Genomic DNA, 103180 nt, shown 5'->3' with positions numbered 1-103180 from the left:
TAAGAACCTTTTGGGCTCGTGTCATGGTTTGTTGATGAAGAGCCAGTATGCTCCGTTCTAGTGTCCTCTAGTACCGTGTTAGGAATGTAGAGCTGGTTGTCTATGTATAGCCTATCACGCACAAGAGAGGCTTGTCTATTTTGCTGTTTGGCCTGTTTTAATACCGGATACAGTTCCTTCCGCTTTTGTTCAATTTCATGAGGAAATTGCTCCCGTATTCCGTATGGTCTACCTTTTAGTCTGGTAGCATTTGCTAAAACATATTCAAGATCACGGTGATATAGGAATCTTGCAACTATCGGTGCTCTTCTGTTGTCCCCCTTTGTTCGGAATCGATGGACATTGCCGAATTCGATCCTGTAGTCGATCCTCAGCTCATCGTATAGAAATGATCGCAAAAGCTCTTCCGTATCTTCACCCGGAACTCTATGCAATCCCGTAAAGATCAGATTGTTTTTCATTGACCTGCATTGCAAGTCAAGAATGGCTGACTTTAAGGACTCAATTTCCTTTGAATTGATGACTGATGGAACACCCGGTCGGACGATGGTGTTGTCTTCAAGTTTCTTAATTCTCGTATCATGATTGTTTATATTACGTCTGTTAGTTTTTACTTGTCCAGATACCTGATCGAAAAGATTGCTAACACCTTGGCAGCTAGTCTCGCAGTCTGACAGCTTTTTGTTGAAATCGCTCGCCTGGTTTTCTAATGTTCTAACCCTAGCTGACACCGTTAAGAAATCTTGTTTCAAATCATCAAGGCGCTTCTCCATACTTGTTTCCATTCGTCTCATTGTAGAGTCGATACCCGTAACTATTTCCAAAATCATGTTAAGCAATGTGCCGGAGTTCAGATTTACATCATTGGAAGCGTCAACTATTCTTCGGCTCTCTTTAATCAACCTCGACGTATCGCTCATCGACATTCTTTTTGATATGATTGGTTGTCCTTATAGGTGAATAGGTCAAATTTACTATAAAACAGCTGATTTTACTATAGTCCAAAGTCCACTTTCATTCAATGTTTAATGAACAGTTTTCAATATATACACTGTTTATCCCCCAGGGTATACAGGACAGGTCTCAGTGAAAATAATAGTTTCGTTGTTATCAAAAACTTCTAATATGGGTTCAAGATCTCCGAAATTTAGACAATAAGTTCAAAAAGTATAATATTTACAGTTGTTGAAATCTTACTCCAAAATCTCCTGTATAACTAACCGAAATCCATATTTTTGTTGAGAGAGTAACAACACTTCATTTTCTTTCTAATCACGTGATATAAAACCAGCCTCTTAAATATTAATTTATAATTTTGGCAAATGGTCCCGATTTTGGGGGGTATTTTTGTATGATCGAGAATGCTTTACGCGGACGACCGTGTTGAATTCGAAGTGTTTGAGAAAACAAGCACTCTATCTTTATATCAACAATATGTAATAACTATATTTATGCAAAATCCTTAAGTTTTTGCACAACATTTTTTACGGGATAACATATGCACGTAGTCCAGCCCTGGCCTCAGTGACTCTTTTTTTTTTTTTTGTCACTGACAAAAAAATTTAGACAACATTGCCGGCCATTGAGTGCAAGATATGTCGCATGTTTGCCTTGTACCAGACTTTGTATATTCATGAGGTCAGTTTTCTACCTATATATACAGTCATGGAAATAACCTATACACAATGCGTAAGGCAAGTTAAAGTTACAACTGATAAATAAAGGTCTACATTTTTGTATGATCTCAAGCTATAATATGTTCGTGATTTCATCACCAGAGATAGTCTGGAACTTTTTGGAATTACCTTGTAATTTAGGACTTATCAATCATCAATTATTACCATCATAAAAACGTGCCGATTCCCCCAAAAAAGTCAGTGCCAACCCGGGTGAAGTTGGTATATAGCTGTAACAGTGTTACGGTGAGTACAATTTATTATTTAAAAATTGAAATCGTCTCGATTGTCAAATATGCTGGTATTGAAATGAACGCTGTTACCAAATTCGAGTCTGGGAACAGTATATCTATATATATATAGTGTTCCTGTTCGAGTTAACTGTATCTTGTATAGACAAGAGACGGAGGCAGCTGTATCTCTGTGGTTCAGTTATTTCTCTAGTTCAGAACGATATAGTGATTGGATAAAAATCAGAAAAGTTTGGATTGTTAATGGAAAGAACACCATCAGAATACCTGCGGAAGGTGAAATTATAACTGATTGATCAGCTTGTGTTTTACAAGTGTTTGAATGAACTCCCGACACATAAGACAATGTTGTTCAGGAGAGATGCACAATTTGTTTCCATAGGAAAGTTTTCAACCTGCTTGAAAAATCCATCTCCGAATTATATAAATGTTGTTAAAGCCTTAGTAAGTCTAGTTTACTAATCACATGTTCCTCGGTGTAGAATGCTTTATTTCAGACTCATCAAAAGTTGCGTTCATGTGCATGGGATTATCCAAATTGGCAATTCTTTGATAAGGCACTTGCAATAATAGGATTTCAAAAAAATATATCTTTTTTCCAAATACTGCCCACATTCAACATGATGCATAAGATTTCAGAATAGCGTTTGAAGCTTTGTCTGCAGGATGTTTTTAATGGTTTTTTTTTAGAATATTAACTGATAATACAAGATTTTCAAATATTAAAACAAGGGAATAAATAACTAATTAATCAATTAAAAAGTAAAAACACAAAAATACTGAACTCCGAGGAAAATTCAAAAAGGAAAATCAAAAAGCAAAAGGCAAAATCAAAAGTCCAAACACATGAAACGAATGGATAACAACTGTCATATTTCTGACTTGGTACAATTAACAACGTCTTTATAATTAACTCTGAATTTTAACGGTTTGTATTGCTTTCCGGACTCTTCTCATCGTCAATCCGTCTTTGATTCGAACATAATTCTCGCGAGATTACGACACCGTGGAAGTAATGGCAGATATGGGAAACCTATGGGAAGGTGCATTATTTTGCGTAGTTCATCGTGCCATGGCATAATTTGTGACGAGCACTATACATAATTTACATTATTCATTCAATGAACATAAGGATGTCATGATTTTTTCTGAAATATTTCAAATGGCCTTTCCACGGTGCCCTTTGTTTGGTTGTTTACATCCTATCATGACTGCTAAAAAATAAATCCTAATAATTTAAACCAAACCATATGGAACCTTATTATTAAGAAAACAGTATGAACTTACAATCTAATTGACACATTGGCATATCGCACGAATTCATTACATAAATATAGTGTTGTTCTGATTATAAGTAGGGGTCACTCTAATTAAGTAATTTGTTTACTTTAGGACTGCTGTCTGAACAGAGTTGAAAGAATATTCAAATTTTGAAAATGCATAGAGAACTTTTTCCAGTAAACAGGGCCAGAGTTCTGATCGCTTTGGGCTGTGTCAATGATAGTCCCAGATTACTCTGACGTCCAATGGCTGTTTTGCCAGACAAGCTGGGCCCTGGGACCGCAGAGCTTGTCCCATATCAAAAAGTGGATATTTGCCCATCCAATGTAGATGCGCTACTTCGTTGCTTCTAGGGGTGGCCGACTGTCTTTTGGCTTGGAATTATATAAATTGGTCATCAATCTGTTAATTTTTCTTAAATATCTCTTCATGTATGCAAGTTTCTGCCGTTGAACATCAGGGCAATCTCTGACTATCCCAATGACTAATGGAAAATCAGCCACAATTTGCAGTTCCTAAATGTACATGTACTCTATCAAAATTGGTCTTGAAGACATTCCTGACAAACTTTTGTTAGGCCAGCTTACATTTGTACATGTGGCCTTTCTAAATTGTTCATGAAGCTGTCCCTGGCAAACTTTTGTGGTGGAACCTTCAGATGAAGCCAAATATATATGAAGCAATACGAGTGAGAACGAAAACCTGACCTGCAAGTTGGCAAAACAATAGGGATGACTTAAACAAAACTCATGACATGTTAATTATGCACACAGAACTTTTCAGCATGTTCTGTCACCAGTTCAAATGATAAAATTGAATGATTTTGTAGGACTAACATATAATCTCACTTTGTCAGTCCCATGACTTGACGGATGAAAAAAACTCTAATTAAATGTTAAGTATTATTCTAACGTTTGTCATCATGCACATCTGCTGCTTTTGACATAAAATTTAACATGCATATATCATGTACATTGTATATTTATAAGCATAGATTCTCTGTTGATTAGATGCATGTACATGTAAGAACTGAGCAGAACAAAATTACATTGCTGGGAAGGTCTTAAAAAAAAACCCAAAAAACATTTGCCTACTGAATAGTCATGATAGTACAGAGTTCGCGAAAACTTTTTTTGATCCGTCAGTCATAGGACTGACAAAGCAAGATTATATGCCGGTCCTACAAATTTTTTGCTGGTCCTACAAAATCTGTCAATTTTATCCTGAAATAAAATCAATAACTTATTTCAACGGAAATTAACTGTATTTATTATATAAGGTTCCACCGCCGATCATTTGCCAGGAACAGCTCCTTGAACAAATTTGATAGGCCACATGTGGCTCGCCGCCTTGGTCAGTTGGTTTGTTTATAATAAAAATCGGAAACCAGTACCGGAAATTACCGGCAGGTACATCTAATGACCAATGAAAAAACGGTCCATCTGATAACCGATGTAAAAAACGTGCCGACATAGGCACTGCAACGGCCGTTTTTGCATCGGTCATCGGGACCGTCACAAGTGGACAACATACTGGTCCGAGCCTCATTTTGGCGGTCAGGACCGACAGGACCGACGGTTTTCGCGAACTCTGATAGTACATGCACGACCTGTAAAACATCTTGTATTGACAGGGAAAGCACATGTACATGTATATGTATGCATTACACATTATTATGATCATGATCAGTGTTCCAGCTAGGTTTTCAAAAGGACAGGGTGCCAATCCTGAAAAAGGGCGTTTAACGCGCGATATGATAATATGAAAAGGGCATATTTTAATAAAAGATGTTAATCAAACATTTGTGTTTATTCGTTGAATCACAGGTTATACAAGAACAACATCATTAGCCCATATAAAACTCTATCTTTCTACTTTTAAGGCTGAAAAACTTGTCAAGCAGCTTGTCACACAAGTTTTTTGATTATTGCTTGGCACAGTTGAACTTTATATGCAGTATGTTTTGAAAGGAGACCTGTTTCATACTGTTTCTATGGTCTACCACATTTTACTAGTTTCACCTTTCTACCCCTGATGTGCTTAATGGCAATACAGCACAAAACAGCTGTGCTCAGTAAATTCACAATTTTAGGATATAAAGCAACAGTGAAAAATAGTATCAAAAATAAAGAATACAGAAAAAGATGACCAAGGCACCCTACCAACACTGCTACTAAGACCCTCTTTAACTTTTCCCATAACTCAAAATAAATACCTAAACATATATATTCTTAAGCAAGAAGTATGGAGACATATTTTAGAATATGTAAATGGGTTACTCAATGCTAGGAAAAAAATCAGATTGAGTTATCTTTCTTTATTCAGGTGTGCTCCTTCTTTGGAGGATTATAAACAGTACGTAAATATGATCACAATATGGCGGTCGATTTTGTTATTTTCGTAACAAAAATGAAGGCAGTCAATGACTAATACGTCTGCATTTTCTGTTTATTTTACAGAAAACAAGTAAAACAATGTCTTCAACGAGTTTATTATGGTTTTCTAACTTTCTTTCATTACGTTTCCTCCATGAAACTACGGTAAACATCGCAAATTGTGCCCAAGTTGTTGTATGCACATTTCTTCAAAGACTGACCGATTCTATTTGAACGAATTAATGTTGATGATCATTAATGACCCATCCAATAAGCGGATTACCTTTAACAACAGATTATGACACTATTGATTAGCTTGGGGTCATAAACAAAGTCATAAAATTTTCCCCAGGTAAAATTTAGAAATTAGCGTATCATATCAATACGAACAAATTAATATACAATCGATCTTCAAAAAAGGCAGGGCGCCCTGGAAACTGTAAAAAGGGCACAGGGCGCCACTCGGAAAAGGGCGGGCGCCGCGCCCTCTGAAAACGGCCTAGCTAGAACACTGATGATTATAGGAATCCACACTACATGTATGATCATTATTCTCTTAAAAAAATAGATATAACACTACATACCTTCAGGGATTTTTTCTTGACTGACTTTCATCAGCAACTCTAAACATGCTAAAAATTTAAATCTTTGAAAGTTAAGAATGCACAATGATGTATAAGAACTGAAACCATATAAAGAACTTTAAAAATTTATTTTAGTATCCTGGCATATAAGTGACTGCCAACTTTAAATTTAAAGTCAAAGTTTCTTAATCAGGGATAGAATAAAACTGGTAAAATAACAAATCAGACAACTTTTTTGATATCTAACATGTCTAAAGATCTTAAGTTTGCAAAACATTTTGATCAGCTGATTTTGATGTGAGTTAAAATAAAGAAATGTACAATGTATACATGGCATTGGTGATTTGATAAACAAAATTGTATTGACTACTTTACTGTACATACTATAAAACTTGTTTAGTTTAAGCTGAATTCACATGTCTTCCTATGATATTTTTCCATGGTACAATATATTATAAAGTTCATGACTTACTGTAATATTGATTTTTAACTGAAAAGATATTTATTTCAGATTTACGTAAACAAGCCAGACAGTTAGAGAATGAGATTGATTTGAAGCTGGTATCCTTCAGTAAACTAGGAACAAATTATTCATCACATATTGATTATGGAAAGTATGTATCAAGTAATATTTGATTATACATGTAGATATATAATTTTGTTTTACATGTACAAATGTATATATATATATCTACACATGTTATAGTCATATGTATCCTGGCAATATTAACCAAAATGCTTACAAATGTTTGTTTTGTTAGATTTGGTGAATAAACTAACATGTGCTATAAAAGTGCACAAACAACAACTCTTTTTTTTATTATACAAATAGGGTATTTCTATCTTGTTTTTCTTCAATCTATTAATCTGGTTAAATATACAAAGTAAAATTTTCATAATCTGACATTCTAATATTTCCCTCCTCACTTTAACAAATGATAATTGCAATGTACATACGATTAATTGGTTTATTTTGTAATGATCATTTAGCAAACCAAATGAGGAACACACTTTAACTAAAAGGTAACTTCATACTATTTTACATAATGGGCAACTCATTCAACTTTCATGACATTCATACCTATGATATATATACATTCATGATATAGATTCTACTACAGTCTGAGCAAACATGATACAATATTAACCCTTTCAACGCTATACACGACATATGCCGCGATGACGTACACCGTTCGCCACTGCTTTTCGCGGCATATGCTGCGATGAAAAAGGATTTTTCATAAGGACTCTTAAACCATTCGGTTTTCATTCGGGTTCTCTCTAATTTTTCATCGTTTGAATCTAGGATATGCAAGGTCTCATTTGCGCTTGAAATCCCGACAATTTTTATAGTAAAATCATGCAGTAGAAGGAAAATAGAAGGAAAATAAAAACAAATATTTTGACAAATGCAAATGGTGGAAATCGGAAACGAAGCTGTAAATATGGAAAAATTTCAGCATTTCCTTGGCGAAACTAACAACAAGGATTAGTTAAAAGTTTTTTTGTTATCTCAATGTGTTTATTACATTAAATTCGTATGGGAAATATGATTTGATCGATCAATACGAGACGTAGAAAAAGGGGGGAAAACGCAGGTTGACTGAAATTTTTTAGCACGGAGCTATTTATTTGTGCCACGATTAAATAAAACGTTATGTATGGTACAATACGCTACTGAATCGGGCAATTGGTGTCTTCTTTACAATATGGCAGATAAAACAACAAAATAAATGAAGACTAAAAGTAGTTTTTATTCAAAATTCAACACAAATGTAATAAATTACACCTTTTACCTGTTAATTACCTGAAAACGCAGGTAACCTGATAAAAATTTTAGTAAAATAATTGCCTATCATTACAGTTCATGCTCTCCTGAGCATTTTTCATGCAATAACTTTCTCTGTATCTCATATAATAAAAAAGATACAGCAGTCTGAAAAGGAAAATACTGTTCTAATGAATGAACTAAAAAAAAATGCAGCAGCAGCAGCCATTTTTCTATTTTTTTGTGTAGCGTTGAAAGGGTTAATCCTCAAGAGACAGTTTATGTTTCAATTATAAGATAGAATGCAGAAGTCAGGTCACTTTTGCATCTGTTTCTCCTAATGCCGTAGTAATGGCTTTTAGATGATACATGTTTGTTAGTTGTCCTCAATTTCATTTTCAATTACTTTTAAAAAAATCATGAATCTTTTTGATCAATGAAGAATTGAGATCAACATGATCAAGTGAACCACAATTGCTAAAAATTAGAGAAACTGCTTACTCATTCATATATGATGTAGTCCATTCATTTACTTTCCTCAGCTTGGAATTAAAAGCTTCAGTATTTCTCTGACAGTGGTGATGGTCATATTTTTAAAATTCAGACTTCAAAAGAGAACAATGCTGACTCTGTTATACATGTTATACGCATATGATAGATTTTTAAAAATTAAAATACAGTTTTAATGATTAAGATTGCTTAACAGAATTGAGAGAAAAGTGTGGGTTCACTGTAGTGTTGGCCTAAGGTGTGGGAATTGACTTTCAATTTTGATTACACTGATGCATTGTCATGATTATACACGTACATGTACTTGACCTTTGACTTTCCTGGTAAAGAAAATTTTAACTCCTCCCTTCATCTGTGTCTTATATTTATTTGCTGTCTTTATGGATTTATTATATGATTATATGTTACACATTATACAATCATAGCTTATGAATCTAATGAAGTGCATTTTAAGAGCTTCATGTCAGGCTAAATCATTTATGGAAAATCATTTATGGAATGATAATACCAAACTAAAGTTATTATACCTTGGTACATGTATTTGCTTGTCATGCTTGTTGTAAGACCTTGCATTTCAGTATAGCAAATTTGAGTCATGAATGCCTGTATGATGGAAGTATACAAGATTTTTCTTGCTTTCATTGTGTAATCATATACATATATATACATATACATTGTATGTACACTTATATAGGTATAGAAATTCCATGATTATGTGAGCATTGTCTGAAATTCATGTGAATTTGTCCTAGAATATGGTGATCTTTATACTACAAAATGAAAAGACACATTCCAACTTCTGGAATTTTTATTCAATATAATACATTGTACATTAGTGTTTCTTTTTTTTTCTCTGCAAAAAGTATTAATTGCTAAACATGATGAATGTTATGAATGTTAATATCTTTACAATTAAAACTAAAATTTTGTTGATTATTTAGTTTCAATCGTATTCAAAGTTAATTTTTAATTTCAACATTATGAAAAATTGTTACAATATGAAATTTTCAGATATATATATAAATGTAAATATTAATATGATTTATATAAATTTTTTTTACTGATATATTTTCAGTGAGTCAGCTCCCCTTATTAATAAATCTAGTAGTGAGCACATGTTTGATACAATGGCCATGGAGATTGAACAGCTGTTATCAAAGGTGAGTAGTTATCTCCCCTTATTAATAAATCTAGTAGTGAGCACATGTTTGATACAATGGCCATGGAGATTGAACAGCTGTTATCAAAGGTGAGTAGTTATCTCCCCTTATTAATAAATCTAGTAGTGAGCACATGTTTGATACAATGGCTATGGAGATTGAACAGCTGTTATCAAAGGTGAGTAGTTATCTCCCCTTATTAATAAATCTTAGTAGTGAGCACATGTTTGATACAATGGCCATGGAGATTGAACAGCTGTTATCAAAGGTAAGTGCCCCCTACAAGTACTTGTGGTTGATCTAGGTGGGAACTATAGTAAGAAGTCTGTTTATCTAAAAATAATTCGATAGACTTGCGATTGAGGCAAAATTCTGTAAATTGAACATTAAATGGACTATTGAATATCTTATTGAGTTAGCTTTATCATGTTATCCAAAGACAAAGTTCAAAATTCAGCATGATCAGTGGGAAAATTCAGTGAGGGTGGATGAAGAGGGGGGAAAATACCAAAGTTTTGCATTAAACTGTAATAAATATTTAGAAATCCTTATTCCTTGCACAATCTATATCATTATAGAAAATATGCCCACCTTCCCATAAACCCTAGATCAACCCTGACATTTGGAGAAATTTGACTGGTTCCAAAATCCAATTCAAGCAAGCGAGTTTAGAGGAAACTTTTGAGGGAATTAGCACAGTTAAAAATATTTCCAATTCTTAATGTACATTTTTCCAACCATTTCATATCAAAGCAAGACAAGAGAGACAAAAAATAACAAAGGAATATTCAAACATCAATGACAAAAAATGTAAAACAATCAAATAAAGACAAACAGTATACTAACAATCAAAAATGTAAAACAATCAAATAAGACAAACAGTAAACTGACAATAAAAAATGTAAAACAATCAAATAAGACAAACAGTAAACTAACAATAAAAAATGTAAAACAATCAAATAAGACAAACAGTAAACTGACAATAAAAAATGTAAAACAATCAAATAAGACAAACAGTAAACTGACAATAAAAAATGTAAAACTATCAAATAAGACAAACAGTAAACTGACAATCAAAAATGTAAAACAATCAAATAAGACAAACAGTATACTAACAATCAAAAATGTAAAACAATCAAATAAGACAAACAGTATACTTACAATCAAAAATGTAAAACAATCAAATAAGACAAACAGTATACTTACAATCAAAAATGTAAAACAATCAAATAGAGACAAACAGTATACTAATTAACACATAGAAAGCTAAAGAATGTGCAACCACCAAAATCTGTAGTAGATCTAAGGTGCTCTGGATTTGGAAGGAATCCTGCTTCACATTATTTAAGCACATTCCAAACAATAGAAAAACAATAACATCATTGAAGATCTTTTATAGCTGTTTTGCTCATTGTTGAATCCATAGGGTAGCACATAATTGTCACAATTGTCATTTGTTCTCTGGTGGAGAGTTGTCTCATTGGCAATCATATGGCATCTTCTTAAATTTATAATAGTAATTTTGTTTTTCAGTTACAAGATGTGAATGATAGAATGTCTGACTACACACAGAATATCAGTATGAGTTCCCCTAGTGCTGCTCTACTCCATACTTTACAGAGACACAGAGATATCCTACAGGATTACTCTCATGAGTTCCATAAAACTAAGGCTAACATATCAGCAATAAGGGAAAGAGAAGATTTGTTAGGCTCTGTCAGACGAGATATTAGGTTTGATATAACTCTCATGAGTTCCATAAAACTAAGGCTAATATATCAGCAATAAGGGAAAGAGAAGATTTGTTAGGCTCTGTCAGACGAGATATTAGGTTTGTTATAACTCTCATGAGTTCCATAAAACTAAGGCTAATATATCAGCAATAAGGGAAAGAGAAGATTTGTTAGGCTCTGTCAGACGAGATATTAGGTTTGTTATAACTCTCATGAGTTCCATAAAACTAAGGCTAATATATCAGCAATAAGGGAAAGAGAAGATTTGTTAGGCTCTGTCAGACGAGATATTAGGTTTGTTATAACTCTCATGAGTTCCATAAAACTAAGGCTAATATATCAGCAATAAGGGAAAGAGAAGATTTGTTAGGCTCTGTCAGACGAGATATTAGGTTTGTTTTAAATTGCATGAGTTTCATAAAACTAAGGCTAATATATCAGCAATAAGGGAAAGAGAAGATTTGTTAGGCTCTGTCAGACGAGATATTAGGTTTGTTTTAAATCGCATGAGTTTCATAAAACTAAGGCTAATATATCAGCAATAAGGGAAAGAGAAGATTTGTTAGGCTCTGTCAGACGAGATATTAGGTTTGTTTTAAATCGCATGAGTTTCATAAAACTAAGGCTAATATATCAGCAATAAGGGAAAGAGAAGATTTGTTAGGCTCTGTCAGACGAGATATTAGGTTTGTTTTAAATCGCACGAGTTTCATAAAACTAAGGCTAACATATCAGCAATAAGGGAAAGAGAAGATTTGTTAGGCTCTGTCAGACGAGATATTAGGTTTGTTTTAAATCGCATGAGTTTCATAAAACTAAGGCTAATATATCAGCAATAAGGGAAAGAGAAGATTTGTTAGGCTCTGTCAGACGAGATATTAGGTTTGTTTTAAATCGCATGAGTTTCATAAAACTAAGGCTAACATATCAGCAATAAGGGAAAGAGAAGATTTGTTAGGCTCTGTCAGACGAGATATTAGGTTTGTTTTAAATCGCATGAGTTTCATAAAACTAAGGCTAATATATCAGCAATAAGGGAAAGAGAAGATTTGTTAGGCTCTGTCAGACGAGATATTAGGTTTGTTTTAAATCGCATGAGTTTCATAAAACTAAGGCTAATATATCAGCAATAAGGGAAAGAGAAGATTTGTTAGGCTCTGTCAGACGAGATATTAGGTTTGTTATAACTCACATGAGTTCCATAAAACTAAGGCTAATATATCAGCAATAAGGGAAAGAGAAGATTTGTTAGGCTCTGTCAGACGAGATATTAGGTTTGTTATAACTCACATGAGTTCCATAAAACTAAGGCTAATATATCAGCAATAAGGGAAAGAGAAGATTTGTTAGGCTCTGTCAGACGAGATATTAGGTTTGTTATAACTCACATGAGTTCCATAAAACTAAGGCTAATATATCAGCAATAAGGGAAAGAGAAGATTTGTTAGGCTCTGTCAGACGAGATATTAGGTTTGTTATAACTCACATGAGTTCCATAAAACTAAGGCTAATATATCAGCAATAAGGGAAAGAGAAGATTTGTTAGGCTCTGTCAGACGAGATATTAGGTTTGTTATAACTCACATGAGTTCCATAAAACTAAGGCTAATATATCAGCAATAAGGGAAAGAGAAGATTTGTTAGGCTCTGTCAGACGAGATATTAGGTTTGTTATAACTCACATGAGTTCCATAAAACTAAGGCTAACATATCAGCAATAAGGGAAAGAGAAGATTTGTTAGGCTCTGTCAGACGAGATATTAGGTTTGTTTTAAATCGCATGAGTTTCATAAAACTAAGGCTAACATATCAGCAATAAGGGAAAGAGAAGATTTGTTAGGCTCTGTCAGACGAGATATTAGGTTTGTTTTAAATCGCATGAGTTTCATAAAACTAAGGCTAACATATCAGCAATAAGGGAAAGAGAAGATTTGTTAGGCTCTGTCAGACGAGATATTAGGTTTGTTTTAAATCGCATGAGTTTCATAAAACTAAGGCTAACATATCAGCAATAAGGGAAAGAGAAGATTTGTTAGGCTCTGTCAGACGAGATATTAGGTTTGTTTTAAATAGCATGAGTTTCATAAAACTAAGGCTAACATATCAGCAATAAGGGAAAGAGAAGATTTGTTAGGCTCTGTCAGACGAGATATTAGGTTTGTTTTAAATCGCATGAGTTTCATAAAACTAAGGCTAATATATCAGCAATAAGGGAAAGAGAAGATTTGTTAGGCTCTGTCAGATGAGATATTAGGTTTGTTTTAAATCACATGAGTTCCATAAAACTAAGGCTAATATATCAGCAATAAGGGAAAGAGAAGATTTGTTAGGCTCTGTCAGACGAGATATTAGGTTTGTTTTAAATCGCATGAGTTTCATAAAACTAAGGCTAATATATCAGCAATAAGGGAAAGAGAAGATTTGTTAGGCTCTGTCAGACGAGATATTAGGTTTGTTTTAAATCGCATGAGTTTCATAAAACTAAGGCTAATATATCAGCAATAAGGGAAAGAGAAGATTTGTTAGGCTCTGTCAGATGAGATATTAGGTTTGTTTTAAATCACATGAGTTCCATAAAACTAAGGCTAATATATCAGCAATAAGGGAAAGAGAAGATTTGTTAGGCTCTGTCAGACGAGATATTAGGTTTGTTATATAATACATGGACAATGTATATAGAGGGTTTGTTTTAAATTTATATATCAGATCTTTGGGGATAATTGAAACATGATATATATTAATATCCAAAGAATTAAAACTAGCTTGATTGTCTTGTTTGCTTGGGAATTTTAATATTTGGCTGGAAATATATTTTCTTATATAAAAAAGAAAATGTTGTATGATTGCTAATGAGACAACTCTCCAAGTGAGACAAAATGATACAGAACTAACATCTAAAGGTCACTGTATGGCCTTCAACATTGAGCAAAGCCAATGTCCTATAGTCAGCTATTAAAGGCCCTGGATCAGAAAATTAATGTCTTTTTAATGTTAAACACTAGGCAAAAATGAACACTGTAAGAGTTATAGGCAAAGCAAATTAGTAATTTTCAAGCCATTGATGCTAAATTTTGAACTGGGTTGTTCCTATTTTAGCTATAGTATCATGAAGCATCTGGTCAATGAATGTTACAAAAAAAGGGAAATCAAGTAGTTATATGTGAGGATTGATTGTACTGTTTCTGTGAAGAAATTTATTTCGAATGATTATTTTAACATTATAGACGTGTAAAGAAATGATAAGAGATCTATTTTAACATGTTTAGACTATACTTCATATTTGCTTTATTTTCAGTGCTTATAAAAATTCCTCTGGTTTGAATAGAAGAACAGATATGTATTTAAAAGAACATGATCACATACGGAGGTAAATGAACTTATCTGGTAATTTCTGATACATAAAGAAAATAAGAACTATTTGGTGTTAGCTCACTGAAGCTCTTATTTTACAAAGACCCAACTTAGGTGATGCTACCTCTTACTCAATACATTGGTAATTCCAAATTAAAATTTAAAATGTTCTTGCAAACAATAGAAAAATTCTATTTTTGGATGCATTTTGTAAATTCTCAGATTCTAGTATTTTAATGATCAAATGTGACATATTGATTACCACTATCAAAACTCCAAACTTTCTGCATATTGACTTTTCATTATTTCATTATTTCACGTTTTTAGATTTTGTCATTTTATCATAAATACCTGAGATTACCTAAAGCTTTTGGTATGGTTCATGTTTTATTTCTGTGTAGAGTTTTGTGGTTGCTGTATTTTTACGCTCCACCTACAACAGAAGAGGGACATTACGTTAACTGGTCTGTGCGTCCATTCATTCATCTGTTTATTGTCTGTCCGTCCAATTTTTGGTCAAAGTAGTTTTTGATGAAGTTGAAGTTAAATCAACTTGAAACTTTTCTACAATTGAAAATGCCTGTACCAAGTCAGGAATATTAAAATTCTTGACCATTCGTTTTTGATGTGTTTTGTCATTTGATTTTGCCATGTGATTATGGACTTTTCCTCTGTTTTCAGTATTTTTGTGATTTTACTTTTTAGTACACATGATATAATCTTTCAAATTTTAATGCAAAACTAGAGTTTTGGCCCCAATTTCATGGTCCAATGAACATATAAATGATAGTACAAGTGGGGCATCCATGTACTATGGAAACATTCTTGTTTGTCATATTAATGTTTACTTTTAGATTGATTTTAAGTTTTTATTTTGCCCTTATTATATATATCTTCACTCCTCTTATATTGGAAATGATACAACTGTTTTTTTTCTATTTCAGTTCAGAAAAAATGATAGATGACCAAATAAGGTAAGCATATATAAAAAAGCTTGATGAAACAGATTGAAATTTTATAAAAAAAAGTATGATAAAATCTATACATATATCTGTCGGTGAAACAACTACACAAATACACGTGTTACCAACATACACATTTAAGCTCTAGATCATCTCTAGTCTAAAAGTTGAAAATGAATTTAAATAAACAAACTCACTTGTGCTCTACACCAAAAAGATAAACCTGTCCATATATAAATGATCAGCAGTGAAGGGACCTGCAGTCAAAATGACAAATAGGAAGAAAAGGAAAACAAAAAACAACTTCATTAGACATGTCAGTTGGAACACCAAAAAAAATAAATTTCAACTTTAAAAGATTGTTGCATTTGATCATATTGTTATAAAAAATTATCTGGACTATTCCATTAACAGATATGAGAGTGGGTACAAAGATTCCTTGAATACCCCCAAACCAACATACCTTTTTTTAAGTAATTTTGCATACGTCAAATATGTATAAATAAAGTTTGCATAACCAATGTTTAGAAATAAGGAAATCTTTCCTTGCCTCCCACATTCATTTTAGTAAAAAGAGTCCTCTTTGTGTTTCTTATTTAATTCTATGTTCTGTTTGTCAATGTTTTATATATTTTCATTTCTATTTCACAGTATAGCAATTGCAACAAAAGAAAATTTACAATCACAGAGAAAAGTTCTTGGAACAATCACACAGAAAATGAATTCATTAGCGAGTATCCTTTTTAAAACATTAACAAGATGAATACATAATTATATTTGCTTGACAGCAGGCCTACCTACTCAGGCCTGTAAAATTTCTATAATCCAATATAAGGTTCCCAAAATTTAGACAAAAATAGCCTTGACCTTGTGGTTGCAAGAGTACTTTAGTTTAGGAGAACAAAGGTATGTGTATGCTGAGTTTATCACCAAGGCTGCTTACAGGGTATACAATTAAAAATAACTTAGTCTTCACATTAGATATTTTCGTGAAGCTGTTAACCAAATCAAGGCTTTCATATGTCTGGCCTGCAGATTTGTATGCAAAATTTTTAATAATCATTAATATATATGGGGCTTGCATATAGTTTAAATAAATATTGTTATCAGTTTTCCATGATCAAAATTTGAGTACAAACCTCAATTTCCAGAAGTAATAATCAATGGGAATAGGGAGATAAATAAGAAAGCCTTTATTGAAATATTGAGTATAGCTTTCAACAAATATGACAGAGTTCCACTTCAAATAGATAAATTTACATTTAAACGGGATTGTTTGTATGAAAAGTATATTTTAAAGAAATGTACAGATAAGTATGAAAATAAGAAGTAGGAGATTTCCTGTAAGCCAAACATCCACTAGATACCAATGTGAAGAATTTGTTTGATTTGAAAACTGTAGCATGCAACTAAATACTATCTTACAATTTTATAAATCTGATACGTTATTTATAAGTTATATTTATGGTTATCTGTTTTGTTCCTTAACTAGATTTCAGATCGGTTTCCTCTCATTAACACATTAATGCAAAAAATAAACTTACGGAAAAGAAGAGACACAATAATTTTAGCGAGTGTGATAGCTACTTGTGTTATAATCTTACTGTTGTATGCTTTCCATTAGTACAAACCTGTTGATAATATGTTTATTATATTTATAAATGGTGGTTATTTTTAACATAAAACTTTCATATTTCTTTCACTGTCAGATGTGCTGAAAAGTAAAGAATTCTTCATGTTTGATTTATGTGTGTGACCAATATATTGTTTGAATTATATCAGGCTAAATGACAAATGAAAGAAATAATTTAGCTGGAATTATTTTAAGAAAATTTAATATGTGTATTGACTTTATTATATTCCAACTTATTGAACAGTAGATATTGTTTGTCATCTTCATTCTTTGGCTCTTTGTTTCCTCTAGTTCTATCCAATGAATAACTGGTTTGAATTCAGTGATCATTTCAGAATGTCATTTACATCTATAATCGTTGCTCATATCCCATTTTTTAATTCCTATGATTTTTCATAACAAAAATGGTCATTGCCATGGAGGGGTGAAGTTTGTATATTGAATCCAGATTGAGGCTGTTGAGGGTGTGAATTCGTGAATGGCTCAAAAGTGTTTTTCTTGTTGAAAAAAATGTGTTTACCATGAAATAAAGGTTGAGATTGTGAACATATAAGTGTTGGATTTAACCATTGAATTTGAATCTAAAGGTTTATATTAAACCTTTAAGTAAATCCCTGTTTAACGAAATTATATATTACATTATATTGATAGTTTCTGTCATGATTGAATTGTGTGTCCTGAATGACTCAATTTGATGACACACATAGTTTTCTAGACATACCTCATACATATCTTGTGGACATTCTCACACTTGCTATTATGTATCAAGGATTTTTCTCAATATAAAATAGAGCGTATGTACCTCTAGGCCATACTTAAAAATATTTTGGTTTGCCCAAACCCTACCCAAAGGTTGAGACAGTGGGTAGGTAGGAAGGCATTTTCTTTTTTTTTTCTTCAAAAAATGAAATTAAAGTATCATATGTTTATTAGTCTTCATGCCTATTTGATTAAAAAAAACTTCTTCAAATCAGGACAATAAAAGAATTTGAGTAGGCAGCTTTTTTCTGGGTAGGTAGCGTTTGGGCAAACAAACCTATTATTTATTATGGCCCTATTTATAATGTAGTTGTACAAATGAATCTAGATTGTATGTACCAGTATTTATAATGTAGATGTACAAATGTATCTAGATGATATTTATTCATTACTGAGTTTTATTAGTATTAAAAGTGCTTTGATTTAAAACTTATTACAGTACTAATAATTATGGTGATCTAGTGTATTGGTGTAAATGAATACATGCGAACATGGTGATTGCTTGGAGTTGAATGTTAGTTGTGGATAATTTTTTTTATAAATGGCATAATATAGCTAAGAAGTGTATTAACTGATACATTTTAAATCTGAGTTAACAAGAATGGAACTATGTGATAATATAGATAATTAGCTTATTGATGAGTATAATAAATATAGGATTTCAAAATAGTGTTACAGGAAACCTAGGTGTGTTTTGCTTAGTCAAATTTTCTTGTACAGTTCAGTGAGCAAAGCAAAAAAACATGATGCCTGATTCATGATGCCTGATGTCTAATAGAAATTGAATTTAAAATTTGAAATTAATTCTTTTAACACAGGATACTGGCTGAATGAAAGAAGGTTTGATATGATGAAAAATACTAAGATGACCTCATACACAATTCACCAGTTACTGAAGCAATATCATAATTAAATTTTGTTCTAATTTAGGATGTATATTCTGTGTTAAAGAGAGTAAAGTTTGAGTGTAGTGTATGTTTTTTAATCTAGTTGGAGTAGTGTTGAAACTTTTTATTCTCTGAACATTCCATTCTGAAATGTTGTTATTCTGTTTTTATTTTCACATGATCAAAATTCACAGTTCATCTAGAATTTAAGAATATATTGTTATCATTTGTTAGTATGGGTTTGATTTTTGAATTTTCAGCCAGATGTAATGGTTGAGATCGATTATTGTCATTTTTTTTGGTCTTTAAATATTCAAATTGGAATCTTGTTTTGTATATATGCATTTGTGTAATGATAGACATTAATCTTCATATATGGTGAAATAAAAATGACAAGAAAATTAAGCACAACACAATATATTCAATAATAAACATTGACATTGTTCTATTACAAAATGAATATGGGATTTCTTTATGTTCAATAAAAATTTATGAAAGCCATGTTCAATTTTAACCTAAAGGATTATTTTATCAAATCTGAGAATAATAGGAACTAGATCAATTGAAACAGTTGAAATGTTTTGATTTGATTTTTGAATCTACAATGGAACATTCCTCTTTATGCTTTTTCAGGAAACCATAGTGCTATTTTACTCATACCAAGTTGTCTTTTAACTGTAAAGTTCAGGCCCAAATATGTGTTGCCCTTTAATGTGGATTATTTGTATTTTCTAATTTTGGAGCAAAACACCAAAAAGGTTCAACGAAATGGCCTTCTTTAACTTGATTTTGTCACTTTTATAACAGCCTCTAAAATTTGTTTTATAAAAGAAGTTTATGCTGTAAGTTTGGATTTGTCAAAATTACACTAAAGCCAATCATATAGTTTAATACATATTCATCATATATTTGTCATTGTTATGAATGTAAAGATAGAGATGAAAAACTGTGATAGTTATTTATGTTCTGGTTATATTGAACTCTGACTGTTTATAGTTGTTACTGTTATAAAGAGGTAGTATTTATATAATTCTTTTTGTTTTTGAATGTCATGTATGTACATAGTGTAAATAAAATACAAAAACAATATAATGATGTTTTGATAAATGTGAAATACAAAAAAATGTACATCAGGAAATTTCAAGGACAAAAGTTTATTAGTATATGGTATTATTCAAAGTTACTACATTTTATAGTTGGTTCTTATTATACCCCTGCTTTAAGAAAGTGGGGTAATAATTTATTTTTACACCTCTGTTTGTTTGTCCATCTAGTGCCTCCTTCTGTGCATCCATCCATCACTCAATCTGTTCAATGATATTTTCGTCACATTTATCTCAGGAACTGCAATAAAATGATATCTGAAATTTTGTTTCAGGGTGAATATAAGTAAGCTTTACAGAGTGATGCCTTTTCAGATTCATCACCCAACAACTGCCTGTTTACGAACTTTTGTATTGTTTTAAACTTAACAGCCATTTTGAAAATTTATGTCACATTTTTAGCTCACCTGGCCCAAAGGGCCAAGTGAGCTTTTCTCATCACTTTGCCTCCGTCAGCATCCGGCGTTGTCCGGCTTCATTTACTTTTACAAAAATCTTCTTGTCTGAAACTACTGGGCCAAATTAAACTAAACTTGGCCACAATCATTATTAGGGTATATAATTTAAAAATTGTGTCTGATGACCCGATCAAGCAACCAAGATGGCCGCCATGGCTAAAAATAGATCATAGGGGTCAAATGCACTAATTGGCTTATTACTCAAAAACCAAAGCATTTAGAGCAAATCTGACAAGGTTTATAAATGTTTATCAGGTCAATATCTATCTGCCCTGCAAATTTCAGATGAATCGAACAACCCGTTGTTTGGTTGCTGCCCCTTAATTGGTAATTTTTAAGGAAATTTTGTTGTTTATGGTTATTATCTAGATAGAGATAAACTGTAAACTGCAATAATGTTCAGCAAAATGAGATTTACAAATAAGTCAACATGACCGAAATGGTCAGTTTACCCCTTTAGGAGTTATTGTCCTTTATGGTCAATTTTTAACAATTTTTCGTAAATCTTAGTTAACTTTTACAAAAATCTTCTTCTCTGAAACTACTGGGCCAAATTAAACCAAACTTGGTCACAATCATCATAAGGGTATCTAGTTTAAAAATTGTGTCGGGTGACCCGGTCAACCAACCAAGATGGACGCCATGGCGTAAAATAGAACATAGGGGTTAAATGTAGATTTTGGCTCATATCTGAAAAAAACAAAGCATTTAAAGCAAAGCGACATGGGGGTAAAATTGTTTATCAGGTCAAGATCTATCTGCCCTGAAATTTACAGATGAATTGGACAACCTGTTGTTGGGTTGCTGCCCCAGAATTGGTCAATTTGAGAAAATTTTGCCGATTTTGGTTATTATCTTGAATATTATTATAGATAGAGATAGCAATAATGTTCAGCAAAGTAAGGTCTAAAAAAAAGTCAACATGACCAAAAAGGTCAGTTGACCCCTTAAGGAGTTATTGCCCTTTATAGTCATTTTTTGTCAATTTTTAGTAAATTTTTGTTATTTTGTATAAAAATCTTCTCCGAAATTGGGGTATCTAGTTTAAAAATTGTGTCCAGTGACCCGGCCAACCAACCAAGATGGCCACCATGGCTAAAAATAGAGTATAGGGGTAAAATGCAGTTTTTGGCTTATCACTCAAAAACCAAAGCATTTAGAGCAAATTTGACAGGGTAAAATTGTTTATCAGGTCAAGATCTATCTGCTCTGAAATTTTCAGATGAATCTGACAACCCGTTGTTGGGTTTTTGCCCCTATATTGGTAATTTTAAGGAAATTTTGCTGTTTTTAGTTATTATCTTGATTACTATTATAGATAGAGATAAACTGTAAACATCAATAATGTTCAGCAAAGTAAGATTTACAAATAAGTCAACATGATGAAAATGGTCCATTCACCCCTAAGGAGTTATTGTCCTTTATTATAGTCAATTGTTAACAATTTTCATAAAATTTGTAAATTGTGACTAACTTTTTCCACTGAAACTATTGGGCCAAGTTCATTATAGATAGAGATAATTGCAAGCAGCAAGAATGTTCAGTAAAGTAAGATGTACAAACACCATCACCAAAACATAATTTTGTCATGAATCCATCTGCTTCCTTTGTTTAATATTCACATAGACCAAGGTGAGCGACACATGCTCTTTAGAGCCTCTAGTTGTTAGGAAATGCAATACAAGGATTTCTGAAACTTGAGTTCAAAGTATATGTAAGTCAGCTATACCTTGTGATTTGTTTTCAGAATTATTACTCAAAATTTCCTATTTACCAAATAATTGTATCATTTTACAAATGATAGCCAAGTTGAACATTTTCGTCTCATTTTTCTCAGGAACTACAATACAAGGATTTCTGAAATTTGGTTTAAGTACTAATATCAATCAGCTGTACTGTGTGATGTGTTTCAAATTCATCACTCAACAAATTTCTTGGTAGGCTGGTGTATCAGTGAGCAGTTGCTCGCAGTTTCACCTGTATGGTACTGCTACACCATTGTCAAAGGTTAGGGGAGGGTTGCGCCTTCAGACAAGATCTCTATGTGCCTGTTTAAAGTCAGGAGCCTGTCATTCAGTGGTTGTAGTTTGCTGCTGTAAATCATATTTGTTTTTAGTCCCATACCGAAGAAGTCGAAGGGAACTTTAGGTGTGAACTCCATTCGTCTGTCTTTCTGTCCATTCATCAGTCCGTCAAATCAGTTTTTCAACTCTTTATTCATGTTTGAAGATACTTATATGATATTTGATGTATTGTTTGGCGTACTAAATTATAATCCTGGTACCTTTGATAACTATTTAACATGAAAATTTGCATATCAAGTTCATATTTTGTTCCAGTCTGATGATGTAGTGCAGAGTAATGGTCTTTCGACTTACCAAATTCACCAAAATAATAATCAGTTTTAGCTCACCGGGCCCATAGGGCCAAGTGAGCTTTTCTCATCACTTGGTGTCCGTTGTCGTCTGTCATTGTCCGTCGTCGTTGAATTTTACAAAAATCTTCTCTGAAACTACTGGGCCAAATAAAACCAAACTTGGCCACAAGCCTCATTGTAGATTTTGGCCTAGGGTGCAATCAACAGTTTTTTCTATGACGTCATATTTTGAGGAACCATGCATAAGTGACCATTAGTGGTGGACTGATTGATAAAGATTCTTGTATAAAACTAGACATCACTGGAATCAGAATGTTCTCTAGTTTATAATGAAATAAAAATAAAGTGTACTTTTAATAGTATAAAAAAGTTTTATCCAGAGAAACTGGGAAAAAATTGCTTAATTTAAGCTTAAAAAAACTGAAATCAGGTCATGTGCACACCAGTGAAGACATGATTCCTGCACATTTTTCATAATCAAAATTGAATGAATTTCATAGATTTTTACCTGAAAACTACAGTGGCTGCAAATAAGTTTTCACTTTTCACTGCCAAAAAAACAGACTGTTTACAGTGTTGTCTCCCTTCAAAACATGTATATTTAATCTATTTTTTTTAAATTATTTTAATCATTAAACCTGCTTTAATTGAAATTAATTAACATATTTTTACAAACAAAAACAAAAAACATGATCATTTTTCACCAATTATATGATAAAAAGGGACTTCCCTCCATGTCTATTTTTAGTCGGGGGAATAACCCAAATTTTTTTCTATACGAAACTGTTTATAGCACCCTTATAACTCTGAAACAAAAGCATCTAGAGCAAGACCAGATCTATATGCCCTGAAATTTTCAGATGAATCGGACAACTGGTTGCTGGGTTGCTGCTCCAGAATTGGTAATGTTAAGAAAATTTTGCCGTTTTTAGCTCACCTGACTTGAAAGGTCAAGTGAGCTTTTTTCATCACTTGGCGTCCGTCGTCCGTAAACTTTTAGAAAAATCTTCTCTGAAACTACTGGACCAAATTTAATGAAACTTGGCAACAATCATCATTTAGATATCTAGTTTAAAAAATGTGTGGCCTGACCCTGCCAACCAACCAAGATGGTCGGCATGGCTAAAAATAGAACATAGGGGTAAAATGTAGATTTTGGCTTATACCTCTAAAACCAAAGTATTTAGAGCAAAACTGACGAAGGGTAAAATTGTTTGTTAGGTCAGAAACCAACTGTCCTGAATTTTTTAGAAACATCGGACAACCCGTTGTTGGTGTCGGTGATTTAGAGACAGTTTAACTTTAACGTTAACTACTTTTAACGCCGTTTCCATTAACATTGTTAACGTCATCATATCTTCTGTTAACGTTGTGCTATTGTTATGTATCATGTTGCTATATTGAGTTGAGATTATACGATCAAACGAACCAGACGTTGTTTTACTGCCTGTCTAGACTTTAGTTAACCCATCCGTCACATTGGTGCTGTGACCAGAGGATAATGACGAAAAAGAAAGCCATTCGAGTGGGCCATCGAGGAGCAACAAGGAGATTAATTTCAAAGATTGAAGAGGAATTAGAGAAAGAAACAACACAACGTGACGAAATAGAAAGCCTATGTGAAACATTGAAGAAGAAGAGGGATATTCTTTCAGAACTTGATAATGAAATTTTAGAGGAGATTGCAGAGGAAAACATGGAAGCAGAGATAGAAGAATCAGATCGGTATGTTTTAGATATAGAACGAATTTTGACAAAAGTACGCAATTCATCAAGTTCAAAACAGAAAAACAAATCAAATGAAACTAGCTCTAATCAGAACTTAAATCCAAATGCAGCAGATTTTGTGTTTATCAACTCCACATCTACATGTAAAACTCCACATCCCATGCAGAATAATGATATGCAATACAGATCGTCAATGAGCGCAACAAATTCTAGCATCTACCACAAGCTACCAAAATTGAATCTACCATATTTTAAAGGCAATTTGTTAAACTGGCAACCTTTCTGGGATGCGTATCAATCAACAATACACGATAACCAAACATTAACAGACGTGCAGAAATTTACGTATTTGCAAAATCAAATTCAGGGAATAGCCGCGCAATGTATCGCCGGTTTACCACTCACAAATGCAAATTACTATCAAGCCGTATCAATACTGAGAGAGAGGTTTGGTCAGAACCACAAAATCACGAACGCATATATTCAGAATTTAATTGATTTACCCGCACCGAGGTCAAACGCAGACAGTTTGAGAAACTTTTCCGATAGAATTGAGTGTAGCATACGCGGATTAGAATCGTTAGGAACAAACGAGAGTACATTTGGAGTTATTCTTACGCCTATAATATACAATAAGTTGCCGTCCTATGTACGAAAAAACATAACCCGAGACCGCGGAAACGACGACTGGGACATCGAATCATTGAGAACAGCAATAAAGAGGGAAGTATGCGTACAGGTCGCAGGACAATCTACAGGTTCAAGTAATGAAGATTTAGAAATTTTACCGACCGCTTCGTTTATTGCCGAAACATTTAAAGGAAAGAACGGAAAACAGTCACGTAAAAAATGTTTATTTTTGTGAAGAATCCCATCATCCAAATACATGCAAAAACGTGAAAGATGTTGAGAAACAAATAGAAATTGTGAAGCGAAAAAAGGTATGTTTTAACTGTTTCGGAAATCATAGAGTAGCTGAATATAAGTCTGAATTTAAATGCCGCCAGTTCGGAAAGAGACATCACACGAGTATACATGTACAAGTACATAACACAGAACCAAAGAGCTTGACCGAAAACCAGTATAGTACACAAATGACCGTAGCACATACCGCCGTAGAGGAAACGCCACTGGAGCTAACCACATCCTTACATTCTACTGTTACTGCACATACAGATGTTTTACTGAAAACTGCCGTAACTCCAGTTTGGTCCGAAAATCGATCTATCATGACAAATATTCTACTTGACGAGGGAGCACAAAACTCATTCATAACTGAAGATTTAGCTAGAAAACTAGAAATTGAATCCACCGAAAAGATTGCACTGAAAATATCGGGATTTGGAGGAAACGAAGGACAAGTTCATCATCTTGATAAAGCAAACATAGCTATTGAAACAGTTGATAATCAAAGAATAGAAATAGAAGTAATAATTGTACCGAAAATTGCCGCTCCTATTCAGACAAAATCACAAAAGGAAATCAAAGCACTGCCATACTTACGTGGTTTACGACTCGCACATCCGATATGCGCAGAAGACAAGTTTAACATATCTTTATTGATTGGTGCAGACTATTACTGGTCAATAGTTGAAGACGAAATAATAAGAGGAAATGGACCGACCGCAGTAAAGTCGAAAATAGGTTATCTCTTGTCGGGACCCGTACTAACTAAAAACGGAAGTAGTTCAAAACAATCAGCAATGTTGAATATTTTGACTGATCACAGAGCCGTTGTTTGCGACTTGGAAAAGTTTTGGAACTTAGAAGCGTTGGGGGTTTCAGGAAGCGATACCATTAAAAGTCAGTCGGAAGTTGTACGAGAATACGGAGAAAAGTCTATAATACTAGAAGATGGAAAGTACACAGCTAAGTTACCATGGAAACTAGATTTCCTTCCGCTACCACATAACATGGAGGACAAGTAGCGTTATTAGGTGTTTAGCAAACAAACCCGATTTATTGAAAATGTATGGAGATATCATAAGGGAGCAGGAGAGAAGACATTTTATTGAAAAGGTTGAGGAAACAAAACTTCCTACCGATCGACCAGTGCACTATATCCCGCATCATTCTGTTGCCAAGGAATAATCTACTACGCCAATACGCATTGTTTATGATTGTAGCTGCAAAGATGGAAGAGATAATCCAAGTCTAAATGAATGCTTAGAAACACACCCATCTGTTATGAATGATATTACGGGAATACTTATGAGATTTCGCGCTAAGAAATATGCTACAACATCAGATTTAGAAAAGGCATTTCTACAAATACAGCTCGACGAGAAAGACCGAGATGCAACGAGGTTCTTATGGCTGAGCGATCCTACAAACACATCAAGTCCGCTAATAACATATCGCTTCAAGTCCGTACTCTTCGGTGCTACATGTTCGCCATTCATTTTGAGCGCCACACTTCTCAAGCACGTTAAGGAAAATCCGGGGAAACTTTCAGATACACTTGAAAATGGGTTATATGTAGACAACATTTTAACTAGCTTTGATAACGAAAATGACGTAATAGATTATTACAGGAGATCGAGAGAATTACTTACGAAAGGCGGATTTAACCTACGCTCATGGAATTCAAACAGTCCAAAATTACAAGAAATCGCTAGCAAAGAAAAAACCTTAGACAAAGATGAGCTTCCTAAAATTCTTGGTATGCAATGGAACGCTAAATCGGACAAGTTGTTTTATCAAAGTAACACGTTCGAGATGGACAAAAAAGGAAAACTGACTAAAAGATATATTTTACGGCAATAATCCAAGATTTTCGATCCGTTTGGACTATTAAGCCCAGTTACTGTAAAAGCGGAAATCTTTATGCAATCACTTTGGAAGCTTAACTTGGAGTGGGACGAAATATTACCGGAAGACATCCAATCAAAATGGATATTAATTTCACGAGATCTAGCAACGAGCTTAGAAACAGAGATTCATCGAAGTACTCAAACACAAAACGAGAATAACAGAAATTTACCAACTCTTCATGTATTTACCGATGCTTCAACTCATGCGTATGGCGCATGCGTGTACATCATGTATGACAGAAAACCAACAATAGTAATGGCAAAGAATTGAGTTGCGCCTATCAAGACTATAACTTTACCAAAACTAGAGCTCATGGGGGCTGTAATTGGAGCGAGGCTTGCTGATCATATCTGCAAAAACTTTCCAGAAACTTTCAGTGAAATACAAGTTTGGAGTGATAGTCAAATCGTACTAAGTTGGCTTACATCCGTAAAACCACAGAGACAATTTATCCGAAATAGAATTGAAGAAATTAAAAGTTTGTGTGGAGATAATGTATGGAGATACTGCCCTACGAAAGACAATCCCGCAGATCTGCTTACACGTGGTATAACATCTGAAGAACTGCAACAGAATGAAATATGGTTTAGTGGTCCCAAATGGTTAAACAGCAAAGAAGATTGGCCGACATGGAACGGAAACAATGTAACGTCTAGTGTATGTACAACAATGTCGGAGAACGATGACAAAATTGAAACTATAGAGAAAACTCAAAATGTATGTATTGGTATAGGAGAAATCATAGATATCGAACGGTAAAATTCTTATAGAAAATTAACCCGCATTACCGCATATGTAATGAGATTTGCAACAAACTGCAGAGCAACGGAAACCGAACGAAAGAAATATTTGTTACGTAGTGATGAAATTGAAAATTGAAAATTCCTATGGATAAGATATACACAAGGTAAAATATTTAGTGACTAAATAAATTGTATAGATAATTCTACAAAACGTAAAACACTTGTGCGACAATTAAAGCTTTTTCTAGACGAAAAACAATTATTACGATGTGGTGGCCGCCGAATAGACAATGCGACAGTAGGAGAAACAGTCAAGTTTCCATATCTGTTACCAGCAAAGGACCGTCTTACACATTTGATAGTGTTAGACGCACATGAGAACACACTACATTCAGGTATAAATATCACTCTAGCATACATACAACAAACATTTTGGATTCCGAAATTAAGACAGTGCGTGAAATCTATATTGTCGAAATGTGTAACGTGCCGAAAAGTAATCGGAAAATCTTATCCCGCACCAGAAATTCCACCATTACCAAAGGAGAGAGTTCAAGATGCTTCACCCTTTAGCATAACCGGTGTAGACTTCACAGGTGCGCTAACGACAAGAAACAGACACAACGAATAATCGAAGGTTTACATTTGCCTATTTACATGTGCTGTCACTCGAGCCGTACATTTGGAATTAGTTTACGATCTCAGCGAGGAATCTTTTTTATTGTGTTCCCGGAGATTTGCAAGTCGACGATCAGTGCCGAAAAAAATGATGTCAGATAATGCGCTCACATTTAAAGCTGCTTCAAACGAAATTTCACGACTTTGCAATTCTAGAAAAGTTAAAGAAAATATTCAGAATTATGGCATTGAATGGAAGTTCATCCCAAATAGAGCTCCATGGTTCGGAGGCATGTGGGAAAGAATGATTGGCTTAACAAAAATATCACTTAAGAAAGTATTAGGACGTGCACATGTCAACAATGAGACTCTAAGGACTGTATTAACAGAGATCGAAGCCACACTCAACGATCGACCAGTGACGTATATTTCAACAGATATTAGAGATCCGGAGCCGCTTACACCATCCAATCTTATACATGGACGAAGAATAACAACTTTACCGTATGTATCGTCAAATAGTGCTATTGACAATCTAAATGTTTGTGAAGTAACACATACAAACTTGAACAATCAAGCGATACGACAGAGACAATTGATTGAGAACTTCTGGACAAGATGGAAAGGAGAATACCTTACTTCATTGCGAGAATATCACCAAAGAGCTGGAGTCGACGTTCGGAAGATTAAAGAAGGCGATGTCGTTCAGATACACGTCGAATCAAAGCGCGTGCATTGGAGACTTGGAGTTGTGCAGGACACTATTAAAGGCAAGGACGGCTTAGTACGCGTCGCTTTGGTGCGTACCAAATCAGGAATTACAAATCGACCCGTGACGAAACTCTACCCATTAGAAGTCAACAGCATGGACTGTTATCTGAGACGAAGTGAACGTAGCAACTAACGTGTGTGAACAGACTTGTTAATTTTTAATTATTTGTGAGATCAATCTATTTTTTGTTCTTTCCGCATGCCACTACATATCACAGCTAATGGACATTGCATCTGGTGGCCCCGAGTATGTTGGTGATTTAGAGACAGTTTAACTTACGCGTCAAACGTTAACTACTTTTAACGCCGTTTCCATTAACATTGTTAACGTCATCATATCTTCTGTTAACGTTGTGCTATTGTTATGTATCATGTTGCTATATTGATTTGAGATTATACGATCAAACGAACCAGACGTTGTTTTACTGCCTGTCTAGACTTTAGTTAACCCATCCGTCACAGTTGGGTTGCTGCCATGAATTAGCAATTTAAAGGAAATTTTGCAGTTTTTGGTTATTATCTTGAGTATTATTAAAGATAGGCATACACTGTAAACAGCAATAACGTTCATCAAAGTAAGATCTACAAATAAGCCAACATGACCAAAATTGTAAGTTGACCCATTATGGAGTAATTGCCTTCTATAGCCAATATAACTATTTTTCTAAAATTTTAGAATGCTTTTAAAAATCTTTTCCTCTGAAATTATTGGGTCAAATTTAACCAAACTTAATCACAATCATCATTGGGGTATCTACTTTAGAAAACAATATTTTGGTCATGTTCAATATAGATAGAGATAATTTTAGCAACAAGAATGTTATATAAAGTAAGATCTACAAACACATCACGATCACCAAAACACAATTTTGTCATGAAGTTATCTGTGTCGATTGTTTAATATGCACATAAACCAAGGTGAGCGATACAGGCTCTGAGAACCTCTAGTTTGTTACTATCTTGAATATTATTACCGATAGAGATAAACTTTAAACAGCAATAATGTTCAGCAACGTAAGATCTACAAATATGTCAACATGACCAAAATGGTCAGTTGATCACTTAAGGAGTTATTGCCCTTTATAGTATTTTTTTACCTATTTTTTGTAAATTTTAAATCTCTGCAGAATCAAGATTCATGACCACGAAAAAAAATATATACTTGATATATGCGTTGCTTTTGAAACCTTGATAAACTATGAATTATTTGCCTTAGTGATTAATTCCTTAAATGAACATACATGTAGAATTATATATGAATGTTTAATGTTTTTTTTTTTAAATCTTTAACAAAAAATTGAAGCAACATTGCCACAGTTTGCCTTACATTGATGTATAATTTTTATTACTTAAGTAAATTTTTGTAAATTTTCACGAAATATTTTCCTCTGTATTTAATGGGCCAAGTTTATTATAGAAACAGAAAATTGAAAGTATCAAGAATGTTCAGTAAAGTAAAAATCTAGAAACACATCACCATCACCAAAACACAATTGTGTTATGATTCAATATGTGCCCATACACCAATGTGAGCGACACAGGCTCTTTAGAGCCTCTTGTGTACTTGTCATACTCGTTGATTTTGATATGAAAATTGATATATAGTTGTATCATGACAGGTTTCAGATCAAGTTTTAACTTTGTTCTGTCTGATAATTTTGTGCAGAGTCACAGCCCTTGGACATAGGAAATTCACTAAGATCATCATGATTATCCGTTTTATCACCTTTTTTTTTTTTAGCTCACCTGGACCGAAGGGCCCAGTGAGCTTTTCATCACATGGCGTCCGTCGTCTGTTGTCGTCCGTCGTCGTTAACTTTAAAAAAAATCTTATCCTCTGAAACTACTGTGCCAAATCACGTCAAATTTGGGCAAAATTTTCTTTTGGGTATCTTGTTTAAAAAATGTGTGGTATGACCCGGCCAATCAACGAAGATGGCCGCCATGGCTGAAAATAGAACATATGGGTAAAATGTAGATTTTAGTTTAGAACTCTGAAACCAAAACATTTAGAAAAAATTTGACTGGATTTAATTGCTAATCAAGTTAAGATCTTCATGCCCTGGATTTTTCAGACAAATCCGACAACTGGTTGTTGGATTGCTCCCCCCTAATTGGTAATTTTAAAGGAAATTTTACCTCTTTTGGTTATTATCTTGAATATTTTAATCGATAGAGATAAACTGTAAATAGCAATAATGTTCAGCAAAGTAAGATCTACAAATAAGTCAGATGACCAAAACGGTCAGTTGACCCCTTAAGGTAGATAGGGTGTCTAAATTATAATTCATAGAAATTCTTAATAATTTGCCAAAATGTAGTTTATATCCTGCTTATTTAAGAACATTAATAAAAATAATAGGTCACCAGACTTATTTTTTACTACAGGTTGCGCAAAATTGTAAAATTTTGTATAGATTATGCATGGAAAACCCAATTTTCGGTTATAAAACGAAAACTACACCATAGAATTTTGAGATAAAATATAGGAAAATAGCTCAAATATTATTCTTTCAGATAAAAAAAAGAAAAAATGGGGTCACCAGACTCGTTTTCTTGCTACATAATAACATGGGTAAATTCCTAACACATTCTATTGCAAAAGTAACACTATCTGAATTATCTGCCCTTGCATTTGAGTTGTCTCCCCTTAATTGGCAAAGTTGGAAAAAAATGAATCAAACAAAAGTATTTGTTTTTTGGTAATATACAACCGTAAACATGATAAAAATCTTACTCATGAATTACCTACTACTATCAAAATTTGCACATTGTATCAAACATCTAGACCTTGTTTTCTGGTACGTCAAAATCCAAAATGCAGGAAAACACCCTATCTAGCTTAAGGTGGTATGGGTGTTTTCCTCCATCTTGGATTGTAAAAAACAGAGAACCAAAGGTCCAGATTTTCGATCAAGTTAGCAAAATTTGATGCAGGAATGCAGTTATTCAATGTGAATTTTCATTTATAAGAACCAATTTATACGAATATAACGTATAACTTATTGATATTAATATTTTTGCAAGTATTAATCATTTTTGGTTGGTTTTATTTTTTTTCTAGTTGAAATTTTAAGGGGAGGTTACTCTAAAACAGTTCATTTTCTGAAGGTTCCTACATGGAATTTTCTTATTTTGTACTTTAGCCGGGAAAAACGTACGGTGACCCTATCTTTTCTTTTGATATTCTCAAAGCAGTGTCTGAAATCTATCTTATCCTGAAGTATTCTATCCTTTTGTTTAGTTTCAAATCACAAAATGGCGTTTTTCCCTGTATAATCCATACAAAATCTGTCATTTTGTCCCGTCCTGAAGCTTGAGAAAATGCGCGGTGACCTATCATTTTTATTATATTTTTCAACTTGTATCAATAGATACTACGTTTTGGCAAAGTATGAACACATTCACAACCACTACAATGTAATACGGTTATTTGATACCAATCGATAATTTAAATCATCAAGGTTGTAAAGTCAGTGTGGAAAATTCGGTACACAGAAGGTTTAAATGACTGCGTATTCATTCTTTTTGACTAATTTCACCTTGTTCTATGAAGTGTATTTCCGAAAACGACAACAAACCACAAGACTGTCTGGTTTATAAATATCAACTTTAATAGTAATTCATTTAAAGACATGGGTTTTGCATTTAACTGTTTTTTTGGAACAATTATTGCGTTTTACGGGCATGAACTAGTTACGCAAAAATTTTCAGCCTTGCTTGTTAACACAGGTAAGGAAAGCATTTAATTTTAAATTGAGTGATAAATAAGGCAAACATAATTATTTATAGCTTGTCAAGATCGTTAAAAAAATCCATCGTAGTCGACCAGAATTTGATATAAAAAATTATCCCATGAGAATTTTTTTGGAAGGATACACATGCCACTTCATTCAAAACTTAATTTAAGTCTATGATTTCTTTTATATGTGTACATCACAGACAATCTGGCGACGGGAAATTGTTTTGCTCTCTCCAATAGATATTAAACAATTAACAAACAAGACAAAGACAATGAAAAGACAATGGCGCTAAACATTCATTTCGTTTTACAAATTACATTTGCAATCTATTGATACCAGCAGTCTATAATTTCCTCAATCATATAAATAGTGTTTTAGGTCAAATGGTTTTATTTAAAAAATGAGTATTCATTTTACATTATTAAAATATGACAGCTTAAATAGCGTCAATCAGTATACTCACAGAATATCAACTTAATACACAAGGAGGGACGAAAGATACCAAAGGGACAGTCAAACTCACAAATCGAAAATTAACTGGCAATGCTATGGCTAAAAATTAAAAGGACAAACAGACACACAACAGTACACATTACACAACATAGAAACCTAAAGAATAAACAACACGAACCCCACCAAAATCTAGGGGTGATCTCAGGAGCTCCAAAAGGGTAAGCAGATCCTGCTCCACATGTGGCACCGGTCGTGTTGCTTATGAGATAACAAATCCGGTAAATAGTCTATTTCGGTAGGTCACATATATGAAAGGGAAGGGGATTATTGTAGTTACGACGTAAGGAACATAATCAATATCATGTGTGAAACGGTTATTCCATAACGGTAAACTCGTGATGGCGTCCGTAAAATTTACGAAGAGATGATTTCAACTTCACCATTTGGAACTCTTGATTGAATAGCTTCCTTGTGAGCACCAACCCTCTATCAAGAAAATCATGATAGGAAATGTTAGCACGGGAATATCATATAAATTGGGAGAAATATACACTGTATGCAGGTGCTGTAGGAATGATGCTACTTAGAAATGGAAAGTTCACATTTGGAAAGCTGTAATCATCTCTTTTGTCGTAAAGTTTTGTTTTCAATCGACCCTCATTGTCAATTTCTAGATGTAAGTCAAGATATGAGGCCGACTTAACTGTATCTGTTTTATTCTTTATCTCTAGTTCTATGGGATATATGCGTAATAAGCAGCCTGGTTTGAACGATCACGGATAATAATTGACTTAAAATGTGTTTTTTCCCCGACAGTCAACACTCCTGGTCTTAATGATAAGACTACATACAAAGAACCTATTCCGTGAAGGTTAATGGTATAGTTGTTGAACTAATTCGTTAAAATCTTTCTCATAGGCGTAGAACATCGTAGAAATATATATTCAGAGAAAATTTTGTACCGAAAATACAAATATTTTGGACGTAATAACTATTTAAAAAAACAATTATACACACCACTGAACACTGTTCATTACATAAAAAAATGAAATTGATCACAACCCCACACTTTATGTCGAAGTTAAATTATTCAATTTATAATAATAAGAACATCCCACAACAAAGTTACCTTTTTCTTTTTTTTCGTATTCTTCCACATCTTTTGTCCATGATATTTCTCGGAATTGACTGACTCGATGTTAATGTAATTATACTACAATGAGCACTCTCATGTAAAAAAAATCCTCATAGATACCAGGTTTGGAAATCTATATTTGCGCCAGACGTACGTTTCGTCTACAAAAGTTCACTATTGACAACCGAATAAAAAAGTTAGAATGGCCATTATAAACATTATGAAGTTGAAGAGCACTAAAGTCTAAAAAAAAACTAAAGGTTTTGTCAAATTAATAATACAGCCGAGGTAATATATTTCTGATGTAGACGAGCCTAAGTATTCAATAATTTAAAGTTTTGTAAAGTCGTGCATTCATTTATGGAATGGTTGAAAATGATTATCGTTACCATGGAAACAATATAAATTTGAAACATAGTTTTAAATGATCGATGTTTTATTATTAAACCCGACTGGATGAAATTTTATGGAAAGTTTCTTAGTATGCATGTTAAGACAATATTTAGAAATCCCGAAATCGCTGGCATTGTCATCGAGACAGTGAGTAAGTTAAACAAGACCGTACGAGAAAATACATGTCATTTTTAATGTGGCATCTAATTTTAGAATCTCGTTGGGTACTAATTTTCGTGGTTTTCGTGGATAACTTTATCCACGAATTTAAGTGACAAACGAAATCAAACAACAATTGTCCAAATCAAGACATGGAAAGATCCTCATCGGTAGGTTGGACTACTGATATGATCTATAGAATAATTATATTGAATAACGCAAAACTAAAATCCACGAATTTAAGCCACGGACATGTAAATATTGCTTAAACCACTAAAATTGATACCCACGAATTAAAGTACTTTCACAGTATTTGGTAAATATTGGATCTCAAGAATAACGAGTTCAGGATATACAGTAAAAAGAAATTCATTTTCTTAACTGACTTGAAAGATGCTAAGTCAAACAATGAACACTGCCCTTTCCTGGGTCTTGATATCTAAGGGGATTCTTACTTCAGTAATGTACGATACAATAGGTGATTAATTGTCCATTTTTAGATGGTGGTGTTCCCTTTTCAACATCTTATGATGTTTACACATCTCAACTTGCTCGAATGGCTCGTGTATGTTAGATTTGTTACAGCGTTTTTGATTTCAACGGAACAAATCTCTTTATAATTAAAAACCAATTGTTCAGAGAACAATTGAAGGTCTTTCCATCAAAACAATGTATTTTGATATGAAAAGTTGTGAAACTAAGTTTAAAATGTCATTTCAATCGTCAAATGATAGCTCCTAGTAAACTGATTCCAAAAATATATTGTTTCCATACATTTTTTTTAAATAAGGGAGATAATTTGTTACTTCCGGTTTGAAAAATGTTACTTCCGATTATATTTGAATATTTACTTGACACTGATTCCAAAAATATTTGGTTCTATATACTTTTATATTAATAAAGTACAAAAAAATAGCTACTTCCGGTTTACAAAAGGTCACTTCCGGTTGTTTTTTACAAGGTTAAATGGTTTGATACCTTTTTTTAAAAGTTGTATATCTTTATCATGTATACATATAGAGTAAAAGCAAAGGTCAAAATCTAGAACGTCAAATTAAGCTATGACCTTGAGATCATTTTCAAGGTCATAAACCAAGGACCTCAAATCAAAAGACCATAGGTCTTAATTATATTTAGTTAATGAGTTATATCACCAAACGCGTATTTTTACATACAAGAGGGGAGAAAACTCCCTTTTACATTCAACGTACGCTTGCAATCAAAATTTACATCTTACGACATGTCGCAACTAACAATTTAGTAAAAATAATTTGTTGATATCTTATACAGTCTTTGGATATAAGTGAAAATAAGCCAAATTCAAATATCAGAATATGACCTTGACCTTTGACCTTGACCTAATTTTCATTTTTTGGGACCAAGGACCTCAAATCAAAAGATCCTAGGTCTCTTTCACTTATGATTTATAAGATAGAAATTCATATCACTTATATCAGATGCATAAGGGGAAATAACTCTCATATGGAGCGGTCATATCGCTTCGGTCAAAATAGGACAAATCATGCGAAGGATATAACGAGCAATTTTGTAAAATAAATTTGTCATAATCTTTTACGGTTGCGAAGGAGATGCGCTAACAAAGAAAACAGTGTTTTGGGAGATAACTCCTACAAAGAATAGTATTCGTTTACGCAGGGTAAATTTCAAAAGCGCATAAACTGTTCGATATCATATAAAAAATATCTAAGCGACATATTGCGAAACAAATGTTTATCGCAAGAACAAAATTAGGCGGAAGAAAAAAAAAAAAAAAAAAATAATCAGAAGAAAAACAATAGGTCTTTCCACAGAAAAGTGGAAAGACCTAATTAAAAACGAATTTTTCATAGAACAATTACAGGTCTTTCCACCATTTACAATATATCATTGAAATTCAATTTAAATGTCATGCAATTCCTTTATGATGTATAAAGATGAATTTAGAGCAAGGGACAATATCTAGAAAGTCGAATTTGCTTATAACCTTGACCTCAATTTCAAGGTCATAAACCGAGTACCTAAAAAAAGACCTTAGGTCTGTAATATGTATGGATAATGAGTTATTTTAAACATAAAAGGGGGGATAACAACCATTTACTTCGCAATCAAAATTTGAGTGTTACAACATGTCGCCACTAACAATTTAGTAAACATAATTTGTCGATATGTTATACTGGTTTTAATAAAAAGTGAAAATCAGCAAAAATCAAAAATTAAAAATATAACCTTGACCTTTGACCTTGACCTATTTTTCATTTTTTGGACCAATGACCCCAAATTCAAAGACCCTGACGTATGTCACTTATTGTTTACCAGTTAAAAACGCATATCACTTACATCAAATACAAAAGGGGCATAACTCTCATATGGAGTCTCTGTATAGCTTCGGTCAAAATAAAAATCCTTATCCTGAAGATGTAAGGATCAATTAGGTAAAATGAATTTGTCGCAATTTTTTACGGTTTGGAAGGAGTAGTAGGCACAAGAAAAACAGTGTTTGGGGAGATTACTCTAACAACGTAAAGTATTTGGTTACGCGGTTGTCAGTTTTAAAAGCGTATAAACTATACTATATCATATTCCAAATATCTAAGCGACACCTTTTGAAGCAACAAAACTACGCAAGAAAATAATTAGGCGGAAGACAAAAAATAATAACCAGAACAAAATCAATACGTTTTTCCGAGGAAAGGTGGAAAGACATAATTAAAAAAATAAATAAAAAATACACCGGTGGTGTCGATATCACGCCTTTGTCAAAACATTGACTACATTTTATCATCGTCAAAAGGAAATCATTCGTAAACAAAATCAACATGCAGACATATTTCATGATCAGGCATTTTACATCCAAACTTTGTCGGCATTCATCACAAAATAAAGCTATCAACCTTGAAACATACTTATTTAGACTTGTATACAAAAAGAAAAACAACATACAAAAACACAGCGTGGACGTGGTTTGGTACAACAAAAAAAGAAGAAACTAAGTACAGATCTGAAAGTAATCGCAGTTACTGACAAGTATTTCAAAGCAAATAACAACTAAATAAAAATCAAGTATCTCAGACTCAGTTATCAATCAGACTACGTTAAACACCCAATTGATTTAGTGTACAGACGTCATAAAAAGTCCGAGAAAACATGACCTAGTGCAATGTCAAGATACAATCAGCGACAGATTATAGATGCATAAATGTGTATATGTAACGGTATGTGACGGTACCCAAATTGCACCTGTTTTGACAGTTTATTCAAATACGTTTTTTTTATGATCAATACAAACATTTCCATTTTGTGTTTATTTTGTAGCCGTATCATTCTTTATTATATAGGTACACCGTTTTGTTTTTCAATTCCTATAGAATCATAGAAACATTGGTCTGAACCAACCTCCAAATCATCAATGATTCTGTAATGAGGAGTACCCAAATAGCATCGTCAAAAGTCGAATAACTGAGCTTTTGTTTATTTTTTTCAAATATTTTGAACAATTGGATATTTGTCTATGCTTATTCTTCTTTTTTTTAGAAATGGATTCTTGACAACATATTTTATTAAAAAAAAAAAAAAAAAAAAAAAAAAAAAACATATTGTATTTGCTAATTGTTTAAAGATGACGTTTTGATGACGTCGGATGGCGACGTTTCAGTTCATTTTGCTTTTTCAGTAAACACTTCATCTGTTGATAAATACTGTAAACGTTTTGTGTATATCTAAATATATCTACCTATGTTGATAGACGTGCATAATATCGGATCATAAAAATACAATTTGTTTAGTCTCTAGGAAAGATTTCCGTCGCTTTTTTTGCTAAATAGGTGCAATTTGGGTACTCGTTGCAATTTGAGTACCATTACGTTATATAGCAATATCAATATTAAGACCAATAAAATAAACAGTTCATATATAAAATACAATTTTGAAATAGTAAACCTTTAGATTAAGTTTAACAAAAGGATTGATAAGTTTACCAGGATAGTTTCTAAAGTTCGGGTCACGATGAATAAAAAATGCGTGTGAAAGAGGATGGGATGTCTGGTTTGAAATACGTATATATGTTACAGTGAATTTGTGTAATCAGGGATTCTGCAGAATCTCTAATTTTTCAGGGATTATGTAGAATCAGTAAAATCATTATTGATTATAAAGATTACCTAAATATATATATTCACTGAAAATTTTAATTACCATTCTACCAATTTAAACATGATTACATGGATAATCAATAATTAAAAGCTTTTTTTTATTCCTTGAAGTTAACAGTTTTCATTCCTGATCTACTGTGTGGATCTTAAGTGATGAGTTTTTCCCTTTATATTTTATTCACGTGTTGAACCTCATTATGTCACTAAAAAATATGCTCGGCACAGGAACAGACAGAAGGTCACCAACAGGGTTTCAGTGTAACGAGAAATTCCCGCACCCGGAGGCGTGCCCCTAAACAAATATATACTAGTTCATTGATAATGAACGCCATACTATTTTCCAAATTGTACACAAGAAACTAAGATTAAAATAATACAAGACTAACAAAGACCAGATGCTCCTAGCTTGGGAAAGGCGCAAAATTGCGGCGGGGTTAAAAATGTTTATGAGATCTCAACCATCCCCTATACCTCTAGCCAATGATGAAAAAAAGTGAACGCATAACAATACGTACATTTAAAATTCAAATCAAGATAAGTCCGAGTCTTATGTCAAAAGATGTAACCAAAGAAAATAAACAAAATGACAATCATACATAAATAACAACAGACTACAAGCAGTTAACTGACATGCCAGCTCCATACTCAAAATGATTGAAAGCTTATGATTTCATCGTATGAATATCAGGCACAATCCTTTCCGTTAGGGGTTTAGTATCATACCATCATTACATATATGAGAAGAACATAACCCGTGTCATGCCAACAACTGTTTTTTGAATAAATGTGTTTAGTTCCGATGCAAAGACCCTATAAGTGAATTAATATTAACGCCAAAATATGCAATCTTTTATGACTTGACAACAGTATCGTAACTGTATCCCTTTTGAATAAGTCTTTTTAAAGTTTTCGTTAGTTTCTGCGGTGAATACTGACATTTAAATGTTGGTATTGTGGTAAAAACAGATGTGAATTTGATAGATATGCCTGTAAAAAGGCAGGGCAAATGTTTTAGTCGATAATATCCAAATTTATACATAATCCCTGAACATGTATCAGTTTCTGCGGTGAATACTGACATTTAAATGTTGGTATTGTGGTAAAAACAGATGTGAATTTGATAGATATGCCTGTAAAAAAGCAGGGCAAATGTTAAATAGTCGATAATATCCAAATTTATACATAATCCCTGAAAATGTTAGGGATTCTACATAATCCCTGATTATACATATTCACTGTTATTAATTAGTTTCTTTATATATATATATATATTTTCATACTGAAATTCCGTCTTTCTTATTTTATTTATCCATACCCAAACTTTGTTAGAAAAACGTTGTTTAAATTTAATCGAGTCATATTTTCGAACTTATCTTATTGTTGTCAAAATCAATCCCACCACACTCACACAAACACACCAACGCACCAACACACATACACACACACATACACACACAATTGTGATACACATTTTATTAACGTTTAAATATGGTTACTGTTTATTTCAGGGTATATGGTACTGGATATATTCAACGGGATAATCAACAGCCTTCAAATGTATTTTGAATTAGATGAGCAATATTCGCTCACAAAAAATTCCCACATGGTTGGTCACAGCGCCACTGGAATCTCTTCCCTTGTTTCTCAAAGATTGTATCCATGGCAAACGCGTTTTAGTATCGGTGCACTCGGTGCACTCAAAGAACAGAGGGATCTATCATTAATTTCAAAGCTGTGGAGTTCACAGGAAATTCAAGAATTCGACTTCTTGAAATTAAAAAACTTTATCTTACGTAAAATAGATTACCATCTCTACTCCTCAGTTGTACTACAATTTTCAATGCCATTTATGAAGTATTACCCAAAAGTTGGACTAGGAATGGGTTTTATTACAAAAAGCAGCGGTAATTTACACGGACTTTTGTGTCCGATAAATCCAGATGATATGTTCATCATCCAAAATATGTATGACAGAGGCAAAGCACTTTCCACAGACGTGAACTATTTTATGATTTCAGGTAAATACTCAACATGTAATTAATATGTTTATATTGTACGAGAGGGGGTTAAAGGCTACTTCAAATGATTACGGTGATACATATCTTGGGTCGTGTTTCTTAAACCGTATATATGCACTGTTTATTTGCACTGATGCATTTTGTTTTTATTAGTTTGTCTGTTTTTCTTCCATAGAAGTTTGAATGTCCAATTACTAGCTTCTGTCTCGCTGTTTCACTTATTCTGCTAGAACTGAGTAAATAACTCAGAGAAGAAGAGGACAACATGAAACACTGATGATTAAAACATTTTCAGTGGTGTTAGTTTGTAGTGTTTCTTTTTTTGAAATGTGCGAGTCAAGTTCCTTCTTTGTGGGGTACGTGTGCTCTAAGAACGGAGGGATACACTTAGCAATGACAATTTTTTTTGAACGGGGTTGAAGTATTTATGGTGACACACAGCTTGAATTCGTGTATCTCAAACCTTTTCCATGCACTGATGCATTATGTTAATATTTTTTATTTGCCTTTGTAAGGTAATCCTCTAACGGAATTCCCTAAAAGTCCCATTAGTAGCTTCTATCTTGGTGTTGCACAGGTGGTCATATAAGAGATATAAACATGCATATTGATATAGATCAAAATCAAAATCATGAAATTGGATTTTTCTTGGTTTGTTAAATTTTATATTAAAGATTAAATATGTATGTTAATCATCGTTTTACCTGTATAAGAATGATTTTTTTCTAGGTCAAATCAGTCAATTGACTGATTTACCGTTGGTTACTATCAATGCTGACATTCTTTCCCTTTAATAAACCGAACACGCACAATTCATGCGTTTTTTTAAATAGTATCTTAAGTGCTCTTTTCTTAGCTGCAATGACAAATAATTATGCATGAGTTATCCATATCTAGCTTACTGAAGTTCACACGAATACGGATTCAATGTTGTCAAATTATTCACTTACAAGGGAATAATTCATAATCAATGTTCCTTAGCGTAATATGACTAACTTGAACGATACTGACTGTTAAAAGCGACTCATTTTTTCAGAATTTTATATGTCTCGCAGCCTCTTTTAGAGAAAAAAACAAATCCGGGTAACAAAATTAAAATGAAAAAAATCACATCGACTATACAAGGAAAACAACGGAACAATAGAAACACTGAACTGCAACAAAACAAAACAAACAACTGTCATATTGGTTTCATAGTATAGGACATTTTAGCTAGCCGAAATTCTCTCTTGTCAGGAATACACTACCAATTGCAACCAATACAATACCACACAATACAACACTACATAACAGACCGATATGTATTAATAAATAAATAATATAAAAGTACATTACAACATGTAAATCACAGAATGATATCAGACATCTCTAAATAACGAAAGCACAGGACACCACAAACACTGACGGTTTTTTTGACGAAAATATAATCTTGAAATTTAAACTCATATTTGGAACTAGATCCAAACATTCAAAACTATTTTCACAAGACTAGTCCAAATAATAATAATGACTATCCACAGAAAAAGGAAATCAAGTCAAATAAGACTATAAATATGATATGCATCGAAATACAGACGATGACACATAACACAATATACAATTGCAACAAACACAATCCCAAGAGGTGAAAATATAGCATACTATAAAATGCCAGTGATTGTCAAATATTTTGTAAACAAACAACAGACTACAACATGTACAATACAAGTGAAAATGTGACTTCAAAATTTAGGATTCGTCCAAATTTTTAAAAACCCTTATTGGTATACTTACTCGTTTTTTTTGGTCATTTGATATTTTCTTGAAATATTATTAATTGACATAACTGTTCAAATCTATTTATCGCTCCATGAAATAGCGTGATCCATAAGTGAAAATATATGCTATGTTTTCGTTTTGTTATTCGGAATACATTGTAGGTTACTGAATCCGATTGATTGAAGGGTCCGCCCAAAGAATATTTATATATTCGAAAACACACAAAGGAAGTTTTTCCTGCGGGTATTTTACTTATCGCCCTGTAGTAAAGACAAGAATGTAGATTTTAAAATAATGCGAAAAATTCATCACATTCGCACGAAACAGTATTTTGTATCCATTTCAAAACTTCATACTCTGTTCAAGTAATGTTTTGAAACCACTGTTACAAACCTTCATTCAAACTAATACAAACGTACAGCTATTATTTTGGATATTGTAAGTCACCGACTTTTCAAACCAGTTTGCATTGAAAAAAGATAAAAAAGAGAAACGATCTTTTCTTAATCTTTCCATTGCCCCAAAAAGGTCTCAATGGCGTCAACTTGGGCAAAGTCCTTCATCATAAATTCATAAATCGAAAATACCTCCTCATTTCAAAGACCAGTCTGTACCAATCATTTCTTATACCTATACCAAACCTATTGCAACTAAACTTTTCAATTACAAACACGTTTTACAGGATATTAATATTGACGACTTCAGACTAAACCTCCTGATTGCACTTGTTCTAGTTCCCAATTCACACATAATCCGGCTGGACACGTTTTTTACCGGTGACCTCATCGTTGTCAATAACACTTCCCCTACAAATCAGAATTAAGAAACTGAATGGGTCCATCAATGCCCATGCTACGTCAATCTTTATAAACCAAAATATCGCAAAACACTTATCCTGCCTCCATGACAAATATGTTGTTCCCGCAGATAAAGCCCCAAACAGCATGGTTTTGTGTGTAAAACCCATTTAATAACTACTCGATAAACGAATTAGGTATTGACAAATCACTTTGAAACTCAACATAAACCCTTACGACACTTACCAAAGAGTAAATTCCGGATAATTACACCACTGGGTCGATGCCACTGTTGGTGGACGTTTCGTCCCCGAGGGTATCACCAGCCCAGTAGTCAGCACTTCGGTGTTGACATGAATATCAATTATATGGTCATTTTTATAAATTTTCTGTTTACAAAACTTAGAATTTTTCGAAATACTAAGGATTTTCTTACCCCAGGAGTAGATTACCTTAGCCGTATTTGGCACAACTTTTTGGAATTTTGGATCCTCAATGCTCTTCAACTTTGTATTTATTTGGCTTTTTAACTGTTTTGATCTGAGCGTCACTGATGAGTCTTATGTAGACGAAACGCGCGTCTGGCGTATAAAATTATAATCCTGGTACTTTTGATAACTATAGGTCTGTTCTATGTTCCTTTAGATTTCAACCAAAGATGAAGAACTGGATCTTCCATCCTTGTATTGGATACCTTAACTACATAAGTGTCCTTACACATAACGGTCTACCAAGTTCTGCACGAAACCTTGATTGTAGAGGTGGCGTGAATCAGATGTGGGTACTAAAAAAAAGTCAAATATCTTTTAGACTACATACAATCTAACTCTCTTTAATATTGCAATAGATTTAAGTATTTTGTCTTAGGGAGGGATAAATCCTACTTTGTAAAGGATCACTCTGATTCAAAACATAAAATATCTAAATCTGACAATATCAAGATGCTTGATTTCTTAATTGACGTTCGGAATACGTGTTTTTCAACAGACTGTCGGCTTTCCAATGGAAACCAATTGTGCCCCTCTTCTTATCGACTTGTTTCTTTATTATTTTGACTTTATTATTTTGAAGCTGACTTCATGCAGAAATTTTTAAGGAAGAAAGATAAGAACTTGGCAATATTCTTTAACTTTACTTTTCACTATAAAGATGATGTTCTCTCCCTAATAAATCAAATTTTGGTGACGATTTTGAAATCATCTATCAAATCGAACTAGATATAAAGAATACGACAGATACAGTTAAGTCGGCCTCATATCGTGACTTACATCTAGATATTGGCAATAAGGGTCGGTTGAAAACAAAACCTAACGACACAAAATATGTTTTCAGGTTTTCAGTTGTGATCTATCGATTTCTAAGTAGCAAACAGTAAAATCACAAAAATACTGAACTTCGAGGAAAATCAATTCGGAAAGTCCATAATCACATGGCAAAATCAAATAACAAAACGCATCAAAAACGAATGAACAAGAACTGTCATATTCCTGACTTGGTACTGGCATTTTCCAATGTAGAAAATGGTGGATTAAACCTGGTTCTATAGCGCTAACCCTCTCACTTTAATGACAGGGTCATCAAATTCCGTTATATTTACAATGATAGGTTCAATAAACAGACACAATAAATATAACAGTCAATATATGGCTACATCAGTCATCATCGTATAACAATTTTAAAAGGGACAATTTAACAGAACACAAAAAAATCTACAAACACATTCATTGATTTGAGTGCAACATTCCAACAGAACATGCATACGGAGTATATATATTCCAAATTGTTACGATATTCCCCTGGTTCTATTTCTATACTGATTTTCTTGATAGAGAGTTGCTGCTCACAAGGAAGCTATTAAACCAAGAGTTCCAAATGGTGCAGTTGAAATAATCACTTCGTAAATTTTACACACGCCATCACGAGTTGGTTGACCTTTATGGAATAACGGTTTCACAGATAATTTCGGACATGTTCCTTACGTCGTAACTTCAACCCCCTTCCCTTTCATGAATGTGACCTACCAAATTAGACTTTTTATCGGATGTATTATAACATGAGCAACACGACGGGTGCCACATGTGGAGCAGGATCTTCTTACCCTTCCGGAGCACCTGCGATCACCAACAGTTTTTGGTGGGGTTTGTGTTTACTTATTCTTTAGTTTTATCTGTTGTGGCATGTGTACTATTGTTTGTCTGTTTGTGTTTATCATTTTTCAGCCATGGCGTTGTCGGTTTGTTTTCAATTTATGAGTTTGAGTATCCCAATGGTATCTTTCGTCCCTCTTTTATGCCCTTATATGTTTAAATTATTTATAAATGACCTCCAAAATATTGTTAATAATAAACCAGTAAAACTCATACAAAAGATTTAAATTGTCTCTTGCATGCATATGATGTTGTTTTACTATCAGAAACTGCTACGGGGTTACAGATGTGTTAAGAAATGCTCTTTAGCTATTGTAACAAGTAAGGTTTAGAACTAAATGTTAAAAAAATAAATCGCCTGTTTTCAATAAAACATGTAGGTTAAATGATACTTTGTTTAAATGTGATATTCCTATTGAGAGAGCAAAACAATATAAATATTTAGAACTAGTATTCAAGTATAAATGGCAGTTTTACAAATGCTAAACAAGATTTGTATAACCGATGTTTAAAAGAACCATTCAAATTAAAAAAAAATCTTCCTGATATTAATTTATAATTTTTATCATTCTGTTAAGCCAGTCTTGTTATTTGGTAGTGAGGTGTGAGGTGTTTTGAAAAACTTGCAGCCGGAGGGGATAAATACTTAAATAATAAGTTATGACAGGAAATAACTGCAGATGAACAACATTTAAAATTTTGTAAATTCTCTTTGGATGTAAATAATAGGGTAACACATATAGCTGTTATGGCAGATTCTGGGTGATATCCCTTATTTTTAGAAGTAATAGTCAGACTGTTTAAGTTGCAATACCTATACATAAACCTAATAACTCCTTGCTATCTGAAGCACCCGCATTATCTCAACCCGTTTAACTCAGAATATAAACTGTTGATTTAGAGTAAGCAACAACATGGAAACAAATATTGTTAACAAAATTCAGAATTAGTGCTCATAAATAAGAAATAAAAATTGGATGCTATAAGGGGCTTCAGGTTCAAGAGAAAATATGTCAATCAATTATCACAAAGCCAGTTTAAAACATACATGTGTTACGAGACGGCCAGGTAATCTAAAGACCTATTCATTTCTGTCAATCGCATACCCTGACAATGGTATGGACACTTTTGGAAGATAATTTTGTCAATTTTGGAGATTGTTTTAATTTACTCGCGATTGAGTATCGACTACATATCGATCTATCTTTCTAATAAAAAAGAGAGGCGAAAGATACCAGATGGACATTTAAACTCATCAGTTCAGAACAAACTGACTAAAAAAGTAAAAAAAGAGGATAGACAGCCAAACATAGTAAACAAAACACTTTAGATTGAGCCACACAAACCCTACCAAAAATGGCACTGATTTGAGGTACTTCCGAAGTGTACGCAGATAAGAAATCACAAGAGCATATAAATTTGTTTGATTTAAGATTAAGATGATGATAAATTTTTGCATTTAACATTTTCAGAATTCTCATATCGCGTGCCCCATGATGTGAGCGGTGATTGCAAAGATGATTTTGAAATAATGATGGTAGCTATATTGTTATGTGAGTTGGATATAAAATTATGTATCAATCATACACCTGCTAACTAAGATCTTATTGAAAACTTGCAGTAATATGTTTTTCAAGCTTCCTGATGTTCTAAATTTGTAAATAAAAAAGTCAGAGGATTAGCTAAAGACAACTAAAGAATGGGAATACCAGTTATTAGATATAGGAAGATGTGATGTGAGTGCCAATGAGACAACTCTCCCTCCAAATAACAATTTAAAAAAAGTAAACCATTATAGGATAATGTATGGCCTCCAACACAGAGCCTTGGCTCACACAGAACAACAAGCTATAAAGGGCCCCAAAATTACTAGTGTAAAACCATTCAAACGAGAAAACCAACGTAATTAACCAACTGTTTTCGCGGATATTTGAGACATGTCAGTAGGAAAATTTTAAGGAATATGAAATGAAACAGTCTTAGAATAGCAGAGGAAGTGATTTTGAAAAGGAGATTAATGGGTATTGTTTTGCGGTAATTTTTGTTTTTATGACGGTTGTTGTTTTTTTTTTGTTATTTTGTGATGTAAATCAAGATTTTGGCAATCTTGTTGTGACTCTGAATTCGGTATATATCGTAGTCAAATAACTAGTAAACTTATGTAAGATCTATCCGATTTGAATTACGGACTGACCAGTGTTTGTTTCTTATCTTATTTTGTAATTACATGTTGTTGAAATTGAAATTGAAATAATCAATGACTGTTTTGGAAGGAAACCGTAGTTGAAATCTCGTTAATTGAAAAACAAGAGTGCACACGCTGAAATATCTCGCCTTCTTTACTAGTCATTGATGTTATTTTGAAAGTCATAAGTATAAAGCATTATTAAAAACTGTCACATAAACTTAACATTAACCAAGATAACTAAACAAAGACCAATGAACCATGAAAATGAGGTCAAGGTCATATAAACCATGCCAGACAGACATGTGAAGCTAACAATGCTTCCATACAACAAATATAGTTGAACTATTACTTATAGTTTAAGAAAAGTAGACCAAAACACAAACACTTAACACTGAGCAATGAACCGTGAAAATGACATCGAGGTCAAATAAAACCTGCGCGACTGACAAATAGATAATAAAATGTTTCCATACACCAAATATAGTTGACCTATGGGATATAGTATTACATAAAAAGACCAAAACTCAAAAATTTACTGTGACCACTCAACCATGAAAATGAGGTCAAGGTCAGATGACGTCTGCCCGCTATACATGTACACCTTACAATCATTCAATACAACAAATATAGTAGATCTAGTGCATAAAGTATGAGAAAAACAGACCAAAACACAAAAACATAACTATAACCACTGAACCAAGAAAACGAGGTCAAGGTCAGATGACACCTGCCAGTTGGACATGTACATCTTACAGTCCTTTCATACACCGAATATACTAGCCCTATTGCTTATAGTATCTGAGATATGGACTTGACCACCAAAACTTAACCTTGTTCACTGATCCATGAAATGACATCGAGGTAAAGTGAAAACTGACTGACGGGCCTGAGGACCTCGCAAGGTACGAACATACCAAATATAGTTATCCTTTTACTTATAATAAGAGAGAATTCAACATTACAAAAAATCTGAACTTTTTTTCAAGTGGTCTCTGAACCATGAAAATGAGATCAAGGACATTTGACATGTGACTGACGGAAACTTCGTAACATGAGGCATCTATATACAAAGTATGAAGCATCCAGGTCCTCTACCTTCTAAAATATAAAGCTTGAAAGAAGTTAGCTAACGCCGCCGCCGCATCCCTATGTCGAGCTTTTTGCAACAAAAGATGCAGGCTCGTCAAAAAACCACCAAAGGTAGATAAAAAACAAAGATGTGGGAATTATAATTCCTGCGAAGAAATTCCAAAAATTCAGAAATTAGCAACAAAAGGTCACAATACGGCCTTCAACAATGAGCAACAATTGTTTGTTTAATAATTCAGAGCAGCGTACATTGTTTAATACAATATTTATCTGAAAAGCTGTCTTGTTTCTTTTATAAAATTTCGTTTGTGTGTTCCAGGTTGTTGTTTCCAAAAAATAGTCACAATATTTATCGTTATACTATTTTCTCCAGGACTGTTAGTTATCTTATGTAAGTATCATATTATTTGTCGTATAAACAATCAATAAACAGACTAACAGAACTATCATAAAAAATAACCCGACATTATTTGATCGTTGCTTTTGTGGTAAATGAATTTACCTGGTGAACATTTTTATACACTACTAGTATTGTTTATTAAATAAATATTAATTTCTGGTTACCAGTTTATTATCAGATTCGAAAATTCAACTATTCGACAAAAATTCATTAAGATAATCCTTGTCTCCGAAAAATGATTTAATTTCTTTAATGACTAGCAATAAATTCCAATGTGTTCTTTATACACTGTTTCAAATATGAACGCTTTATTATTGATTTAATCGTCCTGAACAGTAGTCATATTTAATGAGCTACCTCGTTGGTCGGTTGGTCGTGTGGTTTTAGTAGTAAAACTACTGTATAACTATCATGTGAACACTGAAATTGTGAATTCGAATCACTCACGAGCAGGTGCCCTAGACTGAAATCTTTATTGAATAGGATTGTCACTTTTCTACAGAAATAGAGACAAATGAACATTGATGACCTGTTGATGACCTTCTGCTGTTGTTTTTTCTATGGTCGGGTTGTTGTCTCTTTGAAACATTCCTCATTTCAACTCTCAATTTTATATTATATGAAAAAAACTACTGAACTTTCAAAAAGGAAAGTCCCTAATCAAATGGCAAAATCAAAAGCTCAAACATTTCAAACGAAGCCAATCTATGTGATTCTAGACGATAGACATTTAAAAACGAGTACGGATATGCTGTTAATGACTTAATATTTAATGTACCTTTAGTAAATAAGTGATCTAGAATATACAAAGCAAAATGAGTTACATAACCTTTATTTATCAAGTGAGTTGTGGTAACTTGGTCTTTATAACTATTACGTTTTGATAAAAACAATGATTTGCATGGAATTTATGCTATTTTATAGTTATCAGAATGCTGACATCATCGAACAAAGAAAGGCTTGTATATAAACGTAAGTGAAAGTTAATATACTCTGTTCATTTACTTTTACAGGCTAATATTTCTTGAGAAGTATCATTTTCGAAGGTCGCACATTCTTTAAGAATAATAACCGTATGACACGAAACATGTGTAATTTTAGACTGAGTACATCAATGAAGTAGTTCTGCGCTGAAAACAAATTAAAATACTTACAAATGTTAAAATTCTGTATAAAATCACAAAACATACCTATCAAAAATTTTGGAACGCAAGCCACAGGAAGTTTTTTTTTATTCAAACAAGGCCCATTTATAGCTTGCTGTTCAGTGTCACTCATACCACATCTTCTTGTATTTTTCATAGTTAGGACACAAACAAATCGCTTAAAGGCCAAATTAGATACATTTTAGAAAATTGAAATCCAGATGTCTGAAAAGCTTTCTCAAGTCGGCTATAACCATCAAGGCACGGGTAATCAAAAGACTGAATATTTCCACATTCCATCAACAATAAATTCACGGAAAACGAATCTGTAATTTGTCTTGTTACCATAGATTCCGGCTTCTAGGCTAGTGGTTTAAAAAAAGTAAAATATCGAAAATACTGAACTCCGAGGAAAATTCAAAACGAAAAGTACATAACCTTAAGAGTCGACTTTGCATCAATATTGTGGTTATAAAACTTAAAAAAAAAGAAAAATGTTATATATCATTTGGTGGATCCTGATGCGCAATCTATTGAGAAGACAAATCGAATACAAATTTTCAGTGTATCCGACTTTCTCTTCTACATATTGTCCGAAATCACAGTTGCCGGAAGAAAACTAGTAAAAATGTTTTTTTCAAGACCAGGCATTTTCTACTTCAAATTCCGAATAATTTACTTCATTTGAAGAATATGCTCATGAAATACTATAACAGTTAAACAAAAACCAGTATTATGTTCCAGAAACCTTGAGAAATTGTATTCCTCAAATTAATTGTTGTTAATTAGTCGTTGTGAATATCAAATAACGTTGTGATAATTGTTTTTTTATAACGTTTTATGCATTTTTAGATATGATGTCTTCATCGAGAAAGGAAGAGTATAACTATAAATGTAAGTGAGTGTTCTAAATGTCTACCCTTAAAGACTTACATGCTTTAAGGAAAGCACTAAAGAAATTCATTCTAAGCTAAGTTATGCATTGAATGATTTTTTTTTAAAATACGTCCAATTATGTTAAACACTTTTCCCATCATGACTGTGTTTTCTGAAAATGTCAATATCAATGGTCGCATATTCTTAACAAACAGTTATTGTATTACTGCTTCTCAAGTGTCGTTTAGGTTGTAGCAAACATATGCAGTATTTTAAATGACAACAAAATGCGTTTATATAGAATAAAATCTTATCAAACATGCTGGGGATATAAGTTAAAACGCCGAATTAATGTTTACACAAGACTCATATTTGGAGATTGAATCAAAACAGATGAATTGGAAATAAATTTCTGAATATTGTGTATTTAAGACAACCTATGCCTCTAACTTATACAAACGTAAATGAGTAGCAGGACAAGATCTACCATGAGATCAACAAAGTGTATATCCTAACTTGACAAACTTATTGAGTGATTCTTATTTGTTTGTTGTTAGTGCAAATAAAGTATTGTTTATAAATAAATCACAAAACTCAAATTAGTATTTCCTTTCTGTAGAAAGTTTTGTGCTTACACATGTTACAGAATTGTGTGTTTTACTTTTTTGTATTTTTGGAATAAAAAACCTATAGTAGACAGTAGCTGTAAAAAATGATCCGCAACAAAAACATTTTAAGTGATATGATTTATCACATTTCAATCAGGTGAGCAACATATGCTTTTTATAAGCTCTATTTTAGTCTTCTTCGAATCTATGTCAATCATTTTTTTACAGATTGGTTCTACCAGCTGAACATGACTTGTGACAATATTGATATCCATTGTATAATAGATGAAAGACTGGAAATAAAATACAGATATTTACAGGCATACTACAGAAGGAATGACCGATTAGGCAAGTAACACGAGATGGTCAACTGTTCTTATTCCATATGTTCGCCAGTCGTGTTACTAAAACTAGCAAAACAAATCCGCCAAGAAATTTATCTCTGTACATTCACGACACAGGGGGTTAGGGTCAGATTCACTAAGGAATTTAAGTACATAAAAAAGATTGTTTTCAGAATTTAGGAAAACTTGACTATGTTAAAGCACAGTGATGGCAAATTGCGTCCATATTCAGCGGGTACGATGTATTACGCGGAACTTAACACCATCGTTTTGGTTTGCGCACTTAAAAAATGAACGCATCTGTCATAACGATTTAAGTGTAGAAATGGAGTAATTCAGATACTTTTAATATAATAAACTGCAGCTCTTTATGTCACCCCCAAACTCCATTATGAGAAAGATTAATCCCAAACTTAAACATGTAGTTGTACTTTCTGTCCTATTTTCATTCAAATATGTAACTCAAAGTGTTTAAAAGGGATTTTAATGATCCCAACTGTAATAAACTTTGTAATAAATCAAATCAAGTCTATAGCTGGAACAAAATTATCGCTTATTCCTGATCTTATTTAATATAGAAACGAATAAAATGTAATACCCACTTGTGCAAAGCTAGAATGATTTAAATAATGTTTTTGTTATGATTATAGGGCATATTCTGGATTCCAATATCAGTTCATCCCAGAGTAAGAAGAACAAATTATCCGAGTTTGAACGAATTTATTCAAACAAGTCAAAGAAGCATTGTGATGACAGACTTTTAATGCAAAATATACTGACTGAGGCATCGACAAATAGATATCACATTTTGTTAAGATGGGTGATAGCGCATATGAAAGAAAATAATATGACGGTTGATGATATTAAGGGAACGCTCGATATTGCCATTGAGAAAAATGATAAAGATATAGCAAAAGCAATATCATGGTATATGACGAGGGAATTCTTTGTTAAATTTGCAAATCAACTTAAAGATGCAACAGACATTTTCCCAGGTATACGTTGTTCATGTCGAGGATCTATTGTTTTAGATTGTTCATTCTGCACGAATGAAAGAGTTATCATAATTTTGACTCGTACGGCTATTAAAGAAAAACCCGATACATATCATGGATTTACAATTGAAGAAGTAAATCCCGACTTATCGAATTCAGATGACTCAGAAGCCGTTACAATCTCCAACCTGCTTTCCTCAAAATACACAAATTCATACTTCTTAAAGGTAAATTTGCCGCAAAATAGCGTAGAAAATATTTTCAATCGTCATTCAAACGTTACTTTAATATGCCCATCAGTCTTGATGTCGAAATCGTTTGATAGAGTCCATGCCGTGCAAGAGCGAATATGCATCCATCTTTATTGTAAAAAGAAAGGAATAATTCCGTTAGGAGAAGATCATTTTCCAACTTCAATTCATGGCATTCCAACAGATATCATCGAAGGAAACATTAGTTTTATTACAAAATTACGGATTGGAGAAAAGATAGGACCGCAGACAAGCATTGGAACGTTAGGGGGATTTGTAAAGTACATGGATTTTGAGTGCTTTTTAACCTGTGCTCATGTTATGTTCGATTTACAGACCCTTTTGTCGTCATCTTACGACTTTTCTCTTCTTGGGGCCAAAGCATTTTGCCATTCGTTGCAAGGACCTGTTAACTGTGGCAAAGTTCTTTGGAGAACATTTGATCATGATGACAAACTTAAAACAAGTATTGATGCAGCTCTAGTGATGATGCAAAACAATGCATCTTTTGACCAAAATGATTTTATTTTGGATCGTTATGGTAATGCCTGTCATTTTCTAAAACTAGGTATGTATATGTAATTGCTTTCAAATATCTTTTTTATGCAAAGGTTATTTACAGATTTTGTAATACTTTCTTAAATTTTACTTAAATTCGAATTCAAATGATCCCGGAAGATAACATGAAATTGAAATAACAAAATGGTTTGTATTGCTCGAGAAAGCGAGGCATTTAAACACATAATATATATTGAAAAGAAGATGTGGTATAATTGCCAATGATACAACTGTTCACAAAAGACCAAAATGGCAAAGACATTAACAACTACAGGTCAAATTCTTTCATGTGTAAGTATTTTGTTTAATTAAACTTCACGTTAAAATGCCATATTTTGATTGGCTAAAACGAGGTTGTTAATTTAATTATCACATGGCTGAGCGGGTGACAATTTTATTGAATGTCACCCTCCAGTCCAGACCTATCAAGAATCGATTATTTAAAGGACAATGAATTGAATTTACATCAAGTCATTTGAGACAGTGCTTAAGTTTTACGTTTTGGGTCAGATTCTATTATTTGACAGTCAAATAAAAAATAATAATATTGCGTTACTTCTGTTGATTTTACAGATACCCGCAACATTTGTATATGTACGTGACTTCATAGCAAATAATTTTAAATAAAATTTATCTGTAAAGGACAATAATGATAGGACATTCAGTATAATAAATTAAATAGCAAACAGCTGATAGAGTGATAGAGTAGATTAGTTTTCCTCAAATATGCATTGCCAATTTGGCTACGCAGCGGTTGACACATTTTTCTTGGAGTACCGATCTACTCTAGCACCCTCTCAGTGCTATTTATATTATGTTATAAGATTCAACATGATTTGTCTATACAAACAGTATTAAATAATTCTAAAACGTAATTTTGGATGTTTAATTTCAGGTTTATCAAGTCCGTTTTTAAATGATAATTGTTTGGATCATGAAGATTTTTGTATCCCACAACAAACAGCTAAAGTTGTAGGAGCTGGATCTATGACCAAATTAGAGGAAAATGTACAATTTCCTAAACAAACTGATGTAGACATCTTGTTTTCAAGTACCGGCCAAACGGCAACTGTAGTTAATGGAAATGTTTTTCAACCACTTTGGATAAATTCACAAGCTCATATGCAACTTTCAACTGGCTTTTTGAATGACAAGAGGATATTTCGCATGTACAATCAAATAACCATCAATTTAAGACTACAGCCTGGTGATTCAGGGACATGCATTTATATTGTACAACATCCATATAATAAAAATGGCTGTATTGGAATGGCTATCGCATTCTGTGGAGGAATGACAGTAGTGACTCCGTTGAAAGATATTCTTAAAAGAATAAGTTCCTCATAAAAGTGTGTTATGTCAAGAAAAGATAGAACGCTCAACACACCAATTTTTAAAAAACAATTATTTTGACTTTTAGAAAAATGAATAGGACATGATAGTATTTCATATACGTGTGTATGAAATAATGATTTTCTTTAATTTGTTTTCTTCTATAAAATGGTTACATTATGGAAGTGTTAATCTATACTTTTGGCAAAATATGTCTTCTTATTGCCACCTGTTTGCATGATCATAATTATATTGTCTGCTAAATAGTTGGAGTTTATGCTTACATTTGAATCAGAATGCAAGTTGCAGTTCGAGTTGAAAATTGAAAATAAATCAAGTTTCAAAACATTGTTTTATAATTGAGCACCTATTGTGTAATATGTTTTCTCTAATATTTGTGCAATTTTTCTCATTTCTTGATCGGTGTGAGAAAAGCTTTCTCCTCACTAGTGAAAACCCCGTTCTCAGCAAATGATTGGCCGAAGTTTAATTGTGACGTTTATTTTCTTGATTTCTTATGGATTTTCCTATTGTGACTCTATGAAAAAAGGCCTGATGACATCACATAAAAAGTACACAACTTTCTTCAAATTTTATAAAAGGAAGGATAAAAACCATAAGAGAAACAGATTCCACCACATTAACTCGTGTATTACAACATTTCTCCACTCTCAACAGTTAATTTTGATTATTTAAAAAGCTCAGCAAGCATGGCTGTAAATATTAGAATTTAACTGTCTCGAGTGGAAACATTACACTTGTTAAGAAATCTAATATACCTACACCGGTCGATAAAAAAGATAAGCGAAGGGTATGACAGACTGATGGACATATTAAAGTAACGTTATGATGTTCACGCTATTAATCTTTGTCAGCAATTTTGGAAAACCTAATATAGAGACATCTTTTTTCTCATCTACTTTCTGTTAATTGTTTGTATACGGAGTTTTTTTTGTTTTCTTCCTAGTTATCTAACTTATCCAGTCAAACATAAAACAAACAACTCCACAAATACAACAAATTTTTATTTCGACTTATATTAATATAAATTTCTATGTGCAGGGTAGATGAATAAAAAGGTATTAACACTAAATAGGTTTGAATTTACGTCTTCTAAAGTCCAAAATAATGGTTAATCCCCAGTTCCAAGTTGCATATAAAATTCCCCAAAATTGACCTAACATGGATTTTGCTTCATGCTGAGTGTTTTTCTGAGCATATAGCTTTTCAACTTTTGCGATTCTTGTGTATCCTAGGCTACTAAATAATCTGCGTTAAGTCTTCCTGATGAACGTCAATACAGAAATGCGCTTCAAACGCATGGAATTTATAACGTGTTGTTTACCTTTTTAATGATAAGCGTTTCATGTGATTGGGTTTTCCTCTAGTAAGTTCGTGCATAATCATTGATCAAGGATTTTGTCATGTAATAAATGTTTTTGTTAGACATTAAAACAAGTTGAAGTCCTGGAAATGTCTTTTAAAGTAATAGAGTGTATATCGGATATGGTTTACAATTACGGAAAAGCTGTTGACCATACATGAAGTAATTTGTTTCACTTGTGTTAGGTGTACACTGCCTTTGAGTTTCCCTATTTTTATTTTATTTAATCTGCTCTAAAATCACACAGTGTTTTCGATATCTAAAACTAGTCAACACATTTACTGATTTTATCATCGGAATAAGGACATCATTCGTTAAAAAGAATCAACAGGCAGACTTATTATACGTTCAGGTATTTTTTTTTATCTTTTATAGTAACTTTCTTTACAAAGCGCAATAATGTCGACATTCACCTTAAAATTTAAAGTAACGTAAAACAGACTTATTAAGAAGGAATATAGTTACGATACTGTTGTCGGCTAATTAAATATGGCACAATTTGGCTTTAATATTACCTGAGCCATATTTCATACAACGTTTTAAAATTTTGGGTCCTCATTGCTCTTCAACTTTGTATTTATTTGGCTTTATAACGTTTTTGATCTGAGAGTTACTGATGAGTCCTTATAGGATCTTTGCATCCAAAAGAAACATATCTATTCTAAAATCAATTGGTGTGTGCATGATACGGATTTTTCATCTCATATATTTTAAGATGTTACATGTATGATAATAAATCCCTAACGGAAGGGATTATGATATGATATTCATTAGATAAAGACATAGTATTTCAATCAGTTAAATTAAGTCTTGAGCTGGCATGTCAGTAACTGTTAGTAGACCTTTGTTAATTTGTGTATCATTGTCAGTTTGCTTAGTTTCTTTTGTAACCTATTCTGACATCGGACTCGGACTTTTTTCTTAATTGAATTTTACTGTGCATATTGTTGTGCGTTTGTTTTACATGGGCTAGAGGTATAAGAGGATCCGGAGGATTGAAATCTCAAAACATGTTTTACCCTGCCGCATTTTTCTCCTGTCCCAAGTCAGGAGCCCTTGGCCTTTTGGGTTTTAAAGGATTTCAAGTTTTAGTTTCTGTCATATATTTAAGAGTTCAGTATGATGTTGATTGTCACTGAACTAGAATTATTTATGTTTAAGGGAAGATATAAAGTACGCCTCTGTGTGCGGGCTTTTCTCGTGGTATTGAATAACCATTGGTGTCCCTCGGTTGTGTTTTTCTCTTCGATCGGGTCTTTTTGACACATTCCCATTTCCATTCTACATTTTACATAACATTTCATTGCATATAAGAAAATAACTATCACTCGAAGTTAACAAATCAAATTCAATCCCTTCTTTTTTTAGTACGAGCTTTAATAACCATGTAACTTAAAGTTTTCGAAGTTTTCTATAGAAACAGCAACAAATGGTGCTTTGAAACACCCGTGATATATATTAATGACTCAAAAGGTCTTATCGCTGATACAGGTTTGCTTACCCTTCTGCTCCCTGCGTTTATTACAGTTTCTTTAATAATAAAAAGATATGGTATAATTGTCGATGTCAAACTTGCAAAAATGCATGAAATGACACAGACGTTAAGAACTATAGATGACCATATGGCCGTCCATTTTTAGCAAAGCTTATACAGAATAGTCAGCTGAAAAAAAGACACAAAATAACAAAAGTAAAACAATTCAAACATGCAAACAAAAAATAATGTGTATGCAAAATAATAAACTAAAACAAATATATAACATAGAGACAAACGAAATCCACTGAATTGCTCATAAAAGTGTTCATAAGTGTACACATTTCCGACTTTAAAGGAGAAGGGTCATGAAGGGCCATGTTTGGCCCAATCTCAAAACTAGTGCTGTGAAGGATTTCCTGGTGAAACTAACATGACTTTGCCATAAAATATTATTTTCTAACACTTTGGGGCATTTTTTCACCATTTTTGGGCAAAAAAGTAAAAAAATCAGGAAAAGTGAGAATTTCTTGATATAAGTAATGACAAATTTATTAAACACAAGTTAAATGTATCCAATAATGCATATGTTATATAACAACACCAACAACTATATCAGAGTTTTTAATAGACATTAAACTGAAATTAAATGTAATTTTTTGGGGCAAAAACCATTAAATATCTGTATAAAATGAGGATTTCTGGAATAATTTATTAACAATCACTCCACAAATAGTTCAAATAACAAGTATGGTGCATATGTTTTGAATAGATACAGTTAACAATATCAAAGCTTTAAAAATACATAAGAACGCATTTCAAAGGCATTTTTTGGCAAAATACTGTAAAAATCTTCATAAAGTGAGGATTTCTGGGATTATTTAATAACAATCACTCCACAAATAGTTAAAAAAACTAGTATGGTGAATATGTTTTGAATTGATACAGTTTACAATATTAAAGCTTTAAAAATACATAAGAACGCATTTCAAAGTCATTTTTTGGCAAAATACTGTAAAAATCTTCATAAAGTGAGGATTTCTGGGATTATTTGTTAACAATAACTCCACAAATAGTTCAAATAACAAGTATGGTGAATATGTTTTGAATTGATACAGTTTACAATATCAAAGCTTTAAAAATACATAAGAACGCATTTCAAAGTCATTTTTAGGCAAAATACTGTAAAAATCTTCATAAAGTGAGGAATTCTTGGATTATTTAATAACTATCACTCCACAAATAGTTCAAATAACAAGTATGGTGAATATGTTTTGAATTGATACAGTTTACAATATCAAAGCTTTAAAAATACATAAGAACGCATTTCAAAGTCATTTTTTGGCAAAATACTGTAAAAATCTTCATAAAGTGAGGATTTCTGGGATTATTTGATAACAATCACTCCACAAATAGTTCAAAAAACAAGTATGGTGCATATGTTTTGAAAAGATACAGTTAACAATATTAAAGCTTTAAAAATACATAAGAACGCATTTCAAAGTCATTTTTTGGCAAGATACTGTAAAAATCTTCATAAAGTGAGGATTTCTGGGATTATTTAATAACAATCACTCCACAAATAGTTCAAAAAACAAGTATGGTGCACATGTTTTGAATAGATACAGTTAACAATATCAAAGCTTTAAAAATACATAAGAACGCATTTCAAAGTCATTTTTTGGCAAAATACTGTAAAAATCTTCATAAAGTGAGGATTTCTGGGATTATTTAATAACAATCACTCCACAAATAGTTCAAAAAACAAGTATGGTGCATATGTTTTGAATAGATACAGTTAACAATATCAAAGCTTTAAAAATACATAAGAACGCATTTCAAAGTCATTTTTTGGCAAAATACTGTAAAAATCTTCATAAAGTGAGGATTTCTGGGATTATTTAATAACAATCACTCCACAAATAGTTAAAAAAACTAGTATGGTGAATATGTTTTGAATTGATACAGTTAACAATATTAAAGCTTTAAAAATACATAAGAACGCATTTCAAAGTCATTTTTTGGCAAAACACTGTAAAAATCTTCATAAAGTGAGGATTTTGGGATTATTTAATAACAATCACTCCACAAATAGTTCAAAAAACAAGTATGGTGCATATGTTTTAAATAGATACAGTTAACAATATCAAAGCTTTAAAAATACATAAGAACGCATTTCAAAGTCATTTTTTGGCAAAATACTGTAAAAATCTTCATAAAGTGAGAATTTCTGGGATTGTTTAATAACAATCACTCCACAAATAGTTCAAAAAACAAGTATGGTGCATATGTTTTGAATAGATACAGTTAACAATATCAAAGCTTTAAAAATACATAAGAACGCATTTCAAAGTCATTTTTTGGCAAAATACTGTAAAAATCTTCATAAAGTGAGGATTTCTGGGAGTATTTAATAACAATCACTCCACAAATAGTTCAAAAAACAAGTATGGTGCATATGTTTTGAATAGATACAGTTAACAATATCAAAGCTTTAAAAATACATAAGAACGCATTTCAAAGCCATTTTTTGGCAAAATACTGTAAAAATCTTCATAAAGTGAGGACTTTTGGGATTATTTAATAACAATCACTCCACAAATAGTTCAAAAAACAAGTATGGTGCATATGTTTTGAATAGATACAGTTTACAATATTAAAGCTTTAAAAATACATAAGAACGCATTTCAAAGTCATTTTTTGGCAAAATACTGTAAAAATCTTCATAAAGTGAGGACTTCTGGGATTATTTAATAACAATCACTCCACAAATAGTTCAAAAAACAAGTATGGTGCATATGTTTTGAATAGATACAGTTAACAATATCAAAGCTTTAAAAATACATAAGAACGCATTTCAAAGTCATTTTTTGGCAAAATACTGTAAAAATCTTCATAAAGTGAGAATTTCTGGGATTGTTTAATAACAATCACTCCACAAATAGTTCAAAAAACAAGTATGGTGCATATGTTTTGAATAGATACAGTTAACAATATCAAAGCTTTAAAAATACATAAGAACGCATTTCAAAGTCATTTTTTGGCAAAATACTGTAAAAATCTTCATAAAGTGAGGATTTCTGGGATTATTTAATAACAATCACTCCACAAATAGTTAAAAAAACTAGTATGGTGAATATGTTTTGAATTGATACAGTTTACAATATTAAAGCTTTAAAAATACATAAGAACGCATTTCAAAGTCATTTTTTGGCAAAACACTGTAAAAATCTTCATAAAGTGAGGATTTTGGGATTATTTAATAACAATCACTCCACAAATAGTTCAAAAAACAAGTATGGTGCATATGTTTTAAATAGATACAGTTAACAATATCAAAGCTTTAAAAATACATAAGAACGCATTTCAAAGTCATTTTTTGGCAAAATACTGTAAAAATCTTCATAAAGTGAGAATTTCTGGGATTGTTTAATAACAATCACTCCACAAATAGTTCAAAAAACAAGTATGGTGCATATGTTTTGAATAGATACAGTTAACAATATCAAAGCTTTAAAAATACATAAGAACGCATTTCAAAGTCATTTTTTGGCAAAATACTGTAAAAATCTTCATAAAGTGAGGATTTCTGGGAGTATTTAATAACAATCACTCCACAAATAGTTCAAAAAACAAGTATGGTGCATATGTTTTGAATAGATACAGTTAACAATATCAAAGCTTTAAAAATACATAAGAACGCATTTCAAAGCCATTTTTTGGCAAAATACTGTAAAAATCTTCATAAAGTGAGGACTTTTGGGATTATTTAATAACAATCACTCCACAAATAGTTCAAAAAACAAGTATGGTGCATATGTTTTGAATAGATACAGTTAACAATATCAAAGCTTTAAAAATACATAAGAACGCATTTCAAAGTCATTTTTTGGCAAAATACTGTAAAAATCTTCATAAAGTGAGGACTTCTGGGATTATTTAATAACAATCACTCCACAAATAGTTCAAAAAACAAGTATGGTGCATATGTTTTGAATAGATACAGTTAACAATATCAAAGCTTTAAAAATACATAAGAACGCATTTCAAAGTCATTTTTTGGCAAAATACTGTAAAAATCTTCATAAAGTGAGAATTTCTGGGATTGTTTAATAACAATCACTCCACAAATAGTTCAAAAAACAAGTATGGTGCATATGTTTTGAATAGATACAGTTAACAATATCAAAGCTTTAAAAATACATAAGAACGCATTTCAAAGTCATTTTTTGGCAAAATACTGTAAAAATCTTCATAAAGTGAGGATTTCTGGGATTATTTAATAACAATCACTCCACAAATAGTTCAAAAAACAAGTATGGTGCATATGTTTTGAATAGATACAGTTAACAATATCAAAGCTTTAAAAATACATAAGAACGCATTTCAAAGTCATTTTTTGGCAAAATACTGTAAAAATCTTCATAAAGTGAGGATTTCTGGGTTTTCCTGTTACAATTTTTAACGCCAGTCGTTTATGAGCCCCTTATAGCTTGCAGTTTGATGTCGTATGCTCCATGTAGAAAACCTTTCTTTGACTTCATATTGTTAACATTCTACACATTGTGACTTTCCCTTGACCGAAAATGACGGAAAGTGCCTAAAAAATGACCGAAAATTCCAAAAAGAAGTGCCAAATACGACTAAAGTTATCTGCCTGGAATAAGAAAAACCTAAGTATTTTGGACAATTTATACTTTTGCAAACAGTAATTCTTTAAAATATATCTTTTTAATCTTCTCGATAAGTTATAGATAATCTTCTTCTTTAATCAGATTTTATCTTGAGATATAGATTTAAATCTAAAGTATGCTATTCATTTATTTTACTAAGATCTTTTCTTGAAAACATCCTCAGAACATATATGTCGGTTTATTATAGGTGACAATATTTTAATGCATCATTTTGTTCTTTGATGTAAATCAAGTTACTTCCATCCACAAGAACGAGCTGGAATGATTCCGATGAAATATTGTAAGACGATGCAATACCATAAACTTCTATATTGACAGCATGCAATGCTGTTACAATCTCTTTCATCTTTGCAATGTTACTCTATTGGCCATTTGATATAATTAAGATAATTTTACTGGCATCATCTGAACTACACGATTTGTTTGAAAACCCATTTTGTATGACAAAGTCAAGTAATCGATGCATCTCCAAATTGTCAGTTTTTTCTTGGTCAACCGTAAATGCGGCAGAAATAAGTTTGTCCTTAGTTAAATTTTTTGACCAACACGTTGTAAAAATGAATTTTGGATTTGATGAATCCGCAACAACCCCTATGGTCATGTTTTCTTTAAATCTAAATGAAGTTAAAATGATTATAATTTGTCCTAATGCTTGTTTTGGATCCATGAAGTCGTCAAATTGTGCATCAAACACTATCATAATTTCAACGCTGGAATGATGGACGCAATCTACAATAAAATATAAAACTAAAAGTGACACAGATATTACTATTTCATCTGTTAGATACTTGAAACTAAAAACTTTAATACAATATAAATAAAAAACTATAACATTTATAGTAAGGTTACAATTGTGGAAGACTTGAAAGAACTGTATTGATAACGTAATACCAGTAAGTATAGGGATTGAAAAAGCTAGATAACTTCATATTCTCATCACATCAAATTCGAATATTGGCCGGTGCATGGCAAACATCGTAACACATGACTCTGTGGAATTCGTTTGTTTGAATTTGATTATCTGCAAAAGCTTTCTTTTTATTGTAACTTTTCACTGACATGGTTTTTGCTGCAAACTGAAAATTTCATTCTAACATACATAGTGTTCTATTAATAAAGAAACAGCAATATTCCGCTGTTCGAAAACCTATATTTCAGAATTTTGTTTTTTTAATTAACAGTTTTATAATTTTTCTGTTACAAAACTTTTAATTGTTCGAAAATCTAAGGATTTTCTTATCACAGGAATAGATTATCTTAGCCGTATTTGGCACAATTTCTTCAACTTTGTATACGTACTTGTTTGGCTTTATAACTATTTTAGTCACTGATGAGTCTTATGTAGACGAAATGCGCTTCTGGCGTATTAAATTATAATCATGGTACCTTTGAGAACTATTTTAATCGAAGAGTATGTTTCAGTACGCAAAACTAAATAAATTTTAATTGATTAAATTTTATTCAAGCTGTTTTTGACTTCTGTAGCTATCAGTAACTGCGAGTATGCAAATATCTAGATTAAGTTAGTGTTTGATTGTTTGTTTTTCTTTTTTGAACATCAATTAGGCCGTTAGTTCTCATTCTAGTTATTTTTGTGACGTCTATAGCTGACTATGCAGTATGAACTTTGCTCATAGTTTAAGGACAAACAGCGACTTGTAGTTGATAATTTCTACACCATGTGCAACGTGTCCTCGTTAGGAGAGTTGTTTCATTGGCAATCATATCTAATATTCTTATTCTTATATCAGAAGCCATTTTTTAACATTTTTTGAAATATATCAGTTGGAATGATAATACTCCTACCTGCACCAAATCTTCGTCAACAGTGTCCTTCAACAGCCTGTTGCAAAAATCTTCTTCATGGAGGTATGTAAATGCATGGTCTGCATCTGATGCAATGTTTTCCAAGTCACTATGACCTACAGAGTTACCTTTACCTACAGCTGTAACAATAGTACTTCTATGTAGTAGTTTGGCAACAGTAAAGGCTGTGTGTCTATCAGATGATACACTATCGTACAGTAGAATAATAAATGTTTTGGCATAAGGTCGTACACCACTGAATTCATCAAACAGAATATACAACAAACAAGACTGTAATAGACTTGAAAAGAAAAGAAAAAAACACTTTGAAAATTGTCATTGTTTGGTCTTCACATTATATTCAGTTCTTTATAAGTATGTTATCGAATCGCCTCAAAGAAACTACTAAATATAAGTGGGCGGAGTGTTGCCATATTGATACTTAAGCTTTGAATTGAGAATCTCAAAAACATACACAAAAACAAATCAGTAAAATGTATACTTAGTGCGCAGCCACGTTATTATAGTATTGAACTCTTTATTAGATGCAACTTGTCAGATAACATCAACATCAACATAGTGGGGTAAGTTTACATATGAACAGTTATTGTACATGTTGTATTGCCTTTGACAAAAATATTGACACTAAAAAGGTCATTTGTCGAGCCGAAATGTTTGTCAATATGAATCTTTTACATCTTGCTCGTATATAATTGTTATTTCCTAATAACTGTCTGTATCCTGCACAAATCTTAGAATATACGCTTATATTCAAGGCCTAACGTCTACAATTATGACAACATTGCTATGTCTACAAATGAACACTAGCTAAATTTAGGTCTACACTCAGCAGAATTTGAACCTTAGTTTTTGTGAGGATGTGTCAACTTTGAATTATCGGACGGATAGCATGCGCAGTATATATATAATTTTGATATACTAGTATATCAAAACGAGTTACTTACCTCTCTTGCTTTTCGTAAAGCATGAACAGTGTAAGTAGGTCCTCCACCTTTTGTAATTGACTGAATGGCTGATGTTAATGATGATAAATTTGTATGTTTGTAAAAGTCGAAAACTACAGTAGCATTAAAGTTTTAAGTGATACAAGCATCTTTGAAATCATCTAGACCAATCGGTAAGCGTGTAAATTGTTTAAAAGCATCTAAGTAATCATCAAAACTTCTCGATGAACATTAAATCAGCTGAGGGCCTACAACTTTCGAACATGAAATGAATTAAAACCTTTAGATGCCACTCAATAAAGCAATTTCAATGTCATTCTTTCCGTTTCTTATTCTCAAATCAATTAAATATTTTTCATCGAATTCTATTTGTAAAGAAGAGTCAAGTGGTTTCAATTGATATATGCGTATAAACACCTTACAGGAGTTATTAATATTTGACATGTTATAATAGATTTAGTGTTAAATAAATATTTTGTCTAAAATACTCAATACTTCAATTTTTGTCCATACTTAGAATATGTGCCGTTTGTAGTTGTGTTTATGTTGAAATACTTCATAGCTATAGACAAAGATGTATTTTCTAATGATTTTCAAATATACATATACATTTTTATATATATAGACGTATGATTGCTGCACACTAGATCAATATACCTCTTTCGCATGTAATCCCTTCATATCTATCATAACAATCACACCTAACATTGTCATTCTAAATACTGTTACTGCACGATCCACCATTATTACACGGGTTATCTACACAGTTGTCTTTGTGTTAAGCACATGTTCGTCATTTCAAATTGTCTTATCTGTTATGTCCGTCTCATTTTCCCGAATCATTTAATATCCATTAACTCTACTTTTTGCTATATATATGACGCTCTTTCACTAAACAATTCAAAATTTGGTGACTACGTGGAACGCATCTATCCCATCGAATTGGAGATAAAGGATACTACAGATACAGTTAAGTCGGCTTCATATCTTGACTTACATCTAGAAATTGACATTGAGGATCGGTTGAAGACAACACTTTACGACAAATAAAGGCAACAGTAGTATACCGCTGTTCAAAACTCATAAATCCAGGGACAAAAAACAAATTCGGGGTAAAAACTAAAACCGAGGGAAACGCATTAAATATAAGAGGAGAACAACGACACAACACCGAAACGGACAAAGCAACAGACAAAACACCACGAGAATAACAAATATAACATGAAAACCAAATACATGAATTTGGGATAGACAAGTACCGTGCCACGTCTTATCTCAATATCTCAAAAATAAGAGAAAACACAAACGACTCAACGTTAAAATGTAACACACACATAAACGAACAATATTATAACAATGGCCATCTTCCTGACTTGGTACAGGACACTTTTAAAGGGGAATAAAAGTGGTTGGTTGAACCTGGTTTTATGGCATGCCAAACCTCGCACTTAAATGGCAAAGTTAAATATAACATTGAAATGACAACATAATATTACAGGAATACAAAACAAGTAACTAGGAGAACATATTAGACAAAGAAAAACATAATTAATAGATAACAAAAAGCATCAGGTTTAAAATTCAATACGCCAAAAACGCCAAAAAGAGATGATTTCAGCTTTCCAATTGTGAACTCTCCATTTCTTAGTAGCAACATTCCAGCATCACCTGCATACGGGGTATATATCTCCGAATTGATACGATATTCCCGTTTTTGCATTTCCTATCATGATTTTATTGAAAGAGGGTTACTGCTCACAAGGAAGCTATTAAACCAAGAGTTCCAAATGGTGAAGTTGAAATCAACCCTTCGTAAATTTTACGGACGCCATCACGAGTAGGTTGACCGTTATGGAATAACCGTTTCACAAATGATATCGGATATGTTCCTTACGTCGTAACTACAATCCCCTTTCCTTTCATGAATTTGACCTAACGAATAAGACTATTTATCGGATTTGTAATCACAGAAGCAACACGACGGGTGCCGCATTTGGAGCAGGATCTGCTTACCCTTCCGGAGCACCTGAGATCACCCCTAGTTTTTGTTGGGGTTCGTGTTGTTTATTCTTTAGTTTTCTATGTTGTGTCATGTGTACTATTGTTTTTCTTTTTTCTTTTTCATTTTTAGCCATGGTGTTGTCAGTTTGTATTAGATTTATGAGTTTGACTGTCACTTTGGTATCTTTCGTCCCTCTTTTAGAGGTATATGATTGAAATCTAGAGACCTCTAATCTTACTAACGTACAACAAATAATTTTTTTAAACGACCTGGACTGGCTATACAGCCCTTGCACGGTCGGTTATTTTTTACTAACCTATTTGACATACCACTGGTAGTTCTATAGTACAATCCAAATCATTTCACCCGGTTACATATGTTTCTCCACATTTTTCATTTGAATAAACATCATTTGGTTCTCCTATTAAAACATAAATGTGAATTCATGTTCTGTTACACGTACATCTTGTAACTACAACAATCTCGGAAAGGGCTCCAAAATTGACCTAAAGAGGTATGTTTGACCTAAGCAAACATATTCTTGACATTATTCTTATTTTCTGTACATATTTTTTTCCGTTTCATCCGAAACTTTGAAGTGTTTTGTGAGCGTGTTTGTCTTTTCATTGAATTTTGTGGTTTTGTCAGTTTTTCTCAATTTGAGTTTCAGTGTCCATGGTACATGTGGTATATGCCGTCTCTTTTATATAGTATCGGTTCTATGAACATGTTATATACATCAAAATGCCAGCAACCAAACAAGAAACACACATAGTGTGTATCGCTTAAACAATATTTTTGTAAAACAATAAGTTTAGAAACCTTTAGATGGGGAGAAAATAAGAAAAAAAGTAGCAATACAAGGGAAAACTGTAACATGAAGATTCAGAAAAGGCATTTAATTGAATATAACACGATGAGTTTATGATTGTACATGGTTTGTACTTGAAATTGACTAGCTTTTGTTTATCGCAATATCTCCTTGATCCGCACTTTGTTTTTTTGTAAGGAGTTTATTGTGTGCTAATGACCAATCATGTTTAGTAAACAGGCCTGTTTCAACTAATTTGTGGATATGGTGTTCTTCTGTTGTAATGTTGATTATAAAAAAGAATGAACAAGTAAAAATTACTTGTTCCTTAATTATGTAAAGAACTACCTGACCATCAGCAAAAGCCTGGGTCACTTACATTTTCAAATTGCTTTATTAGAAAAGAAATGCTATGGAATATTTTTTGTCTGATTTGAGTTAAAGTTTAGTCGAACACTCCTCAGACTTATAATGAAAATATTGGTCAGTAAACAGCCTTTCAAAGGAATTAAATTGTAGGCATGACGTCTGTTTAAGTTGAAATCAGATTAATCGCATTTAATCATGGCACTGATAGAATACAAATGAATGATATGGATGATAAAAATAATCAAACAAGTGAACAATGAATGAATGAATAAATATATTTTATTGCAGAAGCAAACATAATGCTATAGCAAAATAACATAATATACAATTACAATAATGACAATAAACAAACAGAGAACAACACAATATGGTAATAATAAGCATATATAATTATATAATAACAACTGCTATTCAATGATTATTTGTGATCTCAACTTTCATGCCGCATTAAGAAATTTACACAATTGTTTAGTTAGACTCTTTGATCTAACCTGTAAAAGAAATAACAGTTTTCTATTAGTTGGCAATGAACAATAATATTTTGGTAAAAACTGTAGTGTCAATGATCTAAAGGCAGGACATACAAGAAAAAATTGTACATATACGGTTTTCTCTTACAATGTTGTCAAAACGACCAACTTCAATATTTAGTTTTAATGTTCCACTACGTAGTCTGTAGATATAGGAAGATGTGGTGTGAGTGCTAATGAGTCAACTCTCCATCCAAATAACAATTAAAAAAAGTAAACCATAGGTCAATGTAAGGCCTTCAACACGGATGCTTGGCTCACACCGAACAACAAGTTATAAATGGCCCCAACATTACTATTGTAAAATTCAAACGTGAAAACCAACGGTCTAATCTATATAAAAAATCGAGAAACGAGAAACACGTATACATAACATAAACAAACGACAACTACTGTACATCAGATTCCTGACTTAGGACAGTTGCAAACATTTGCAGCGGAATTTAACGTTTTAATGGATCCAAACATTCTCCCCTTTTCAGTCAGTATATTACTATTAAAATCTTACTTTAAGTAATCTTCTAAACAAAACTAATTTTTCATTTTTCTATATAAACACAATTTTTCATAACCGTTCAAAGTAGTAAACTAGTTCTGGTTCTCTTGATCATTTATACGACATTTTATATATTCAAATGCAACAATTGTGTTCTCTTGATCATTCCATACATAATTCATACCTAGACTACATAATAAATCACGAACATGTGATAGTCAGTTTCTATTGCCATTTAAGGCATCAAGGCACATGAGATTATAAATATCATATACAATATTAGATTTATCATATAGTATATGCAACCAAAACTTTATAACTCTATGTTTCCTTAAAATGAACATAGGTAGATAACCAAGTTCACCACACAAAAAGGTGATTAGTACAGTTTTACCAAGCTTTAATATAAAACGACAAAGACGATAATGAACGACTTCAGTTTCATTGGCTCGATGAAATCCGCAAATTTCAGATGCATAGTTAAGTTTAACAAGAAACAAGCTTGACTATGTTTAATATACACTCGCTGGAGAGTGTTGAATAAGGAAGAAAGTGCCCTAGATCCTTGCTGAGAAATCTTCTTCTGTGATTGCAAGAACTTTCCATTGAAATGAAGTAACGTGCCGAAGTATACATAGGAGTTTAGAATTTCCAGCTCCTGATTGTCAAAGAAAAAGCGGTTATTAACAGGTTGCCAACCATTTCTAAAAACGACTACTTTTGTCTTGTAGGTATTAACAGATATAATCCACTTTTTACAATAAAATGAAAGTTTTTCTAGTAAGACTTGTAATGTTTCGGCGGATTTTCCAAACAGGACGGTATCGTCAGCAAACAAAATTAAATAAAAGAGATAGTTATTGATAGTAAAGACATTGTTATTAGTTATCAAAGGTATCAGGATTATAATTTAGTACGCCAGACGCGCGTTTCGTCTAAATAAGACTCATCAGTGACGCTCATATCGAAAAAGTTATAAACCAAACAAAATTAATACAAAATTGTAAACATTGAGGATCCAAAATTCCAAAAAATTGTGCCAAATACGGCTAAGGTAATCTATGCCTTGGATAAGAAAATCCTTAGTTTTTCGAAAAAATCAAAGTTTTGTAAACAGGAAATTATAAAAACGACCACATAATTGATATTCATGTCAACACCGAAGTGCTGACTACTGGGCTGGTGATACCCTCGGGGACGAAACGCCCACCAGCAGAGGCATTGTCATTGTCCATAGGAATATCTTGGATAATGTCATTCACAAAGAATAGAAATAACAGAGGTGATAATGGCTCACATTGTTTCATTCCCAAGAAATTGTCAAAAGCCGCTGAAAATTCACCCTCATTGCGAATTCTCAAACGAACAGTTTCATAAACTGACTTTATAATTGAAACAAATTTCGTACTTATTCCACTCTTTAGTAGCTTGTAAAATAGAATTCTTCTGATAACCTTGTCGAATACATTCTTCCGAAAATCGACGAATGCGCAATATAATTTCGATTTATGTTGTAGAACAGGTATTATTATACCATGGAGTACAACTATATCATCTACAGTAGAGCGATAAGGTCGAAAACCAAACTGATTATCTATATTTTTTTCTCATCCTCAGCCCAGCCAAGTAGTCGTTCGGTTAATATCGATGTAAACAGTTTTGATAAAATACTCACTAAAATTATAGGCCGATAATTATTCGGGTTTGTTAAGTCAACACGTTTTGGAACCGCTATTACTGTGCCTTCAGACCACGGATCAGGAAAAAAGCCGTTTTGAAACATATATTTGGAGAGAGTTTTAAAAATAGGAGCGAAGAAAACTGGATTCGACGACAACATTTCGGTAATATCGGAATCATTCCCAGCAGACTTTGCAGATTTAAGTTTATCTATAGCACGTATAATGTCATCTTCCAAGATTTCGTTATCTAAAGAGTCTATTGTAATAGTGTCTAAAAACGAGCTATTTTCAATTAGACCAATAACTTCTTCACATAATTCTGGAGGGTCTTCCTCCAACAATTGTTCAAAGTGACGCAACAACAAATCACTATCTGCCAAACATTTTGATTTCTTTCGCGGCTTAACTGTTGACCAAAATTGTCGTGGGTTTGTTTTAGCTATTTTGCAAAGTTCAAGTCTTTTAGCACGTTTGAAACTGGCTCGAGCTACACGTTCAGCCTTACTGTAACTATTGCGGGCTAAAATATATAAATGTCGATTTGTGTCTGTAGAAAGACGTTGGTACAAATAGCGGGATGAATTAAATTTTCGACGTTCAAGGGCATAGTTCGCATTAAACCATTCATTAGTATGTTTGTTCACATTTTTAGAATTGTTCACGAATATGGTTTCCCCAAATACTTTAAATGCATTGTCATACAAAACAAAACTTATCTGCCTTACAGCATCATTCAAATCGTCTTCGCTGGATAAGTAATTTACGAGCGTCAAAAGTGTTCTAAAAGAAGTTGATAATATTCGTGATTGTTACTCGAGTCCCACTTTATAATGTTATGTGTATTTGTAAAATTGGTTGTAAGCAAACGGGGGGATAGACGAAGATCATAAAAAATCGGTGCATAGTCGCAAAATGCATTAAATTGCAAAACGTTGAAGTCGACTATACTATTGCACATTGCACAACAAAGCTTCGCATTGTATTCTGGTAAAATAATCTACATTATACGTTATACGTTGTATAAAGATAAAGGCAGAACAAAAGTTTTGCTCCAGATTAGTATTTGAACAGAGAAATGGAGTTATTCTAACGTTTCTTTTATTACGCATAACTATTCAAATTGATTTCATATTATAGGTAGATTTAATTCATTGTCTATAACTTAAATCTGCAATGTCTATGGTTACATTCATTTGACATAAGGAGTAAAAATATCCACGGATAACTTAACGGAAACAAGTTGGTTGTATGAGATAACAGGAGACATTTCAATGGGTTTTCTTTGCATTGGTTTTGAGGAGTATGAAACAAATTCTATATAATTTTAGGAAAGGTATATATATTGGTAGGAAAAGATAACTGTGATATTTAACAAAAAACGCTTGAAAAGTAGAAAAGCTTCATCTAATTGAAAACCTATTTGTCTACTGCAATTGAGAAAACCACTCATTTCGTATAGTCTTAGATGTGTCATTACTTACGCATTCATCATTCTTATGCTTGGCAGTATGACACTAGTTACATACTTGTAGTTAGCTACAATTGACTCGATTAGAGATGACCATATTTTTAAATTAAATTGAGATCTCATGTACTCACTGCAACTGAGACTGGGACCAGTTTGCATTTATTAGGTTAAAACATATTGACATTAAACTCTCTAACTACCTGTTAACCACGCAAATTCGCTTGGATACAATGGTGTTCCGTTTCACCAAAACCATCGTTCCTCTACATAGATATCACTTATACCAATCCACGCCCGTGAAAGTTCATTGCTGAAATAGAATTCATAGTTAAAACAATCACTGCGATAATTCTGCAGTATATATTGAAAGAGCCAAGTCGATTAAAATGTAAAGAAGGTTATTCAGTATATTCTGATCGCAAGTAGCTGCATATGATTGGAGATTTAATGAAATATTGTAGTTTGGTTGATGTGCTGAATATATGTACGATTTTGTAATCAAATGGGAAAACAAAATTGTACCTGATCGTTATGTCTTTTTATTTAACTTATAAAGAACATGATGTCAGATAATGCAAATATAAAAGTCTGAATACAAGTAATGAACAATTATTATTACCCGTCTTGTTATATATATATTTCATGGTAATATGGTAACCCAAACCATCTCTTTTGTTCTCAATGCACATTACATACCTTTTTCTTCATATTTGATATTTTATTAAACATTTTGGTCTCGTCCTATCCACACAAAAGTGCTTTCGCGTAAAGTTCTAACAAAATCAAAAATAAGGATACAAATACTGTAGTTCAAAACAATAGCCATGACACATACGTTAAAAACATTTTTTGCATGAAATACACTACGTTTAGACAAACAAGATATTTTTTTTGTTGTTATCGTTTATTTGTTTGTTAAATTTATTATTGGGCTGTCTTCTTTAATTGATTTTATCCGAAATTTGGTTCTATTTAGATTAAATAATACCAAAACGAAAGTTACTATTATTCATATGGAAAAGCTAGGAACCAATGAGAAATTCACGAACGGGGGAAACAGTTTTGGCTATGTGGTTACTAATTACAAAAAATGCATTTAAGAACAGTCCTTACATACAGCAAAGTATAGTTTGGAGTATTGATTCTGATCGAGTGCTATAAAGAAAATAAAAGGTACAAAACACATTCTGGAAGTCGAATTCTTTAAAAGAATCTATACAACCAAAGTGAAACTGTTATCAACCTCTGAAAGTTATCGTCTCAATGAACTTTGTATCCAAATGACAGTATTTTTCAAATGTCTAACTAATGACAGACGCAGAACACGTTTTTATCAATTTATATTTGCCATGAAGAATACATTTTCAGAAGTCGTTGATATAATATGTAAGGTAGATAAATGCATACATGATATATACCTTTCGAGAATGATGAAACCCAATCCATTATATCCCTGTTCGGAGAAAATAGAGCAAAACCCTGTTTTCTACATTCATCTTCAGCCTGGTACCATGACATTTCAAGTGGTTGTCCTACACTATCTTTGATTATTGTATAATGTTTGCCTCCGTATTCTGTCCAAGCTGCATACACCTCAGCTGAAAATAAAAGCATCGATTTTGTTTAAACCTGATCAATATTTTCAGTCCCTCTTGATAAAAATACTTGAAATTGAATGTAAAAAAAGAAGGATAGATATAACACATAATTAGTAAATTCATATCTGAAAAAAAAGAAGGAAACCACGTTTTTATTAAACTATTCATTGCAAAGTCACAGTGATTATTTTACATGGATCAAAAACAACTTTTACATCACTGAAGGTTTAAGGAGGCTTCATCTGTAACGCCGGTGTTAGCGGTATTCTTTGCAAACTGGCGATTAACAATTGTGAATTAAAGAACAAAGCCATCGAAAAAAAACAATAACATAATAAATCTGATCAATATACGAAATGACTTGTTACCTTGTAGTTTAGCCCAAATATCATTCTAAAGCGTGCTAAGTTCAATACAAACATTTAGTCACCCACAAAATTCATCGAAACATGTGTTAGATAACCACATGTATAAAATAAATAGTTCTTAGGCATAGGTGTAAATATCAAACGATACAATATGTATTTGAATTTAAAGTAACCAATAACAGGTGAAGGATTACAGGTGATTCCTGTAGAATTTATGTTTGATTGACCATTTTGAGTAAAACAAAATGAAAGAATGAATAAAAACTGAGGGCATACATATCCTGTTTCTCAGAAGATCATTGTGTATGGGGTACCTGTTTTGGTGTATCCAAATTTCCGGTAACTAGTAAAGTCTGTTGTGTAAATAACGGTAAAATGACTCCTTCCTCATAAATGTATGAAATAGAAACCATTAACTTAAAAACAAAAGGGGCTACGAAAAGATGGTGTAAATCTTAATTTGAATATTGGTATAGCATATACATCAGAGAAGTTATCGACGAGTAAATTCGCCATTACATAAAACAAATTTATAAGAGCATACATACAGTTTACCTAGTATATTTATAAAATGCAATTGGGAAAGTGTTACACTTAGTACTGCATTTGTTTAATGGTCAAATATATTGAGGGAACTGGGATTGGGTCTTTGTTTCAACAAAGGGTTTATAACTTTCATCGACTACTTGTCTTGTTTTTTGGTTTATCATTGTTGACATATTTCCCCCCTTTTGTGACATTTATAATTATTATATCTGTTTGTGTTGTTCACAGATCGCTCTAAATGTTTATAGAATAACTAGTCTTAGAATTCAAAGAGAGAAAAATATTCAACGAGTGACCGAACATTACATTAATTCACGAATGCGCGTAGCGTAGTTGAATATTTTTCGATATTTGAATTTTTTAATTAGTTATTGTTTTTATTACATTGGCAAATGGCTTTTTTTTTTTTTAAAAGAAATTGATGTAAAACATGTAAGGAACTATATCTTTTTTCTACGCATTCACAATTTGTTTTGATCCACCGTTATCGACGTCTTTTTTAACTGGGAAATCAATGTACTTCATTGCAACCAATGTAATAAATTGGAATATAATGCGACTGTCATTTTGCATTGAATTTGAATTTGTAAAACCGACATCAAAAATAAACAAATAGAAGATGTGGTAATTACCAATTAGACAACTCTCCACAACTGACACAGAAATTAACAACCATAGGTCACTGTACGGTCTTCAACAATGAGCAAAGCCAATACAGCATAGTCAGTGATATAAAGACCCGAAATAATAGAAAACAGTTTTTACTGCATGGACTGCACAGTTACCGTTAGAATAGGAACGTAAAATTCAATACATCAGACCTAAGTAAGAAATTTTATGTTTATATTAAAGTCTCAAAATACAACCCACAACTGATAAATGTCTAGCGTTCAAAGTTAATTTTATGAATAAAGACGAGAAGTATTCATCCCTTAATCTTATAGTATTTTGAAACATGTCTTTGAATATTTAACGATCAGCTCATATAAGTTCTCTCTAGTAGAATGCATTTCTTTATTTGATACACATACCTGTAATGGTTAAAAAAAATCCTGAGTACACTATTTGAAACATCTCCATTCAACCTAAAAAAAAAGATGTATATCAGGTATATCAGGTTCAACATACAATTTACTTAACTGGATAAGAAAAATTATGTTTTTTTTTGTTCACATCAATAAGAAGATAGTATATTCGTTTTCTTTTTGTTCATAAACATGAGTCTCACAAAAAACCTGTCGGTGACCTTCCGCTGTTGTTTTTTCTATGGTCGGGTTGTTGTCTCTTTGATACATTCCCCATTTCCATTCTCAATTTTATTTTTATGATGTTTTATTTCACTGTACAGAAAAAAATGATCAAAGAAAGATTTACTTATTATAACTAAATCAATTAGTTTGATTGAGTTTATGGACAGACGTTCCTTTTTTGTTTCTATTGTTTCCACTCTCAACGTGATAATTTGTATTACCTTCTATCAAGGGCAATTTGATTCTCTAAAATACGCAAGACAACATTTACTTTTTAAGTACTAATTTAATAAATGTAGCTTAAATCAATCTCGTATGTCACCGAAAGGATTAAAATGAGTTCATAATATTTACTTCTCATTTTCGTTCGGTTGTTTTGAATATCAAGCACGGTAAGTGATGTTCTCTTTAACTATTTTCAAAAACTGTAATCCACAACCTATTTCGAAATTCTGCCATTGATGATACAAAAGGTAACTATAATGCCTATCCTTAAAATAACCGAACGATATTTGTATTATCCCACAGGCGTAAAATTGACAAGACAACATATTTTTTATCAGCAAGTTGAAAAAAAAGATGATACAATTCGTTCAAAATCATGACCTTTGATTGCCGCAGCGTACACGATACTGCTATATGTTTGTTATCACCATGAAAAAGACATTACGCCCCAAAAATAAAAGAATGATGAGAGATTTGAACACAAATTATAAAAACTAATGACTTTCAAATAACCCAGAAGCGAAAAAAAACAAACCCCAAAATGTTTCTGAATACAGTATTTTGTTTTATTTTTTGTCAAAGATGATCAGTTCATAACAATAAAAAAACAAAATTATGTTTCACTTAAATACAAAATCTTGTAAGCACTTGTTCACGTAGTTCCACCATAATACATAGATTTAATAAGATTGTTGTTGCTTATCCTACAGACACATTTTAGTTACTGCAATGATCAATCATGAACGACTGTTGGGTTTTCTTATTATACTTATATCATGTCACAATGTTTACAATATTTTCCCTTCCCTATTCTATAAAATGGTAAAAATAATCAAACAGGAAGATTGTGCTCACAAAATATGTAAATCACGAAACATCTTTAAGTACAAATGAACTCAGACATTCAACTGATATATTTGTATTTGCTTGTTTTAAACTTGTTTTTACAAAGCTTTCTGGTTACATTTTACATCTTTTCTTGGTATTGTAAATCAAAAAGTTAAATAATATTTTTGTTCGAGAAATTGAACCGAAAGGAATAGTATTGAAAATATCACTGATTCGGAGATTGTCCAACTTGGTATATCCGACTCTCCCTGTTGGACGTATGCAAAACTTTGGGGAGAAACAATTTATTCATATTCTATTAATTGATTCCAATATGGGACGTAAAATACACAATCGCGGCCGAAAGGTTTAAATGATGCCGCTAGACTTTCTGTTCTTTTAGACTTGTACAATAAAGTCAAAACTTATGTAAGAGATGGACGAATGAGTGACTATGAATGATGGCGAGTTTAGTAGGGAAGGACATATTAGAATAGAACTGACTCGTCAACAAAAGATTTTGGATTATAGATGCATACAATGGAGAAAATTCTGAACATTTTGACTGCTCAAACGTTGTACGGTCAGGTGCGAAAAATTCCCTGTTAGTGAACACATTACTAGATTCTAAGACAATCTGTGGAGATACTTATATAGCCCAAATGTATGAGGTTGATCCAGTACTAGACGGAAATATGGTTTTTTTTTCAAATGAACAGACACATGACAGACTAAAATCAAATTTAGAAGATCTTTTGGTAAGAACAACATAAGAATTGATTAGCTTTTGCCGACAGAGAACGAAGACTTGTTTGTCTCTACTAGTGTTGACTTGGGAAGGACCTATCTTGTTATACATAAAATCAATGCGAGAAACACAAAGTCAATCAAAGAAATGCCTCACCAAAAGCCTTACCATTGTACAATGATATCAATGACAACCTTGACGATGTTACAAAAAGGAATAATCATTGAATCCACCCACATTCCCGGGCGGCATGGATAGTCTAAATGAAAAAAAATAAAGACGAAAGCTCTAGTATTTTGCGTTGATTATAGACGTTTAAACATTGTAACTCTTAATAAACTTAAGGATTATATCGTTTTATATCGCCAAACATCTCATTTGTATGACAGTGAAAATGGTGGATTGAACCTGGTTTTATAGCGCTTAACATCTCACGTGTATGACAGTCGCATCCAATTCCATTATAATGATAACGAAGCGTGAAAAATCCCAGATATAACAGGTGCAAAATGTCTAAGTAGGTGTACAGCAGCCATCACCGTGTCACAATCTAAAGAATTACAAAAACAAACAAATATTACACAAAGAGCACAAAAAAAAACCATACATCAAATTTATCATTCACATAAAGTATTCTTAATAGAGATTAACGATAAATGTCTTTCTCCGACACCAGTCTGACTACGAGTCATAGTAAGGCCGTTTAAATGACATGGGCTACCTCAAAACAATAAAAAAAAGTGTAACCATTGTGATTTTATTATATTACGTAATTGAATAGTTGTCTTTGCCGGTGATTAACCAAACCCCCCATAAACTTTAACAATGGCTTTTAGTTTGTGCCGAAGATGTCATTAAAGAGTTCCCATGAATTTATAGCATTTCAACTTGCAATCAATGTGTTTAACGAAAACTCGGTATTCTGTTATACGTCTGTTCAAAAGCCTAGATGTGCAAGCAGATTCATCTGTCTGACAAAATAATTTTTAAAAACAACAATTCTTATTCAATTATTCATCTTTGCTACTTTAAGGTATAATTTTTGGATGGTTTATCGTTTATTTGTGTTAAGTTGTTCTTCTGTTTTTTGGGAGAAAAAACCCCCGAAAAATCGAAGAATAATCCTAAAAACAAGAAGTTGCATGATTTCCAAAAAGACTACTTTCTATCAGATACTAAACGACTTAGTTTAAAACTACTAATGTACAGTTTTGAGAAGAGAAAAAATCATACCGCTAGGTAAACTGTAAAGGGTCCCAAATTTTTATACTGAACGTATTCCCATTTAATGCACAGTTCCAGAAATAATATTGGAAACATATATGATTTAAATTAAAAAAAATATATGAGTGAGAAGTATAAGACACAGCACGCATTACAGTTTTGATTATTTTTTTTACTATCAAAATCGCTGAGAGAATGACTGTGCAGGCTTCGTTACAGGTTTTTTTGGTCCTCGGAGTAGTTGGGCTTAAATCTTAAATTATTGCTCTTCAGCTTTGATTACTTTCACGGATTTGGCTATATCTTTTTAACCTTTTGTATTTTAGCTCTTCGTCTTTTATACAAGCTTTGGATTTCAAATATTTTGGCCGCGAGTATCACTGAAGAGACATGTATTGTCGAAATGCGCATCTGTTGCAGGAAAAATTGGTACCGTTAATTGTATTATCTTATTTATATCTATTAATTATATATATAACAATCCAGATTCTCCACTCTGTAAACTTCGATTAGTTTAAAAACTACATGTAGAGTATAACTCGAACAAGCTTACAAATGTGCCTCTATAAAAGAACACTTATAAAAGTATGTGGCCTTAAATCAACAAAATTTATTTCAAATAACTATCAGTATGAAACTGCGTATTATTATTGTCACCAAGACATCTATGTCATTAATGCTTAAACATATTGGTACAATATACCCTCTAAATTGTCACCAAGATTTGCTCCAAACTTGTCATCTGGATTTACACCCCTCATTAAATCTCCGAGATTTACCCCCAACTTATCACCTTAATTAACTTTCAAAGTCACCGAGATTTACTCCCAAATTATCACCTGTATTTACACCCAAGATTTTAAGTTTTGCGTTTTATAATTATATTAGTTCTTAATCACAAATACTTTCCGTATTGATGGTATTTGATCATTTCAGTTTTTTTTTTAGACTGTCACCCAATCACATACTATTTTACATATGTTCACAAATGATATCGGATCGTAACTACAATCCCCTTCCCTTTCATGAATTTGACCTACCGAATTAGACTATTTACCGGATTTGTAATCACATAAGCAACACGACGGTTGCCGCATGTGGAGCAGGATCTGCTTACCCTTCCGAAGCACCTGAGATCACTCCTAGTTTTTGGTGGGGTTCGTGTTGTTTATTCTTTAATTTTCTATGTTGTGTCATGTGAATTGTTTTTTTCTGTTTGTCTTTTTCATTTGAAGCCATGGCGTTGTCAGTTTGTTTTAGATTTATGAGTTTGACTGTCCCTTTGGGTATCTTTCGTCCCTCTTTTTTTGGACCAATCTTCACCATTTCTCTGTTTTGGGAAACTCTAGAAATGGCATTTTTACAAAAATGTAAACACTGGACGTTTTATGTACAGATGTTTTCCAGCTAAAAACCAATAAGAACTAAAATATTTTTTTTATCATGAAGGTTATTAGAAATACATGAAAAAGATTAATATCTCAAATAAACAACAAAAATTAAGGTACCGTTAATCCGGGAACAAACTCTGTCACCGCGAATAAATTCCAGTCATAGCATCACTTGAAACACAATAAGATTAAATCAAGTTTAGTACAATCAGCATATATAATAGACTCATTTGCATTTAGCATATTATCTGACAGATATCTCCGTATTATTAGTTGTACGTAATACCATAGTATATTCAAAAAGGGGGATCGACGGCATTACAATATTATATTTTCTTTTTAAAATTGTATATCAATAAGCCACAAAAAAAAAATCAATTTATTTTTTCAGCCCCCCCCCCTTTTTACACACAACTCCTTCCAAAAAAACCCAGACCAAAACATGCATACAGAAGTGATCAGATAACACGAGTGAATGATTTGTGTCAAAGTAACAGATTCTGAAGAAACTAAAAAAAAAAATCAACTTGTTGAAATGGTTTTGTCCTATCACTTTGCACCGCAAAGAGCTAACACAGCAAAATTAATTAGTGTACAAACTATTTTGAGATCATCCCTGTAGCTCACCTGTATGATTTTCAGTCGTGCTCGTACTCTAACTCGCTGTTGGGTAGTTATTATAAATCTCTACTAATTGGTACGTATACTTTGAGTAACATTTTCCTGACTTTGTAAAGAACATTTTAAGACAAAAATGATGTGTTGAACCTGGTTTTGTGACTAACCAACCCTGTCGCTTGTATGGCAATGTTAAATATAACATGAAAATGACATCGTTTAGTGACAGGAATACAGTACAAAAATATGCAAGGACATTCATAACAGAGCAATACGCAAATAAATAGTCCGGCGGCTACAAGCATATTTCAGACAAATTGTGCACATCCTGCTACAAGCATGAGATTTGGCATATACCTTTCTCAACTAATACTCTTTCATTTCAGATAGGGAGGCATTTGAAAAAAATGTCTCACTTCCGGTAAAATCAAAAATGGCGGACGTCATACTTAAATCAGCCCAATATCGAAGGCTAGTATTTAAAAAGGTGTTATTATCATGCTACTAGCATAACATTTGGTACAAACCTTTGTATTTTACTACTTTTGGATAAAATAAATAGGTAAAATGTTTTCAGAAACCCTACTTCCGATCAAAATCCAACAGGGCAGACATTGTACTTAAATAAGCTCATTTTTTAGAGAGGGTAATTGCAATGTCTTTTAACGTATTGCTACTATCATTACATTATGCAGGAACTTTTCTTTGGTGCTTCTGATGGATACATTGTATAAGACATATGTCTCAAAAACCCTTACTTCCGGTAATATCCAAAATGGCGGACATAGAAATATCAATTTATTATTCAAATTTTCAACTTTTTTTTAAAATGTAAAAAAAATTTTTTTTGTTGTGCTGGTCATGAAACTTTTGGCTTCAAGTTATCCCCAAAACCACTTATTCTATCCTGTTGTAGATGCTTAAATATAAAGTTGACACTTCCGGTAAAAATATGATGAAAATTTCAAAGATGAGTCCTCAACCCATTTCTTTGATGTAGAGTTTTGGATACATTGATTAATACAAAATAAAATCCCTATAGTACTAAAATATATTTAAAATTACTACACTTTTCGGCCAAAAATAACGATCACCACGACATGCACACATCGCAGTGCACGGGATACCCGATTTTCCACATTGAAAATGACCGTGGCATCCTTTCTTACATCCATAATGTCCAAGCTTCTGATAAAATAATATGGCCTCAAAAACAGTTATTTAAAAGTTATCCTCTTTGTCCCCGCCTGGAGTGGGTAGCATAAGAGCTAATCCCAAGCTCGTCCCCCTAAACACCTACCTAAGTATATTGCGTGATTTACATGCTGGCAAAAACTAGACCAAGTTGAGGGAATAGCCTCAAAAAGCCTTCCCTTTTACGCAAATTGTTATTTTCTTGCTTCTTTAACCATGTTATACCCATCTGTAAAGTTTGTGCGATCTTACAGTAAAACCCCGGTGATTTAGTCTGATCAATCATCATTCTTTATGTTAAAGTCATATCTTCAAATGCAATCAGTGTCATCCAAATAGTCTTTTTTTCTTACCAAGCAAAGAGAGAACCATATCACAACAGGCAAAGGCATGTATAACAATAAGTGTGTCAGATAACTCATTGCCTTGTCAATTTGAAAGGCCATTGAAAGATAATCGATATTAATACAACGTTTTTTGCCCTCTCAATCGATATTAATACAAAGTCTTTTGCCCTCCCAATCGATATTAATACAAAGTCTTTTGCCCTCCCAATCGATATTAATACAAAGTCTTTTGCCCTCCCAATCGATATTAATACAAAGTCTTTTGCCCTCCCAATCGATATTAATACAAAGTCTTTTGCCCTCCCAATCGATATTAATAAAAAGTCTTTTGCCCTCCCAATCGATATTAATACAAAGTCTTTTGCCCTCCCAATCGATATTAATACAAAGTTTTTTGCCCTCCCAATCGATATTAATACACAGTCTTTTGCCCTCTCAAACGATATTAATACAAAGTCCTTTGCCCTCCCAAACACAATCCATAGTTCGTCTATCCCTTTGTCACGGAATAGCGAAACTGTAGCGACAGCATCATCATTAACGACTGTTCGAATAATGACTCGTTTAAGTTCGTGTTTCACTACATCAGACACATGTCAATAATTCTAGTGTCCACCTCTGAATGTGAACTTGGTGCTTAAATTGAAATACATTACGTGGTAGATAAGATAGAATATATTGACCATTTGTTGCTATAACTACCATACGCATCCAAGACTTCATCCACTCGTATTACAGTTTCAATGTATTTTATTAAAGTAAAGACATAATATCTAATCATCATACTTGTAAGGCCGCAATTCAGAATTGGAGAGCTGATTTTCCACATTTACAAAGACTGTGGAATTCTTTCTCACATACCGGTACATAAACTTCAAAAACTCATATTTGCTTGCTTTGTTAACCCAATCTGATAGGTTTTTTTCGAATTTACAACAAAACCACGTGTCGTTTTAAATGACATTAAATTTATCAAATCCATATGGTGATGTTGGTTGGTCAATCATCATTCTAAATGCTTAAGTCACAACTTCAAACGCCATTAATGTCACTAACGCAGTTCCTTTTCCAGGAAACTTGTAATCTTTTTATGCCTAGTAGGCTAGTACATATTTGAAAGGTCATGGATAGATATATATCTTAAGCTTTCCCCCTTCCAAATGCAAACCAAAGTTGTCCTCCCCTATGTTACGGAATAGCGAAACAGCAATGACATCAGTATGTACTGTTCGAATAATGACTCAGTTAAGTTTGTGTTTCACTGCTTCAGACACATCGATCTTAATTCTAGTGTCAGTCTCATGTGTAAACATGGTGCTTAACTTGAAACATCATCAAGGTGTGGATAACACTGAACATCCTGAACATTTGTTGCTACAACTACCTTGTACTCAAAATTGTATTGAGCAAGCTGCTGTGATTGAAAACTTTAAATATCTTTCTTCTTGTCGTAATCTCTCAGAAAACTTTGCCAAATTTGAGGATGTTTTTAACCCTGGATTCGTCTGTGTATTCCCTTTCCCCTAAATGTTTCTCTTGCTTCTTTTAGCAGCCTTCAAACTACCAGTATTGTCTATGTTCGCATTCGAGACTACATCCACTGTTGTTACAGTTTCAAGATGTTTCCTAACGAATATGATGATTGGATATTATGTCCTTAATAAAATACCTTGAAACTGTAACAAGAGTGGATGAAGTCTTTGCTAAGTATGGTAGTTGTAGCAACAAATGCTCAGGATATTCAATCTTATCCACCACGTGATGTATTTCATGTGTAGCATCATGTTCACATAAAGAGACAGACACTAAAATCATGGTGCATGTGTCTGCAAGTAATAACACATTTTTACACACTAGCCTTCGATATTGGGCTGATTTAAGTATGACGTCCGCCATTTTGGATTTACCGGAAGTGAGACATTTTTTTCAAATGCCTCCCTATCTGAAATGAAAGAGTGTTAGTTGAGGAAGATCTATGCCAAATTTCATGCTTGTAGCAGGATGTGCACATTTTTTCACAAAGCCGCCGTACTAATAAAATAATGTAATAATGTACATTTCGACAACGAAACAACAGAAACACAGGAGTGAACAAAAATAAACGACAATGCAACACACACAGAAACAAATTATAAAAAAACAATTGCCATTTTACTGACTTGGTACAGGACATTCGTTTTAAAAACAATGGTTGATTTAACCTGTTTTTGTGGCTATCCATACTTTATAGATTTATTTTTGTTTGTGCAAAGCATTTTTATCTTAAAAGTTTTTTGTTGCTTATTGATATTATTACCTGTACTCAAATCAGACCGTTTATCCGAAAGTTTTTATATTCCATAGGAGCTTCCAAACTGATTGAACGTGTTTGTCATACAGCTGTTTTGTCTTAACCTTATCGTCAATTTGATTGTAAGTTTGTGATGGAAATTAGTGGACTGAAAACGGTCACATTAGCGTACAAACGGTTATTAAACATTTCGTAACTTATTTACAATGTATGCAGTACTATTTTTATATAAGATCGGTTGATCCTTTTAATATATCCATAAATAAGCTAGAAAAGATACAAAAAACAAAAAAAAACAACAGTGTCATCTTGTTTAATAATACAAAACATGCAAACTTGATGTTTTACAATAAAGTTCAGAATACACGATTTACTTTAGTTTTATTATAGTTATGCAAGAGAGTTCGTTTTCACCATAGACTTTCATAGAGGTGCCAGTTTTTACCATCAGTGTATCTCCTACACTCAGGTGTATGGCCAAATTACCGGTTCCTGTTTGAAAGTCAGAGCTTCCAGGACTTGATGTTTGAAATAAAATACGCACAAGTCCCTGTCCATTTTTTAACATGTAGAAATTAGCACTTCTGGTTGTTGACATGATTGTAGCAGTAAATAAATATACTCCTGAAATTTCACATCTGAATATTCCTGAGCTTTGAAATGAATTAACGTTTGAGATACCATACACACTTTTAACTACATCGAATTTGATCACGGAGTTACTTGATTTAGTTTCGTCAGTTCTCTTGCATGCGGACATTGCAACTGCAATAGAAGATACAACTGAATAATTAAATAAATCTTTTTTATCTTATTTATGTAGTTTAACATTTTTCAACTTAAAAAAAATGCATACGTCTATTCCATATATTCAAAATGTGGCTCGCATGTGGTAAGTCCAGTTGAGTAGCAGTTTGTTATTTAAAAGCTTTCAAAAGCAGAAAATGACCCAAAAGTAGTAACTACATTACAATTACGTTGTACGAAACCATTTTTGATATAAATATTTACTACATTTATTTTAAAGAATTCAAGAATTACATAACAAGTAATATTACTTCAGTAAAGTGATGAATACCATAACAAATTATATTTCAAATATCTCGACTAAAAGTCATAAACGAACAGTGGATAACACCCCCAGAACAAAATCTGAACTTTGATCTACATTACAAATTGCTACTGCTTGGTTCGGTTAAAAACAAATTACAAATATTGTTGGGATTACGTTTTGGGTGTGTCTTCCATTGTAACATTTTTGCGTCGCATAATGGTATTATGTCGTCTGCGTCGTCTGCGTCGTCTGCGTCGTCGTTCGAAGACACATTTTGTGCCCGGACAATAACTTTTTTTTTAGTGAATAGATCTCTATGATGTTTTACCAGAAGGTTCAATACCACTATAGGAAGGTTTGGATTGATTTTGTTTTGTAATTTTCAAACAATAACGTGTGTTTTAGTGTATGAATCTCTTTGAAATTATACCACAAGTTTCCATAACATGAAGGGATGGCTAGTATTGACGCTTGGGATTATCACTCAACATTGTTTAGAATTAGGGGTAAAAGTGCCAAAATTTGATGATAATACAAAACATATATAAAGATCGAGGATGAACACGGATGTGGCCACATTCATTTTTGACAAAAAACATCTGAAAAGTGACGTTTTTTGGCATATTTGATAGATTTTTCATAATTAAGCTTGAATTAGAGCATTTTTAATGACTAAATCAGTTAAAATCTTTCACAAAAACTAATCGAATCAATTAAAATAGACACTTAAGTGTTTAAAAATTGTCCAAACACTTTTGTAAGATGAACCTGAAATTTGAGGCCAAAATCGTCCCTTACTCCTTTGATCACAATTCAAATTCAGAGCTTGGATGTTGTGTACATACTGGCCCCAACTGTTCAGGGTTTGACCTCTGCTGTCGTATAGAGCTGTTCCCTGAAGAGCACCTGGTTTTAAAGTATGTCAGGGAATACGATTTCCTTGACACTATGTACTGTCCTTGACACTATGTACTGTCTGAAGCTTTTTCTTTAATATTGATTAAAAAATTGCATTTAAAAGCAGCTCAGCGATTTATAGCTGCAATTGAAATTTTATGTTCATTTAGACTTCAAACGTCTGCTGTTAAGTTATTAATTGGAAACAGCAATGGTCCCGTCATATTGCTTATGTAAGTGCAAATGCGGTGAAAGTGATAAGTCAAATTCTATTATATCACATTTAAGAAAAATTGGACAGACTTATGTTTGGACCTTGTTGTTGATATTCAGATATCAGACAAGGCTTTACAGAAACAAAATTATTTGCAACAAGATTCATTTTACACAGAATACTATATGTGTAAAATATCTGTTCTAGTAAAGCTTTGGCTAATATTAAAAAAGGTGATTTTAACATGGTATGATTGCAAATGACAGCTATCCAACATATTCCATATGATTTTTTTATGCATTCAGACGACTTTCAACAACGAACAAAATCTGGACCGTATAATTAGCTTTAAATAACCCCTACATTACAAAATGTGAAACAATTCAGATAAAAATTAAAAGACCTAATAACAGGCTCTTAATTTGTGACAGGAACGAAGTACAAATATAAGAGTACTCACAAGTACTGTATAGAAAGACAACAGTAGTATACCGCTTTTCCAAATTCATAAAAACGATTGAGAAAAAAAAAACCAAATCCGGGTTACAAACTAAAACTGAGGAAAACCGTAAAATAACAATGGCCATTTTTTGACTTGGTACAGGACATTTTAAGAAAAAGAAATGGAGGGTTGAACCTGGTGTTGTGGCTATCCAAATATTGCACCTTTATGGCAATGTTAAATATAAGATAGTTCAAAACCAAAACAAGAAATAAAAATAAACCATGGTCTCCCAGACTTTAATATCAACAATTTGAATACATATCCATCGAATTAAGTGCTATTGGTCATAAAAAGTCTGATAGAAACATGACATTGTTCAATGCAATGATTGATTTTAATTCTGTGTTAAAAATAAAATTCTTTGAAAATTTGTTTGTCTAAAAGAGAAATAAAAGAAAAGAGAATGGAAACAGGGAATGTGTCAAAGAAACATGAAGCCGACCATAGATTAGAAGATCACAAGGTCACTATGCGTCTTTACCAAAGCGGGAAAATTCCACACCAGGAGGCAAGACTCAACTGGATTGCATTTAAATTAACATGTTTTGTGAACAAATTCGCAAGAAAGGAATATGATGTCACGTTTGTAAGAAGAATTTTACAGATTCAGCCAATATGAAATCCGACCACCAAGGGAAACTGGAGAATAGAAGCATGGTCACAAATGATATCCCTCCAACTGGCGGTTAAACCGTCCGTTAAGTTGGGTGTCTTTTTGGCTCTGCAAAACGTACAAATTTGAGGCCACCTCTATTCAGCTAGGAGATTCCTCGTGTTCAGAACGTTGAGAACCAGCTATGTCAGTGGTCTGCAGGCTTAATTCATGTTCCTATCCAATATATCCTCATTTCCAATGGCAATCTAAAATATCTTCGATCTTAATCCCGGACGCCTCTATAACAGAACCTATTGTATTTTTTTGTTAATTTATTCTCGTTCTCATAATGCATAAAATGTTCCCAGCTTGACTTAAAGAAACCAACAAATTATCAAAACAAAATATGTATACCTTTGACACAATTAAGGTGTAATACCATCTAGTCATAGCACGTCTGATTCGATTGCAAACAAAAAAAGGTAGAAAAACTTATTTCCTTAAATTTGACATTTCGTTGTAGTAAAATATTTCTCAGTCATAAACGAATATATTTAAGCACCATTTTTTTTTCATTTGACTGTTTTTTTAACGAATTGTTTTCAAAACTTGACGTGTCATGCTTTACAATGTACCCTTTAATGTTACTAGATATCATAAAAATTTACTCATGCCAAGAATTTCTATAATCTGCACAATGTTTGAAAAGTGCAAATTTAACAAACGCTAACAGGAGAAATTCAATGGTAGTATTACACCTTAAGAGAAGTTTAAGAGATTTAGGGAAACAAGATACTAGACTTTGTTTTTGCTAGTTATTCTTAGATTATATTACTACAAATCCTTTGAACATCACTACAGACAAAAGCAGAATTAGTACTGAAATAGACACCGATAAAAGAGGACACAATACGATAGAAATAATGCAAAGGAAATTATCTCCTCATATCTTTATGATTTTTGTTACATTTTCCCTTGTGAAGCTGAAAGATGTAAATCTAGAAAAGGACAATTATTGCTGTTTAAATTGGTTCTTATGAGTTTCCTTGAGTTAAATGGGAAAAAAGTGCGTCTTTCATGAGCTGACGACCTACTTTCCAATTTACTTTTGATGAATGGCTATATTTGGTCCTGTATTTAGAAAGCTTATATCCTGTAGATCCTTATTCGTTATAATCGATTTTAGACCCTGCTGCAAGGGATCATGAGTGATCATACCTGACTTCGATACGAATTATTTTCTATACTTCTATAAATCTGACATATACCGCTAAAACAATCAAATATTTAATGTTGTTTTTTTTTATTTAAAAGAAATAATTGATGATATGTTTCCAAAATAGGGCGGTAAATAGTTTTACTACCTAAATTAAATATAAACTCTTTGCTTCTTTTGACGAATCTTAATTAATTCTCATTTGACCTTGAGATTTGCTATTCAAAGTTGTTATGATACGAAAAAACTTATGTTTGGAAAAATCATTTTAGACAAATTGAAAATTTCAACATAAAAGGGACATAAAAGGGACAAGATAAGTGACATTTCTCCACCGAACAAACCTCACGTCTTCCCAACAGCAACAAAATCCCAATCAAAATATCAAATTGTCCAATTGTTTCAGTTAAAACTTGTTTTCACCAACTGCGTAATAAGTGACGTAGCTGTGACGTCATAATAAAGGGGGAATCTTAAAAAACATGATTTGTTCGCAAAATTTGGCAAATTTATGACAGATTTTTGAGTGTAAAGATTTTACCTGTAAATTTATTTATCATTATTCTTTACAGTCTTTAAAAATACTTAAGGGGAGGAGTACAGCAAGGAACCATATTTTAAGGCCCTATAAAAACTTCAACTTTAAAAGTAAATCTAATGGGTAAGCATTACTAAATGTATGATAATAAAAAGTATAAAAAGTTATAAACATCTGCTTCATATTTATCAATATTTTAGCCTGGAATAGCTAGACATGGAATAAGTAGTGTCCATTGTTGTAGAAATTTGTCAATGTTTTCACCTTTTGTTATGATTTATATGTAGAGATACCTCTAGCCCATCGAAATATTTATTAAAAAATGAAGACTATAACGGTATATATATATATATTAATATATAATATTTGGCTAAAATGATTTGTGGGCAAAGGATGGCGCCAGTGTTAAATTTTCCGAAAACCGTGCAAAAAAATCCTTTGTTGTAGATCCCAGGCACCTTCACTATTTGAGTCATTAGTGACGTACCTGTAAGTCCCAGCTACGTCACATCTGAAGCCATTGGTGAAAATACATTATCATATGTTTTAATCAAGTTTTCACTACATTATCACAGTGAACATTATTCAGATTATTAGGGTCAAAACAATAAGTTGGTGAACCAACCAACTCCTTTGCCATTGATGCATTAGACTATTTACTTATAACCGACTTTTGAGTCCGAAGATCACATATTTTCGACTGGTAAATAACACAGAGGTTTGACAATCTGATACAAAGTCCAGTAAGTTCAATGTAAAAGAGATTATACAATCCGGATTCAGAAGTTGGTAATTTGAATACATTCTATTTCAGAGGCAAAATAATAGATATTGTTTTACATCTTCGTTTAAAAAAAGTTCAGCTTTTCAAGCGCTTACTTTTATTCAGCGATGTAACACAGATAAAAGTATTTACTTTACGGTCACGATATGTATTTTTTCTTAGTATTTCACTAAATTGTTATTTCAAGAAAAAACAAACCGCAAAGCCCTTTTTAATAAATAGCAAAATCACGACGGCTTTAACATTATTATTTCGCTCATAGTGTCCGTATCAAGATGGTGACCAAACTACGGGGCGCCGAATGGGACTCTTGTGCAAAATTCAATTCTGATATAACAAAATCATTTTTGTCTTACAAAACTATATGATACAGATTTGTTTTATGAGAACTTCAATTTTGTGATGACAAAAATCATTTTTGTAGACAAAATCCTTTTTGTAGACAAAAATCATTTTTGTAGCCGAAAATCAGTTTTGTCAAAATCATTTTTGTCATGACAAAAGTCAATTTTGTCAAAAAGGTATGCAAATATAAACTTATTTGCATACACAATTGTTTTTTGTAACCTGATATGGAAATTCAAACACAAAAGTCAATTGCGTGAGACAAGATTTAATTTTGTGAGACAAAATTGACTTTTGCGAGACAAATTTATTTTTTTTGTTATCTCACAAATGTAAATTTTTACTCACAAAAGGCAATTTTGTCTCACAAAAAGGCAATTTTGTCTCACAAAAGGCAATTTTGTCTCACAAAAGGCAATTTTGTCTCACAAAAGTCACTTTTGACATGAATATCAATTATGTGGTCATTTTATAAATTTCATGTTTACAAAACTTTGATTTTTCGAAAAACTAAGAATTTTCTTATCCCAGGCATAGATTACCTTAGCCGTATTTGGCACATCTTTTTGGAATTTTGGATCCTCAATGCTCTTCAACTTTGTATTTGTTTGGTTTATAACTATTTTGATATGAGCGTCACTGATGAGTCTTATGTAGACGAAACGACGTCTGGCGTACTAAATTATAATCCTGGTACTTTTGATTACTATTGTCACACAAAAGTCAATTTTATCTCACAAAAGTCGATTTTGTCTCACAAAAGTCAATTTTGTCTCACAAAAGTCAATTTTGTCTCACAAAAGTCACTTTTGTCTCACAAAAGTCAATTTTGTGTCACAAAAGTCAATTTTATGTCACAAACGTAAATTTTGTGTCACAAAAGTCGATTTTGTATGCAGTTAGTTCACAAAATCCAAACTTAGTTAATTTGAACACAAAATTGAATTTTGTGAACCAATTTTCAAATTAAGTAACAAAGGTAAAGTCTGTGTTACAAATATGAATTTTCTCATGACAGAAGTAACTTTTGTCCACTGAAAGATAATTTTGTATGACAAAATTTTAAATTTGTAGTATGCTACAAATTTTGTTAAACTGAACTCATTTTTGTTGAACAAAACTCACTTTTGTCCGTACAAAATTGAATTTCGAATACAAAATCACAAGAGTCCCATTCGGCGCCACGTACAAACATACTAGAATATGTTAATTGTTTTCTCTCACTATTTTCATGACTTAATTAATTGGTTTTATATCACATATATTTATATCTCGTTTTTTGTAAAAGGTTTGGTTTGTGTTTTGATAAAAATTTAAAATTCATACCTGTTTGGTTCAAATGAAACTGTACTTCACTAAGTTCCATCATGGTATTGTTGAGATTCGTTTGAATCTTCGCAAGATCTATCGATGTTGTTAAATTTAGCATAGATATTTTACCCTCAAACCTAACGTTCCTCGCGTTTACTTGATTTAGTAAGGCCAAAAAATCTTGACTGCGCGCACTACTGCTTGAAATAAGAGAAGTAATTTTTGATTCAGCAACTTTTAATTTTGACTGAATACTGTCACATTACTTATCTTTAGTGCAGTAGCTGATTTCCCCCATACGTCTAACCGATTTGTTAGTATTTCGGTTTTATTGCTACACGTATCATACAGTGATTGTAAACTATTAACACGATTTTGCAGTTGCGAGTTTTCACGTACAATCTTATCGTTAGCGGTCATTAATTGGTTATATTTTCCTTCAAGCAAAGCTAAAGACTGTTTTAAATCGAAAGTGTCATTTTTTAACTGCAAAAAGTCATGCGATTGCCCAGAATTATTTTTTGAATGCAAGTTTTGCTGGACGTGCGAAGACATTTCTTTGCTAAGTTGTAACACATACAACAACAATAAGAGTAAAAAACATCCCACTATCAGCAGATGACGGTCAAATTGACAGAGAATTAAGACAAAAAAACATAGAAGTCATGAGTATAAACAGAGAAAGACTCAGAGTTGACAACTTGGTTACCCAATGCTGGACAGGTGACAGATTAGTGGTATGCAAAAAGTTTGACACACCACTGTCAAGGTTCCTTACAATAGGAAAATACACAGCAAGAGTATATCACTTTGGTCAACTGAAAGATACAGACATGTTCTTATGCAACAAATGCCAACTGAAAGGACATAATATACATAACTGTCCAAATGAATGGAAATGCAGATTATGCAATCAAAATGGCCATAAAATGCTTGAGTGCCCTATCTTTATAAAAAAGAAAAGTGGAAACCAACCTGAAACCCAAGAAGGAGAGCAACAGGAAACAACAATAGATATTGATGCAGTAAATTCAAAGAATGAAGAAAGTCAACAAAATGAAACTCCCATAGAAAATGACAAAATAGAAGAAACTGATGAACAATCTGAATTAACAGAAGGAGATGATGATGATATTCTGGCTCATCCTATGTCACTGAACAAGGAAACAACACCAGGAAATAACAAAAAAAGAAGAAAAACAAGAAAAGCTGCTAACAAGTCTGCAAAAAAGGAAGAAAAAAAGTGTGACTCTTCTAAACATCAGGCATCAAAATCAGTAGATAATACTGAAGTGAATAAAAATTCTTCATCAACTCAACCTGACATTTCGAATTTTTAACCCCAAACAATAAAACAAAAACAGCGAAGGAGAGAACCCCACCTACTCCAAATCAACCAGATGGGAAAAGACAATCCGTACATCTGTAAATTATAGAACATTTTATATATAACAAGAAAAAAAAACAAAAAAAACCCCATGTATGTCTATTTGTCTTGTCTATTGTATTTATGTTTGTGTGTATTAAGTAATTATATGAAGATATTTGAATGGAAGAAAGATTCAAAAACAAATGTTACAAGAGTAAATATAAAAAAAAGAAAAGTGAAACTTTTCAAACATTGTATTATAACATACAGGATATTCATGTCAATGTTACTACTGACAGAAGTATCTTTGATAATACCAAAAACAAAAAATGATACATATAAAAACAATCTTATTAGAAAAGTTAAACTGTATGATTTCTATTTAAAACCTTTTAGGATTAGAACTTCTATCTATAGTAGAAGTACTCAAAAATATCAAATCAAAAGAAAAGATTTACCTACCATATTAACATCTCTTCTTAGAACATCTGAACACCGTAAATCATATAAATCATGGGTAAACTTTTTACGTCAATTTTGAATTTAAGACTGAGTAATTTTTTGGAAGAATATTTGTTGTTAAATGAAAACCAGTTTGGTTTCAGAAAGGGATATTCCACTATAGACAGTATATTTACTCTGCATATTTTATTTGAATTACTGAGACAAAAAAAGAAAAAACTTTTTTGTGCTTTTATTGATTTTGCTAAAGCTTTCGATACAGTTTGGAGATCTGGTCTTTGGTCAAAACTCATTTTACATACAGTGAATGGGAAGATGTATAACACTATATTTAATATGTATAAAAATGTGAAATCACGAATTTTTAGTGATGGGGAATATTCAGACTACTTTCCATGTAATGTAGGTGTAAGACAGGGAGAAAATTTATCTCCCATACTTTTTTCTACTTATTTAAATGATTTAGAAAGCTTTTTTCAGAACAAAAATATAAATGGTTTGAAATCTTTATCAGATCAAATAGAGAACGAGCTTTGTATGTATTTAAAACTGTTTGTTGTATTGTACGCAGACGACACTGTACTTTTGTCAGAAACACAAGCAGATCTACAAAAACAATTAGACGCTCTAAAGGAATATTGTGAAACATGGAAATTAAAAGTCAATGTTCCGAAAAGCAAAATAGTAATTTTTTCTTAAGGTAGACCACTACAAAATGTTAGTTTTAAATATGCTGATATTGAGTTAGATATTGTTGAAGAATTTACATATCTTGGTGTATTATTTTCTAGAACAGGAAGTTTCACAAAAGCAAAAAAGGCACAGGCTGATAAAGCAACAAGGGCTATGTACGATATTCTAAAAAAGGGGAGATTACATAATTTGAATATTAAATGTCAACTAGAATTATTTGACAAAGTAGTTAAGCCTATATTATTATACGGGTGTGAAGTCTGGGGAATGGGTAACACCTCTGTTATAGAACGTGTTCATCTAAAATTTTGTAAATTACTGCTTAATCTTAAAAAATCCACGCCTGATTATATGATATATGGGGAACTTGGCCGATTCCCACTTGATATTTTTATTAAATTACGTACTATAAATTATTGGGAAAAGCTTGTAACTGGGGAAAATAAGAAACTTCCTGTAATTCTATACAATATTGCTACTGGTAGTTATAATGGAAATATAGCTTGGTGTAAGAATGTAAAATCTGTGCTTGATAACTGTGGACTATCAAATATATGGAACTCTAAATATTTTATAAGTAAAAACTGGTTGTATGATACTGTTAAATTAAGATTAACCGACCAGTTCAGACAGACATGGTATGCTACTGTACAGAATTCTCCAAAAGCTCTAAATTATAAATTATTCAAAAATAGTATAAATTTCGAAACCTACTTTGATATTTTAGATGACAAAAATATTGCTTCTTTTTGTAGATTTAGAACGCTGAACACAAAAATTCCTATCGAAATTGGTAGATGGCAAAACATTCAAAGAGAAAATCGTATTTGTACTTTGTGCAATTCCGGTGACATTGGCGACGAGTTCCATTATATTTTAAAATGCTCGACAATAAACGATAGTAGACAACAGCTACTAAAGCATCATTTTATAAACAGACCAAATATTTTAAAATTTCAAAGTCTAATGAATAGTAGCAACCCGTCTGAACTAAACAATTTGTGCAAGTTTATAAGAATTATTATTAAATGCCTAGAATCTCCTGGGTAATCACTTTATGTCTCTATTTTACATTTGTATTTAAAATTTATACTATGTTAATTTATTTGTATATGTCTCTGTACCATTGTACTTTGGTTTATGAGAATAAAGATATATATAAGGTAACTGAAAATAGAAAAAAGGAAAATATTAAGAAAAAATTAAATAAACACTGTCAAAATGTTACGGAAAACAAAACATCAAAAAAAAGCAGTACTTTACTAGAGTATCATAGATTTGACATTATTTACACATTACGAAATTGGAAAACTAGAAAGAGATTATCATTTTTTCACTGTCAAAACCATACATTTGTTCTAGTTTGTAATCAGCAAAACATGTATTATTTTGTAATTTCAGTTATTATAGTTTTGTATACATTGTGTTTTATATATTTCATATATATAGTAATTGTGTATGAGTATGTTTTATATGCTGTTTCAAAATTAACATCTAAATATCGGTCAAAACACAATTGTGAAACAGACTATAACAATATTGTTATAATCAAATTACAAAAAAGAAAATTGGTTAACATAATTATTTTCACAGGTAACTCCCACGTTAAAAAACTACAATCAAAACTAGGAGAAATAAAGTTTACATTAAAATTGCCACTAAAACGTGATGTACGCTCACTAAGTAAAGGTATTAAACAAATCGAACAACTTTTAATCAAAATATGCTAAAAAAAACCTACACATTTGTACAGCAAATGTAAAAGGACTTCGAGATAAACAAAAGAGATTGAGATTTTATCAATGGATAAAAAATCAGAAATGTAAAATAACTTTTATTCAAGAAACTCATTTCAATACATCCCTAGAAAATGCTCTAACAATAGAATCAGATCATTCTTGTTACTATAGTCACGGAACGACTTCCAGCAGAGGAGTTGCAATATTAATTAATAACAAACTAGACTATAAATTAATAGACGAGCATAAAGATTTAGAAGGTCGAATAATTATGATAAATATTGAATTTGAAAATATAATATATTCTCTTATAAACATATATGCCCCAAATATAGAATCTGAACGAAATAGCTTCTATAAAAAATTAAATGACTTTTTAAACAAAAACGCAATAGGTACAATAATTTTAGGAGGAGACATGAACGATGCCCTTAAAAATGAAGATAGGAAATCCTCAAATATTCATAAAAAAGTAGGTAAACCAGTTAATAGCCTAAAAAATTTAATTAAATCAAATGATCTTATAGATATATGGAGATACGTTAACCCTCAAAAGATCCAATATACATGGAGACGTAAAAATCCAGTCCAGTCTAGTAGAATTGACATGTTCCTTGTTAAAAAAGACTTTGTGTTAAACGTAAAGTCATGTGATATTAGGCCTATTCTTATTAAAAGTACTGATCACCAAGCAGTATCAATACAATTACAATCTGTATCATCTGAAACAAGAGGCCCGGGATACTGGAAAATTAACAACGATATTCTCGACGAGCAAGAATACGAAGACAATATAAATCAAATTATACAAAAACAAAGTAATGAGATAGGAAAAAATGAAATAGATCCTAGACTTCTGTGGGACTCCCTCAAGTTGGAAATAAAGGAATACAGTATTCAGTATAGTAAAAGTAAAGCTAAACTAAGAAAAAATGTAACGCGTAATTTAGAACTACAATTAAAAATATTATATGAAAAATCTAATAATGAAGATAATGATTTTATTAAAGAAAAAATATCCACTTTAGAGAAAGAGCTAGAAAATCAATATGAATACAAAGCAAAAGGAGCTCAAATAAGATCAAGACAAGAGTGGGTAGAAAAGGGAGAAAAAAATAATGCATATTTCCTAGGTCTTGAAAAATCTAAACAAACGAAAAAGACAATACTTAAACTAAAAAACGATAAGGGTGTAATAGTAACAGATCAAGATGAAATATTAAAGCTTGAAAGAGATTTTTATGCTAATCTATACGACACTAAACAAAAACCGGATATAGATGTTAAAAAATACATTTCTGAAACAAAACGTAATTATAAACTGTCAGAAGAAGAAAGTAAGTCTTGTGATGGAAATGTAACTCTAGAAGAATTAACCATTGCAGTCAATAATCTAAAGATAAACAAAAGTCCTGGTATGGACGGAATAAGTATAAACTTTTATAAAAAGTTTTGGGAACTTCTCGGACCGATGCTTGTAAAATTTTTTAATTTTAGCTTTGAAAATAAACATCTGCCATTTACGCAAAGACAAAGTTTACTGAATCTAATTTATAAAAAAAATGATCATTTAGAACTTGCAAATTATAGACCAATATCATTATTAAATAGTGATTACAAAATACTTTCATACACTCTAGCTTTAAGAATAAAAAAAATCTTAAATTTAATCATAAATGCCGATCAAACCGGTTACATAAAGAACCGATTTATAGGTTTTAATTTACGCCAAATACAAGATGTTATAGATTACGCAGATAAGTTTAATATAGAAGGAGCAATTTTATTCATAGATTTTTCGAAAGCTTTCGACACATTAGAATGGAATTTTATGTATCATACTTTAGAATATTTTGGTTTTAATAAACCCTTCATAAACTGGATAAAAACCTTGTATACAAATATAGATAGTTCTATATTTAATAACGGTTGGATATCTGCCCCCTTTAGACCCCTAAGAGGTATCCGACAGGGATGCCCGTGCTCTTCTATACTTTTCGTAATGTCAGTAGAAATAATGGCTAACCAATTAAGGCAAAACAAAAATATAAGAGGCATAGAACTAAAAATCGATAGTAAAACACATTGCTTAAAAATCACGCAAGTGGCTGATGATACAACTCTATTCCTAAAATCTAAAGAAGAAATCCGAACAGCATTAAATATAATCGAAATTTTTGGAACTTTTTCTGGATTACAACTAAACAAAAATAAAACGGAAGGAATTTGGATTGGTAAACTAAAGCATTGTAGAGATAAAGTAGATGAAATTAAATTCACGGACAAACCTGTAAAAGTGCTAGGTATATATTTCGGCATTAATAAAAAAGATTGTGAAAAATTAAATTGGGATACTAGATTTGAAAAGAGTCGAAACCTGATAACATCGTGGAAAAAAAGAAACTTAACCATTTTAGGCAAAATTCTAATAGTTAAAACTCTCATTATACCACAATTTACTTTTTTAGCAAATGTTACAGCTTTAAGTAACTCAAAAATAGTTGATATAGAAAGAGAAATTTTTGGTTTCATATGGAACAATAAGAAAGACAAAGTTAAAAGACATACTTTGGTAGCAGATTATAACCAGGGAGGGCTTAAAATGACCGACATAAAAAGCTATTTCTCCTCTCTTCAAATAAGATGGGTCTCTAGATAGCTACAGGCAAAACAAGAAAATTGGACATTGATACCAAAATTATTTTTAAGTAAATTAGGTTCTAATTTCCTCATTTTTAGAATGAATTTAAACAACCAAACTTTAAAAAAACTAGATTACATAACTAAGGACATTCCAGAATTTTACTTAGAAATAATAAAAAGTTGGATTTTATTTCATGAAACGAACATCACAGAATTGAAAAACTTTGTCGAAATAAGAAAGCAAGTTATCTGGGGTAATAAATTTATAAAATTTCAAAACAAGCCGCTTATTATGCATAACTGGATACACAGTGATTTTATTTACATTAACGATATTATTGACGATAATGGAAAAATTGCCCAAGATAAAATATTTAGAAAACTGCGAAACACTAAAAATTGGATAGCAGAAATTTCAAAAGTAAAAAACTCAATTCCAACCTCATGGCTAAAAATTTTAGCTACAGAAGAATCCATCAAATCAAAAGTAAATTTTAACAGATTATTTATCAATATAAACAAAGAAAACATTGAAATTGAAAATTTAAGCAACAAAAACGTGTATCAATTGCTCGTTCAAAAAAAAATTTCTCCAAACATTGGTATAAATAAATGGAAAAATGAATTAGAAATAAATTATGACTTTACCAAATATATGTTTAAGTTTATACACCAACATTTAAAACTTAATAAACTTAAAATGTTTAGGTGGAAACTAATAACTTGCATTTTACCGAATAGAGAAAATCTCTATAAAAATGGAAAATCGTAACTAGTCCATTTTGTCAACTTTGTCAACTCAAAGACACGTATCAACACTTTTTTATCGAATGTAAATTTCTAAAAGAATTTTGGGAAATCATTAATAAAATCTTATCTCAAATGAATTTTAACAAAAACATTAACTTAAAAGACATTGTAATAGGCTACAAAATAACAGATAATGAGTATATCGGATTCAATATAATTCTGACACTTATAGGATTTGCTATCTACAAATCATACTATGTATCCGATCAAAGAAATAAATCTACTAATGTATTCAATCTGTTTAAATTTGAACTGGACGAATACTTAAGATCCTACAATCTACAAGAATATACTACAGTCCAAGTGCTTCAAACTTTAATTTCTCCAAAATAAAACACTCTTAAAAAAGATATTTCTAGAACACTTCAACTAAATAAATAAAAATAAAGAAAAGACTCACCTAAAATGTTTAAAATCCAAATAAAAAAGAAGTAAAGTAGCCTAATTCAATATACATCCATCAAAAAGCATGCTCTCTCTCACCTTTAAACAAGGTAAACCATCCGATCAAGAAAATCGATGTCACACACTCTTAAATCTATGGAAAGCCAACGGGGTCAAAATTCTTACTTCGTAACTTGTCAATTTGTAACTTGTAACTGTGTGATTTGCCAATTTTGATGTTTTGTAACTTGTCAATTCGTTAAATGTCGATTTGCAAATTGTCAATTTGTATATTGATGTTTGCCGATTTGTTATGAGTGGCCGTTCGTGTCATTTGCGCGATATTCTAACGCGTTAGTAAAAACTAACGCGTTACTTTGTTAAACTAACGCGTTATTTTGTTAAACTAACGCGTTATTTTGTTAAACTAACGCGTTATTTTGCTAAAATAACGCGTTATTTCTTCATTTTAACGCGTTATTATACAAAACTATCGCGATATTTCATTTTTGCTTTTACTTTAAAATATTATCAAACTAACGCGTTAGTTTTCACTATTAACGCGATATTTATGAAAACTATCGCGATAATACGGAAATAAGCATCATCCAATGAGAAATTTTGTTACTTCTATGTTTTGGAATTAATGCAAAATGGCTGGAATCCACGGAGACCGAGCTATGTTTTTACAAAGAATTAAAGAGACAGTCGGTTATTGCTTTAGGTTGGGATCATCAGATATTTTAGAGACAGACAATTTAACCAACATTAATTTCAGGTCAAAATTTGAATAATTTTAATTTATTTCATCGAAAATACAATAGTTTGAGGTGTAATACCCCTTCGTCTGGCAGTGCATTCGGCTCAGTTGGTGGGGGTATTTAAATAGCCAATCCGAGCTCACGCATGAGCATGAATGTTAGGCCCGGTGTTTCTGCCGTGTTTGGGGAAAAGATCCCGGAATCCGGCTTTATCAGTGGTCGACTCAATAAGTTGTATATTGGCGTATTATTTATGTTTTTTGTTTTATTTCGTTTATTATATTGGACACTACACCGGTTGTCTTTGAATAACATATTAGTTGATTATGATTTATTTTTTGTGAGCTCATTATCATATTGTTTTGTGAAAGGTTGAGCAAACTATACCCGCTAATGCTTTGATAATAGTTCTTGTAAATTTGTATGTCTTTTATAAGCTATAATAGGCTGGCGATTAAATATGTTCAAATAAT

The 103180-nt window shown here is 32.3% G+C and overlaps 4 protein-coding genes across 4 annotated transcripts; all 4 read left to right on the top strand.

Annotated features, from left to right (window-relative positions):
- The first annotated feature begins 2905 nt into the window (after positions 1-2905).
- On the top strand, positions 2906-19971 carry LOC134680661 (Golgi SNAP receptor complex member 1-like). Its single transcript, XM_063539795.1, has 8 exons — positions 2906-2970; positions 6679-6781; positions 9521-9605; positions 11139-11338; positions 14634-14705; positions 15634-15663; positions 16303-16385; positions 17151-19971. The coding sequence occupies exons 1-8, from the start codon at positions 2943-2945 to the stop codon at positions 17273-17275; spliced, it is 726 nt and encodes a 241-aa protein (XP_063395865.1). The 5' UTR covers positions 2906-2942; the 3' UTR covers positions 17276-19971.
- Positions 19972-24369: 4398 nt separating this feature from the next.
- Positions 24370-25461, top strand: LOC134727422 (uncharacterized). Its single transcript, XM_063591803.1, has one exon. It carries the CDS (start codon positions 24370-24372, stop codon positions 25459-25461), a length of 1092 nt encoding a protein of 363 aa, XP_063447873.1.
- A 229-nt stretch (positions 25462-25690) lies between these two features.
- LOC134727420 (uncharacterized) lies at positions 25691-27362 on the top strand. The gene is made up of 2 exons (XM_063591802.1): positions 25691-26520; positions 26723-27362. The coding sequence occupies exons 1-2, from the start codon at positions 25691-25693 to the stop codon at positions 27360-27362; spliced, it is 1470 nt and encodes a 489-aa protein (XP_063447872.1).
- A 1557-nt stretch (positions 27363-28919) lies between these two features.
- LOC134727419 (uncharacterized) lies at positions 28920-56386 on the top strand. Its single transcript, XM_063591801.1, has 8 exons — positions 28920-29541; positions 47766-47846; positions 49890-49961; positions 50895-50942; positions 51968-52009; positions 52828-52947; positions 53594-54757; positions 55643-56386. Exons 1-8 carry the CDS (start codon positions 28920-28922, stop codon positions 56092-56094), a joined length of 2601 nt encoding a protein of 866 aa, XP_063447871.1. The 3' UTR covers positions 56095-56386.
- The last annotated feature ends 46794 nt before the right edge of the window (positions 56387-103180 follow it).

Source organism: Mytilus trossulus, chromosome 8 (assembly GCF_036588685.1).
Source record: "Mytilus trossulus isolate FHL-02 chromosome 8, PNRI_Mtr1.1.1.hap1, whole genome shotgun sequence".
NCBI lineage: Eukaryota > Metazoa > Mollusca > Bivalvia > Mytilida > Mytilidae > Mytilus > Mytilus trossulus.
Note: the sequence above shows the minus strand (reverse complement) of the source record. Positions and strands in the feature narration are given on the sequence as shown.

Excerpts from the sequence above, each read along its gene's own strand:
- LOC134680661 (XM_063539795.1), top strand. The coding sequence starts at position 2,943 with ATGGCAGATATGGGAAACCTATGGGAAG. Across the intron at positions 2,971-6,678 it reads TATGGGAAACCTATGGGAAG|ATTTACGTAAACAAGCCAGA; the intron begins GTGCATTATTTT and ends TATTTATTTCAG. Across the intron at positions 11,339-14,633 it reads TCTGTCAGACGAGATATTAG|TGCTTATAAAAATTCCTCTG; the intron begins GTTTGATATAAC and ends CTTTATTTTCAG.
- LOC134727420 (XM_063591802.1), top strand. The coding sequence starts at position 25,691 with ATGACCGTAGCACATACCGCCGTAGAGGAAACGCCACTGGAGCTAACC. Across the intron at positions 26,521-26,722 it reads CCACATAACATGGAGGACAA|CTGCAAAGATGGAAGAGATA; the intron begins GTAGCGTTATTA and ends TTATGATTGTAG.
- LOC134727422 (XM_063591803.1), top strand. The coding sequence starts at position 24,370 with ATGACGAAAAAGAAAGCCATTCGAGTGGGCCATCGAGGAGCAACAAGG.
- LOC134727419 (XM_063591801.1), top strand. The coding sequence starts at position 28,920 with ATGATGTCAGATAATGCGCTCACATTTAAAGCTGCTTCAAACGAAATT. Across the intron at positions 49,962-50,894 it reads AGGACTGTTAGTTATCTTAT|TTATCAGAATGCTGACATCA; the intron begins GTAAGTATCATA and ends GCTATTTTATAG. Across the intron at positions 52,948-53,593 it reads CAGAAGGAATGACCGATTAG|GGCATATTCTGGATTCCAAT; the intron begins GCAAGTAACACG and ends TTATGATTATAG.